Genomic DNA, 121,896 nt, shown 5'->3' on the forward strand with positions numbered 1-121,896 from the left:
CCATACCACTTTTTTTCATGTTAACAGATCCAATTTAAGAGGTTCCTTTCCCTGGTACATCAAGCTCCTTGGCAAAGCAACTAAATGTGCATTCTTACCTCTTAGTAGAGGAAATGTCTCAGTTTCCCAGTCCTAGCTTCATTTAAGATATGGTACTGCTTCAGCTAGGATAGAGGTTACAGATGGTTATAGGGCTGAGTTTGGATTTGTGCTGGAAATGCCATTGATAACACAGGGATATTTTGGTTATTGCTGAGAAGGGCTTACACAGAGCCAAGGCTTTTCTGCTCCTCACAAAAACAAGTGCAGAAGGAGTTGGGAGGGGACATGGCCAGGACAGGTGACCCCAGCTGAACACAGGTATATTCCAGGCAATGTGGTGCTGTACTCAGCGTATAAAGCTGGGGAAGAAGAAGGGAGGGGAGACATTCAAAGAGATGGTTGTTGTCTTCTCAAGTCACTCTTAGGCACAAAGGAGCTCTGTTTTCCTAGGGATAGCTGACCCCTGCCTGCCCATGGGAAGCAGTGAATGAATTCCTTGATTCACTTTGCTGGTGTGCTCAGCTTTTGCTTTACCTATTAAACTGTCTTTATGTCAACTCATGAGTCTTCTCACTTCCGCTCTTCCAATTCTGTCTGCCATCCAGCTGGGGGACAGAGCAGGTGGCTGTGTGGGGCTGGCTTAGTTGCTGGCCAAGGGTTAAACCATGGCAGAGGTTATATGGCATACACCTCGGCATATCTGGAGTATTCTTGAGATGCCAACGTGCAAAGGTTTTTGACAGGCAGTTTGCCCAAGGGGACTGTTCTTTCTAATCGGAGGGATATAATTGATGACACTCTACAGCAAGTGTGAGCACATTGACCCTGTAGCCTTCAAGGAAGACAGAATAATTGTACTTCTACAGATTCATAAAAGCAAAATACTGTGCTACTTGTCCCAGTTTATTGTTACAGTTATCAAGAGGGTGGGAAGGAGGAAGGAGGGAAACTGCAAGGATCGCATTGCAGAAAGCAATCCCAACAAGAGATGGTGCTGCAGGTCCACTTTTAGAGTCAAGTTCTATCTTCTGCTAAGTGCTGGTTTGGTGAGAGGGTGGGAGGCAAGTGCTGTCTCCCTACAACACAGTTATGACAACCAAACCCCTTCTTTACAAGAACAGTACAGTATTAATTTTCCCTATTGCAGCCAACAGAATTTATACCCACTCTCACTGAGAGATCTGTGCAGCATGAAGTGTGCATCAGCTGATTTTCACTTGCACTTCACATCAGTTACAAATCCAAAATGACCTCTGAACATTTTCGACTGCAGTCTTCCACAGCTTCAGCAGTACATGGTTTTGCTGCCAGTGATGCAAATTTGAACTTCTCTTAATGAAATGATACTCCATAAGCATCTTGGCATAGTTAATCATTATAGGCAGTTCTTCAACTACAACACTTGAAGATAGAAGGTTGGGGTTTAGGTATTTAAGTCTCTTTTCCACACAAGAAAAAATTGAGGTTATACTTAAAAGATAGTGGATCCTATAAGGAATGGTGTGCTGCTCCCTCATACTAACAATCAGGGAAGCCTTGCTGGAGATGTGAAGGTTGAGGGCAGCCTTGGCTGCACTGACCATGAGATCGTGGAGTTCAGTATCAGGTGAGAAAAAAGCAGAGCACTGAATAAGATTGCAACCATGGGCTTCAGGAGAGTTAACCTGCTGCTCAAGGTGGATTCGAGGTAAAGCTCATGGTGGGATCCTTCAGGGATTGGATCATGAGTGAGGCTGAAGACCTTGTGGCAAACTAAAAAAGCTGCTAGAACTCAATGAATTGTTTAAGGAACCTATCCTGAATATCCATGATCTCAGTCAGATCCATTTGGACATGAACCTCCCACTGACTGACCCAATGCTTCTCACAGCCATCATGGCCTAGATAAGGGCCAAATATGAAAAGATTAAAAACTGGAAAACTGTGAAGAGACCTTTTAGGGTACCAAAGTGTTTGTGATGCCCAGTGGGATGCTGAAGAGCAACCAGCAGCTGATATCACTGAGAAAGTAAAACCAGAAATAAGCCCAGAGGGAATTGGCTGATGTGGTTGCTAAGTCACTCTTCCTGATATTTGAAAAGTCATGGCAGTCAGGTGAAGTCCTGGGTGACTGGAGAAAGGGAAACATCATCCCCATCTTTAAAAATACAAAGGAGGTCCCTGGGAACTACCAACCTGTCAGCCTCACCTCTCTGCCTGGGAAGATCATGAACAGATCCTCCTGGAAGCCATGCTAATGTATATGGAAAACAAGGAGGTGATTTGGGACAGCCAGCACATTTTCACCAAAGGCTGTCCTGTCTGACCAACCCAGTAGCCTTCTATGATGGAGTGACTGCATCAGTGGACAAGGTGACACAAGGGAAGGGCCACAGGTGTAATTTATCTGGATTTCTGTACAGGTTTTGACACAACAGAATCCCACAACTTCCCTCTCTCTGAACTGGAGAGAGACAGATTTGATGAGTGGACAGATTGAGCAGCCCTGCCAAGAAGGTCTTGGGGGTGCTGAGATGAGAGACTGGACAAGATCCAGCCCTGGGGGCCCAGGAACCCAAAGGTGTCCTGGGCTGCATTCAGAGCACCATGGGCAACACGTGAGGAAGGGGATTCAGGCCCTCTGCTCTGCTCTGCTCTGCTCTGCTCTGCTCTGCTCTGCTCTGTTCTGCTCTGCTCTGCTCTGCTCTGGTGAGAACCCACCTACAGTGCTGTGTCCAGCAAAGGGAAGAGTTCAGCTTGCTGGAGTGAGTCCAGAGGAAGCCACCAAGACGATCAGAGGCCTGTAGCACCTCTCTTATGAGGAAAGGCTGAGAGAATTAGGATTTTTCAATCTGGAAAAGTGAAGGCTTAGGGGTGGTCTAACTGTGGCCTTCCAGTACTCAAAGGGAGCCTACAAGAAATATGGAGAGGGACTACTTACAAGAGCATGTAGAGAAAGGACAAGAGGTAATGCCTTCAAACTGAAAGAAAGTAGATTTAGATTGGGTATTAGGAAGAAATTCTTTACTGTAATGATGGTGAGACACCAGAACAGATTGCCCAGAGAAGTCGTGGCTGTTTTATCCCTGGAAGAATTCAAAGCCAGGCTGGACAGTGGACTGAACAACCTAGTCTAGTGCAAGGTTGCCCACAGCAGTGGAGCTGGAAGCAGATGACCTTCAAGGTTTCCTTCCAACCTAAACCATTCTGTGATTCTATAATTTTATTTATGTGGAAAACCCTTTACTACTAGATTTGAGAAATAAAGTTCCACATAATAAGCTGTCTCTGATCGCCATGATTAAAAGCTTGAAATAAGACATAGGTGTAATAATCTGAAGGAAATAAAAAGAATCTAATTCTTGCTATTATTGCTTAAATCTGATGATAGTTAAACCAGCCTCATGGTTTTGCAGAAGCAGGAAAATAAGCACAGCAGATAATACATTTTCAGTGCTTGGATCACTGACACTATGTGCACCACTGCAAATAAGATAGCAGGTAGCAATATTATCAGAATATCTTTTCTCTGGTACAAGTTCTTTGTATTAGTGGAAGAGAATGTTTTTAATACATGGTGCTGCAATTATTGGTCCTGTCCCAAATATGGGGAACCTAGGAACTGATACCCCTAAGTACACAGAAGGAAGGGGCACAGTCCTGAGTCCCTGCTGATGGAGAACATGTTAATTTATGACAAGAGTACTTTATATAAACTATATTTTTCAGCCAGCCAACAAGTTTAAGGGAAGGGTAAATTTGTGGCAAAATGTTCTGATATAAAGTTTATTTCCTGCAAATACATTTATTAATCTAAACTACAGAATATATAAAAATGTTTCTGCAATTTGTGTAAAATACATCATAGAGTAATGCAGAAACTAGGCATTAGTGTCTCAGCATATCCCTAGAGATCCTGAAATTAATAGCTATATTTATAACTAAATTATATTCTGAATCTTAGCAATGGCAAGGGATGTTGTGTATGAATTGAGACATGTTGCTATTCTAGTGAGATACTGTCTCACTAAAGAAGTAACAGAACTGGGTCAGTCCTAGCAAAAGCAGAATTTATGCCTGGAAGAGGGCTACTGTTATCCCTTAAATATTTCTGAAATTTCAGTTCTTCCTTGTGGGCAAAACACTGGGGATTTATTCTGAGAAATGCAAATATTCAAAGCCTGGTGACTCTTTCCTGCTTTTGATATCCCAGTTCTAAATGTGTCCTGTTGCCTGTCTATCCCCTTCCCTCACTCCCATCAAACAGCAGTCCCTGAAAGGTGCAAGAAGTACAGTGAAGAATGCTCTTAAGCCTCCCTGGTGCCTGAGACCTGCTGATGGGGCCAAAGCCAGGCTTTTGCAGGATCAGTAGATGTGGGTAATTAAAGAATGGTACTGATATTCCCTTCATCCTTTATGTTTCTCTCATCCCAGCTTCATCTTTCTTGGATTCTCTCCAGAGGAAGAAGTTATCAGAATAATCTGAAGTGTTCTAACACTCACTGTAACACTGAAGAGTGAGTCACTGTGCTACAAATGAGGAATTGTCTACCTTTTATCATCTGTATGCTCCATTTGCTTCTGCAGGTGTAACAATGCATCCATAAAGGTTTATTTTATAAACATAGAAGTCTATAATACAGGATTTGCTAGCACATCCCATAGTATGCTGAATTAGCTGAAAATTTAAGGAGACTTCGTACATTAGGGGAAAAGCTGTACTGGATGGCCTTTTTGAGCTGCTTGTCTTTTTGAATTAAAAGTCACAGTAGAACAGCCTGGGTCTCCTCAGTTACTGCTCTCAATTCTTTTCTCACCACAGGAAATCTACCACCCCATCACCTAAACAGCATGAGTGTTCAGCTAAGATTTTCATTTCTTGTAGCAATTTCCTGATCTGTTGGGTGTTATTCCTCAGCAAGGCATGGGATGGGAATGTAAGTAGGTCACCTTTCCAGACAGCCATCACAGCTGGAGACATATCTGGGAGCAAATGCTGTGCTGAGATAACATTCAGGGAGCAGCACAGAGAAATTATTCCTAGTCCTCAAGTTTTCCACCAACCTTTACCTCACCTCCTGTCCCCTACCTTGTCCCTGCCATAGCTTCACCCAGCTAGAGTTTAGTTAATGATATCATGGTAATCTACTCTCATAATTAAAGAAAGGGGCTTTTCAAGCTCTGCTGATCAAAATGGTTATCTGTCAGGAATTTCAACTACATAGAGAGTTGTGGGAAAATACTCTTCAGGTTGGACAGGTGGACATAAATGCATTTCTCATGAATGCTGTGGGAGAATAAAAGCAACCTCAGAGTAGGGAACCACAAACCTCAACCATTTCCATCTGCTTTTAACAGCCATTATAGGACGCCCCAACACAAGCCTAAGAGACTGAAGCTGAAAGGTTGCTGGAGTCCATCAATTTCTTAATCTTTTTTGAGAAGTAAAATGAAGTCTAAAGTCAAGGATAAATACCAAACAACTGTTGGGTTTTTTTCAATTTCAACTTGATTCAAATTCAGGATACTGCCTCTAATGGCAGGGTGCTGGAACAAGAGGGTCTTTAAGGTCCGATCTAACGCAAAACATTCTGTAATTCTATGATTCTTCTGACTTTGTAAGTAAAGCTGCTTCTAGTCATGACAGAGTTTCTGGGGGGGGGGGAAACATGTTCTGTCTTTTTTTTTTTTTTTTATTCTTCCTTTCACTTTATCAAGTTTTGCTCCATGGGAGGGAGCAAAATTATAGTTTGCTCTCAGCCAAGTGGAAAGGTGTAATTTTATGGACCACTTCTCTGTGGAATGGAACTGATGAGGTAGGAAATACCAAGTCTCTTACAGCACATGGCTTGTATAGAACTATATCTGGGAGGGAAGAGGGATTTATGCAAAAGTCTTCCTTTAAAAAAGGTCAAATAGGGAGACAAAGCCCTCCTGTCAAAAAGGCTTTGATTATGTGGCAGCAATGCTTTCCATCTAGCCTTCAAAAGAGTACAAGAGTACAGGGAATATTGAAGTACCTTCTGAGCCAATAACATGTAGAGGCAAGATGAAAGTGACTGCATAATTGCATCAGAAGTTTGCAATTAATGACCAAGTAAGTCTAAAAGTAGTAGAAGATGATAATCTTTTGCATTTTATACATTACGGGGGGGGGGGGGGGGGGGAGGGAAGTACAGTTTGCTTTTAATATTGCCATTAAAAATGTTATTGTTCATACAACAAAAGTATGTTTAACTCAGCTTTCACTTAAGAATCAAATGTGCAAGCACCAGTTGCAAACTAAGGCCTGTTCTCTGTAGCTTTTTAAAATACAAAAAGAGCAGCACTGCAGCTGTACGATGATGCCTGAGACGACAGACCATTTGTGTAGGACCAGAACATGTTTAGATTCCCTGACAGAAGTCAGATCAAACATTCAAATGAATTCTTTGGACACTATCCAAAATGAGCTCCTGCATTTGGAGATAATAGAATTTCCAGTGTAAATCATACTGAAGATGGATTAGACTGGAAATGCTGTTAATACCTCTGGTGGGTGACACATATCAACTACGAGCAGTGACAAGCAAACATTTTATCCTATGCCTGTAGAGGCTAAACCTGGTTAGATTTATTTGCAAGTGTATTTGTAGTTGCAAGACATTTGAAGTTGGTCAAGAAATTATTGATGTGGCTGAGAATTACACCAGGGCACAGTACTTTTCAGTTGTAGCTGTGGGTTACTCTACAATACACATGTTGATAGTTGTGGCTTATTTTAAAGAGCTGATTTCTAATAATTATTTCTGTATTACAAAAAAAGCAATTTTTAGGTTAGGTCTAAGTGAGAAACACTTCCTATAAACCATGCTCTTCTTTTACTCTAGAATATACATAACAAGACCCATTAAACATAACATGAAAGACCAGATGAACTTAAAACAGAACTTCCATTTTGTCAAGCTTTATTCTTTGTGAAATCAGCTTTTCTGTTTTCAAAAACCGTAAGGATATAGTACTGTCATCTAAGATTAGTCATACCAACACAACACATGATGGAATTACTTTCCAACTGCAGAGTGAATGTTGTCATAAAAAAAGGGAAGGAGGGAAGGAATGAGGCAGGAAAAGAGGTGAATCTGACAGATCTCTCTTCAGCACTGTTTTGAATTCCTGAAGATTTTATTGATGTCAGTAAAAGGCTAACAAGTGAAAAATCAGATGCATCTCACTTGGACTATATTGTGCACAATGACCAAGCAAGTGATTATGTGGTAAATTAGAATCCCACTCCAGTATCTTGGACACAGAAGCATTTTAAACAGGCCTTTCTGTAACATTACAGAAATTTTAACAAGGTCCTGAAAAGGAATCTTTTAGTTCCCAATGACCTACACATGTCTTCGTAAATTTTTGCCACGTAATATTCCTGGTGTTAAAGTATATTTCGTCTTTGAACCACACATTTTAGTGATGCATACAAACCACTGCACACCGGAATAAAAATACAACACACAGTAAAAGTTACACAGCATTTCTGTCAGCTGATTCTATGCATTTATCTGAAAAACAAAACAATGTTAGTGGGAGGAAAGAGATGACTACTATTCAAGTAGCTAGTTATACCTCCATAAATGAAACCTAAGAAGTCTACAGGATATTGCTATAGTTACAACAGAGTATACTGCTTCTAGGAGTCATTTAAGATAAAAGTAGATATTTAGTTTACTTCATTTTGTTCTTCTGAAGATTCAAAACATTACATAGAGATTAAAGTCTATACTTAAAAAAATAATATGACAAACAATGCTTCCAGTGGTCAGACCTCCTTTCTTTCCTCTCCATATATCAACAGGTAGTAAACAATACCCTGTAAAAGAAGCAAAGAGCTATTCACCTTTTTCTGCTCTCCATACAGAAACACAAGTATAATTTCCAAACAAAAACGTCAGATTCTTAAGGAGCATGATGCAAATGCCTTTTAGACACTGATCCATTTACAGTTTAAATGACTATTATCATGTTCAAGTCACCTGAAAAATGTTTGGGAGTTAAAGTAGTAGGGAAGAGATTCTTGCAGAGTCTATATTTGTAAAATCTGTTTGGCTTCTTTGGATAAAAGGCATTATCACAGAGTCATAGAATGGAGGTCTATGAGTCCTTGAGCTGGAAGGAACCTTGAAGATCATCGTGTTCCAGCCCTTGCCATGTGCAAGGACAGCTTCCACCAGACCAGGCTGCTTGAAGCACTACCCAGCCTGGCCTTGGACACTTCCATGCCACTTCCATTTGGCCATTTCCCTGCACAACCTGTTCCAGTTCCTGACAGTAAAGACCTTTTTCCTCATATCTAATCTAAACCTACTCTCTTTCAATTTGAACCCATTTCCCCTCACTACATGCTCCTGTAAATATTTTTGCCTCGTCCTTTGTTCAAGTTCCCTTCAGCCAAAGGTATATTGAATTTCTATATTCAGGTGTATTAAATATACTACTGAAAATTTAGGCACAAGTACTACTGTGCAGCTTTTTAATGGTTTTTTGTGGTTCATGAATCAAACAAAGAAAGAAGATTTTCACAGAGTGCACAAAGAAAATGAGCAGTTTCTTCTTGGCAAATTCAGTAATTAGAATTCAGTAGAATTCAGAAACAGAAATAAGCAAACCTAAGGTTTGTGATTAGTCCTATTCATGTTTGGGTTGCAGAGACTTGTGAATGTAATCAATGTTCTGCTAAAGTTAAAAGAATATCTGTCAGTGGGATCATGGTTTATTCGTATTTACAATCTTAGATTAAGGATAGAATATCTCCAGCAGTAGAATCTAAAGGACTAAAAAAATTAAGTGCTATTATTGCTGCAAGTGCTGAGATCTAGGACTGACAATCAGGCACAGTAATTTCTTTCATCAATGACACTTTTTCTTGGAGAAAGGAATCACATTATTATTTTAACTCAAATAGAATTTTTTGTTTGCAGCTTTTATTTTCTTCAATATTATGAGATTTTCAATTTAAAAGATTAAAAATACATACAACCTCTCTTGCTTCAGAAACTTTGAAGTAAAATCCAGTTCAAGATTGCAAACTAAAGATTTTATTCCTTAGAAACAACAAATTGCTGCTATTCCTGAAATGAAAGTCATATCTTCTGCAGGCTATTTCAAAAGGAAAGCAAATATCTCTTTCATGCTTTCTTTAGAAGGCAAATCATAAAGCCAGCAGAAAATAGAAGCAATTGGAATATATAAGCAATTTAGAGAGATTTGTTCAATCTAAGTAATTACCTATTCACAGAGGCAGGATTGGTTAGACAGGGCTATAGATATTTTTCTATTTAAAACTTTAAATAATTTTCTGAGATGTGTTAAATACAGGATAAGTGACATTTCTCTTCTGTCAAAATCATACTGAGATAAAGAATAGAATATGATCAGATAATATTTTCTGCTGCAGTCACAGCAGATGAACAACTCAGAGCTAAATTTTGTCTATTCACATGTATAAAAATCTTGCTTACTTCACTGAATTTCCTTCTGTCAGGCAAAGTGATGTCAGAAAACAGCCCTGTCAATGATTTTCTGAACAGCATTTCTTGTAGTGGTTTTAGAGTTCAGGAACATCAAGAAGCTGCATTTTAAAACTATATCCTATTTATATTTTGTTTGATTTGTGTTTTTCATTCAGATTCAATAGTATTTCAATACATGCTCAGTCCTTCATTCTCTCATTGGGCATGTCAAGCAGCTTGGGAAAATCAGATGAATTTGCTCCCAGAGAGCAGGAATAAGCTTCAGAGGACTAAGATATACACGGCATGAATATGGCATTTCACTAGGTAAGTTCTAGATCACTCTGGGCAAAATTAATAAACTCCAGTGCTTAAAGAAAAAGAATGTGAATGACAGACAGAATTAACCTAGCTGTGGAAATGCTGGTCATTCTGGCTGTCAGCTTTTTGACCAGTTTTGGCCCTAAGAAAATTTATCTTCAGGGTGGCGCCTACTGCGAACCTTTAATGAAGGACACGTGGCCCACAGAATCAGGTTGTAAGCATGCAGGACCAGCTGGCACACCTGCCAGCAAAGCTGAAACCAGTCCCAGATTTGGTAATCACTGATGTCAGGTCAGGACATGACCTCCTCCCAGGCTGCTGCATCCACCTTTACCACAGTTTTCTATTGATGAACTTGGCATATTCATATATTTAAATACATGAAAATGGGAGAGGAGAGGAGAGGAGAGGAGAGGAGAGGAGAGGAGAGGAGAGGAGAGGAGAGGAGAGGAGAGGAGAGGAGAGGAGAGGAGAGGAGAGGAGAGGAGAGGAGAGGAGAGGAGAGGAGAGGAGAGGAGAGGAGAGGAGAGGAGAGGAGAGGAGAGGAGAGGAGAGGAGAGGAGAGGAGAGGAGAGGAGAGGAGAGGAGAGGAGAGGAGAGGAGAGGAGAGGAGAGGAGAGGATGTTTTCTGTCTTTGGTGGCAGCAGCTTTTAATCAGTAGTTTAGGTCTGTAAGCAAAATTCAGCTTGATGGCACTGGCAATGTGGGCAGGAAGCAGGGAAAAGGAAAGGAGGGGATGCCTGAAGAAAACCATGAGAAATCCATGAAGGGGCTGAGAAGACCGAGGGGCTTTGAGGCATGCAGAGGCTTTTTGGTTGTTTTTTTTTTTTGGGGGGGGGGGGGGGGTTGGTTTTTTGTTCTTTGGGTTTTTGGTGGGTTTTTTTTGGTTTTTTTTTTTTTTTTTTGGTGAGCTTTGGCAAGGAATGCTGAGTAATGCCACTATGACTTGAAGGCTTAGAGACACATTTGGCCACAGGGACTCTGCCTCCACCCACTCTCCTCTTTCTTAGCTCCCCTGAACTATGGGTATCCCCACCTCTCCCATAACACAAAAACCCTATCTTGTTCTTGGCAACTACTTACATTTTTGCAATTTTTTCAAGGAAAGAAGCAACTCCTCTCCACTCATAGTGATGCAGAGGGATTAACAAACAAAATGAACCTTAGATCTAGGAGACAGGACAAGAGGGGAAACCTCTGGAAGCACTGGAAATCAGTGGATAGGTATTGACAGTGATTGCTTTTCTGCAAGGGGCCACTTGGTAGAGCAGTCACAATTGCCCTTCTAGACAAAATTCCAGAAAGAAAACCCAGGTTTTCTGCATTGCCAACTTTATGTCCCAAAATTTAATCTGGCTGTGCCTCAATCCAAATGAGGTAAAAGTATCTTATCTACTCATCTCAAAAAGGTGGTGTAAAAAGCAAATTAGTATGTACATTTAGTGAGAAAATAAGTATTGATGAACACTAAGGCAAAAGTCCACCAGGAAATTAAGTTACAAAAGCAAAATCTGAAGAGGTAACAAATGCTCCACTGGGGCACACACTGAGCAGCAATGAGCAAACAAATTAAAGAAGAGTTTCTCATTTGGTAAACACTAATTTTTATGTACCTAAAATGTGGCAGAAGTTCAAGTGGAAGCAAATGCATATATATGATCAGGTACTGCAGTGCAAAACTCTGCGCTTGAGTCTGAGGAGGAAATTAGGTAGGCATACGCCACCTCCTGGCATTTCTTAAATAGAGCTTGTGGCTTATTTATCTATTGCCCACATTGTAACTTTGCAGGAAAATGCAAATCTCACATATGTGCCAAATAGTAATGATTGGGAAAAAAAAAAAAAAAGAAGAAATTAAATACATCTACGTTGTTATTTTCAACCCAAAATCTCCTGCGGGTTTTGCTTCATGTAGCACTATTTCAAATTTTTTCCAAAAAGACCGAGTGGGTTAAACATAATAGCTGAAAAAAAGTCTTCTGGACTTACCTGCAATTGGAACAGGGGGGAATTATTTTTTTTAAATATATGAAAATATGTGAGTTGACCCAAGACGTTAGCTACCCTTAACCCCAGTATTTGAAATTAACCAGCATTTTCTGCTAAGATGAGGTATCAGCAGAGGGGCAGTGGGATTCTTGTGCCTTAGTGTCTGTCCCTAGCACAGGAGGGAGAATGCTGTAGTGAGCAGAGGTTATGCATTTCCACCTGTGCATTTCTGCCTAGAGGGATACCCAGGTTCTGCTCTCCCAGTGACACTCTGTGTTTCTTGGTATCACTGACCCCTCTGCACAGTCCCAGTTTTGATACTCTTAAAATAGTCAGTATTTGACTTCCCTAATATAATTTTATGTCGATTTTCCCAAGACTTATTCCTGCCTATTTTTTTATGTATTTCCTAGGAAGTATTTTTAACATCCTAAACCAGTAGGAAAATTGGCATTAGGTCAGTACAACTCAATTAATTTCATATTAATCTTGCCAGTTCACACAGGATGAGAATCTGGCCCACTGTGATAGGAAATTAGATCTCTTTTCTACTTAGTTGAGCCAGTCACCCTGTTAAGAAAAGTACTTGGTTATTTTTATGGATGTGACATATCTTTATCCAAAAAGTCTATTTTTTTTTCTGTGAACAGTGGAATCAGTAAATCTTGATTTTGTGTGGGTTTGCATACCTGTACTTGTGTCTGCGCTGTGATAATTCAAGTTTTTCTCTTATTTTCATCATGATTTCATTCCATGATATTTTAGTAGCCCCCTCCCACATTGCCTCACTGCCATCTGGGAAGAAAGAAGCACAGTCAGGCCTTGCTTGGTTTTGTATCTGCACTGTCTGCTGTTAGTTGTGTCCGTAGCTCTTAGGTACAGCATGGCCAGGCTAAAAAAACCACACCAAAAAAAAAAAAAAAAAAAAAAAACAACAAAAAACCAAAAAACAACCTGATTTGATGTGAAGTTTTCTTCTCAGTGAGGTCATTAATTCAGTTCACTTTTGCCTATCCTTTGACAGATTTTCACAAAACCTCCAGAACCATTTTACCTGTGAGACTTCTATAATTGTCTAATGTAGCTAAAATTGATCTGTTGGTTCCCAACTTACTAGAGACTGGTCAGTGGGATTGCAATAGCCTTAGAAACCAAGAAATAGAAAAAAAAAATGTTATGGGACACAATGTGCATTATTTGTTGTCAGTACTTTAGATGACACAGAATAAATAATTTTTGCAGCAAAAGCAAGGATTCTTGGAGCACATTCATTCTTTTGTTGTGGGTTTTAATTGGTTCCCAAAAGAATATAATCTAGCCAAGACTGAAAATGGAAGAGAATATTAGATACTATTTTTGAATGTTATGGTAACTCAAAAAATTTGACACTATTTTCCTATTTTACAGCAAAGGGAAGAGAAGACTTCATGTGAAGAACCACAGAATATGCCAAGGTATGTCAGCAGCTCAGTAGAACGGAGTGGGAACTTGACTAATACATAAAATCACTGATTTTGGAGCCTAAAATACTGCGGTGTGACCACCTGTGCAGATGGCTAGCTCCCCTTACAGACAGTCTTTCAGGAAATCAGAGTTTCACGTGGAATGTTTGAGGCATGCCATTGCCATCCACTCCTTTGGTGAAACCTCTGTAGTACATTCTCCTTCTGCCGTCAGTTAGACAATTAAATTTTAATCACACAGACTTCACTTGAATAGGGTGCTATAACCCCATTTACTTTATAGAAACACTGACTATTCTAAAAATAAAATCTATCAAGATTGTTTCAATCTGCCAGAAAAATCATAATTATACAGTCCTGATGGCAGAAAGTATGGAAAATATGTAATCCAATGGAATATTAATGTTTCCTCCGAATAATTTTGTTCCAAAACATCTTTAAGGCAATTAATGACTTAAGAATAAAACTTCTGTGAATCATACACTATTATTTGTCACCAAATGTAACGTGTGTAATATATGTCATATGAGAACCTTTCTTACTCCCTTGAGGATTTATGTAATATTTACATGATGTGGAATTAACTCTCCAAGTGTATATGGCCATGGTTTTGAAAGGTATGTGGGGATTTGGGCTGCAAGTTTAAGATTTTTGCTCTGAGAATTCTGCAAGACTTTTCTGTCAGTGGCTGCTCAGCACTTCCTGGGAATTTCTAAAACATTAAAACACAAATGCCTCCGGTTCCTCCTCCCTCCCTTAGCTTTTGTATCTAAAGTGATGCACATGGTATGGAATATCCCTTTGGATAATTTGGGTCAGCTGGCCTGCTTGTGTCCCTTCCCAGGATCTTCCCCACTCCCAGCCCCTTGACAGGGGAGCAGGGGAGGAATGTTAGAGACTCTGACAGATAGCACAGATGCTGTGCCAGCACTGCTCAGCAGTAGCCAAAACACTGGTGTGTTATCAACACCCCTCCAGTAGCAATGCAAAGCACAGCACTGTCAGGGCTGTTAAAGAAAAATTACCTCAGTAAGACCCAATACAGTCTCCATCCCTTATTCCATACCATTTGAGTGATACTCAAATCCCACACAATTTATATATCTTCCAAGTGTTCCATTCTATTTATTTCTCATTACTGGAACTCATTCTTACCTACTCATAGAATTTAAAGTACATCCTTAAACCATATCCATACCCAGCACATATTTTCATTAACCTCTATCCCCCATTCTTTCACAGATAAATATTATTTTGCCATTTTATGGGCTTCCTTCACCTCTCCAGATCCATGACTTGGGCTCCATTTCATCAGGATGAGTGGTCAGGACAGGAGAAGCAGCACACTTGACCATTGGGCACCGAAAGCAGCATGGCTCAGGTCATCATTGCATTGTCCTTGTTCCTCACAAAATTAATTCTCATCAGTTCATGTCATTCCTGATTTTAAACAGACTACTTACTACGCAGGATAAAACAAAAAGAACTATGAGTAGATTAAAAAAATACAGTGCACGATAAAAAGGTACCTACATTATAGGTAGTGAAGAAATAGTTTAGATTAGGAGTTGATGTAGCTTACCACTGAACTGATGATGGAGTATACATAGAACCCTTTCACTCAATTCTCAGGGCAGTAACCACAAAGTTTGAATCCAGACACCACATTTCCAGGATGTGTGCAAGAGACCTCTGATTTTGTGAAAGTTTTGTGTAGCTTTTATAGTTTGTAAAGTAAAGTGTCTGTCAGTCAAAAAATTCCAGCTTATCTCTCTACTTGTCCTCAAGGCCAGATGTTTATTGTCATCAGGGAATTCCACTTCTGGCACCAGAGACAACTCCCTACTGGACAAATGTCCATCCTGGGTTATCTCATCGATTCATTTGAGGGGAAGAATGCTCAGAACTGTCACACTAGCTGATAGAACAGATAAGCTCTTCTGTGGTAGGAGAGAGAGTCCTGCCACACCTGTGCAGACCTCTTTAGCTTACTTCGTTTTATGGCAAGACCAGCTTTCAGACAAATTTGGATTATTTTCTTTTCTTTCTCAAAAATGTATTTCTTCTGCTGTATTGCCCCACACAATGATACTGTCGATGTATTGTAGGTGTTCTGTACTCCACCTTTTTCCTGTGCAGTCTGGATCAGTCCATGGCAGATAGTTGAGCTGTGTTTCCATCCATGGGGCAGTCAACTCCATCTGTACTGGACACCCCTACAAGCAGAAGCAAACTGTGGTCTGCACTCTGCTGCTAGAGGGACTGAGAAAAATGCATTAGTGATACCAGCTGTGGCACTATTTGGTTGCTTTTGACTCCAGCTCATATTGGCTGTGATAGTCCACTATCAGCCTCTATTCCCTGTCAGATTTTGCACTGGCTACATAGGGCTAGTAGAAACATCTTCTATCATTAACTACATTTGGATGGTAATAATATGTTGTATTTACCACCCATTTATAGAATCAACCATAAAAATGCACGGTTGGAAAAATATGCCAATGAACACTATTAACAGAATGATTATTTGGTGTCTTACTGTATGGGTATAATGTTTCATTTTCATTTCATGAAATGCCTGTGAGTAGCTTTCTTCAGTGGTGGCTCAGCAAGCAATGGAGTCATTGCAATGAAAACGCCTGTTTTTTCACTACTGAAAGCTGAAATTAATGTTATAATGGATTATAACTGTTCAGCAACTGGATTAATAATGTTCACTAATCCAGCCATTACTCATTTCTGTTAATGAGTACTGAATGTTTCCTTATCTCTTTTTATCTATCTGCAACATTTTTAACTTAACAGTATCCTTCTTACACAGGTATAAAAGCATTATCAACCCTCTATCAATCCTGCATTATATTGTTGCTGGGGAACATTAATTTATTTGGGATTTTTTTACTTTTCTTTATTTTGTCTTGAAAACTCCTTGAAGGGCTCATTCTCTTAGACCATCTAAGGCTAACGAATCATTCCTGATACCCTTTGAACCTTCATGAGTATTTCAAACTGAAGTACGTTTTGCTGCTTGCTGCAAATACTGAACATTTGATTAAAGTCTTAGGCGACTTAGTAATCCAATCAGGAAATGTAGAACTGCTGCTGCCAAATTACTCATGCAATTCACATTTTATTATTGGCTGCTGAACAAGATGTTTCTATCTTACACTTTAGATACTACTCAAGTGAAAGCACTAAAAGCTCTGCTAACATAATAATCATAGAATCACAGAGGCTGGATAAGGCTGGAAGGGACCACTGTGGGTCATCTGGTCCAACTTCCCTGCTTAGGCAGTGTCATCCCATAGCACATGGCACAGGATTGCATTCAGATGGTTCTTGAATATCTCCAGTAAGGGAGACTCGACAAACTCTCTGGACAATCTGTTCAAGTGCTCAGTCATCCACACAGTAAAGTTCTTCCTCATATTCAGGTGGAACTTTCTGGGCATCAGCTTCTGCCCATTGCCTCTCGCCCTGTTGCTGGCCACCACTGAGCAGTTTAGTCCATCCTCTGAACATCTCCCTACAGACACTGATAGACATTGATGAGGTCCTCTCTCAGCTGTCTCTTCTCAAGGCCGAACAGGCCCACCTCCCTCCAATTACCTCTGCTGCCATCCACTGGACCTGCTCCAAAATGATGACCATCACTTCTAAAAGAACTGCAAAAGCAGGTCACTTGGGCCATGGAGTTTTGTGCATATGTGGACCACCATGTGTACAAACTGTTGCTCCAGGAGATTTAGGAGATGTTCAAGCAAAAGTGGCCTGTCCACTTAGATGGGCTTGGGATGAGTGGATGTAAAACCAGACAGTTTGGCTGCCAATTAGCCATGCAGCAATGCTATATGTATACAATTCAGCTTTTTCTTAATCTTACTGAATAGTTTGATTGTCAGCCTAGATGTGGCCAGATCCATCTTCCATTCACAATAAATGAAAAATTGGTGTTGGACAAAAACATGTCCAAATATTGTTCTGATGTCCTCACTAAAATGAAAAACTCTTGCACTTCACAGTTAAATTTGCTACCCATTACATAACATATAAGGAAGCTCAAAGAGATCAACACACATACATATTCATAGACTACAGCTGCTTCCTCTGTTTTGAAACTGAATTAGGAAAACAGTTGTTTTAAACAACAGCACTACAATTATGCTAAGGGCTTTATTGACTTTTACTGGGTATTACACACCACATGGTTTATGTAATAATGTAATAAAAAAGACCTGCTTTAAAACATATCAGCTGTCTTCAAACAAACCTCAATCCCAACACTGTATTTATCCTGCTATCTGAACTTTGTAAGGCTATTCCATATACACAGATGTGTATAAAAATTTAAAATGGGAGAAAACATTTTGAAAACCCTCAGAGAATAAAGAATATTAATCACCGAAACAGGAACTATAATGTCAGGCAACTGAAACTGCTTTTAAACTGTTTTAGAGAAATCAGGATGTTACTCACAGTGATACATTTAATATCTGTGAGTAGTGGCTCCAACCTGGCTTGCTGCTTGTTTTGTTTGGACAGCTAATAAGATCTGGCAATCACACTACTTGACAGAATTTTGCTGAAACCATATGGCATGAGGAGAACATTGGAGCCTGCGTGCACTTATGCACAGAAAAAAGAAAAAAAAAAGACAAATAGCTGGAATGAAACACTTCAGTAAAGAGAGCAGACTGCCTGTAGCTGATGGCTACAAGGATGATCTTTGAACTAAAGCTGCATCTGACATGAGTTAAGACCATAATAATGCATTTGAATTTTTGGATGATGAAAAAAAAAACAACGAACTTTCCTCTAGGTTTCAGAAAATGATGAGTATCATCACCAGCTGTACTTAATGAACAAATGTAGATCTATGTAGTTCTGACTGTCACCGGCAGAAACCTTGATATATTGGATACTAATGCCAACATGTTCTGCTTTGAAGGCAGTGACTAATACATATATCTATGGAAGGCTGACTGTTCACTGTGTTTTATCACTTTAATTATGTTTGGCCCCAAGAATTCAAAGCCATAAGCTGTATTTCAGAAATCATATAAATTAATAGAAGGACTACAGTTTACTTCTTTAACTTGCTCAGTCAAACCCACATGCGAGAGTCTGTCCAATTTTCACGAATTAACTTGTTTTGGAGACTGCTGAAAACTGTGAGACGTGTAGACATCTCACTTCCTCAGTTTCACATTTTTAGGGATTATTTTCAAGGAACACAAGTGAAACACTGATCCTGTTTCTTCTACTGGTGAAAGTTTCAATTAGTTTCAAAAGTGTAAGAAAATGAAATGCTAGTTTTTAACAGATGCAACATAAGCAGAACTGAAGTAAATGAAAGATACAAACTCAAATTGATTGACATGTCCTCCTTTAGAAGCAATTACTACAACAGGAAATAGGCTTTTAGGGCTATAGGCTGGATCGATGGGCCAAGCCCAGTTGTATGAGGTTCAAAAAGGCTAAGTGCCAGCTCCTGCACTTTGGTCACAACAGCTCCATACAGCACTGCAAGCTTGGGGAAGAATAGCTGGGAAGATGCTGGTGGAAAAGGTGCTGGAGGTGCTGGTCAACAGCGACTGAACATTAGCCAGTGTGTGCCCAGGTAGCCAGGGTCAATGGCATCTGACTTGTATCAGCAATAGTGTGAGAACATTGACCATAGACACACCTCAATTCCTGTGTTCAGTTTTGGGCACTTCACGACAAAAATGATACTGAGGGGCTGGAGTGTGTTCAGAAAAGGACAACAGTGCTGGGGAAGGGGCTGGAGCACAAGTCTGATAAGCAGCAGCTGAGGGAGCTCAGAGTTTTTAGCCTGGAGAAAGAGATGCTCAGGGGTCCTCCTTGTTCTCAACAACTGCCTGAAAGCATGTATGGTGGGTGGGTTTTATCACTTTTTCCAGGCAAAAAGCAACAGGACAAGAGAAAGCAGCCTCAAGTTGCACCAGGGCAGGTTCAGGTTGGACACCAGGAAAATTGTGTTCACTGAAAGAGCGGTTAAGCATTGGAAAAGGGTGTCCAGGGAGGTGGAGGTGTTCATCCACAGGACGTGGCCCTCAGTGCCCGGGTCTGCTTGACAAGGTGCTGTCGGGTTATAGCTTCGGTTCAATGAGCTTGGAGATCTTTTCCAACCTTAACGATTCTGTGAGACTTCCGATTTCCCCTTGCCTGTCCGGAAAATCTGGCATCAAAGGCATCAGATTTGGAAGCTAGCAGTATTATTTCAAGGAAAACAGAGATTGTGCTGTCTTGGGTTTCACTGATTTTCACCGGGGTTTGGCATCACGGTCTATGGAAGTGCCTTAGAACTCCGGCTTCAGGGGAGCGTGCAGCACGGCTCGCCCTCCCCTGCCCCTTCCTTCAATCCATGCCTGAGAGGAGCCCAGCACGGCCCCGGGCCGTGACCGGACCCACCGGTACCAACTCCCACCGGCGACACCGACCCGCCCTCACGGCGCGGGACCGGGAACGAGACACGGCGAGCGCCGCCCCCAGGAGCCGGCGAGCCCGCGCCGCGAGGGCCCCTGGGAGTTGTGGTCCTCCTCGGCCGCCTCCGCCCTGCCGGTCCATGTCGGGCGGGGCTCAACCGGCCCCATGCCCCGGGGCTGTACCCCCGTGCCGTGTCGGGGCTCTTCTTCGTCCGCCGAGACCCCTCGGTGCTCTCACTGTGTGGAAGGGATGGGCGGAAACGATTCGTGAGAGAACTACAGCTCCCGACATGCACTGCGCTGGCTACGGCGCACTCAACGGGGCCGGGAGGGGGTGGGGGGTGAAGATGGCGGCTGCTAAGCTGAGCTGGAGGGGAGGCTGAGGTGAGTTTGGGGCAGCCGGGCAGTGCTGCCGGTACTCGTGTTCACCCTCGCAGTCGCCTTCTCGTCGTGATCTCCTGCTTCGTTTCCTTTCTTCACGGTTGGGAACGAGGAGGATGCGCCAGAGGGGGGTGGGCGCTGAGGGAGTGGCGGGAGGCTCGGGCCGCCCGGCTGGCGCGGGAGGAGAAGCCTCAGGCCGGACCCTCAGTGGCAGCGGCTCAGGATGTCCCTGTGGGGAAGGGCTGCCAGGCTGCCTCTCCGCCTCGGGGCGGGTCTGCTCGCCACCGGAGCTGTGGGGACAGCGGGGCTGGGGACGGCGAGCGGATCCTGCCGGGCAGGGCAGTGGCTTTGGGAGGTCCCTCAGCGGGTTTTCCTCAAATGCACAGCGACGCATTAACCGGACGCAATGCAAAATGACAGGAGGACGACACTGTTAAGCTTTCTTGGCTTCCTCTTTAAGGTTAATTGTGCATCACGGAGCCGTGCTTTAGACAATCGAGGTGTGGGTTCGCAAATCCTGTTCCTGAAAACGATAGTATAAGTCTCTTTTTGGATACATCTAGAAAGGTATCCCGTGGTCCTTTGAGCTGAGATACAAGGAAGAAAAGATCGGGGCGTGGATTGTCCCTGTGCTCTCGCAGAACTTGTGGGAAAGCCTATAACTTTAAGCCAGAGTTTTAGTTGCTATATCAAAAACCAGTTTGCTAGCACAGGTGTTACACTTTGCAAAGCTACATCAGTGTTTGCTGTGCAAACGGAGTAGGTAAGCTAAACCCAGAGTTAACAGTCACGGCTTTGGGATTTTATAGGTAATTACCTCCTAAAGCATTTGTAATTAATTCTAAATAATCTGAAATATTTTCTCAAGTAACTTCAGGACATCTTGCTTGAAGACTTGGTGTTGATGCTGCTAAACATATGGTAGAATTTCTTTGACAAATTGGTGGTTTGGACTTGAAATCTTGATCGTAGTGCCCTGACAGGCTTCAAGGCTTATCCATAGGTTTTATTTAAGCCTTTTAATAAAAATTTTTAAATTAAACTTTTAAAATTAAACTTTTATTTTTTAAAAAAAAGTGGCTGCTAGAGTGAAATTAATTTTTGATTCAGGAAAAGAAACCTCACAAAAATGTAATTGAAATACAGTTTGTGATTAAACAACTGTTTTGGATATTGCAAATGTCTGTGGTTCATGATGGACAGTAACATCTCTACTTCTGATCCAGACTTGTGCAATAGAAAAGAATGAACAGATTTTATATTGCATGCAAGTTGAAGGAGGCGTGAAGATACTCACCAGAGTTAGCAATTCAAGTATAGTGAAGAGGCACTGCACTTATAGAATCTAAGTTATAAACAGTACAGGTTAGAAACAGCTTTTGTTGGTGTCAGTGACTTTTAACTGCCCAGCCTAACTCCATAAGGAAGTAAGTAATCCTTGTAAAGTTACCACACAATTTTTGAACAATTCTGAAGATATGTAATTTTTGAAGTGAAAGCAGATAATGTTTTCCGTAGTTGTATTCTGTCTTGGGTAAGAGAGCAGGGTAGTCTCATTAATTCAGCCAGCTTCAGACATGGCACTGCCTCTCCACCTGAGAAGGGTCATTCAGACTAAAGTCATGTACTTTCCCAGAATTACACTGCAGTATGTAAATTCATTTTTATTGCGTTTTTTGAGTTCTGGGAACTGTAGTTGGAGCTTAACTGTCTATATTTAGGAATGAGCATGTGGTTTATTAATCTTGTATTGCACTGGCCATTTGCCTACTTTCAAAGCTAAAGACATTGATTAATTTTTCAAAGAGGAAATATCAGTGGGAACTAACTAGATCTAAAAAGTAAATGTACAGTGGATTTTTAATTTTTCAGTTCATTCCTGTGTGGCTGTGAGAGTTGCTTAAGCCTCTACCCTTATTTGGTTTAAGTTGGAGGAATGAATAGGTGCCCAGCTGGCAATTTCATTTTGAAGACTCAAAATGGAGTTAAACATTTGTGGTGTTACATAATAACAGAGGGCTTATTGGAAAAAAATACAAAATCTCAGGAATGCTGACTTCTGTTTCTTTACCTGTAGCACCAGGTTATATAATTTTTTTCTATTTTAGGTCTTTTAAAATGGTCCATTGTATTAGGGCATACAGGAAAACAATCTCAGTTTTTCTGTTTGGCTTTCAATGCCATTTCTGGAATTTTGTGATAATAAGAAATGTTTGTGCTTAGGAACTACCCTTTAAGTTCAGATCCCAGTTAGTTAAAGAAAAAAGAAGTCAAACAAACTGTATTTTTATTCTAGTTCTGATGAACAATGAATTGACATTGGGTTTCCTAGCCAAATGGTGTAAATTCTCAAAACTAAAAATTTTTCTTTAGAAGAGCTATTCTATGAGTCATGCAAGTGTTCCTCTGTCTTTTAAGGTATATCATTATATTTGCACTTTGTTTCTAACTATGTTTAGAACTATTGTTAAATCCTTAGGAAAAACACAGTAATTTTTAGTCCTCCACAGAAAAGTAGATATGTTTTTTTGTTTTTTACCTTCTTAATATCTGGGCGTCAGTTGCTTTGGTGAAGAACACATTGTATGGCACTTAATATCCATAAGTTGCTTCTGTTGATCTGTAAGATGTCAAAAATTGACAGGGGATGTGTTAAATATAAGTGTTAGACTAGGAAAGTATATGGTATCCCATGATTTTCCATAGCTCTCTTTTAATTAGCTAAATTGTACTTCATCAAGTTCTGGGGGGATGGGGGGTGGGTCCCTCTTTTGTTATGTAAAATTTTGTCTCAGTGACAAATAGCTGAGCAGATTCATAGTGAGAAGCTTCTTGGTTTGGTTTAATTTAGTTATGTTCTGCTGTAACAGGTGACAGCATCTGTGGATTAAACTTTGTCCTAGGCCAGGTAAGATGGTGATTGAAGACTTTATGGAGAGGAAGTTGTGTGGTCTGTTCTGCACATAGAGGCCAGGCAACCTCCGTATGGAATTTTTGGTTCTCTTACAGATCATAAAATGACTAAAAACCCAGTGAATTATTTAAAACCAGATATTTTCTATATGTCTTAGGTGATTATACAACTTTTCTAGTAATTTCTGCAGAAAGCTCTTTTAAAAATCTCCTAAAAGTGAGTTGACTTTGCTGACAACAGCAGTGGTTGTGTTTTAGGAAACTGTATTGAATTCCTGATTGTCGGAGATGGTCTGTAAAACACTCTTGAGTCTCTGGCACTTGACTCCCTGAAACTCTCCCCAAGTTCTCTGCATTTTTATTTTCTTATATGTCAATCTGTTTTCTGTAATGTTTCAGCTGGCTCCATAACTACGTTCTGAACCAGAGGTTTTGCCTTTCCATGTGTCTGTTGAACACAATGATCCGTGACACATTTCCTTTTATAAAATCATGCTGCTTGCCATGCTACCCTTGGTGAGGGACGTACAGCTTTCTAATATTTGGGATGTTTTTAAATAACTTACTTTGAAGTACTATTTTTAATCCCAGTTGCTGTCAGCAAATTGGAACCTTTGATTGAAATGCATATACGAGAATAAAGTTTATTTTTAGCAACTATGAGCATTGCTTTAATATGTCATTAAAACATATGTTGACCAAATGAAATGTTTATTCTCACATCATCCATTTTTTTTGTATGTATACATACAGTTATTAGCTAAATATCTTTTATTTAAAATCTTATTTTATTTTTGAAGACAGCAACAGTGTCTAACTGAGATTTTGTTCTTATTTGTGGAAAGATACATTTGCGGTGAATCTGCGTTTGGCAATTAATAAAACCCAAATGCACTGCCTTAATACAGAAAAATCTTCAAATTATTTGCATTTTTGTGCTAATTAACTGAACAGTAGATTTGGCTACTTTGATGTCTAAAATAGATTGTTGTAACTTCAGATGAGTTCATTTACAAATATATTTAATTGCATCACAAATCCTTTGAGCAATCCTATTGTGTACAGGAGGTTGCACTCTCACCTAAAATCTGCCTTTTTTGTTTGGGAGAAAATGCCCTAGAAAGTGCTACATAGGTTTTTCAGTTGTTTTTCATAGTGTTGAACAGAAGTCTCTCAGGCATTTTAACAGGGAAGTGCTGTGGTTTAGATCTGAAGTGGAAGCATCCTGTGAGGCTGTGCAGGATTTAGCATCCCAAGCAGTGGCACTTGGGAAGGTTCACAATGCACAACAGAAAAAAGGAATGACTGCATTTCAGGAACTGGCAAAATCTACATCCAGTCTGGCCTGCTAAGAGGATAGCTGGATGTCTGTGGTTACAGCCCCTTTGGTATTAGAATTGAAAAATTACTTTGGCTCATTCTGCATGAGTTACTGAGTTTATTTGGATATAAATCGTCTAAAGCTATAGTCTTGACTTTGTTTGTTTGTTTTCTTCGTAGTTTCTTATGTTTTTGCAAAATTGAGGACACATCCCTGATTAACAATGCCTGGCAGTAAGTATTCTTATCTTAAGTACATTAAGACAATATTTTGGAGTGTTTACTGTTAAGGATTTTCTTGGGGGTTTAAAATTTTTTTTAAAATTCAATGGAAAAAGAAACATTATACTTGCTGTCATTTGTAAGAATTTTAAGATGTTAATATTATCTGGTCTCTGCCTTTGTATATCTCCATATATTTTTCAAATAATAATATGGGCTCTGCATTTGCCTTTTTGATTACAGTTCTACAGTATAACATTCAATTTTATGATTTAGAATATGATCTGAAATAGTTGGAATGAAAAGATAAGAAAGGTATTTTTGATATAAAAGAGCTATATTTTGATATAGCTATAATCCTATCTTTGGAAAATGACAACTAGTGTTTATAGAAGATAGCATCTTAAGATAAGACTTAAAACTTTTGACATTCAAAATTAAGTGAGATTTTTGAAGCAAATATTTCCGAGAATCAAATTATTTACTTTAAAGAGTAGCAAATTTCTCTAACTCAAAGAGGCAAGTTATGTGTTACTAAAGTATAAATTTAACCATTCCTATAGTTTTTTATATATATATATATATATATATATATATACACACACACACATGTATATAGTTCCTTTATAGTTTTTCTGTTTGGAAAAAATTCTATACCATCTTTAGTAACAGTGCTAAACACCAGTCTTTGGATAAAGCAATCTGCTTTATCTGAAGGATAAAGAAGTATTCATGAAGTTAGAGTACTAGTCTTACTGAGTGCATTCTAATATAAGTTTGTAATGAATTTCGTGGATGGTGAATGTAATGGTTTAAGGTTTGTTAATTGTAATATATTTACTTTTTGTTGTGAAATAGGATTAGGAGTAAAAAGTAAAGCAGGCTTAAAACTTAAAAAGGGAATAAAGAAAAAAAACTTTATTAACAACATAAAGAATAATAATACATTCAGAACAGATTTTTAGACTAGTTTCTCTTTCCCCTTTTGTTACAGCTTAACAACATACAGGGACACTTCAGCCAATTTTTTACTTGAATAATCTTTTTCAGTTCACTTTAGGGAGAGGAGTTTCTTTTTGTTTAGTTAAAAGGATCTTTTACCAAGAGAGGAAATTGTCAGTTCTCTTTTGACTTCACTTCTTCATGATCAACAGCCACCTGGGATCTGCTATCATGAATTTCCTCTCACTTTACAGTCTTCCCAGTACTGAGTTGCGGGCCATGTTAAAAAGTCATGGGTTATTACTTTTAAGGATGAGCTACTCAGAGGAAAAAGTTCTCTTCAGCTCAATTCTCTCTGTTCATACTTCATTCCCAGCAACAGAGATTCCCCCTGTTTTCCTCAGGACAAAGGATTCTTCAGACACTTTACACTTTGCTCTACGAACCATGTTTTTTTTTTGGTTTTTTTTTTTATGGTTTAAAGGAATTTTTTTGTGAAGTACAGTCCACCTCTATAACTTACAGAAAGATACTTCAGCCAACTTTCATGGCATCTCCTCATTCTCCTTCCATTTAGATACTTAGCTTTTACTTAATTGAGTATCTTTTCTGTTCTTCTCCCTCTCACCCAAGGAAAGATGAAAGTCTGTAGGTCTTATCTGAGCATTGGGAAAAAAAATAAATTAAAATCTCACACGGAAGTTGCAGGGGCTGTGCCGGGCCATGCCGGAGCTGTGTCAGGATCTCAGGGTGCCCAGGCCACGCTGGAGGGGCAGGACGAGAACTGCAGAGTCCATGCAGAGGAGAAATGGGTGCCAAGGCCGTGTGTCCATGGCTTTCCCCCGGCGCTGCCCGCCCCCAGCTCCAGCCGCAGCCCGGGGGTTCTCCCTCTGCCCTGCCCAGCACACAAAGCCCTGGGGGCTCTCCCGAACCGGGCCCGGCTGCCTCCCCCCAGCCCATGAGGGTGGCTGGGCAGGGCCCCCCGAGCCACGGGAACACCGGAAAAAGGCAAAAATCCCAGCCATGGGCTCTGCTCCCCTTGGCCATTGGGACCCCTGGTTAAAAACGGGGCCCAGCAGCCTCCGGAGCCGCTCCCGAATGGCCCGGGCTGCACTGGAAGGGACCTGGACCAGGTCAGTGTTACCTTGCGAAAAGCCAAAAATGCAAAAAAACTTTTCTCGAGTTTTACTTGCTTCAAATATGATTCACAAAGCAAACCGACTTTTGCAATTGATTTTTTAAGCTGTCAACAACTAAACCAGCCTCCAATTGATCCCGTCAATCCACAGAGAAAGAAAAAAACTTCCTAGTGTGCCCTTCCCCCAGAGTAAAACCAGCACAATGAATTTCATTATGAAGTCCTGGAGCATTTGTTCTTTGCTGTGATTTGTAACAAGCTGTGGCTGTGGGTTCTAGAAATGCCTTACAATAGTTCTGTGTTGTGTCATTTGAACCCCAGTCATGTAAAATACCTTACTGTAAGATATGTCACACCTGTCATCTGAAGGAGTGTGTGGAATTTTTTTACCAATTAAACTGGAAAAGTAAGTTTGTTTTTTTTGGGGTTTTTTTTGTTTTTTTTTTGTTGTTGTTGTTTAAACCAGATGTGCTTATGTTTGGGGTCGTTAATATCAGTGCATGTAGAGTTTGCATTACTGCAGTCAGATGGGAATTAAAGGAGACCAAAAGAACTGATTGCAGTATTTATCTGCAGTGAAACACTCAGAACTACACAGCTCTTTGCCTGTATTAATGAGTGTATGAGCATGGGTGAAGTGTAGGGAACCTAACAGACATTAGTGTGCATTGCAATTCTTGTGAAATAACAGTATTTTATAATATTTTACTTCCAAAAGTTATGGCAGTGAAGAAGTATGATTGGATTTTAAGGCAGACAAGTGTCCTTTTGTGGCTGGTTCTATTTCTGATTGATAGAGATGGAACCTTCAGGAATTCAGCTCTGTTGAATGTGGAAAAGAAATCTGCCTGCTAATTTAGGCTTCTCTAAAGGTTCCATAGGATTCTTTTCAAAGCCTATTGATGAATTAGGCTGCTGCTACAGTGTTACTTTGAAATCTTAAATTATTTGTCCTAGAAATCTGAAAAACTCAGTTGTTTGTAAAGGCTGGGGGGGGGGTTTCTGTGTTTTTTTTTAATTTTAATTTCATGTGGAGTTCTCTCATCCCACATATCAAGAAGTGTATTGACTGTCTTTAGGAATAAAACTTAGAAGAGGCTGTTAGTTACAGTGAGATTTTTTTCCAAAAATGTTTTCTGTTGTCTTGCAATGAATTCTTTTGCAAATGAAGTAGGAAAATAATATCTGATTAAGAGGAAATTTTGATGGTGTTCTTGGGTCATACTGGCCAACTCCCTTATCCACTATTGTCCTGTTTTGCTTCCTGAGTCTGTTTAGCAGTTCCTGGTGGTAATTTTACACCCCGAACCCCGACCCCCCCCCCCCCCCTTTTTTTTTTTTTCTTTTTTCAATAGAGTGGTTGAATAAATGTATAGGTCTAAAGGCAGTGTTCTAGAATATCATGAGAGATTGAGATAACTAGCATGATATGAAGATTGAGTAAAAGCTTAATTAGTCTTTCTGAGGAATTCAGCTATACCTGGAGACACTTTAGAAGTCAGTGTTGAAGTTACTGTGCGTGAAACATTGACAGGACAAAATGCTTTTAACTCCTTCAGTATTAACTGTGGAAAAATAGGCATTAGTCAGAACTGGGCTGTGGTACTGAGAGGGGGAGAGATGAACAGAGGTCATTAGCCAGAGGTGATGGATGCTCTTCTCACTGAACCTCAGCTCATCCATGGCTGCTGGGCTCTGCACGAGTTGTTCATTGCATATTCACGTTATCACATTTTCTACTGATGTTTCTACTTAGCAGTTCCACTTAGGAATGTGGGGATTTAGTGCTGCATAGGGTCCTTAAAAAGATTAATATTTTAGTCTCAATGCAGTTGTAATAGCCCAAATAGAAAATTTTCGGTCTTTTCTCTTAACCTGGAGGTGTAAAAGTGCTTGGCTTTGACCAGCCATGACATGGCATTTGCACTGTCATCTGTAGTGGAGGTATGATGCTCTGTCATTGCTGCAGCACTTGGATCAACCTCACCAAGGTGTAGCTTCTCCCTGCCATTTTTATGTCTAACTTTATGTTATGAGTTTGTCTTGTGCACAGGACAGGAGTGTTGGTGCAAATGGTTACAGACATGGATGGTGTCTTCAGCTGAAGTTGAAATGCAAATTCTGAAATGTTGAGAAAGCAAATGTGTTTTCTCATTTCTGTTAGAGTACAGTAGGAGTAGGTTTGAACTACATGTTTTAGTAATTGTCTAAGCTGTGCTTTATCACAAAGAAACTGTGGATTAATATATATATACATCTATATATATATGATATATATATATAGTGCTTTTATATAAAAGCAAATCCAAAGAACTTATAACCTTCTGATAGCCTCTGAAATACAGGCAGTATATGTTTCTCACTTGCCTTGTGTGTTCTCAATTTCCCTGTTGAATAATTTGTGCAGATAATATCATTTAGCATACTTTTGTTATGGAACATTGGTGTTTTTGGTAGGCTTTTTTTTTTTTTTTGTTGGCTGCATTCAGATTGAAATGTTATAAATGCTTCTGCTAAGGAGAAAAACTGATAGCTAAGTCAGAGCAAAATATTTGTTGAAGACTCTTCTTTTTGAACATTATGTTCTTGATGTTCACACTTAATCAGATGTTTGAAACACAGCTTGGTAGAAAATGAGATTTCTATTTTCTAGAAACAGCTCACCTACTTACTGGACGTATTCCCTGACTTCAATTAAATGTTTAAGTTAAAGGCAACTTTTATACTAAACTAAAATTGCTTGAACTGAAAGAATTATGTGTGGCACAGGTGAGAGCAGCTGTTGTCTATAAAAATATATTTTACTTGTAGTAGCTCTTTGTGTGACTTTTTTTTAGCTTATTCTTTTCTCTTTTGACTTATGCCATTAACATAATTAGATCTTTGGTTTTCAAGGTTTTCTGAAATATAATTAATAGTTAAATTGTTTTTAGCTGTTGGTTAGCAGGTTCTTATGACTGACTGTAATATATAAATTAAGGAACAAATAAATAAAAATAAGGATTTTGCCAGATGTATTTTTCCCACATTCTTCCTTTGAATTACAGCTGTGAAATTTAGTAATATGAACACTTCCCACACTCTTCTGTCAAATGTTTGCTGGTTGGAAAGGGACCATTCTGATTTAAGAGGTACATAGATTAGTTATGTGGAAAATATTCCATGATTTGGTGTCTTCTTGGTTGCAGTGAAGAAAACAGTTTTGGTGACTTCAGAATGGCTCCAAGCATGCTCATTAAACTACATAGCAGTTTGTCTCCTTGGCCTCCCAAACAGTGCGTGGCTTTTTGCCACTTGTCTGTGCAGAGGCAGCTCCTCTGACAGCAGGTGGAGCATGCTGGTGGCTTCCCTGCTTTGTGCAAGGTGAAAACCAACAGAAAATGGAACAGTTGGGTAGTGCTTGTTAATTTCTGTATTCATGCATGCTGCTGCTTTCCTTGTTTTTTCAGTCTTTAAACAAATAAATGACCCACCCCTCCCTCAAACTCAAAAATACCCATCAAACTTTTCAAATTACAGTTTGCTATGTACATAGAGTTTTCTTGCCAAGTGTAGGAGGAAAAACAGCATTTGAAATGGAATTTGAAATGAGTGAATTCTTAACTGGCATTTAACGTTTTTGACACATTTTAAGAGGCAGATAACTTTCTCATTTTGGTTTCTCCTCTCCCAACAATTTTGGCAAATTAATTTATTAGTGTTTTGTGATTTTAGTTTTTGTTATGTGTAAGTAAATATTAACAGGATTGGTGATGGGAAGACTTATCACCCTGTGAAATAAAATTCTGAAATACCAGCAGCTGGAGATGTGTTCCTAAACGTGTCACTATAAATATTTCAAGGACAAAGCATTCTAATGTTTTTAGTGAAAATCAAGCCATAGGTCTTATTAGCTACTGTCTCCACTCTTTCCATCCAGCATACTTTTCTCCTCATCTGGAATGTTTCTCATGTAGCCTTCACACTTTACAATGTAACCCACTACTTAATTAAGCAACTTTTTAAATTGCTTAGTTTATTTTATAGGCAGGAGATACCCTCTTAATTTTATGACAGCATTGTTGACTACTTAAAACAGTGTTAAATAGGTTATAATTCTGTAACATTTTCATATTTCAGCTATTACAGAAGAGTTGCATCAGGGGTGTCTGAAATTGTTTGCTGCTTGATTCTGGTATCTTAGGATGAGAAACACCAGAAGACCTGTATCATGTCCTTTTCAACTACTAACCCAAGGGACCATGGGAACTTGGAAAGCAGCTGCTGGTGGAAGGTCATGGTCATGGGCTTGCTTTGGCAGCTTGCCACTTGCTAGGACTAGGCCAGAAAAGGGAAATAATTGTATGTCAGAATGTCTGTAACTATTATAATGCTATGGTTGCAAAATATATAATGGATTCTTTGCATAATAATATGCAAGAAATGCTTTCAATACGTTGAAAAGAAATGTACTAACTTCTCCAAATGTATCCTTGATTAAGCTAAGAAAAGAAAGAAAACAGGAACTTGCAGCTGGAAAACTGTAACTCTTTGTGCATCTCTTTATTTAACTCATGTTACCTTAAGCAACTTTGTGTGCCACCATATTGGTGCTTCCTTATTTAATGAATATGCATGGATTTCTTTAAGACTTGTCAGTTTGGAGCAAGTGTTCCTTTTGTTGTTTTCTGTTAGGTGGCATGTCTATATGCACATCATCCTAGCCCCATTTGAGAAAGTTAATGGTTAGGAGCAGTTCCATGGAGAGTCAAAAACACTCAGACAAGACACAATGAGTGATATTATTATCATCATTCATCCTTCCGTTTTTCCCCTTTGTTTTGGAGCACACTTCGGTATAGCCAAGAAATGAACAGTTGTGTTTCATCCATTCCGTGTTAAAACTTGAATTTTTTTTTCCGTTGTTATTGTTACTTATGCATGCATAATCTCAGCATCTAACAGAAAAATAAATTCTTTAGAGGTGAACTTTATTCGGTGCCCGTCAAAGCCTTTGTGTGCTTTTAAACTGTACATGGACATTTCCCCACATAGTCAAATGTAGCTTAGTAAAATTTTGGGGCTTTATTAAAATATGGCTGTCATTGTTATTTACAGAAATCGCTTTGCAGCTATCAGTCGATTAATCTTCATGTGCAGCCTTGTTTGCTATTGGTTTCTGAATCATGGGATGAAAGGGTAAGAAGGCTCATGCTGATTGTGCATGCAAGTGTCCTATTTTTTTGTGCATGACAACAAAGCAAAATTGCTTTTGCGGAGCAGGGGTAAGATTTCCATTATGTCATTAAATGTATTTCTCTGGAAAAGCCATGGTGAGCTCCTTTGTTGGCCCCAGTGAACCTCAGTGGCTCTCTAGGGAATCACATTCCTTGTGGACTGCTGAAGATGAAAGTTAGCTGTGTAAACCACTCTTGGCTTTCAAAGAATGCTATTTAATTTCCAGAAAGTTCCATTGTTCAAGATTGATTCATGCAGACAGAGATTAATAAAAGGTGGGGTAGGTAGATGAACGAAGCTCTTCCAAGTCTGCTGAGAGTTCAGGGAGCATTTGGACAATGCTCTCAGGCACACTGTGTGTTTCTTTGGGCTGTCCTGTGCAGGGCCAGGAGTTGGATTTTATCATTTATTTTGCAACCCTTTGTAGTCAGATTATTCTACAATTCTATGATGCCTCATCTAACAACTTGCAGACTCCAGCTTGAGGTCTGTTAAAGGTCTCAGTCCTTTCAATTTTCAAGAAGAGCACAGTTGTGATTCTGAACTGTACTTGGACCTGTTATAGTATTTTGTTGATAACAGTCTGTACTTTGGCTTAGTAAAGAATTTGTTAGTTAGAGAATGAGGAAGGAATTCCAATCTAACACTAAGCTATATAATTATGCTGAATCGGTCCTTCTTGCTGATACTTTTGTAAGCCGTTAATATGTAAGGAAATTGGTGAAAATAAAGCTTCATGGGTATTTTTTAGAAGCACACCAACAAATGCCCAATAATTTATGCTATTAAAACAAATTTTCCTGTGTTCATTGAACTAGAACTGTGTAATGATGAGAAAAGGACTTTAGGATGATGATACCCCATTTATGAACTTTATATGTAATAAAATATGAATAGTTATAATTGATCTGTGTCTGACATGATTGAGCTAGCAGAATTCACTTGTCTCGTAATAAATGCAGTGCAAGCTGTTTATAAGTCTTTCTATGTGCTTGTGGTTTTTTTTATTGAATGAGTTTGCGATTTGTTATTGACATTGGTTTAGACATGAGCTTGAAGTTCCTCAGAACTGACAAAACATAATTTTTGCAAATTGAATATGATGTTGGAATTGCGGTGTGGTTAGAAGTGCTGGTTGTGGGCAAGAACTGCTGGATTGCTGCAGAAACCAGTGAGCCTGTGTGCCCACAGATGTCCTGCCTGATTTCTACAGAAAGCTGAGACACTCAAGATTTACTGGTTAACAATATGTATTTATAAAACTAGTACTTTGTGTATAGATATGAAAGCTGTCTGTCTCCTATACTGACCATTTTCTAGACTGGCCGGTTCATTTTGGTAGGAAACAGAAGTTGTGGTAGAAAAGGGAGATACAGTGGATTTGTTCTTCTGGGCACCTTCAGTACCTAAAAACCGTGTATGTGTGTTCCTCTCTAACTCATTAGACATTACAGGAGGGGAGAAATTGCCTTTTAATCAGCTGGGATATGTGGTTCTAGATAGGGATATGTTCTAACCTTATATCATCCCTCTGTTTGGGAGAAGAGCTGCTTTTCAGTTCTTGGGTGGAAAGCTGAATTCAAGATGAAGTGCTCTTTAAAGCTAATGGAAAAGATAACAACCATGAGGATATTTTATAATTTGTATTGACCTTGAAGGAGGTTTTTGTTTTTGTTTTTTTTTTCCACTGAAACTTAAGTCTATTGTGTCTGTTGGGTATGTTTTGTGTTGCATGTACTTCTGTTTGTTGGTTTGTTCAAGAGCTGCTCTTCTGTAAGGGCAGGGTGACCTAGGTAAAACTGTTGGTAGAGAAAGGAAAGCATATAAAGTGGAGTGTATTTGCACCTCCAAGGACCTGTTCTTGATAATATGGAGAGAGATTTATTTTCAAATTTTTTATTCCATTTTCTTTTTTTTTTTTTTTTAATAGAAACCTGTGTGTTTCCATGTCCAAATGGCAAGATCCCATTTTGTAAATGCTTTCCAAGAAAATCAAACAGCCAGGAATAGACACAAGCAGAGCACTTAGTTGAAGATTGGTGATATTTAAACAAGAATTTGAATTCTGAAGCCTAAGTATCTTCTGTGACTCTTTTTTGGAGTAACATAATATTTTTATTTACCATTTTATTTTTCATTAGTGTCATCACAGTTTAAACACCTTTGTTACTGAACAGGAACTGTTGCTTTGTCATGTTTTGAGCTCTGTGTATGTGCCTCAGCAGAACTGCTGCACTCTGTTTTCTCAGTGTAAATATCATAGTATGGTTCTAGATTCACAGAAATACTGTAATCAACTGTTATGTTGCTTTCTGTGTACATTGTGTATGTGTGCAGGAAATAGAATGTATGTAATGTGGTCTTGAACTACTTGTGAACAGAACTTTTAATTGGGAAATGTTTTTTCAAAATCTGTGCAAATGTATTGACGCCTGTAGCTGGGTTTGCACAAATGAAGGAAAAACTTGGTTTTGAAGCTCTGGCCATGCTTATGTTGAATTAAGAAAGCATACTGCATCATCTCAAGAAAATGAAAAAAGTAGCAGTCATCAGAAAAATTCTTCATGTGGCTTTTCATTCAGGTTTTTCAATGCACAAAGATTCAGATGCTTTCCTTCTAAGACTTGAAACCCTGGCACTTGCTGACCAGTTATGCTTTGGTTTGAAGTGGGCTTGTTGTCTGTAGGGTGATAGTGATAGTTTATTACTGCCATCCTTATGGCTCCCTTCAAATAATAAGGATGTGTAGTATTGACAAAATCTTCATAAAATTCTAGAAGTGGAGAGTGTTTGACAGTGTTCCATCAGTTTCTTGGTGTAAGGAAGCAACAGCTTCCAAAGCAGAAGACACTACTCTGTAATGCAGATTTCAGTTGACCAAGAAGATAAAACTTTAGATGTCTTGGCAACTTTCCTCTGTGTCAGGGGCCATCCCAGTTTCTTTTGTGATGCTCACCCAGGAATTAAAACATCTGAGTAGCAGAACTGTTCATGATGTTTGAGTGGCTGTTTGTGTTCTGAGATGCCAACTGATCCCTATGTGCTGCTGCCCTAAGCTTGAGAACTTAAAGGTTCCGGTAATTGTAACTTCTAGATTTGTATACAGACCCATGCTCTTGTCCAGCTTCTTGTTGATTCTCTTCTCATCCTCAGGTATACAAGGGGATGTTCCTCTAAGGGCAGTAGCTTAATATGAGTTCCTGTGGCAAAACAGAAGTAAGCAGCAGGTGTTAAGATAACTCTTTTCCTTGCTGAGAAAGAGGGCTGTGTCCAGTAGTATGAGGAAATGAACTGGAAGGGGAATTGTGGAACATCTAGATTAGAAATTTTAAAACTAACTGGGCACAGGCAGAGTGGCACAAAGTCCCTGTCAGCAGTCTGCTGTGCTGCCTGAGGGTGGGACTGGGAAGAAATGTGTGACCAGTTCAAGCAGACAGTGGCCCTTTTGGAATAATTTTGCCTCTGGCAACTCTCTAGAACTGCTTCTTACTCACCTCTTGGAGATAGGCTAACTGTTGCTGCTTGGCCTGTTACCTTTCAACCGTGCATTGTGTAGTGTCTTTCCTCTCCCTCAGTGTCCATCTCAATCCAGAGGCGCACCAACCCCTTCTGGGCTTTTGTGTTAGATGCTGCTTCTTAACCTGCCACAAAGTGGGAACGAGGTGATAGGAGATGTGCAGGTGTTGCAGCCTCTCAGTGGAGTGTTAAGCAAGTTAGGTGGCTTGGCCTTTGAGCACACACAACATTTACAGTACTCTTCTATGTCACCTGCAACTGTGTTCTGCACGCAGAAGGTGTTCAGGGGTGCAGCATTCTGAAAATGTCTCATCTGAGTAAGAGAATAGCCTAGGGTCACGGTGAGGGCAGGCTTTGAGCAGAATTGTCTGGAGCTCTGAGGCTGTTTCTATGCCAAGATTGTCACTGTGCTGGGGACATTGCATTCTCTGTTACCCATGGCTGTTGGGTGGAGCCAGGCATTTGGACAAGCAAAGTAACTTAACTTGTGTTAAGTAGCAGGAGTAATGCCTATCCTTCTTTATCTTTATTCAGAATTGAATAGTAGCTAAAGCATGTCCTCCTGGCTCAGTGTGTTACTGGATGCTCACAGTGGGTGTTTTGTCAGTGTTAGGAGTCTGCTCCATGCTCTGCTCTTTGCCTGGATAGAGGAATAATAGCAGTTCATGTGCTTCAGAGACCACACAAAGCACTATGAGCTTCTCTTTCTCTCTTAGTCCAGTAGTTTACTTACATCACATTTTTCACTGATTTATGAAACACCTTGTTATGAAATCAGTATTTGCTTAAAAATAAGGGTACGATGAAACAAAACCTCTGTGGTTTCTTTTCTGTCCACTGGATTTATCACCTAGGACTCATACCCTAATTGCAAACCAAATCCTGAAAGCGGGAATGAAAGTTGGACTTTGCCTGTTAATTTTTTGTTTCCTGAACAGGTTATCAGTGCCAGGTGTGATGAAGAGGGGTCAAGGATGTTTATGTAAATGTGTCTTTCTAGTCTCCTAAAGTGTCTTTTTTCTATTGCTTCAGTGGTAGGAATCAGAGAAGTAAATGGCATTGGCTAGATTGATAGGAATATAAGTAAGGACAGGAATTCATAGAGCTTCTTCCACTGGAACCGGATTAGTTTCAGGTAATGTTGATGCTATATTAAAAATAGAGTGATATTACTATCTCAAAGCAGCAAAGGAGGAGGTGGTGTTGAGTGGAACAGAAATGAGCAAGTAAAGCAAAGTTACTATGTGAAACCAGTAAAGGTGGGAGAAAGGAGAGAGAGTGTGGAAACACTGCCGGTGGTGGAACTTAAGGAATGCAACTGGAGAACCTGATGTAATGGAAAACTTTCTTTTAATGGATTAGAAGTCTTTAAAACATACTGTTCCAAAGATAATACCTTCCTGGGGGATTTGTTCTTATTGCTACTTGCTCTGAAAAGAATACTTCATTGAAGAAGCTTGGTGGTGAGCATTATTTGACTAGCTTGTGGGTTTTTCCTACTTCCTATTAGTAACTTCACATGCATTGTCATTTCTTGCCTTCACAAAAAGTTTATATTCAAAATTTTTTTTACATGCTTCTCACCATAGCAAAATGTGCATCTCTCCATGCTGATTCCAGCATGCAACGCTACAAGTTTGGAAAAGAGTGGCTGGAAAGCTGGTAGAAAAGAACCTGGGGGTGTTGGTCATCAGCGGCTGAACATGAGCCAGTGTGTGTGCCCAGGTGGCCAAGAAGGTCAGTGGCACCTGGTCTGTGTCAGCAGCAGCGTTACCAGCAAGACCAGGGCACTGATTCTCCCACTGTCCTTAGCACTGGTGAGGTCACATCTCAAATCCTGAGCTCTGTTCTGGGCCCCTCACTGCAGGAAAGACACTGAGGGGTTGGAGCATGTTCAGAGGACAGCGGAGCTGGTGAGGAGTCTGGAGCACAAGTCTGAGGAGCAGCTGAGGGAGCTGGGGCTGCTCAGCCTGGAGAAGAGGAGGCTCACGGGGAGCCATAATCGCTCTGTACAGCTGCCTGAAAGGAGGCTGTACTCAGGTGGGGTCAGTCTGTTCTCCCAGGTAGCAAGAGACAGGACAAGGGGAAACGGCCTCAAGTTGTACCAGGGGAGGTTTAGATTGGATATTTAAAAAGTAATCTTCACTGAAAAGGTGGTTAGACACTGAGATAGGCTGCCCAGGGGACTGGTGGAGTCACCATATCTGGAAGTATTCAATAAACATGTGGATGTGGTTGGTACTTCAGGACATGGTTTAATGGTGAACCATGTGCTGGTGTTGGTGCTGGGTTAATGGTTGAATTTCATAGAGATCTTTTCCATCCTTAATGATGACACGATTCCAGTTCAGAACTCTTCTTGAAGTCATATCACACCAGAATTAACTTTTAACTTTTTAGCTTACTGTGAGAAATTCTAAGGCGAAAGCTGGGGTTTTTTGGGTGTTGTTTTAATTTGTTTCAAATAAAATGAGCACCAAAATATTATTAAAAATAAATGCAGAATTGTCAAACTTAGGTATGGATGGAATTTTCCCTGTTAGGTGTTAGTGAGGTTTTGCTGTCTTGGGGGTCAAAGGTTCACATCACAGGATGAATCCTGTTCTGAAGATAAAAATTTTATCTGCTTGTTGGACATTTTCTTCGGTGCATTTTGGTGGAGAGAGGCTGGAAACCAGCCACACAGAAGTCAGCTAGCATTTGGGTGAGGGGAGGAGAGGCTCATCTGAGGGATGAGACTTCATCCTGTCTAAATGATGAGTCCACTGTGCCCTCTGGGAGTGCATTCCAGGGACATTGCAATGGCTGATCAGTGTGTCCTTACAGCAGTTGCTCTTTTTATGGCAGGTTGAAGAATATTTTTAATTAACTCCCTTATATGGCTGGAATAATTTCCTTATTATAAAATGTCTGATCTCTTTTTCATAATGAAATGCGAATGCCCTTGAAAGTTATTTTAGTTCTGAATTAAATGCATCAACTGATATTAACTGTTCAAAAATAACCAGGTATACTAAGGGGTGATGGACAAAGTGTTATTTTATGCACTGTCATCAGGATATTTAAAATATATATATATCTTTCTCATCTCAGATACATAAAAATAAATAAAATTAAATTTTAATATCTTACAATCATAATTTTTACACAGCTGTATTTAAGTACATGGAGCAACCAAATGTAATTTTAATATTGCTCTGTTTCTTCATATTAGCAAAATATGCATTTTTCTGTATATTGAAATGTTTATGTTAATTATATTATTTTTTGATAGAGTAGTATTTTTACAAATAAAACTTGGACAATTGCAAATAAAGTTAGGGATGATCAGATTTAAGCTTGGGACATAATAAAAATATTCAGTAAGTGGACATGAAATCTTGCTTCAAGTTATTAATGCTCTGTAAATGATTGACAATGATATTAGGCAACATGACAAAACTTTGGAAGAAATTCCAGCATTAGGTAAAACAGATGATTTCCTAGGTTTTGATAGAGAAGAAAACCTGGCAGTTTTAAACTCAATTGACAGAATTTAGTCTTTTAGGTTTAAACCCACCTTGAAGCTTCTGGTTTCCTGTAATTTTGTGTAAGATATAGCACAAATATTCAGGCATGCTATTTTGAAATGCAGCTTTATTGTAATTTTTCTAATTTACAACACAGGGTTTCCTCTAATAAACTATATGGGCATATTTTCTGTGCAGCTCAGTCTTTTCTCTGAGTTTTTTAGCACTGATCTCTTAAATCTTGAATTGGTGCAGAATTTTTATGTAGTGAAAATTACTATCTGTGTGTTTATTAAAAGCAGTACTTATCATTTCCAGGATTTATAAAAGTGTCTGAATGAAAATCCTGCATTTCTGTATCCCAAGTGGATGTAATGTAGGAAGTGAAACAGTAAAGTACTAAGAATTAATGGGAAGCTGGAAAGTAATTTCAGAATTGCTTAACTCAAAATTTATTTTCTACCTGACACATCATAAACATCTAATGATTTAAATTCTGTAATCCTTCCTAAATTCTGTAATACTTCCTAAACTAGGAAGTACTATTAGAGATAATGTTAATTTCATTATTTTTAGATTATTTTTTTTTTATCTCAGACATAAACCTTTCTGTTTAAAAAAGTCTTTTTGGTCAGTAGTCTGCCTTTAAATGCATTACTCTCTGTCCGTTCTCCAGGAAGACCAAATGAGTAAGTTTTGCTAAAATATTTATCACTCTACAGTGATATGTGGCAGCTGTCTGAGGATAGTTTTTCCTGAAAATATATATATTTTTTTTTTTTTACTTCTAGTCAGGGAAATAATGAACTGTGTGTTCCAGGCAAGTCAAAGTAATGAAACCGTCTGTGCAGTTTCATTGGAGGAGCTGTGAATCACACATTGACAATATATATTTTATTATTTTATCTTTTCTTGTGCCTGGCCTTGTTAACAGAATTTGATGCTTGAAAGTTTTTCACCTGTTTGGTGGCTTTGTGCAGATGTCATTGAGCTGAGCAGATAAGCTTACAGTGTTGCAGAGCCCTCAGGGGAAGTAACCACAGCTATGCCACTGTGAGAGAGCAGATTTCTGGGAGACAGTTCCCCGAGAGTGAATTCATATCCAGGATGAGGCAGTATGTGCAAGTTCCAACTATTGAACAAGAAAAAGCCTATGATTATAATTCTGCTTTTGAACCGAGACCCTGTATGTGTTTGGGTAGGTGAAATTCCATTTTTTGGTGGCGGGGGCTGTGTCTTACTGCTGTGTGTAGAATAAATATGTGTAAAAAGAAGTGCCCGTGCAGTGGTAAATGTGTACAGTTATAACATGTACAATGCAGATTGTTGGACTGCTTTAGCAGAAGAGAATGTGCATGTTTGAACTTGATAAAAATCACACTATTGGAGAAGCAAACAGTATTTTTTAAGCCTTTTGCATTAACTGTCATGTTACAGTGTGGAATTCTGTGTAAATACTGCTTTAATATTTACTTGCATAAAATGATGTAAAGAGGTGTGCAAAAGGAAGCCATTAAAATGCAAATTTTGTTTGACACGAAAAAGGAATTGTCATAGGATTTTTCCTCAATAAACCTGCTTAAAATGGAACAGGATTTTTTTTTTTAACCTGTGTTCTGTAGACCTACAAAACAGTTTATTTATGTGAAACAAATATGTTTATTTGGATAAATTTTTATCTGTGTTAAATTGGTATCCAAGAAGTAGAGAATCTGTTTTCGGTTACCCAGCTTCTATCCATCTTTGATAAGATTGATCTTTTTGGTCTATGTAGTGAAATGTTCCTAAATTTTATAGGTTACTTTTAATGCAGTTTGTTGACTTGATCTTTCAGAGATATTGTTTTGTTGTCCCTCTTTTTTTTAATATATATTCAGGCATTCTTTAAACCTATTCCTACATTTTTTAATCCTTCATGGTTATATCAAAACAATATAACTGAGCAATGATTAGTAGTTTTTTCCACAGAATCTGTGTCGTGATTGTTAACTCTTCTGGCTTTTGCTTTTGGTTGTCATTTATTTCCGTGTTGTTTGGAGTACCTGTCAGTTTTATTTCTGATAGTGTTCTGCTTGGAGGCTGAAAGCTTTTGACAGATTAAATCTCACTTTCTGATACTTGAGTGTTCTGTTTAATGTGGAAAGTCCTTCTGATGGTATTATGACAAGTTTATGGTTTTTTTTTTCTATGTAAACAATTTCATAATTAAATACACAGCAATGTAAAGATACTACCAAAATCCAAGATGAGGAGACTTCAAATCTTATACATACATACTGTTAGGCCTTTTTTTGGTGTCAAAATTCATTACATTCCATCAATTTGAAAAGCAGTATTTCAATAGAGCAATATTATGTTTCCATTAAATGAAACCATCTGGTAAGGCTGCCAGAATGAGTTGGTTCTGTTATCTGATCTTTTTTATCCATCTCAAAGAAGTAACTGTATCCAGATTTTATGTTAAGTTTATGTAATTAACACAGGTTTGAAAGACCATTTTAAGATTTAAATTGCAGTTCTTTGCAAAGTTTTTTTTTTCTTCTGTCACTTAAAGAGGGAGAAAGTAATTCTACAAAGTAGTTTTAATTGTCTTCTTGCAATGTATTAGAATGTTTTCATGCTCTTGTTATGTTTAAAATAGTTGTATCAAAATATCTTGCTACAGTTATTGTTAGAATATTTTGTTATATTTAGTAGTAGTAGTATTAGTATTAGTAGTAATTAAACATACTGTTTACCTAGGACCAAAGTTAATGGTCAACCCTAGAGTAGAAAAACAAGTGGGAACACCATGTACAAAAAAGTGCTGAGCCAAACAAACTTTGCCACAGAGTTGCATACCTAACTAAAGAAATATTTATCAATATTCCATGTTTTTTGGTGGATTTTGATGTTCTTACTCGAATTTCCCAATATGGAATGATATGCAAGACATAATATAGTACTCCTATCTTGTTATGATTTTAACTTTTAAGATGTTGTACAGCATTGCTTTCAATAGAATATTTTTGTAGAAATGTCTAAATTATTTCTATTTTTAGTCAAGTAGGATTTAACCTCTTTGCTTACCTACATTTTTCAGTGGCATATTAAAGAAGTTTGATTTCATCTACTTCATACCTGCAGCTTTTACATAAATGCACTTTTTTTTACATTTGCTAGACCTCCATGAGTAAGACATCAGCAGGAGTGTTAGAAGAACTTGACAGTAGTAACAAAGTACTATTTAGCAAAAAAATTCTTAATATTCCAGTTGTTTATTCCTTGAGTGCTTTTTTTTTCTTAATTATGTATTGAAGTCATAAGTCAGTATTGATGTTGCTGGTGATACAGGACTAATTCATGAGCTGGGCAGAATTCAAGTACATTGGAGAGAACTTGGAGTTAATGCACAGTTTTAAAATCATTGATCTGTTTCAGTAATTGTTTTTGATGAAATAAACTGCAAGAACTACATTGTCAAAGTATGAACAGGATGTATTTTTTGTCCAAGAGACAATAGCATCAGAAAACGGATGTAATGAAGAATGCCTACTCCTGTAGTCTTGTAATTAAAACAAAGTACAGCAGGTGAAATCTTTGTCATGAATCTTCCAGATATTCTGACCAGTATGGTTAAAAACCACTAAGGTTACTTGGATGTCTTAAGTAAAGAAATACAAGTGTTGGTGCTTTTGCAGAGAAACTGTAGTCATCCAAAGTTTCTGTCAGGATACCCTTCATTGTTTTTATTTTTTACTATTTTTAGCAAAGTGTTATAAGATTTTTTTTTTTTTTTTAGTATGTAAATGGCTATCTTAATAAGACGTTTGTAAGGTGTTTAGCTACTCTGAATCCTTCAGATGTTGAGACTTTAAAGACATGACCTGCATGCATACATTAATATTGAATGTCTTATTGTTTACTCAGTGGCTTTTGTGCATTAGAGCTGCTTTGGTACTGGTTGATCTGAGGCTTGACCAATAAGTTAATCTGATAATATGCCCACTAAAACATTTAAAACCTGGTTTGTCAAAAAATTCCAAAAACAACAGACTAGGTCTACCCTGATGAGCTGTTAGACAGATACCTAGAATTTTTTTTTTTAATTACTTTTTGTTGTTGTTGGGGTGTTTTGTTTGTTTGTTTTGTGCTAAGTTTTAAACTAACTCCCAAGTTCTAGTAGCTCTTAGTGCTGGAAAAAAAACAAGGTTTTGCAGGTTTGTTACCTTTTTAGAGCGGGCAGTATGACTTTTAAAATTAATAAAATTGAAGCTACATGCATTGTTCTGATTATATGGATTAGTAGTAGAGTAGAAATGAGATAAAAAAAATTAATTTCTCTGCGTCAAGTGACTGTCATTTCACTGGTGCTCAATAAAAGGAAGGATAAGGGATAAGGAAGTCAGAGCTTGTTTTATGTATTATGGTTTATATTGGTTTATATGGGTGCCTTTAAAACAGATTTAATTTTTGTTTTCTTTTTTTAGAATAATGCACATAATGCACAACATTTGGGTGTTTTGAAGCAGTCATTCAGAATGAAGATAAACCTGCAAATACAGTAGCTTTGGTTTTAATATGACTCAGTTTTAAAATGCCTTGACTTTTCTGCATGTTTTTAAGTATGAATGACAGGTGCATTTCTAGTACCTGAGATCCTTGCATATTTTCTCCTATATTGTAGTGTGGTAGTTGTTTTGCTTATTTGACTTACTTGTACTTAGTTTCAATACCCTTGGTTTTGCTTTACTGCTGATAGCAAGCTGAATTCAGTGTTATCTTCTCCCTCCATGCTTGTCAGCTTGTCCCTTCAAATGAGTCCCTAGAACTGCATCCTAAATCCCGTTGGGTAAATCTCTCTGCAGGAGTTTGCTGCTGCTGTGCTGCGCTGCGACCTCGCTACAAGCGTCTGGTAGACAACATATTTCCTGAAGATCCAAAAGTGAGTCATGACTTTAGAATTGTAAGGGGTTGGTGTTTGAAAATCTGTAGTTATAGCTTGTTTAGCAATTTCTTAAAATTTTCCTTTCTCTTTTAACATTTTACCATAAAATCTGTTGAGCACTTCATTGCTTTGAGAGAGATTAGTAGAATAATTTATCTGGAGAGGGATGCGTAGAGATCATCTGGTCTAATTCCGTTTCCAAAGCAGCACTGCACACTGAAGAATAAAATTAGTATGTTTTACTCAGGGAAACAGAGATTTCATTAAACAAAGTACTCTGCTGCAGAGGTACCACGTAACTTCATCACTTTTTAGAACCACAAACGCTTTCTTGTGGTTGCAGGTGTGAACGTTTTCTGGTTTTCTACAGGATTTTAGTTTTTTAACTCCCAACTTACTGACTGTGAACATTTTTATAATTCTGCTAGACTGTTGTGACCCTAAAACGTTGTTCTGGTGTTCTTTCAAAATTTTTCTAGGTACTCATCTACAATTTTATTTCTTCATTTCACTGTAACATCTTGGTTATATTAAAGCCTAACCCTTACTCTCAGTGAAAATAAATGACTTCTGTGTACCACTGAGGAATGCATGTGTCTACACATAATCATTTGACAGTTCAGACTGATAAAGAGCTTAAATTTCTGCTGCTCTTATTTTTTTATGCGTGTTACCAAATTTTTGTTTTGTTACAGTAGAAGGAAGCAGCACAGTCAGTATTTGTATAATATTTGGTTTCTATGTTACAAAGTATGGCAGCTTTTTTTTTTTAATTGTGTTGTTACTGAGTGCCAGGGATTATGTAAGTGCATATTAGTGGCTTTAAAGGAAATGTTTTCTGTCTATACAGTATATTGAATGCATGGAGCAGTATGGTTTTATAGGTTTGTTTGTTCTAATACAGTTTTTGATACAGATGTAGAAACACCTAGAAATGCTGCAATTGTAGTGTTTTAGTTTAAATGTCAGTAGCTCTGAGCTGGCACTTTTTAGTCTCTGCTTTGGTTAGTGTTCATTGGGTCAGTGGAAGGGACAAGCCAGTTCACGATGTTTCCCTTGAGTTGCAGACCTTCTCTAAAGTATTAGAAGATTTGCTTGATGAAATTCATTAATCAATCTTAATTAATCTCAGAGGCTTTTAAGTAATTTATTTGAAAAATAAGTGTTTTTATGTTTTACAAGGGGGGAAAATGATAAAAAGACAAAAAGCCATATCTTGCTTACCTGATAATTACGATTGTAACTTCATCTAAGCAGATCCATGTTGCAGTTCATGTTGGAACTGCTGTGTTAATCTTTGGTCTGGTTCTGACAATTAGCCCCAAATGCCTGGTGGTCAGCCTTGTTCAAGATCTGACACTGAAGGAATAAAATATTTAAACTACAATATTAAATATTTAAGCTACAGTCTTGTTTTCTATTTTATCAAAATTATGCATTGAATATATTTGATGGGGGTATGGGAAGAGAAAAAAATTACCTTTTACTATTAGGAAAGAAGTCTGTCTAAGAGCTGTCACGTATCGCCCTGCATACTTTCTCTTAGAATATCCATTCCCTCTCAAAAAATGGTGGAGCAAGCTAGTTGCTTCATTTCCTTTAAAAATATTTTGTTTCATGTTGCTGATTTCTGCAGCTAAGGTTATGGCAGTTCTGCTCAATAATTTGGGGTTTTTTTCAGTAGCTTGTTTCTGTTCTTAAGGCTCTGATCTTTAAATGTTAGCTAGAAAAAGAAGGAAAAACACTTGGAAAGCTTTATATTTCCTCTGAACACTTTAATTTTCTGTTTTGTATTTCTGTTTCTAGGATGGTCTTGTTAAAGCTGACATGGAGAAACTGACTTTCTATGCAGTTTCTGCACCAGAGAAGCTGGATCGAATTGGGGCTTACCTGGCAGAGAGACTGACCAGGGATGTGGTCAGACATCGCTATGGGTAAGGAGAGAAGTCATTAAAAATAGATGCTAACAAGTCATGGAATTTCATCTTGTTTGTTCTGATCGAGTCTGGAAAGCAAGACAGACCCAGTCCCTTTGTGGACAGTTAACCTTGTCTGGCTGCCAGGTGCCCATCCAGCTGCTGTCACTCCTCCTGCTCTGCCAGATGGAGAGGGAAATAAACTGGAAAGCTCGTGGGTTGAGATAAGGACAGGGAGATTAATCAGTTCCATCATGGGGAAAATGAGACTTAACTTGGGGAGGATTGATTTAATTATTGAAAATTAATGACAGAGTATGATAGTGAGAAATTAAAGCAGAGCTTAAATACATCTTTCCTCCAGCCATCTTTCTTCCCAGGCTTCACTCCACTGGAGGCAATGGACTTCACTCCCAAGTCCATTACCTCCACCCCCACCAAGCAGAGCAGAATAGAACTGGGGACTGTGGTTAGCTCGTACCATCTTGTGTCTCCTGCTCCTTCTTCCTCACACTCTTACCCTGCTCTGGCCTTGGGTTTGCCCTTGTAGACAGTCCTTCAAGAGCTGCTTTAGCTTGGCTTCTTTCCTTAAGGTGCAGTCCTTCAGGAACAGGCTGCTCCAGCATGGGTCCCCCATGGGATCACAGATCCTGCCAAAAAAGCTCTTGCATGGGCTCCTCTCCATGGGGCCTGCCAGAAACCTGTTCCATCAGGATCTTTCTGTGGGCAGCAGTTTCCTTCAAGGCAGATCCAACTGCTGCAGCAGGGGTTCCTCTATGGCCTGCACTGTGGATATCTGCTTACCTGTGGGCACCTCCAGTGTCCTTGAGGGGCTCAGGTTTAGGTCGTTCTTGCAGCTGGCTGGAGCTGGATGTGTCTGTCATGGGGGCAGCTCCTGGTTTCTGACAGAAACCACCTCTGCAGCCCCTTGCTGACAAAACCTGGTGTATGTAAGCCCAATATACCCTTGAATGTCAATCAGGATATAGGGAAACAGGATTATCTTTCTTTTCAGCCCTTTTGACTAAATCAGATATTTAAGTGAGGGATGTTAAGTCTAAAAAGTGGCAGGAAAGCAATATCCATCACAGACATCCATTTTTTGGCCTTCATGACATCCGAAGCTGCTTTTTAACTTATAGAAAGGGTAAATGGCCAGCACTCAATTCTGTACTCCCCTCCCTCCTACACCACCCTGTCTTCCCCCCTAAAAAATGAGAGAAAATATGGATGTAGAAAATAGCCCTAAGTGTAATTTTTATACAGTGGGAAATAGGCACCTTCCATTCTTTCTTTTCTATTTTTTTGCAGTAAGATCCTAAATTGAACTAATTGAGTTAATGATAAATGCAATACATCTTTATGTGAGTCTCTCTGATTAATTTTCAGTTATGTTTTAATTGCCATGGAGGCACTGGACCAACTTCTAATGGCTTGCCATTCTCAAAGCATAAAACCATTTGTGGAAAGTTTCCTTCACATGGTGGCCAAGCTTCTGGAATCAGGCGAACCAAAGCTGCAAGTCCTTGGGACTAATTCTGTAAGTAAGCTCAGAATCTAAATCAAATCAGAGTAAATCTTTGCTTCGGAAAGTCGTTTTAGAAGTCTTAAAAGATCTGCTAGTTGACATGAACTGAAAGATGCTCTCTGTAGCAGGATGTATCCTTTGGCCCTAAACACAGACTAGGTACCAGCTGGAGGCAGGTGAGCTGTTTCCCTTCAATGTCCCAAATTCTTTTGATGTCTGGGCTCATTCCCGCCAAAAATAACTTCTGCAAGGAACAGGAAAGCTGTGCTGTGAATTCATATTTTGAGTCTTTATGCTTCCCTCCTGGAGCCAATATATAGGTAAGACAATGTTTTGTTTTCTGGCAGCTTAAGCTACACAGAAAGATTCTTGTTAGCTGAAAAGTAGCTTTGAGTATTGCAACCTCACTATTTTATCAGCTTAAATGTTTCAGGATTCAGAACAAGGCTTGAAGGGCATAACTGAAAGTGTCAAAATCAAGATTTAGAGATCTAGTTTTCCAATTAGAGTGATGGGTGCAATCAAGGGTATAGCTCTGTCATACTTGCCTTCCAACCACTGTATTTTCCAGCTGGTAAAATTGAAATCTCATAAATTCCAGGACTGTGATGTGGACTGTTTTTACTTAGAGTGATTGCTTTTACCTGAGTATAAAGTACTTGCTTTTCATGTAATTTATTGCCACTGTTAACAGTGGGGGGCTTCTTTGTGGAGTCAGTAAAGCTGTTGGGCTTTTGGTTTGGTTCCTGGCTGATGAAATTTAATGGAGATACAGTTCAGGAAGACAGGAGAGTTTAGTAACGTGGTCTTACCCCAGAGCAGGATTTCTTGTTATGATGGAATAAAGAGTTTTCCTGTAAAAGTGCCCCTTGTTCCCCCACTAGCTGGGCAGCTTTACTGAGGATTATGAGACCTAGATCTCATTATACATATAAAATTTTACTTATTTATTTAAATATCATTGAGCCAGGCTACTCTGCTTCTTTTGATTTGTTTGTGTAATAATGCCTGGTCAAGTCCTCTTAGGGAAATTACTTAGGAACTTGTTTCCTTAGTTGCCAAATGGCAAGGTGTACATCACTTTCCAGTTGTTTAAAATCACTGGTTACTGCCAACCTCCACTCTGATGTACAAGGCTTGTGTCACTTCAAAATGTATGTTACTGAACAAAACTCCACCTTAGGGTAATCTGTTTGATTCCTGTTGGTTTCTAAGTCTTTTGTGAGTAAAGGAAGTGAATGGACTTCCTGAATTAGGAGATAATTTGTGTTTGTCTTCTATAAAACTCAGAAACAAGAGGAGAAACTCTGTGAGGAGAAACACTTTTTATGGCTCTTCAACAGTATTCCAGAACTGTATTTTAGCCTAACTCTGCTAATTTCCCTAGGTGCTTGCCAGAGTTAATGAAGACAAGGGATGCAAGTCTGTTTGTATTGACTTAGAAGGAACAAAGGGTAACGGCTTGTCTGCTACCAAGGGCACTGCCTTACTGTGTTCTTAAATAAATTTTGTTAGATTAACAAAGAAAATTTACTGCCATATTCACCCTTTTTTCTCTCCTCCAGAAGGAAATAAACAAAAAAACAAAAACCAAAAAAAAGAAGAGGAGATGGTGTGGTGACTGAATAATGCTTTATGTGCTTTAGCTGATGTAGCATTTTGGAGTGCATACTGGTATTATCTAGAAGAGAAGAATGAGTTGCATATGAAGTAAATGTCTAAACTGCTGAAAAGTCAGGCTACCTTCGGAAAATTTTGCATAGTATTTTTAGGAAAATAAGTTTAAGGCCCCTAAAATATGTAGAGTATGATTGTGTCTCTAAGTAGATTTTGATAATTTTCTACCCAAAGCTTCATTGAAATAGAAAGACAGTGATGTCTTTGAAGTAAAATTCAAACATTTTATTTGAGCTGTAGGGTTTTCTCATCCTCACAGATTTTGCTTCAGCTGTGGGGATTCTTGTGATTGGTTAAAAGGGTTTCAAATAAAGCAAATCTCTGTACAGAACATCTTGGAGTAGTTTAAAAGCTTGGAAAGATCTGGAAGCTCACACTGAGTGTGTTTTGCTGACTTTCAGGTATTTGGTTTTGGATGCAGAATTTATTCTAATTGGTGCCCTATATTTAGGGGAAAAAACTTTTACTTAGCTGTTTGTCATCTTAAATTAATTTTGGAATTTAAATTTCATTTAATTTATAATAAAAAGTAAATGTATTTTTTAAAAGCAAACCTGAAGATGACTATTTTAGATAAATAATTATTTGGGTTTTATGTATGTACTTTTTAACCTGGTCTCCAGGTTACATATAATTAAGTCTTGCAAATTTTTTATGTGTTGCATTTATAAATTATAGTAACTTATTTCCTACAGCAGAACTGTTTTTTAATTTTTTTTAATAACATAATTGTAAATCTACTTGTATAAGGCAGATACCTAAGTACAGCAAAATTCAATAGTGAATATAATGAATAGATGGTGGGATTATTTTTATGTAGACCAAATGTCATATTGGTAATGTCTGTGTGGTTCAAAATGGCTTTTTCTGTCATGGAAGATATTTTTATAGACCGTGTGCTAGGACAGCATATGCCGGTGAGAAAACTGAAAAAATGTGGTGGGAAAAAGTGGTATCTCCTTGGCTTATGCATTAGAAGATCTGAAGGCTGATTGCAATTTTTTCCTTAAAAAAAATCTGACTATACTTTATTTTTCTCTAATCTTCTGGCAGAATTTGAGTAACTGAGTATCATATAAAGCATTTCCATTGCTCAAGTACAAAGAATTTGATGTGTTGCTTAGGTCCATAGTGTTTATTACTAGGATAGAAGTGACAGGCTTTACAATTTTTGACCTTGTGGTCAAATTTATAGAGATCCAGGTTATATCTGTTAATCTATATCCAATTCATGTCTATTTCTGAAGTTTTTAAATAAGGTTCTGAAAATGTCTTTAGTGGGCAGCTGGTTAAGAACAATTGGATTCATACTTTAGTAAAATTTTCATCTTAATCAGTATTTACAAGACTCAGTTAAATACAAAACATTTTAAGCTAATTTGAAATGCTGATGGGGTAAATTCTTTGTATTTTGTCAGTAAGATATTGGGGTTTCATGTGAAAAATAGCAGATAACATGTGGAACCCAGTATCACCGTATTTTAATTATGCACCACAAATGCTTCTTTAGTTGATAGGGTGCTTCCTTTTATAAAGGCAATTTCTTTGTTGGAGCAGTGAAATTATGATGCCATCAGTGACAGCGTTGAGCTTCATGTGCTTGAGGAGGTGGCTGTTATTGCTGGTTATCATCATTTGGTATTTAAAGGTAGATAAGCAGACTCCAAGTGGAAAAGTGATCAACCAGTGCCTGAGACAAGACTTTCATATTTGTTAGTGTTGGCTTATAAAAGTGGTTGGTTTGGGCACAATTAATTGCATATATATGTAAAAATAGTACAAAATGTCAACGCTTTGAAATTAAGCTATGTGAGAGTTAATATTCCCAGCAGGGTACTTAACTGTTTGCCTTGTCTGCAGTTCACTAATCTGGAAGTAGGCAGTGCAAACTTAACCTCTATTGCAAGATGATTCTTTTATTCCATGTACCACTACAGAATTATGTAGTGATTTAATACACAATGCAACAATTCCATCTCTAGGATACATCCTCTGTCTGTTTAATAGGACTTAAATGTCAGGGAGACAGATTAACACACAACACTCTTTCTTACCCTGTGGATTATTAAATTAGAATAGAAATTGTGTGTCTGCATCTGCTAGAATCAGAGTAAGTCTTTTAGAGTCACTCAAAGTTAAGTATTGCTTCCCCCGCTTGTTCTTTTTACTCTCTGTTTTTGCAGTTCCATGGATACACTATGGTGGCACTGTAAGCCAACATTCCATTGCTGATTTTGTTGCACAACTGTACATGTGGTCAGGAGAATTTTCATCCAAGGGGCCCAAAGTAAAGTAGAATCTGAAATTATCCATCCTTTTCAGATAAAGTTGAAAGTGTCTGGTGATCCTAAATATTAATAAATAAATTAAATCACCAATTTTCATTGCTGAGAACCATGTGATCATTTTCATACTGTATTTGTAAGGTTAATGTATCCAGTGTTTGAAGCTTTCCTGTTTAGGAAAGTTGAAGTGCTTGTCCTTCTGGCATTTGTTTGTTAAGTGTATGCATAACATTCACACTTCTCATTAAGGCTGTACTGTGTGGTTTGTAAGAGTCTTATGTTTATAGGAGATCATGACTTGCCATGTGATATTTTCATAATAATGAAGTACAGTACCTTGGCTTATAAAAGGTGGTAATTGCCAGTATCAACATCCTCTTTCCCTGTTTGAAACAAGAGAAAATTACAGGCTGCAGAAGGCTGATCAGGAAGCTCAGATATGAAAGAAATAGTACTCAGGTCGAGCCTGGTGTTCTTACAGGGAGATACTTTAAAAAAACTGAAATGTTATTCATCGTGATTATTCTTGAATAAAACTGACCTTCTTTAAAGACATCCAGGGACCATTAAAAGTTAACAATTTTTCTCCTAATGTGCTTGCTACATAACAATGATAAAATAGCATAAATGCACAGAAGAAATTCTGTCCTCTAGAACTTGTATGATTTACTTACAGGGCTTGCACAATTTCTCTCTCCCTGGTAATACTATCCAAATTTCTCAACTCAGTCTGGAGCAAACATCATATTAATAAATAAGTTTTTTCTTTGTGATAAATTTATATGTTTTTATACTGATTGAATTCTATTGGTTTCAAAATAAATGGAAATAAGGTACTACCAATGTAAATTCCTTTCTGTACCTTCTGTATTATAAAATACAGATAAAATACAGATGCTTGTACTAGTAAAACTTCCATAAGTTGCCATTGGATGTTTGTAAGTGTTTACTGTGACTGAATGACATGTTTACATCTGTAAAAGCCTTGTAAATAATTCCTAGGGAGGTGCTTGGACTTTCATAAGTTTTATTCTTCTTGAGGTTGAATAATTGTTATATTTTAAGTTTGTTTGAAAATACATGCTTAGGAGTAAAATATTCTTTAGCAACAATAGCAGAACCTCCACTGCAAAGTATAGGCTGATGTCTACTGTAAAAACTTACAATTTCTGTGATGGGATGGAATTTTAACATTTTGCTGGATGACAGTGCACAGCTCAAAACTGCTGCCTCAGACAGCTTTCCTTTGGCCTAAATGCTCAGTCATCTGAATGCTAATCCTGAATTGTGCTTCAGAAATACTGTCTGTTCAGTGGGTAGAATTGTTTTGTTATACACATGAGGACATAGACAGCCTTTGCCCTTTCTGGATCTCTTACTGTGCATGCTGTTTTGAAAGGTGTGACTTTCACGTGCTTGTGTCCCTGCTGCCAAGCTGCACCCTGATACAGGAGAAGTACTCAGAATGAGGGAGTCCCTGACGCTTGCTTGGCCTAAATTCATGCTTTGTTCTTACAAAGCAGTTTCTTGCTACAATAAATCTTTCTGCTAGCAGAACAGTTATTAGAGTGTATTTAAGCTTTCCTGTTGGGAGATCTTGTCAATCAAATAATTAGTACTTCAGATAATAATATTGTTATAGGCTGATACTAAATGCAACATGAATTAATATTTTCATTCTCATAGCCACTCTCACAGTGTGCTGTGTTCTTCAGACTTTTTGTTTCTATTCTGTTCCATGCTTTTATTGAAGTTTTCTGGGTGAATTATTTGTAGGCTTGAACACTTGAGTGTCTGGAAAATACTAAGATAATATGGTTTGGGTCTTTATTAAATCCCTGGTCTTAGTGCCTTATTGAGATGTAAAGACTAATGAAATTCTTGTCGGCAAAATTTAAAAAAAAATATATATTTCTGTTTTGCTAGTAACCATTGCATGTAACAAACTAGGCAGCCATAGAAACATTTGCCAGGGTCTCTTGAGAAGAAAATGATCATTTTTGTAACTCTTGTGAAGAACACATATGGATTGTCTTTCAGTCTGTGGCAGTGTTAATACAGAATTAGATTTTGACTTCTGTCACTTTTTTACTACCTGAAACACAGGATATTCCAAACAGAAGTACCTGTAAAATGGACTCATACTATACAATTTTTTTCCCATTTTCAGTAACAGCTAAGAATGTAGTTCTGTGAACTGTATCATTTTCTGCTGTTCCTGTAGCTTTTAGAGGGTAACTGTTAGTGCAGCTGAAAAGGATAAGTGTTTTAGATAACACAGAAAAAAAGACTAAACAAAAAGAGAAGAAAATGGAAGGTTTTTTGTTTTGTTGTTTTTTTTTTTTTTTTTCTTCTGAAATACACAGCTTTCACTTCCAGCTTGAAAATCTCAAAGCCTCCACAAATCCGTGTGCTGTAGATTATGCTGAAGTGCTTTGGGCTTTATGGCATATGTCTGGATGTCTGTGGGTAATGTGCTGATGAAAGCAGGTTTTGCATCATGAAAAATACAAAGGAAATGCCTCAGCCTGTGCTTAGGAATTGATAAAAATGGTGTGAGTAAAAGCAGAGGGGTCTTAATAGGACATCACTCCGCTTCAGGGCAGAACCAGCGTGGTGTTCAACCTTTCCTGACAATGTTTTGTTTTGCTTTTTATTTCCCTCTGTAGTCTGTTCTTAGAACTGTCAGTGATGGAGAATCCAAAGGGTCTTTAGGCAGTCTGCTCACTTGAGAAAGAGATGGCTATAATGTCTAACTTAGGCTTTGCTTCAATATAAGCCTATTATTGCTTTGCCTATTACCGTTGGACAAGGGAAACAATTTCTTTATTCTCTTTTTATAACTGTCTTCTGTACCTTTTAAGACTGATACTTTTTAGGCAGCTGCAGTCTAGGTAATTTAGTGTATTTCATTCTTCTTTTACACATGTTTATCTAAACCTCTGTCCATCTCTTGAATAATCTGAGTATTGTATCAGTTATTCACCATTTTAGGCTATGATGTTTCAGCTAGATGCACCACTTTATTTAAGGGTTTATTTGGCCTCATTAGATGGCAAAAGTTTCTTCATAGGTGTCATGAGTAAAGCAGATGTATCGCAGCATATTGTTCTGTTTTCCATGCCATCGTATTGCCATTGGCTGAGTTCCTTTTCTTCATTCAGCTGTTTCTGGCTTAAAATGTTGTTTTGTAATAACCATTCCCAAATTTTTTCCTTGGTTTTTCAGGTCGTATTTCCAATTGCTGAAAAAACAGGCGTCAAGTGTGCCTACATCTCTGGCCAGCCTAGTGTTCTTTGCAAATTTGATGAGCCCAGCCTGCTCATCTAAGTCTCTAGTGAAGCTCAAATCATATTTTTGTGCTGTGATGATTTACAAGTGTTTCCTTATTCTTTCCAAACTCTTGTACATCTCTCTTACGGGGAGTGTTCTTTTGACAGTGTTTCTCTAGCTTCCCTTTGAGAATTTTGTGTAATTTTTTGTCAGCAACATCACTGAAGTTTTGACAGGTACTGCTTCATCTGGAAGCACAAAAGTTTTTTGCTTGTCATAGGAATAAGATGGATTGATGGGATTTGTTCTTGACAAATCCATGTTGCCTGTTACTTACCCCTTTGAGACTTTGTTGATGTTGGCAAATTGGTATTTTTTTCCTAGTGTTTTTCTGTGAATGGGCTAGACTTGCCTAGATTATAATTTCTGAATCCTTTTTCCCTTCTGTCAAGATAGAATTGACAGAATGCCTCCAAGTTTATTTCCCTTGAATTTTGGTACATCAGAATTTTGCTAGGTAACCTGGTAATGACAGGGTTGTATTTGACTGATTGGGCTTTCTCTACAGCTGCCAGAGAGAGAGTGTAGCAGGGTGGGTGTCAGGCTCTCCTCCCAAGCTGAAAGAGATAGGATGAGAGAAGATGACCTCAAGTTGTGTCAAGGGTGGTTTACTCTGGATATCAGGGAAAATTTATTCTCTAAAAGAGTTAACAGCATTGGAACAGGCTGCTTGGGGAATGGCTGAGTCACCATCCCTGGAGTTATGTAAAATGAGGTTTAGTTGTGGACTTGACTGTGTTAGGGAAATGGTTGGACCTGACAATCCTGAGGGTCTGTCCCTAGGACAGGTCTGAACCTAAATGATTCTGCGAGTTGATCATGCTCACTGTTCAAGTGTTAGATGTTTCCATATTGCATAGTATGTTGTATTTCATATAGTTTCACCCTTCCATAGCTATCTAAATGAAGTTCTTATGGAAAGACTTTTAAAAGGAAACTGTCCTATTCAGATTTTTCTTCTCTGAAGTTCTAAAGTGTTGTCAAAATTGGGTTCTTACCTTAATGCAGTTACTTTATGTTACTTGTTAAATGAAGCTTGTTACTCATTATTCAGTTTTAGGAAATTGGTATTAAAAGCTTTTTTAATGTATTTCATTTTCCAGTTTGTCAAATTTGCCAACATTGAAGAAGACACACCTTCGTATCACAGACGCTACGATTTCTTTGTGTCCAGGTTCAGTGCCATGTGCCATTCCTGTGACCCTGATCCAGAAATACAAAATGAGTAAGTGCCATTCTGCAGGAATTTCTGAAAATTGTTGACACATTAATATTGTCTGTAATACAGTTTTTATTAAGATGTTTAGTGGAGTAGTTAATTCCATATGAAAAAAACCTACAGCCTGACTTTGAGTAGCACCAAATATTGCAAATCTTAGGTAGCTAGAACTCCTAGGATATTTAGGTGTAATTTTACCTTAATAATGCATATTAGATTGTGTGGATTCTTTGCAGAAAGGCACCACTTATTATTGTAAATGCAAGAGTTCATAACTTACTTGACATATAAACGAGGCTGCTTATATGAAAAGCAAAAGCATATATTAAATCTGCTGTTCAAGAATTACTCATTAAAACTGCGTTTTCTTAGATGTCTGAAGTATGCTCAAGAGCCTTCATGAATGGGAAATCTGTTTTTTCCCATTCTTACGTAAGTGCCCCAGTTTGTTTTCCTGCAGCTCCCCCCTGGAGGCTGTGTCCTTCCCAGGAGCAGCTTTTCTAGATGCTTGTACATCGCTCTTCTTCCTGCTTTGTGTGGTGTCCTGTTGAAACTATCTCAAAAGATCTAGAATGAAATTGAATTCATCTTGAAAGTCACAAGACTTTGTTCAGAAATAGCTAAAATACAAGCAGCCACAGATTTAGGTGTTTACAAATGGAAGTCTAAACAAAAATAATTCTAGAACTTGGTTGCCTCTGTAATACATTTCAGAAATGTTTTAATTCAGCGAATTCGACTGACCAAGGACTAATTAAGTGTTGTCCATACTTGAAATGAGAGATGGATTTTAATAGAAATAATTAAAAATTTTAGTGAAGCTTGTACTTATTTGATAGCTGTACCAGGTTCTACTTGTTTTCAGGAAGTGAATTCTCTTCCTACCATTTATTATAATGGTTAATTTGCTATTATCACTTCAAAAATAATATTTTGCTATTCATGTTATTGCACAGATTCTCCTGCAAGCTAATTTTATATTATAAAATAATGACAATAGCTAGACCAAGTCTTTTTTGAACTTATTTTTTCCTTTTTATTATTTCATTGTTGATGATTAATTCTCAGCTGATTTCATTCAAATGGTTTTAGAATTAAAGTGGTGGTTCCTTTTGTGTATTAGGCTGAAGTTGACAGAATTATCCTTTACTTTCCATCTTGTGAATCTTTCAGAAATCTTTGAAGATCTTTTCTGATTCATCCTCAGTCTTAATTACATCTTCTAATGACATGGTCACATGGCTATGCTTGATATTACTTCAGCTCTGTTGTGGTAACTTCCCATTTTTCTTCAGTTCTGGAATAGGCTGAGACTGTACAAAGTTTCAACTGGTGGATGGTAAATTGGGTAGAGTTAGTGGGTTTTATCCATGGGACTTTGTCAGAGGTGATGTACCAAGTTTGAGTCTTCATTCAGTAATGTCAGCTTTACCATTACAGGCCATCTTCTGGTCAGTTGTTTGTTTTGTCAGCTTCCTTACTGGCTTTAAAGGTGTTCAAAGAAAACATGTGGAACCTTAATGATTGTCCAGTTTTCCCAGTTGCTGCTTGTGAAAACCTACTGGAATTCCACAGTCCTTAATTACTGCTGCCCAGTAGGTACAGAGCCCTTCTGGGAGGTGCTGTGTTTCTCAGCTTCAGTAATTCCTCTTTTCCTTCCTCAGGATCCGAATTGCTGGAATCAGGGGCATTCAGGGAGTGGTTCGAAAAACAGTTAATGATGAGCTTCGAGCAACTATATGGGAACCTCAGCACATGGACAAGATAGTGCCATCATTGCTATTCAACATGCAGAAAATAGAAGATATTGACAGGTAATTATATTCCTTGTCACTGGCATGGTTTTTTGATGCAATCTCTAGGCTAAGTTTTTATGGTGGGTATCCTTTTCTTTTAAGTGGAAGCAACAACTCACCTTTACTAGCTGAGGCTCCTTTAAGTTGATGGTATAGGTCTGCATAATGGTTCTTAATGCTTCTTGTCTTAAAATCTTTTCGACTACTTTTTTTTTTCACTTGTTCAAGGTTCTGTTGGCCTGAAAGTTATTCTAGAAATTACATATTCATGTTTTGACTTGATAAAAATGGTGAACTCTGGGTTTTATTGGATCAGATGCAGAGATGAGTAAGCAAAGTCTTTTAGGTGACTCAAATGATTTGCTACTTAGGTTTGTTAAAAATTGAGGGTTTAATTCCTTTAGCCATTGGTAAGAACTGGTTGTCCTGGCTGAAACAGTACTATGAATTAATGAATTAAACTTTTATTTATATGTAGACGCCCTTCTCTTTTTTGCTTTGAGTGACTCCTAGGCATATTACTTGCCACATTTGCAAAAAGATATTAAAAAAGATCTCTGTGACAGTTAAGGCTGAGGAGATGCCAGTCACCTTACAATTGAAAATTCACTTTTTTTTTTTTTTTGGTCCCTGACTAAACACTATGTGGGTGTAAAAACTGTTTATTGGTAGCACTGGGAAATTTCCATAAAACCAGCTTCAGCAGTGCAAGCAAATTAAATATTCATTCCATGTCCAAATCTGGCTGCTTCAAAACTTGCCTGCTAAGAGACTCAGCAGCCTTCCTATAACAACAAGCTTTTCATGCTTTCACGCAGCTTTCTAGATCTGTCAGTTTCTCTTTTTTGGTTTGAGTTTTGGCATTTATTTTTCAATTCCTCATGTTTATTTTTGTTCTGTTATTTCTGACTGCCAGTACCTGTCTCATCTTTAAAAACAAATTTTCAGACTAAATAACTGAAATCAGTAGTTGTCTGTCTGTCCATGCCTTATCTATTTACTGCATATAACTGAGGGCCCACGCAATGTCTACAGAAATATCTACTTAAGTTTTACATCTGAAGAGTGATCTGATGTAGAGAGAAAGAGTTTCTGAAGCTGCTGTTTGAGCGAGGAGAGCCTGGTTTGCCTTTGCTTACTCTTACAGGGCTTCTAACTGCAGGGGGGCCCTTTCCTTTGGTGCTCTTTACAGTGCCCTCGGGCACACTCTTTCCCTTTATAGCAGAAGTAAATTAACTACTGATGGAAAAACTGACTGAAGTGAGATTTGGGTTAACCACTTAAAGTGGATCAGTTTATATGTACTACAGGAGTGATTTTTGTCATCCATGGAGCAAGGCAATAGTAGTGGTAGAAAAAACAAATCTGTCAAAAAAACAATGTAAATTTCTGAATTGTTGTGCTTGAAACTTGTCCTATAATGCACATTGAACATGAGAAAAAAAGACTAATGATTTTCCAAGTGGTGAGTAGGGGCCTTTTATGATGTGCATATGACAGAAAAGCTGAAAACAGTGTTCATAAATTGTTACCTGCTGGTCTTAAATGGTGTTACAGACAATTTCTCATTTTATTTTATGTGTGACTTCATATTTGTGGAGCACAGAGACATCTTGAAGAGTAGGAGTAAGGAGCATATTGTTCTGGCAGATGGAGTTAAAGCATTACTTGAGAAAGAGCAAAAATTCCAGAAAATACCCCCAACTTAAATCCTTAGAAGAAAAACAATTTTTTGTTAAAGCTGAAATACCTGTAGGTACTTGCCTTGAAAAGTAATGTAATTTTAACTCATGGAACTTTACAGCTTAATTAAAGATTCTTTTGAGTACACACCAGATGAGACACTTCTTAGAGTTAAGAACTTACTGTTTAAATAACATTTAAAAAATATAATTGTATTTGTGGATGTCATTATTTGCTTGTATATCTGAGTGCACATTCTACTTAGGTGCCTATCAGACATTATTTTATGTATATATCTATTTATGTGCATCTCCAGAATCGGGAAGGGATGTGTGAAATTGGTAATTCCTTTACTTTGTGACATACTCTTCATAACTGTGGAGCTAAACCTGCCAGCCTTATTTCCAGCAGAGGGACACTGTAGCACTTAATGTAAACATGACTTCAAATCCTTCTGATATATCTGTAGTGTTCATAAAAATTCTGTTTTAGAGGAAGGTTAGAATTTATTTATTTGTCAGGTTGAGTGAATAATAGTAAAACATTCCTGTACCTACTCTGCTCAAAAGTGGTGGTTAAGTCCTTCTTCCCATGTCCTGTCATCTCTTTGGCCAATCCTGGTTTTGTGGCATTTGAGACACCTCAAGTTGCTGAGTTGCTGTGAGCTAGTTTAAGTCTGTGATGGGGCGTTTGCCATGTGAACTGCTGTACTTCAACACATCCTCCTTCTGGTTCCTTGTTGCCACTTCTGATAGAGATTGCCCACAAAAAAGCCAGTAAAGCAACTAAAAGGAGTTGTCCTTGCCCATTTCATTGTGAAGCACATTTTCAGCCCTCTTGTGCTACTAGAAAAGTTCTAGATGCAGAGGAATACTACTGCTTTTTTCTTAACTATTGCAGTTGCATTTCTCAGAGGTTTTCTGATATTTCTGTAAAAACCAAATCTGTGAAACAAATGAGTCTGAGTTACTCATTTGAATCTAGAAATTTAAAGAGGCTGTACAAAGCTTTCCTGTAAATCTGAAGAGAGTATTCAGTATTCATTGTCTATTTCCTGACTGTGCCAAGGAGCACTTACTGAGCGATATTTTGAAGTAGGTTCTGTTGAAGTTCAAGTAAAATGTTATTCCTACAGACAACACAAGATAATTTTAGACATTCTGATGCAAAGAGTAAAATTTTATACTAGGAAGATTCACCTAAGAAAGACTCCCAAGCAGTGCTGAGAAGTCATCTTCTGCAGGTTTGCATATACAAGCACTTAAAACATAACTTACTTTATTTCATTTTAACTGGAATTCTTTCATAGACTTAGCTCTGAATGCTATGCAGCCCGCTTTCTTCTTTCCTCCCCACACACACACCTTTGCAATGCTGTTGTATTTTAGGGAATCTGTCAAAACAGCAGTGGAAATGACAGTCCTACACTATCTCTTGTACCTTCTCTGTGCTGAGAAGGGTGCCCATCTCCTTAGATCAGAGTCCAGGCAATACAGGGGAAGGAAAAAAGTGAGGTTGGGTGATGCAGCAGTTGGGATAAAGCTGGAGTTTTGTGGTACTCATGGTGGATTATATACAAATTGTCATACCTTTTAAAATTCAAATCATGCTGCACTTGTAAAACTGTTTCTCCTTATCTATCAGGATTCTTGAGGCTCTTCTGTTATTAAAATCTTACAAGCTAACGCTGTTGTGTTAACTCCTGAAACACTGATGTTTCCAGAGGCAACAGGATTTTCATATCGCCAATTTTAGACTTCAGTAGTATTGAAACATTATAAAATCCTTTTCCATCAAAAGGTACATTACAGCTATGATGTTAACATGGTCATTTTACTAGTGATATTTCAATTTTCAACTTTCTATAATGCTCTAAAGCGTTTATGATGCTTAACTAAACTGAATGCTCTTGGTTGAGACTTTGAAACTTACTTAACACACAAGCTTGCACTGCAGAACTGAAATTATGTTTCAGGTTTAGGGTAGTGGTTTCTGCGGTCTAAAATTAAAGATACATAATGTCACTGTAAGTGAATGAATCCTCACTTGAGTTCCTATAATGTGTTTTGTGAGAGGAAAAAAAAAGGTTGCCACTTGTAGGTCCAGTGACTCTTGGTAACTAATGGAGGCACCCTGGGGGGAGCTGTTTGCTTTCTTTCTGAAACCTGTATTCACCACGGTGCCCAGAGCGAGGGGCTCAGCAGTGCCCTGTCCAAGTAATGATGGACAACACTCAGGTAGAAGGTGACCAACTTCTACACTGTCTATTTAGAGGTAACTGTGTGGGTGAGAATGTTCTAATTAGTTCAGTCAGACTCTTTTTTTTTTCAACTCACAAGCCATCTGTTTATGCAGAAGTATTGGAATTTTATTTAATGCTCACCCACACAGTATGGACTCAGTAGTGGGCAGGTGAATGAGATCATTAATCTGAACAATATTACTGAGAATCTGTCTAAATTTTTTTTAGTGGTTTCACAGCCTTCATTCCATTTTAACAACACTCTGTGTTTTGTCAAAATGTGGTAGGTTGCAAGTTAACTGAATATTAGCAGCTTTTGTGATTTCCATATAAATATTTACTAATACAGTGGTCAGTATTGAGTGAACAGATGGTGATGTATGGTCCTGCTATAAGAAAATAAAATATTTTATTCAGAATTCTGGTTTGATCTATATTTCAAATACAGTTCTTGCCTAGTTCAAGAGTGTGACTCATGAATGTTTTAATACCAAGGGTGGATACAGTAAAGAAAAGGTGAATATTAGTCAGTAATATAATCAATGCATTTTGTCTTATTTCAGCAGAATAGGCCCCCCATCCTCTCCTACAGCAGGAGTGAAAGAAGAAAATCCTTCTGTGCTGGCTGAGAATTGTTTCAGGGAACTACTGGGACGAGCAACCTATGGAAATATGAATAATGCTGTCAGACCAGTTTTTGCGTAAGTTGAAAATTCGTGGAAGATCTTAAGAGGTTTTCTTTATTTCATCCTCAATCTGTTGCATTAAATTCCTTCCTACTTTTCATCTCAAAAGTTTCCATTCACATTTCTTTAAAAAATTGCCCCTCTTTTACTCTCTCATCTTTGCTGCTTGTCTGTAAACTTGAAGGCAGTTATGGAGGATTGCATGTCCTGCTTTACAGATTTTTAGAAGTGAAATACAATAATTTACAAGTCGTTGCTTCAGCTGGCCTTTTTTTTTTTTTTCCAATCTGAAACTTTATCCAAGCTAATAACGTCCCATAGATGCGTGTCACAATCAGTGGAGAGACAAACCATGTAAAATACAAGTAGCACAAAGGAATACTGTGCCCCATAAAGTTATAAATTTATATTTTCCTACCATTTTCATCCAGGACCTGTTTAGATATTCTTTGAGGAATATCTTGAACAACTCATTTAAGAGTGAGTGACACACTCGCTAATAATGTGCACTGATATGCACATTATGCACAAAAACAAGCAGTACAAATTATAGCTGATGTATTAACACTCAGTGATACCACTTTCAAACCCTATCTTTTCCTGGTCGTGGGGAGACCTGCGTGCTTCTTTTTGTAGATTTTTCAGGGTGCATCCCAGGTACAGGAATATGTTCTCTTAGATGGTCTAGTTCTTCCCACCAAGATTAAGTATTTTATTTGTACACTGAAAGACTTTAAAGCTACCAAAAGCCATTTTCAAGTTACCGCTGTTAAGAACAGAAATTGCAGACAAAGGTAGGGTTGGTGTTGAAGGCAGAAAACTTTTGTAACCCCTTGTTTATCCTGAAAAAGCATTGACTACAAAGACCTGTACCATTCCCTTATTTTCTGTATCTATTATACCAACCTGATAGAAGTTTCTGTTGCAAAGCTGAGTGTTTTATTAAAAAACACTCATTCTTTCCTAGATTTAAAATTTGGATTCCTCCAAAATACCTGTGATCACAGTAAACACCTAGGTACTAAAGTCTGGATGGACTACTTGGTACTATACTGCAGCTGCTTTCTTACCACTTCTCAGTTTTTTCTGTGGGTTTATCTCAATACCTCATCATTTGCACTGATTTCAGTCTTTTGAATCATTTTAGTATCAGGGAAGTTTCCTACAAATAATTCCTTATTTCACAGAGTAGAGGTAGTGCTTGGTTTGGGATTTGAGACAGTGTCATAGCTGCTTTTCCTGTGGCTAATCTAAAGCCTATGTCCCTAAAGTACTATTTCCAGCCTATTTTCATTTCTTACATGCTATACTCTAAGGAGCCAGTTGACTCTGTGTGCACCTCAATGTGCCACATGCTGCATTTATGCACCAAAATGAGTAGATAATGACCAGTTACTCAGAATATGTTATCTCCTCTATGAATAGAGAGTCTTTGTAGTCACCATTTTGGTGTTCCACTTTGAGGAAAAATTGCCAGATGAGTCTTTTTAGAAATGACTGCTGTAAAGGTTTAGTATTTTTGAAGAACAAGAGATGCAGAAAATGCAATTTCAAGCTGTTTTTCCTAAACAAAAAGGGAGTGCTCTATCTAATCAGCTTCACTTTGTGAATGACAGAACAGTTAGAATGAAAGTTTGAGATAGTCTGTTTCACTTTTTCAGATTGAAAAACCTGACTTAGCTTCTGATTAGAAAAGTTTCTTCTAATAATGTTCAGTTATTTCACAGCTTTTAAGGAAACTCTGGAAATACAGATAAGGCCTCGTATTACAGTGCTAACATGAAGGTGCAGGTTCAGTTCCCCACCTGAGGGCTTGCTTTGTGTGGCACTGCAGTTTCAGGCAATATGCTGCCACTTCTTTGGAAAACTGAGAGAACAGTGCTCCTTGCATCATGAGGCAGGGTTTTTTCAGTGATTGATGGGTTTAGAGAAGATAGTAGAAATCAGAAGTCAGTCTTCTGTTACAGGTTTGGATTGACATTAATTCTCCTTGTTTTAGGCAGAAAATCTCCATAGTTATAAATGTCTACATGCAGTAGCTAGAAACTCTGAAATAATAATTTGTGATAAAATCTTACAGATCAATCTCACTAATTGCTTAATTAAAGACAAAAAATGTTATATTAACATTACCTGAAAAAAGCTTTTATATTGTGTCAATAGTCAGAACTTATTGAGACGTACTTAGCATGGATCCGCAATGGTGAATAGAGTATAGACAGATTTAGATAAATTCAGAAATCTGGTGAAACTTCTCAAGTGTAACAACTGCATTTCCAGTCTTTTCATTATCACATCACATGAGCAGGGGTTTGGAACATTAACAGACTGGTGTTCAGTATTCTTTCAGCAAACATGAAGCATGAGCTGAATATTTTGTATATTCCCATACATGCGTGCTCCTTGGTATCAATTTATCATCTATTACTTTAAGGATTACTTGCATGTATGGCTCTGAGAAAGATCTCAGGGATCATTAGTGGCTCTCTCCCAAGAAACTTGCATTATTGGTTCTCCTGTTCCTTTGAAACTGAAACCTAACTGAAACCTAATATATACAGTAAATCTCAATGGAACACAGTTTGACTTTTGTTAGTCCAGCAATAGAATGTTTTGCAGTCTCTGTTAGATATTCTTTGTTGAAAGACATGTAATTTGGAAAAAAAAAAAAGGAGTTAAGATGTGACTTTATTTAAACTGAAGTAAATGCACCATACAAAAATACCCTTTACTGTCTTTTGCAAAAACAAAACTACATTGAATACACTTGTTATGATCAGTAAAATACATCACCTGTAGGAATTTAATCCTGCTGTTTTTAGGAGTACAAGGTGTGCTGCCCACTGAGCTGTTACACAGAGCTTTAACCAAGTCTGTCATCTTCCCCGTGCTGTCCTCCCAGCAGTTCATTTACATGAAGCAGCTAATACTTGACCTTTCTGGCAAAATAAAACTGTATGTCTTGTTCAGAGATGATTTTTTTTTTTAACATGATATGGGGCTTTGGGGCATATGAATAGGAACTGTCAAGGATAACAGAGAACACATGCTGCCCTAAAAGATTGAAGATCAGGTCCAATCAGAAGACAGTGGAGAGTATGATTTTCTGTTTGATGAAACAAATAAAATACATTAGCTACTATGTACAAGATATGATGGACTGTACTGGAATGGTATTAAGAGAGGAAGAAGACATGAATAAATACATTGTGAGCCACTAAACCTTGAAGAATTTAAAGAAGTAATTTGGTTTGGTTTTCTAACCCAAGGCAGGATTAAATACACCTGTGCACAAGAAAGGCATCTATCACCAACAGGTACTCAAATTGGCTATTTGGTGATGCAAATCTGCTTTTATCTTGACAGTCAAATACCTTTAAAATTCCTGACATTCTTTCCACTAGGGATTTCTGTTAAAGCTTTTTGATGTGTCAAAATGGCAGAACTTTTTTAATATCTGTAATTGGGTTGCAAGATAATTTAGGGCACAGGAGATGCTTTGTTTCATCTGGTTAATCAGCCTTGAAAGAGACCTGTGTACACAGGTGACTGGGCTGGGGGCAGCTGCCCAGGGAGGGAGTTGAGAGCTCCAGGTACTAGGCAGAGTAAGTTACAGCATCCAGCCAGTCCTCCTGTGTTCACTCTTTCACCTCTGACTTCTTTCACCTCTAGGGCTTTTGAGCTTGTTGTTTCAGGCAACTTTATATGTTTCCTAAGTTGAGAAAAGGGAGAGCGGTAATGATTCTGTAGCTGAGATACCTGTTTAGGAACAAATTCAGTTTCTATTGCATTGTTTTTTTGTTAATTTGATATGTTTACTGTTCATTGGCAAATTTGTTTGTGGATTTGTTTTGATTTTTTTAAAACCTAAATCATACCAATTAAAATTCATCCAGAATTACTTTTTCCTCAATCTTCTAGACTGAAAAAACACAGTTATTTCTTTGTGCTTTTTCAGAGACTCATTTCTGTTTTGCAAAAATCTTTGTGCCCTATTCATAGCTTCCAATGTTTCTGCTTGAGCAGAATTTTTTTTTGCATTCACTTGAAACTCTGATAATTTTTTTTTCATTTGTGGCTCCTATTCCATTTAAAGATAAAATTATGCATTTATTATTTGTATTTTTTTTATATTTCTTGCAGTAATTGTTGAAATGCTTCAGAGCATAGAGGCCATATGCACACAAAGAGCAGCTATTTTTTATTTTCCATGTATTTTTTTATGAAACTACCATGAAAACAAAAATATTTCTTAGAGTTTCTATTCTGGATGAAGCATTCAGCCCTAATTATTTTGCAGCTTGTATATTCTTGACTATGTATGTTTGGTGTAACTAGGTTCCCTGAATTTATGGAACAGGAATTTCTGTTCAGCCAAATGTTTTGTGATCACATTCTAAACCTAGAAAACAAGTTTTTCTGAAGTTCTAAATTTCTCACCTAGTTCAGAAGTCATTGTATAGAAGTTTTATGTAAGTAAATAATCCCTTTGAGGTGAATTTTGAGAAAATTCTCAAGATACCATTTATTGCATCTGCAGAATGTAATTAATTCATTATGTCTTAATTTTTGCTTACAGGCATTTAGACCATCACAGACTATGGGATCCTAATGAATTTGCTGTTTCCTGCTTTAAAATTATCATGTATTCTATACAGGTAGGATTTTCTCCTGGAGTTTTGTTCCTTGATTACATGTTTCAAGCACATGAGAGAGGTTTCAAAGCTTATCTCACCATGCTAGCAGTGAACTGTAGATGAAGGCAAAGAATCCCAAAGACCCAAGGGAAGGTAGTGGGGTGGTCCTTCTCCAGAACAAGGAGCAGGGTAACCATGTTGGTGTGATGTTGTGCTTGACAAAGAAATCTCCTAGGTTGGTTATTTCTCTAGGCTGATACACCTGTGCTGCTTTTCCACCCCGTGAAACCAACTTCACATGCAACTGTTGTGCTGAGGATTTTTCATAGTGGACAACCTGTATTGTGGCCTCAAGCTGAAGGAGGGAAGGTAGAGATTAGGATATTAGGAAGAAATTCTTTACCAGAAGAGTAGTGAGGCACAGGTGGTTCAGGAAAGCTGTGGATGCCCCATCCCTGGAAGTTGGAAGACCAGGTTGGACAGGGCTTTGAGCAGCCTGGTGTAGTGGAAGGTGTCCCTGCCCAGGGCAGGGTGTTTGGAATGAAATGGTCTTTAAGATCTCTCACAGCTCAAGCCGTACTGTGACTCTATGATTCTCTGTTGTAAACATCAAGGTATTATTCTTTGATTGCAACAAACACAGATGCCCAGAAGGTAAAATTCCAGGTTTGTGGAAGAAGGCTGAGTTTTCTCAGCATTTATATCAGTGGTGCTGAATCTTTGAATGGCAGTTAGCTGAGCAAAGGACCACTTCATGCTTCCTCTGTGCTTGTAAATGTTCCTGGGTATTTTAAGACTCTGAGCTTTTGTATGCTGGGCTGGCTGAATTAACCTGTATAGCTTCAACTCTCATGGAAGTTTTTTGAATCCATATTTAGTCCTGAATTGATTGTAATTTTGCTAAATTTCTGAATTAAAATCTTGCAGAATGGGGGCATGGTCATGACCATAGGCGAGTGCTATATGAGTTTATTCTTATTAAAGCCACAGATGAAGATTTTCTGTCTGTTTTTTTGTGATAGGCACAATATTCCCATCATGTAATACAAGAAATCCTTGGACACCTTGATGTCCGCAAAAGGGATTCACCACGAGTTCGTGCTGGCATTATTCAGGTTCTTCTGGAGGCAGTTGCAATAGCAGCTAAAGGATCAATAGGTAAGTTGTATTAAATTACAGGCATCAGGTCAAAGGATAAATTTGCAGGGTGGTGCTCACTTTCACTTTGGTTTCAGACTGATTGGAAACATTTTGAGAAGGTTTTATGTATTATTATTTTTTTCCTTTGTGCTGATAAAATGCTTGAAATCTTACTTGGTTTACAGTTACTCCAAGCATATGTGCTTGGTTGTTTGACTCTATATAATCCTTTGCATTGAAAGCATGAGTGAAAAATTGTGAAAGGCAGGTATTTCCTGTTTGTAAAGAAATCAAAGTTGGAGAGAATGGTGTTTCACTACAAAATGTCAGAACCATTCTTGCTTTGTGATACAACAGTGACCTGGGTATTGTGGGAGTAGCATGATCTTTGAGAAATTTTACCTTATTGACTGTGAAGCAGCTGAAATATGGTGAAATATGTCATTTAAAATTAGGGTAGTTCCTTGAAATAAGAATAGTTATGAAGAGATATACACTCTAGTGCTCTGTTCCTGATGTTCTTTGGTGTCCTGCTGAAATATTATTGTTTTGCTTCATTAGCTTGAGCCTGAACCTGTCCTTCCTCTTTATATGAGATCCACTTGCATGCACAGACTTGGTATATCTTTTACCATATGATGAAAAGAGTTCATCATTTGATTATAGTATAGAACTGGATTTTAGTAGCAAGGGCAGTACCTGCAGTTTAGTCCATTATTGATACTTAATTTCAGCAACCACTCCTATTTTGTATCTGAAACTTGCATGGTGAGTTGACTCTGGGCTGTTTGCATTCCCCTTTCCCACACAGGACAGGGACAATGCAGAAAGGTGAGAAGTTTCATGGATCAAGATAAAGACAGTTTGATGGGTGGAGCAAAAGCTGCATGCACAAAGAAAATCACATTACCTCTATCCTGGCCAGACCCAGGAGTGGATCGTAATGGATTATGCATACATACTCGGTTGTATTTTCTGATTGCAAGTTAATTCTAAAATATCAGGGTGTAGGGACACCTCAAAAGTTTATTTCTGGTCGTGATGCCTCAAACACTGTTTCACTTGGTTCTCTTCATCATCTTACTCTCATTACTTGTGAAAATGCATTGAAAATCCCAGTTTTAATTTTCTTCAGGCATTTCCCCCTTGCCAGGTGCAATCACTGTTATTTGTCATTTCCAGGCCCAACAGTTCTGGAGGTTTTTAATACCTTGTTGAAGCACCTGCGCATCAGTGTTGACTTTGAGCTGAGTGACAGGCACAGTTCAGCAGAAAGTGTCACTTTAAGCACAAGCTCCAAGGAGAATGATGAGAGGATTGTCCAGAATGCAATTATTCAAACAATTGGTGAGTAATGCAATTGACACAGGCTCACTTAAAATTCCTCCCCTTTTCCCTCTTCCCCAGTGAGATGATATTGGACCAGCTTGAATCACAAAGGAATACTACCAAGTGTTTTTTCTCTGGTTGCATTTGCTTCTCATTCTCAGGCTTGCTTTATGTGTTTGATTTCTGAAAGGTTTTTCTTTTAAATGCTAACTGAACACATAGCCAAGAAGCTTATGGAAATTAAAAATACTGGTGGACTTAATTTTAATTATATTATTATGTGACCTGTGAAATGTAGAATTCTCTACCTTTGGTACAGAACTACTGTTAGTCTTTTTATGAAAATCACTGCAGACAGTCGTATGCAGCAATATATATTTTTGTAGGTGCTACTTTAAAATTGATAGAAATGAATGTTAAACTTAGTAGCAACAATGACACCTAATGGCCAGTTGTGCTACCATGACTTAACTGAAGTACTTTAATGCACAGCATTGGAAATTATTTTCTTAACAGTGTCCCTCCCTTTCTCAGATTTTCCCTTTATGATAGTGATGTTATATATTGGAGTGCATTTATCATAAGTATTCCTTTCCTTAAAGAACAAGGGGGATGTAACTTAAATGTTGTTCACTGATCTGTACCTTTGCTTGCCTTGATGCTTTCTAGAGCAGTAACAAATATGTGGTAGATTATTTCTCACTATTTCAGTAAAGCTCCCAAGTTAAAATGTTAAAACCCCACAAAAAAAAAAAAAATCCCAGAGTCCCCACAAACCAACCTTTTAAAGTGAAGCTTCTTTCTACTGAAGTCAACGTTGTTCTATTGCACAGTAATAAGATAAGAGTATCTGGAGTTGGAAGGGACAAATAAGGATCATTGAGTCCAACTCTGCTCCTCCCAGAACTGCTTCTACTAAACCATGTGTCCAGATACTGTTTGGTGCTGTGACCACTTCCCTGGGGGCCTGATCTAGTGGCCAACCTTCCTTTCAGTGAAGAATCTTTTCTTAATGGCCCATCTGACCTTCCCCTGATGCAATTCCATCCCATTTCCTCACGTTCTGTCACTGGTCACCAGAGAGAGATCAGCACCTCCTGTTTCACTGCCCTCCTTGAAGGTGTTTGATGTTCTTAGATCGAGGCACACAAAGCATGTGCTGAGGAGGGGCTGCAGCACTGCAGTGTAGATGGGACAGTCACGTCCTCAACCAGCTGGTGATGCTGTGCTTGCTGCACCACAGGGCACAGTTGGTTCTTCTGGCTGCCAGGGCACATTTGATTCACTTTGGACTTGGCCATTAACCCAAACCCCCGATCTCTTTGATCTCTTTCCGTGGGGAATGCTGGGAGTAACAGTGTTATCTCAGTTTCCTGGATGCACCGCCCCAGCTATGCCCACTGCTGTGGCTGTGCTGCTGTAAGAGCAGGGCCCAGCCTGCAGCTGGCACTGGCATGACAGCTGTTCCCATTGGAGCTGTGTCTGGGCAGCTGCTTCAGTTGCTTCTGCTCTGGTGGGTGCAGAGCTGGGAGAGGACAGGGTCTTCTGCCAGTGGAAACCATTTCTCCCTGGTCGAGCTGGCGGAGCTATGGTGCTCTTCCTGCCATCTGATGCTCACGCGCCCTTAGAGATGCTTTTAAGGCAGGGGAGGTGTGTGTGCACCTGACATTTCTCCTGGCCCTGCCCAGGTTCCCTCAGCCATTGTGGCTCTTTCTGCTTCCATGAAGTTCCCCTGGTCCAGGAACCCTCCCTGTACCCCATGCTGGAGTGCTCCTTTTCCCATGGTGCTGGCATGGAAGCTGTTCACTTCATCACTCCCCAGGAACAGCAAGACTCATAAAATGCTCATGTGTCTCTGGGATTTCTGTTCCCTCACTTGCCATATTTATTGAAGACTTAAAAATAACAATACTGTATGCCATAAGAAGCACTTCCAGTTCCTCACTTGGTACAAGTTTCTAAGACCCCAGATATGTAATTTTTAAATTATGTATTTAGAAGAGGATAAAATTAGAAGGTTTTAGTATTCAAAGATGAAAGTGAGTTTCATGAAAAAGACTCACTAAAATCACTCAGCAATAACTATAAGATTATGCCCTAAAACAATTTTTATTGTCTTAATGTGTTTATTGTTCATCTATTTTGACCTGTTCCTTGTATTTTACTATTGTGCTATTGTATTGTACTATTCCTTGTATTTTAAAGGCTTTTCTTATAAAGAGAAGGGCCCTATATCTCTTATTCTTCTGTGATTCTTTTCTGTTTTTATTTAGGATTTTTTGGAAGCAATCTCCCAGATTACCAGAGATCAGAGATTATGATGTTCATTATGAGCAAAGTACCTGTTTTGGGGACAACTTCACAGTCATTGGATCCCAGTAACCTTGGGTTTGTATATCCTACATTTTAAAATTTCAAATTAAAAATCTAGATTTTAGAATCCTGATAAATTAAGAAGTGAAAAACATTAAGAAAAGTGAAATGTAAATTCTCACTCCTTAGGGGCTGTATTAAATTCTTTGCAGAACCAAGACATTGCAGTGTCAGCAATATGAATGCAACCTACAGATATGTTACTGATAAAAATTAAACGATTGGAAGGCAGTTTAATTTTCACTAAAACACTCTTTCTCTCTGCATCTGTACAATTTTTTCTGAAATTATGTAAGTTATGGTTGTTAATTCCATAACTTTTAATATGTAAGTTTTGAGAATGAGAGGAATTCAGTTATTAATAGATTTTTTTCAAATAGCTGCATAATTTACAAACTATTTTTAAGTTTGTTTTTTATTTAATTCTGTACAAGTTGACTTCAGATTAAGAAATAACTGCAGAAATTCCAGAGAATTTTGGATTTTCCCTATGTATTCAGAAATAGGGAAAAAGCTGTAAGTGGGCATACTTAATAAACCAACAATTTAAAAGCTGTCCTATGCCAAATACTTTTCCCTGCAACAGGAATAATTTTGTTTAAAAGACTGCATTTCCTCAGTATGAGGAAATCACTGGAAAGGCTGCAGCTGTTCTTTCCAGATGTGCACAGACACTTCGCACCATGTAAGTGATCCCCTTCTAGATTAAGTAGGAAGTCATTGTCATTCTCCAGCTTCTTGATAGCTTTTCATACAGTATCCCTGCAGCAGGGAATGCTATTCCATGGAAGATACAAATCTGTACCAGGCAGTTGTTGCTTATTATGGAGGTATTTCAAGAAGGAATGCATATGGAATTCTCTGTTTGGATTAACTGTTGGGGGTGGTGGTTGTTTGTTTCTTAACTGTATAGTTTTCCATTTATGAGATTCTGTGTAAACATGTGCCTGAGCAGTGTGTTAGTATGATGTGCATATGTCACTCTGAGCAAAGAAGGCCTTCTGATTGCTAATAAATTGCTTGGAATTTTGGTTGCAGCTACCCAGGAGATTTGAGTGATACAAACAGCCAGGATTGTAGCCCATTAAGGTAGAAGTTTCTGCTGTTATGTACAGGCCAACTTTTGTGAAGAGGGTTGTTCTTCCTTTATACTATTTAATGGACAAAATAGCTTGTACCCTTTTTACTTTGCTGAAAGAATCTCTTTGAATGGAGCAATTTATTCCAAGTGCACTTTTGTCTCCTAAGATCTTGCCAGAATAGTGACTGTATACCTTCAGCTATTTGGCTACTTTTAGTACCTGCAGGAAGGAAATGAAAACAGATGAAGAACAGGTCATGTAGTGTTTCATGTACCTTCCTGTGATAAAAAGCTGAGGAGTTTTTTATTTTTTCTCAGTGATTTTGCCGATAACTTTTTACAGTCTCAAAGTTTTGGGCTCTGACTTAAAGAAGTGTCTGCATTTCATAAAAGACTCAATTGCATTTTAATCCAGAAGAAGTTTTCAGTGCTGATGCATGTGAAAATAGCATCATGCCCGTAGTGGTCGATTTTAGAGCTTCCTGAGTAAAACAAAGATTTTTATCTGCTTCACATATACAATTTAATTTTTTCTTCAATTGCATGTACTCCATTTTTAAGCCTTCCTGTAAATTTGTCTTTCAAAAACATTTAGTTATTGCAACTCAGTTGGAGATGTTTTCCTTTATCTATGATCATCCAGCATCCCTTCCAAGACTGCTGTATTCACTTGTCAAAAATGAGAATAATATTTCAAAGGTATGCAAGAGAACCTAATCTGCAATTTTTTTTTCCGATTGTAGAGATTTGGGAACCAGGAGGATTCAAATCATGTTATTGAGATCTTTACTTATGGTAAGCCTTCTGTGATCAGTATACTGTGTTATAAACACACAATGTTTCACTTTATGTATATATTTGCATATTAAAGTGCAGTATAACAACACTGGATTATGAAAATAAACATACATTCATATTGCATGGACCTGTAATTCTATTGTGTAATACTGTGAAAGCATTTTTGCAATTTTACATTGCAAACAGCACAAGAAATACGCCTCCACCTCTTAGAGCACTTCAGTGAGTGTCAGTTATAATTGGATCTGCAGATCCAAAAGAACATCCTAGAGTAGGTTGAGTTCTGCCAGCAATACTGGCAACATCAGAGTGAAATCACTTTTATCTCTGAGCCTGGAAAAAGGATAATTAGTAGAATGGCAAATATTTTTAAAACCATAGGAATGGATATCTGAGAAATTGTTGTTCTTTCCTTCCTAATGTTTCCTAAGTTTCTTGTAAGGTGTGATTGAATTTTTTATCACAAATACATTTTTCAACTGTAAGTCTTCAGAGTATTTCTGGAAATAGACCCAGATGGCAAAAATCAGAAACTGAGTAGTAAAGGAGGCTCTTACCAGTAGAATCCTGACCTGTTTTGGTGCAGAAGCTGAAAACAGTTTAGTGACTCAAACAGGGGAATGATTTCACAAACTAAAACAGAAGAATGCCCTCCTGGAAAATTAGTTTCTATCCCTGCTTTGACATGAAACTCGTGTATGATGTTAGGCAAATAGATTAAACCATTCTTAGCTTGTCTAAATCTGAAATCTTAGACTCTGGTTTGCAAAAGAGCTGGGCTTCAGAGTTGCAATTGAAGGGTAGAAAACTTGTTAGGAAGGACCTCAGGGGGTCATTTTGCACATTATCTTCATTAAACGTAGGCTCAGGTATGTCTAAGCTGTTCCTGACCGTATTCATCTCACCAGTATTTAAATTCCATTGAAACAGGTAAGCATTGTGCTAATGATTTTGGGTGCTACATAGCCTGTAAGTACGCTTTAAGGGAGTCAGAGTGTACATGCAGAAGTGATTTAACATTTTGGACACTGAATTTTGTTTTCCATGTCTTTTAGAATATGGAACTAAAATCCCAAAATGGCACAAAGGCATGAAAGTCATTGTTCTGATGCTTAATAAATTACAGCAATTGATAAATATTGTGGGAAAAAATCAGCATTGTACATCATGTATTCTTTGCAAAATAATTATTTCATAACATAACTAGTCTGTTGTCATGCATACACAGGCAGAGAAGTTAATGCTGCATAGGCAGTTGAAATCTATCGCTTCATTAAAAGTGTGCACTTAGATTTGCAGCCTTGCTGCTTGTAATGTCAGTCATTTTCCATTTTCAGAATGATTGATCAGATACCTTCCTGTCCCCTGCTCCTGTCAGCCAGGTCCCTGTGAAGCCCTCAGCTAAGCTGTGGGCACCATGCTCTCTCAGAGGCACCAGGGACCACCCAGTCACTCACTCCCTCTCACCCAGGGGGATGGGGAGAGAGCCAGGACAGTACCAGTGGGAAAAGTGGGTTGAGATGAAGACAGTTCAGTAAGTAAACAAAGGAAACCAAGAAAAGCCAAACCAAGAAACGAGAAAAAGAAGTAATAAAGGAAAACAAAACCACCACCTAAAATAACCCCAATTGCTCACCACAAGCCAAGTAATGGCCAGCCAGTCCCTGAGTGGTGGCAGCCCTCACAAACCTCCTCCTGTTTTGCTGCTGAACGTGGCGCGTTTTAGTGTGGAATATCCCTCTGGAGGCGTGTAAGCCCTGCTCAGCAGTAGCCAAATCATCTCCATGTTACCAGCTCTGGTTTGGTCACAAATCTACAGCACAGTAGCACATGTTCTGTCAGGAAAATTACTTATCCCAACCAACACCAGTACAATGCAGTTCACATGTAAAAACTGTAAAGGTATGGAGTATATATAAAGAAGATACATGTAATGTATTATGTAAGCCTTAGATGAAAACACTGTTGCATTAAATTTGGAATAATTTTGCTCCCCTTATACTCAACAGGTTATATATGCTTTTAATATATTTTGAGATTGTAATATTCTGGTAACCTCCATTTTAAGGGATGGTAAATTTAAAATATTTTGGACTACTGTTGATGGTCAGCTAATTAAAATTTGATTTAGTAGTTAGGTAGAACTTTATTTTATTTTGTGTACCTGCAGAGTTTGCCTTAATTAAAACAAATTTGCTTAAAAGTAATTAAATGAGACAAGACAGAAGTAGTATTAATTTTTAAAATAACACTGTGGTGCTGGCTTCTTAAGAAAGTGATATTGCTTACTTCATGTTTTGCAATAAAGTAGAATCCCTAGATCTTAAAGGTGTACATATATGCCCTGATTTTCTCATATTTTATTTCGCATGAACTTACTCTACCATGTGTGAGCAACTCATAACCTGAAATGGAAAGATCTCTATTGTAATTATGTACTGGAATTACTATAATTTTCAATTTATGCCCTGCAACTTTTCATAGGCCATATATAAAAAAAAGAAAATCAGACCTCTTTGTTTTTTTTTTTGATTAGGGGTGTGTTTGTAAAGAAAGGATTCTAAAAAATGCTTTTTAACACGAAGGCCTTAATTTGAAAATGTGTGCTAAAGTCCTTCTACATTCATACTGAGGTTAGGAATTTTCAAAATTAACACAATACTTCAATTTGAATCTACCTTGCAGATGCCAAAGCAAACCCAGTAAAAAGTGAATGACAGCTGCAATTAATGCTTATGATGGAGTAATGACACTTTTTTTTTTTTTTTCCAACAATGAACAGGTGACTTCAGGATACAAAGCCACAACAATAAGTAATGCACTTCCTCCCCCCTTTCTGGACCCATTGCTGTCTCCTTCACTCATGGAAGACTCTGAGCTGAGGCAGCTGGTCCTGGAAATCCTGCACAACCTCATTGATCGGCACGACAACAGAGCCAAGCTGAGAGGGATAAGGTAGTTCCTTTAATTTATTACCTACGTGAAATTACAGTTCATTACCTGGATGACAAGTCCTGTTGATTTTTAAATGTTTTTTTGCTAATATGAATTATTAATGAACTGTTTTGGTAAATTCACAATTTAGTGAAATTGTGAATTGCTCAGTGTCGTTTATTCATGGCAGCTGTTTTACAGGTAAGCCTCAGAGCACAGTATCTTAAATAACCATTACACATGTAATAGTTTAGCTGTGTAGAAGACAGAATTTTATTTTCATTTCATGTAGGTAAAAAATACATGATTGTCATAATTCTCTTTCTGGTTCTCCCTCTTCAACTGAAATTTGAATATCCTTGTTAAGCATGGATGTAATTAAAATGGGAATTGGGTTGAGATCTGTTTTGAATAATTCCTGTACTCCACATTCTTTTCAACTTTTTTTTTCCTTCGCTAAAACAACACATTTCTTGCATTTGTAGAATAATTCCAGATGTTTCTGATCTAAAGATAAAACGAGACAAGATTTCAAGGCAAGACGTGAGCTTCATGAAAAAGGTAATAGAATGAAACATCACTTTCCTGTATAGAAATAAAGAACTGAACCAGTGGATTTGCTTTTCTTCTATAGCTGTAATTTTGCAAAGAGTCACAAAGATAATTTTCAAACTATTTTAATCAAGTTACAGTGATTTCAATGTTGAGGTGCTCTAGATGCTTAAAAAATAATTCCATGCAATAAAACTTTAATTTATGTCTTCAGTTAAAGCCTTTATAGGCATGAAATTAGAACAGCATATGTCAATACCATGATTCTGAAAAGATCTCCCTGTTGTTAGATCCCTGCACAGCTCAGTAGCAGTATTTCACTTGTATGGCTTTTATTTTTGCCATATTTTTGTATTTTTAGACAATTTTGTATTTAGAAATCTTTTTTAGCTGTGGTACAGGAGCTTATGTCTTATGTTTTAGGTAAAGATGTCAAAGAAATTTAACTTTGCACAAAACAGTTCTGTTTTAAAAGATTCTTTTCACAGGACTTTGTACCATGTGATTTCTCAGTATATTTGGTTCTAAAGAGAAAAACATGATTTTGGTAGATGATACTTATGTGGAGTGAAATTGCTCATAGTAGACACCTTGGATTTTATGAGGGAAAAATTTATAAAGCTGTTACTGTGCTCTGTCATTCCTGACTGTGGTTTATCTGTGTAGGTATGTAAACAAAAAACAGAAAATACTGAAGTAGGCCAAAATACTACATATGTAATAATATGCAAACTGGAGTTGTGCAGCATTCAATAACATTGCAAGATAAATGTTCTTGTGAAGTTAGTCCAGTTAATATTCTTTCCAGTACATGTACAACTGGAATAATACAAATATAAAAAATACTCCAACATTGGCAATTATTAGTAATGTATCTTTAAAAAGGTGAATTAAATTTTAATTCATTAATTTAATATGTATGCTTTAAAGCAGATTGGATAAGATATATTTAGCTAGATTAAAGCTGTAGTTGTCAAACTAAATATTTCAATTGTTAATATTGATCTGAAAAAAGGCAGAAGAGGAAGAGTGATTCTTCACAGGTCAAGAAAAGATCATACAGGCTTCAAAAAATGCATTTGAAATATATTTCCCTGGAAAATGGAGTCAGGAGTCAGTCAGTGATAACCTGTGTGATTCTGTTTCAGGTGCATATCATAGGTGTAATGTTACTCACCTGGTGTAGATGTGCATGTTGGCAGCCTGCTCTTCCCATATGCTCTGCGTAATCAAAGGAGAGGGATGAGGCATCTCCAGAAATCCTTAATATCTGGACAGCCATTTAGGCTGGTTTGATGTTACATGGAGATCCTGAGGCAATTGTGTATCACACCCATGTGGAATGGAAGCAAACATAGGCACAAAATTCTTCATCTCAGACAACTTCTCAGTTAATATCTATCCCTTATTTGAACAGAAATATTTAACTTCTTGCATTTTCCAGTCTTCTAGAAAGATACATATTGAGAAAATCGACATAGTAATTTATTTTCCTATTTGAGTTTATCAATTTGTCAATCACAATTCCTTATCAGTGGGATAAAAGATTTCATTACTTTTATTTTCCAAATATACTGGATCTTTAAACAGCTAAGCTTTATTTTGTAGTAGCTTCTGTGCTTTGTTAATACATCTGTTTCCCTCTTTTCTAAGTACAGTGTGTTTGATTTTAGAAAAGTAATGAAATGACCAACAATGTCATCATTATTTCTTAAGTAAATATCTTCTGTTTGAAAAAGACAGGTTGAAAACCCCTTTTCTTCCTCCTTCTAGAGCTGACTTAGTAAGTCTAGAGTTAGTCTTTAGATCTCGAAAATTAACTGTGTCAGCTGATACAAACTTGTACTATCCCCACAGATGAAGAATGCTGGGGTGGTACTGAGCTCTGTGTTCCATACAACACCTGCTGCTTATCCTGTGTTTCTTGTATTTGCATTTTTCTTTTGTGTTGAGGTAATAGCTTCTTTACAGAGATTTGGTTAGGCACAGTGTGTTGAGGAGAAAGTCACTTTTGAAGTGGAGAGTCTTTCAGTTAAGAGCTGCAGCCTCCCTACACACATAGGTAAATGAGCCCTGCTCACCTTCTGAAACACCTTCTAAAAGAATTTTTCTTTGTTTGCTGTTTGAGGAGAGTTGCCTAATGAACAAATGTGATGTTTTCACAAGGATGATAGCACTTGGAACTTATCATTTACTCAAATGTTCTTGAGAATATATCAAGATTACTTTCTGGTTTCTCCTTTTCATAAAAGGGCAAATATTTTTTTCTAATATTTCAACAGGAAATTAATTCCAACATCTGATACTGTCCAGTAATCATGCAATTCTCTGTATCATCTTCTCTATCTGAACATTTGTGCATAAAGTAGAACAGTACAGTGTTCATAAAGAATCCGTTGTTCGAAACTTGAGGTCTGTTTGATCAATTATGTTCTTGTTTATGTATGTATGTGTACACATGCATTTTAGCCTTTTTATTTTTTTTAATTCTCTGTCTCAATTAATCTAACATCAAAGTTGGCCCTGTTTGGAGTAGTGAGTTGGACTAGAAGACCTTCAAATATTCTTTATAAACTAGATTATTCTATTATTTAATACCTATTTTCCCTTTTATGTCTTTTATAGCATGGTCAGCAGTTGTACAGACACATATATTTAGGCTGCAAAGAAGAAGACAATGTCCAAAAAAACTTTGAACTACTGTTTACATCTCTAGCTCTTACCACAATTGAGCTGGCCAATGAAGAAGTGGTTATTGACCTCATTCGATTAGCTATTGCCTTGCAGGTATGAGTCTATGTTGGGTTCATTGATTGACAATTTATGTGTCTAAATGGAGATGTGAGGAACTTGGGAGTTTTGTATATTGATCTTCAAACTGGAAATCTCGTAATTCGTTCTGAACTTGATTGGTCACTAAGGAAGAGTACTTTGTATGTACCACTTACTAATGGGGAAACTTCATCTAATCAGTTTTGTAACAAACTTCCACAGCATGTGCTGTTCAGGAAAAACAGCACACATGGAAATTTGTTGAAGACTTTCTTAGAATCACTGATACTCGTTAGCAGAGTGACAGGGTGCTCTCTCAACCTGTGATCTTGTGTTCTGTATAAAATGTATGGACTGTCTGCACCCAGGATGAAAACTTCTGTATAATTGGTTGGTTTGAAAGAGTTACTAAACCAGGGTATTTCATCTTACCTTAGAGCAAAATTCTGTCAGTGTCTTAGGCTTTATTCTTTAACATTTCCTAAATTAAGGAATTTCCTAACCTATTTCCTTAATAGGTTCAAATATTAACTCATACTTGCATACAGTCCTCAGGGAAATTGGATAGCTTGCTAGGTTTACCTGTATTCAGATAAAAAATAAAGTAGTGCTAACATGTGCCCTGGAAATTTGATTAAATCAGGCCCTGTATTCCCAGTTCACTCTGTCATTAACTTTACTCCCAAATGTGCAGCTGCATTATAAAACATCTGAAATGCAATATGCATCCTTAATTTTTAAATATGGACTAAATCCTTACTTGATGCAAATTACATTAGGAGTTTTACTAGAGCAAAAAAAGTAGTCTGAATAAACACAGAAGTGCTAATATGCATTAAATAATTCCCTTTATTGTTCTCTATCTGTGATTATGCTGCTTGTAATATTCCTGAGAAAATGTTATGATCAACAGGTGGTCAGGATAAGACACTGCCAGTCATCAATCTGTACTTCCTGTCTGAGAAACAGAATTTTGAGTTGAGTAAATTTATTTCTTCTCATAATGGTTGAATCGTTTAAGCTCTCTAAATTCAGATCAATATATTCCTACTTCAGGAGTGAGCTAAAAGACTAGACTTTTAAGATAAGAGATAGTAAAATTTAAGTAATAGCAGATAAACATCATAGGTCAGGTAGTTACCAATGATAATTTTGACTTCCATATATTCGGGACAGCCTGCTAACTTTGCAAAACATAATGCTCCCCATTTTTTTCCAGGACATTGCCATCATCAATGAGGATAATCTGCCAATGTTTAATCGTTGTGGTGTCATGGCATTGGTTGCAGCATATCTGAACTTCCTGAGTCAGATGATTGCAGTTCCTGCCTTTTGTCAGCATGTCAGCAAGGTAGTTATATACCTTGTAGTTTACATAGTTAAATAATTCAGGTCGTTTAGAGGAATACACAGTCTACTGTGAAATCAGTAAATAACTTGTGTCAGGCACTTGATTGTGGTGTTGATCTCCTGTATTTGTCTCCATTGACATTGTTCTCCATCTTCAGTCTCTCATGGCATTACTTGCTGACTCTTAAAATTATAAACAAAATAATCTTCCCTCAAGGTATAGCCTTTTTATTTTTCTTATGGTACCATGTATGAAGGGCCAAATCTCTGTTTGGTATAAGGCTTCGTGGCCACACTGTCTTTGGTAAAAGACATTGACGTGCACTAGACCATGAGAACCAGATTTTTAGTCCATAGGGTGAGAGCTGCAGTCTCTTTCCCTGGTTAAAAGAAATCTCAAATGTCTCATTTGTGTTGGGGTGGATGTTAGTGAAGGTTAGGTATTGAAGAAAACAACAGTGGAACTACTCCATTTGTACTATTTGACTTTGACTTGGTTTTTTTGGTTTGTTTTTTTTTTTTCAGGTCATTGAAACCAGAAGTGTGGAAGCAGCTTATTTTCTACCAGAAACAATTTTCAAAGAGAAATGCGAGTAAGTAGATACAAAATGGGAATTAGTGGACAGTGAAGTCCCTATTTTGCTATTAAAAATCATACATCATTGAAAAATGTTCCATATGTGAAAAAAAACCCAGAGTTTTTGTGCTGTTCTGGACAGGCAGAAGAAACCCAAGCATTAAAAGCATGTACTCTTAAAGGGAAAAAAAAGTAGGTTTCAAACTTTATGCCAGAGGCATTTATGCACAATAAGATGCTCAGTGTGCTAACACAGCAAAATAAATGACTACAGCAGGATCACCTAGAGCAGACTGTGCCACAGGACCACATCCAGATGATTTGTAGTATCTCCAGGAATGGAGACTCCACAGCCTCTCTGAGTAACCTGTGCCAGTGCTTGGTCACCTTCCCCTTCACACAAAAAGGTGTTTCCTGATGTTCAGACAGAATCTTGTGTGTGTCAGTTTGTGCCCATTGCCTCTGGTTCTGTCACAAGCAGCACTGGGAGGTGCCTAGTTCTAAGACCTTTGCACCCTCCCTCCCATAAGGGAGCTGTACACATTGATGAGATCCACCTTCTCCTCTCCATGCTGGTCTGGTTCAGCCCTCTCAGTCTTCACGGGAGAGATGCTCCAGTCCCACAGTCCACCTTAGTGACCCTGTGGCGGGCTCCCTACATGTCCTGGCTGGCCCAGCTCCTGACTCAGCACTCCAGGTGTGGCCTTTACAGAGCTGAATAAAGAGCAAGGATCTCTTCCCTCAGCCTCCTGATGCAGCCCAGGATACCCTCAGTCTTTTTTGCCACAAGGGCACGCTGCTGGCAAATGACAAATATTACAATTAATTAATTACTATTCGTATTACTGTTGCTGTGCAAGTTGGGGTTCAGATATACAAGTGTTAAAGTAATCTAAAATATTGCAGAAGTTTTCAGTGGACTGATTTTAGGTGTGCATTTATTCCTACAAAACTGACCAAGCTTTATTTCCATCTGGTCATTATGATTGACCCTTCTTGGTTGCTCACAGACATTAGAAAAATATTTTACTTAACCAACAAATATCTATTGGTAGACAATAACTTCAAATATATGTTTTGACAGTCTTCCAGCATCCTTAGAGAAGGATGAAAAAGATTTATTTTTCTTGACCAACAAGATTGCAGAATCATTAGGAGGCAGTGGATACAATGTGGAAAGATTGTCAGTTCCATATGTGCCCCAGGTAACAGGTAAGTGGTGGTCAGTAGCAACACCACTTAGTACTGTATATTAAGAATGTTTTGCTGATGTGTTGCATGCCAATGAAATGCAATGTGACTGCTTGGCAACAAAACCTAATCAGATAATTTTGTCTTTTCAAGGCAGTTTTCTTTTTCCTCATTAGCTACTGTATAATTGCTAAGAAGTTTCAGCTATTTGTCCTTTTAAGGTTTTTTCCTTAAAAAAGAAAGTGGGGCAGAAAGTCCTAGAACCCATTTTGACTCTTTTTAATGAAGTCTTTGCTTCAAAAGAATACCTTTGCTAACTCGATCTAGAAAATGAGGAAGGAATATACAAGTCAGCTTACTTTATCCTTTTTGCATAAACATTGGGTGAAAGATACTCCATCCTTTTGCCATATGGTCTTGTGCTGATTTATTTGCCTTAAATTCTCAATGAGTAGAGGTTAATTTAAGCAAGAATGAGATGTTTTCCTCCATCAGATACCTATGCAAACTTAGTGTCAGGTAACAGTGGAAATAAAGTGTTGCCTGAGGAAGAGTTGTGGCAGTTCATGCTGCACAGGCTAAGTGAATAACATGAGAAGGACTACCTAGCATGTGACATTCGTATGCTTTTGGCTTTTAACATATTTTCAACAGTCAATTGAAGAACTTACTGAAAAGATTGAAGAATTTGTTCTTAACAGTGTGTTTTGTGTCTGTATATAACTGGTTGCTCTTGTAATGGACTAGGGGATACCCTAGCCCAAAGCATGGCCTTTTTAAAGTACCTAACAGTAAAATGTGATCTCTATTCTGTAGCTCACACATAGAAAGGACCAAAATATGTACAGGCAGTGAATGCCAGATGTGCTGCTCTTGCAGTCTGATTCAGAGACATTGCTGCCTGCTCTTGAATATTTCTTTTGGATAGTTACTGTGGGAGGAATCGAGTTCTCCAGACAGCAGCTGTGGTTTTACCCCAAATGCAAGCAGGCACATTAGTGATGTGTTCCAGCACAGCCAGTGTCTGTTTTCTGTTGCTAGTTGTCCTCTTCTAAAAAGGATAATGTTCCTGTACTTATTTCTTCTGCCATCTAAAAAGCCAGTCAATGTTATATTTTAGTATTGACAGGAGAGGTGGGCAGTAGGTGAGGAAGTGTTACAGCTTTGAGTGAATGAGAATGGAGTGAGGAAGATAGCCTGGTTTGAAATTTATGTTAAGCCTCTTCTAGAAACTGAGATATATTTGCACCCAAATGACCTCACTAAGGTTTTCTTGCATACTTTGCTAAAAATGCATTCCCACACAGGAAAAGATGTAAGTTCTGTGTAAGTTCTGACATCAGCATTGAGTTTAGCTGAAAGTGTGTGATTAACTGCCTCTGCAGGTGATGAGAAATTGCCGTATTTCATCCAAGTCTTAGCATATGTGAATCAAATGGGTTCAGGGATTTTGTAATTTTGTATAAAGAGCAGCAACCAAAACTTGTTCCTTGACTGTTGCCATAGCTGGTTAAGTTCACTAATCTCTGATCCTGTGGAATATTGAGCTTCCCAAGCTTTTAATTTAACTAAATCAGGACAAAGTGAATATTTTGGAATTCCTAAGCACTTTTTTTTTTTACTGCAATGAAATGTTACATTTCTGCTATTAATATTAGAATGCTAGAATGTAGTGTTTCAAAAGAGATCATTAATAATAAAAAATTACCCTTTTTTATGTATTCCTGTGAAATCTAGGGTTGAACCCAAAACAGCAGTAAATATTACATCCTAATTATTTCTGCCATTTCCAAATATCAGTGATACAATGCTTAACAATGACTTATAGACGTAATTTTGTTATGTTGTCTGTGTTTCATGTCTTGATACTTCTAACAACTAGAAAGACATTCTTACTTGCAAATTTTTATACCTGTTTCTCTTTCTTACTTGAGGGAGGGAGAAATCTAATAATTTAAAATACTTTCAATCTTCTTTTTTGTATATATATATTTAGACAGATATTTAATTCAATTCTATTTCCATCAGGCAAAAAAACTCATAAATGCAAACACAAGTCAAAAGGTAAAAATGAGCTGTAGGTCAGCCTGCTCTCCTGCCTGTGGTGTATCCCTCTAGGATGTGCAGTCAAAAAAATGCTTTTAGAGGGTCTAAAGACCTTTAGGCCAGAAATTATGAGAAATTGTGTTGTACTTAGTGGACTTAGTGTTTCCTTATGCTTTTCTTTTTTTTTTTTTTTCTCTCCTTGACATGCCTGTAGCAATGTTAGCTGCTGTGGGGTTTGCTGTTGTGTTTCCTTCTGATTTGGTACTCTACCAAATTGTAGTTTCCTGTTTCGTTTTCCTGAGCAGGTAGTAGAGCTATAGGTATCATTTTTGTGATGGTACTAATTACCTCTTTGAGTGACGTTTCAAAAACCTGTAGAAAATTGGAAGAACCTCTCAGCTATTCAAAGAATGATGATTCATCTTAGGCACTGGCCTTTCAGGATAATATCTGCACAAGTAATAGAGTCACTCACCCAGGAAAAGAGGCACCTTAAAGGTCATCTTGTTCCAAGCCCCCTGACAATGGGCAGGGATTCCTTCCACTATGCTAGATTGTCCAAAGCCCCATCCAGCCTGGCTTTGAGCACTGCCATGGATAGGGCAGCCACAGTTTCTTTGGTCAACCTGTGCCAGTGCCTCACCACCCTCCTGGGAAAGAATTTCTTCCAAGTATCTAATCTAAATCTACCCTCTTCTAGTTTAAAGCCATTGTCCCTTGTCAAAAGTGTTGGATCCTGCCTGGGTCAGTGAGGTGACACACAGAGCTGCTCCCATTGCCCCTGGGAGCCTTGGCACGAGCTGGAGTAGTGGGTGTTGGAGCTCCATCACTGTCCTCAGACCCCTGGGCTCCTTCATGTGTGTGGATGAACACTGTATCTTATAAGAGAAAAAATGATAATTCTCCCAATTTTTTTACCCACTTAATATGTTGAAATTAGAGATAAATGGATATAAATCATATGCAAGTTTAGTGAGGCATCCATTACAAAAATGAATTCTATCCAAAGCAGTAAAATGTATCTTGTGGTTTGTGTGTCAATTATAGAGACAGCAGCAAGATGGCAGCAGAGATGTGGTTTTGTCGAGTGTTTCCTCTTGGGAGCTGAGGTGCTTTCCTCAGATTTGGAATGTCTTGGGTCATGTACCAGGGAGCCATCAGGGATTAAAAATTCAGTAAATCCCTCAGAATGCCATTTCAAATGCTCAGGGCCTCTGAGAACCTGGCAAATATTAGTAGAATTCAGGTGTTTTTCACTAATCTTGTTCTTTCATTGCCTCTCAATCTTAAAATGACATTTCATTTATGCCACTTCTGAAAGTTATTTCTTGGTTTTTAAAAGCTGAGCATGTTCAGCTCTGCTTGAATGAATTTTGTTTTTTTCATGCTCAATATTTGCATTGCAAAGGCAGTTTGCTTGGCTAGAAATGGTTTAAACAAAGGTTGCAGAAGAACCAGCATAAATTACCTTGTCACAGGGGACTTTTAAAGTCCTCCTTTTTTTAGTATCAAGTACCTGTAGCTGCTTGTAACTCTGTAGTGCAAGTCATCAAATAATAACAGCAATAATTTGATCAATCAAATGGCTTGATCTTGGCTAAAATCTAAAATGTGACATTGCAATTCATTGTTATTTAAATGAGAGACACAAAAGTCAGGCCACTCAAGTGTTTGTTTGTCAGAGGATCCATGTGACAAGTCTTAAATGTATTTTTACTGTTCATAAAGATATTTTGTTAATATATTAAGTGTCAAAAATGAGAAAACAATAGTGGTACATTGTCCTAGGACTGCAGTCAACGAAGGAGATTCCATCAACTGCTGCATCATTTGATCATAATCTCCTTATGCATTAAATTATGCTGCTTCTTTTAGTATCAGCACAGTTGGTCTTATTCTGACAACTTTTTAGGCCAGCTGGACCTGCTGAAATATTTGTAGGAAGTGAGAAAGGGAGATATTTTTTTTCACCCAGTAGATTTTTAGACTTGCTGAATATGGTACTTGTAGCAACAAGAATAAGGAAGGATTGTTGTTCATTTCCATTCAGAAATCTTTGTTTCTTCTGTCATTGAATCATCTTCTAAGAAGCCCTTTTCTGTTTCAGAATACCTTAAAATTAAGACCTTAATATTTCTATTTCACAACCAAAAAGAAAAAAATTCAGGCTTTTGTAAAGAATTTTACAGCTATGTATCATCATGTGCTATGTTACTTATTTTGCATTTGAATAAGACCTCAATTTTTAAGATTCTGGACTTGCAAGGGAATGTCAAAGATATCTATAATGAGAAGATGAACTATAAAAGGTTATTTTTCTTCATATTTAGTAATTTAGAGCAGTAACTCTAAATGTATAATTTTTTACAATTGAAATGATAAAATAGATGATCTTGGATTAAACAGGCATATTGAAATAAATCTGCATCTGGTGGGTAGATATTTGACTGATTATTTCAAGAGTGTTATGCAAAAGGTAAGATTTTCTTCTTGTGGTAGATGAGGACAGACTCTCCAGGAGGAAGAGTATTGTGGACACAGTGTCTCTTCAGGTGGATATTCTGTCTGGCAACAACACAGACGATAAGGTATGAAAATCTCAAATTATTTTAAAACAGCATCTTGAGTGGAGGGAGGGGGGAAATGCAAGTGAAGTTTTCTCAGGAAGACAAATATCTGATTATTCTAGCAATGTTAAATACTTCAGGGGCTTGGCTTTTATTAAGTTGTGTGTTTACAGAGTTGTCAAAAACACTCTGCTGATCTTATTGTATAAAAGAGTAAAGTATTTTGTCACTACAGTTGTTACAGTTAGTACTGCAGATTATGGTGTACCAATACATTTATTTACATGCTGAACAACTGGTATTTTTATGAGTACACATTCTAAAATGTTTTCTTTGCATTTTGAGGTATACAGTAAATTTCAGCATCTGTAGCCCTGTATCATTTGAAGCATTTAAGAAACTTGTTGAACAGCCTGGGGCTGTGAGATACAAGCCTAGAGAAATAGGAGCCTGGTGGGAGACCTGCAGTCTCTGAGGGGGACAGGCTATGTGCACCAGTGTCACTGTTCCCCTCCAGAAGAGTTTGGCATGCTGCATGTAAAAGTCACAGGAAGGATAAAGTAGCAGCAAAAAGTTCATATGTAGAGTACAGGAGCTGCTGATAATTATTCCTTAGGAAGACCACATTAAAATTATCCCACATCGCTTGGCACTTCATTTGAAGTATTTCTTAAAATAAATTTCTACTTCTACTGAGCATTTTTCAAGGTTCTGCTGATTTTTATTAACTAGATATCTGCTGGCTGCATGGAGATTAGCTGTTAAAATTGAGGTGTTTGTACATCAGATGAGGTACAGATGATTCCTGCTTTTGAGATCCTCAAGCACAAACTGCCTGGAGACACGAAGCAAAACACATGGACTGAGTCAAGCTGAATGTTAGTTATAAATTCAGTATTAAGCTATAGCAAAGGAGCAAGCTTTACTTTAGACAGAAGTGATGTATTTTGTATTATTATTACTATTACTATTTCTTTTTCCTTTGTGCTCATGATACCTCAGTTGATCTTTCATGTTCACTTTTTGCTTTTGTGTTTTAGCAAGGATACGGATAAAAGTTCATGAGGAAGAATTAAAAAGTGTTTGAAAAATAAATGAGACAATCTGATCTCTAGCTTTCTGAAGCAAGTAAATGCTCCTCATGGGACTGAGGCTGTTTGACATTAATGCATGATTTTAATAAAGAATATTATATGTGGTTACATGTAATCCAACAACTCTCTTGAAAGTAGAATTGAATGAGAGAAGTTTCCATTTCAGATTTCAAGTTATGCTGATGTTATGTCAAGCATTGATATGTAGACTTTTTGAAGTGGATGTAGTTGTTGTAGATAAAATCTCTTTATGGGTTCTCAGCTTAATGTGATCTTAATGTAGTCCAGTATCTCAGAAAATTAATTACTTTTTATCTCTTAAAAACAATAATTTATTAATCAGGGATACAGGGAGCAGAATATTCTTCCTTTACTTGCTTTATGAGGTGTATTTACAATGCAGAGGAGAAAACAGTATTTTCCAGTTACATGACTGCACCTTCATAGCTATATAGGAAATCTGGTTTTCTTGCTGTATAGATTAGTCAGTATAACAATCCATAACCATTAGCAGAACTAAACTGCAAGAAAACAAGCAAAAATCTTTGTGACTGAGAGGATTACCTACTTAATTAATGGAAGTTTTAGGACATAATGATGTATGGTATAATTTCTGCACTGAGATAGAAGATTGTTTATCCATAAAATAGCTGTTATTGTGTGCAGTACAAATGCAATTCTTCTCCCAGTGAATGCAATGTTTTTTGTGGTGCCAAGTCTGTTAGTGAATCCTGTTCAGGAAGATGAGTTATTCCATAGTTATCTCTATTTATAAGGTGAAAGCACTTGTAACTGCAGGTAGTACTTTTGTGGTATTAATAACCAACTATAATATAATGCTGGGTGATATCAGCAACTAATGTGGAGGTTAACTAGCACTGTGAAAGGCAGCCATAAACAACTGACATTTACCAAATGTCAGTTTTGTTAAAGCTGATTTCAGAACCTGAATATTCTTAATCTGTAGCCATATCCATGAGTATTTGTCAAAAACGGTGTTTCACTTTTTGTTCATTTATTAATTTTTATTTATTCAGAGGTAGAGAATGCGTGCTTATTAAGTAAAACCTGTTAGAAAAATATAATTTACAGCTGCAGCTCATTAAATAACTCTCATGTAAAAAGGAAACAGCTATTTCCTTTTCCCTTAACAGTAGTTCAAGCCAATGAATTAAAAAGCTGAAAGAACTCCTAATCTTCTGAATGATATAAAGGAACTTTTTGCTGCCTTTCCTCTTATCTTAAATCATATTGGACCATTCTAAAGAGTTAGTGTTTATCAGGAAAAATAAAAGTGCTGCCTGTTTGCGTGTTGGAAGGTTTGAAGTGGGGAAGTTCAAGCCGAGATACCATGTTATGTACAGGTGAAGACTGTTCTGCCATCTAAACGTTCTCTCCGAATGCCATGAGGCTGGCTTCACTGTAAATATATTTACTGGTATAGAAACTACATCTATAATGAATTGAAACACTTGCTAAACTTGCATCCTGAAGCAATTTCTGGTGATGAAAATCAGCAGCAGCAAATGGATATTCATATCAGTAGATGAACAAATTTTCTCATCAGACGTAACTTGTTATATGAAGTGCCCTCTAACTCCAGTGCTTATGATGTAAGCAGCAAATTATTTGGATCCACCAAATTATTTGTACCATCCATAGTTTGGATGGTACAAAGTTAGCCTACAGCAGTAACCATTTTCTACTCTGCACTGCACTGTCCATTGATGTTATTAGCAGCAACTGTCTAAGAACCAGTACTGAGATTTTACAGTATAGAAACACTACAGTTTATTCCTGACCTAAAGGACTCTTCTGCCAAGATCAAAATCCATTTATAAAGTATTATTGCCACAGAGCATCTACAATTTGGAAAGTTTTCCTTGATCTCATTTGATAAAAATTTCCTCACTAACTTCAGTGACTTAAAGTGTGAATTTATGGTCTGTTGGCTGTCACAGAAACTCCAAATAAAGTTGTTAGAGACGTATAAGGCAGAAAAGTTCTGGCTGTTTTGGCCTTCTGTGTTTATCATTATTTCCTTATTTTTAGAAGGTTATATGTTATATGTGATGATTAAGGAGTTTTGTTTCTATGTGTTTAGGTTGATAATACTGAAGAAATCACCTTTGAAGCTTTGAAGAAAGCCATTGGTAAGATTTATTACAGTTGTGTTTGTGCAGCATAGTTCTCTACTATGGAATTGCTGAAGGAAAGGGAAAGGCCAGAATAACATAAAATATTACTTTTATTTCTTTTCAGCTAGTGAATTTATTTAGAACTCACGTTATTTATTTCTAAATCTCTGAAATTATATCTTGATAATGTTAGTGAATTCTTTTTCTGAAGCTAATAGGTCTGAATGAAAAGCATCTGAAAATGCCTGTCATCTATTACATTCGTGGTACAGACAAAGCTATAAATGTGAGATGTTCAAGTTACATTGAGTGATTACTTGTGAAGTAACCTGAGTATTTCCGTGTATTAAGATTTTTGGTTCTTCAATGCATTCAAAAATATCTTATAAATTATACATTGTGTATTTAAAGTACTAAGATATTTTAAACGAATACTTTTCTCACAAGTCACCTGGCTATGAGAACACAGAATTATCCAGATTCCTTAATTCTTATTACTATTATTAATTGCTAATTAATCCTTTGCAGTCTAACAAAATCCTGTTTAAAATATGGGTTAAACATTGAAGTTTAGAACAGTAGACACATTCTAAATAGTAATTTAATCTGATAGTATTCCAAGTATGCCTAATGATAGGAAACTCTGGCCACCTGTCAGCATGATACTGGGAGATTCTTGTTTCTTCTTCAATCTGAACCTGTGTGCAGTAAGTGAGAAGTGCAGGCAGTAAAGCAAAAATGAGCCTGCATGTTACTTATAGTTAAAGACTTAGTAAGAAATAGGGATAATTGGGTCCTCATACCAATCTCCCTGAAATGTCATCTGCATTTTGCTTTAGGAGCAATGCCAAATGACATCTCACTTGAGAATGGTTGCATCACTTCAAGCACAAGCCTTGTTCACTTCTGCAGTGTGCATTTGATATATCTTGTACTTCATAGGCAAATATTGCATTTGTCTTTATTTTTTCATTGTTCTTTTAAGAAAACAATGGACTTGAAGAACAGGAAAAGGAAAAAAGGCGTCTTGTAATTGAAAAGTTCCAAAAAGCACCATTTGAAGAAATCGCAGCTCAATGTGAAACCAAAGTGAGTTTCTGCAAAATGTTAGCACTGAGGATATCAGTGCATTAGTGGGCATGTGCTGACTGAAGGTGATTTGTCATGTCACTGCTGCTATTACTTCTTTAGAATTTCAGTTCTTTGTTTTGTCTCCATTGCTATCAATGCTGGGAGATTCCAGTAATTAGAAGTGTGTTTTTGTTTCTTCCTAGACTGTTTGGAAGGTAATGGGTAACTTGTAATTCTTCACCTTAGTATTTTCCTTGCTATCTTTGAAATCCAGGTTCACAGTCCATTCCTATTTCATTCTGGGATAATTGGAGCAGCATTTAACCCACTATGTATTTTAAATAACTAAATGTATTTCAGGTTTGTTAAATTCCTGTCTGCAACAGCAGAATTTGCTATATAATTCTTGGCATTCCAGGACAGGCTCCCTCAATCTCAAATGCATCTTTAGGCTTGGAATCCATGCAGCAGTGGCAAAGGAAATTAAGAAATGTGGCCTAGATTTACATGTGGCAGTGTAGAACACACTCACCTGATTATGGCCTGGCTCACCCATTGTAACTCAATTCAATAGCTAAGGGTTAATAATTCAATTTTAATTTTTTTCCCTAGGCAAACTTGCTTCACGATAGACTGGCACAGATACTGGAACTCACCATCCGGTAAGGCTTTATGCTAGAAGAATATCATAACTAAAAAATTACTTTTAAAGCAATTGTGGCTATTTTCCTACTTGTTTCCTTAAAGCTATTACTGCTGAGCATGACACCATATGATATGGGGTATCCCATGGGCCAGCTCTTCATCTGTGTCCCCTCCCACCTTCCTGCCCACCTGCAGCCTACACCCTGGCACAGCAGTGTGAGGAGCAGAAAAGACCTTGACTCTGTGAAAGCTCTGCTCAGGAGTAACAAAAATATCCCTGTGTTATCAACACTGTTTCCAGGGCAAATCCAAAATACAGCCCTATACAAGGTACTGTAAAAAAAACATTATGCAAGTCAAAATCAGCACACTGAAAAAGAGTACTCTTTCATCACTTGGATTTTCTTGTTACTTCGAATCTTCCCAATAGTGAAAAATATCCAGAAACCACGTCACTGTGTCTTACAGTATCTCTGTGTCTATCAGTAGTATTGCAAGATGCTGATGGTTTCCCATTGCTGCATCTGGTTGAGAAAATAATTAATCATTGAGTACCCTAAATAGTACATTTATTGGCAATAAGATGCATTTTGATAGTTCTGTAACATCAGTGAAATTGATGATGTAGACGAGAATATAAAAATCCTCGGGGCATGATAATTCCATTAGAATTTCAGGACTAGTGTAAAATGCTGTTAGTATTTAATTATTTTATGATACACTGTTGGTATATATATGGGGGGTAGTTTACTCTTGCCTGTAAGTATGTAAAGTTATAAACAAGCAATCCATATAACTATAAATTCTGTGTATTGGTTGTGCTTCTCACACAGTCCTCCACCCAGCCCCTCAGGAACGATGACCATTACTGCTGGACATGCTCATTACCATTCTGTTCCAGTCTATGAGATGAAGTTTCCAGATCTTTGTGTGTATTAAGTGTCTTCTGAAGTCTGCTGGACATTATTTAGAGTAGAGTACAATAGAAAGAACAAGATGAGTTTTCAAATTTTATTGTTCATTGTATCTAACTTTAATATAATGATGGACATGAGCCAAATACAGATTATTTTAGCCAAATTCATGAAACTGTTGAATTGTTTTATTCTGTAATATACTTTGAGTTAGATTTTTCACATACCATGTTTCTTCATTTTCATATTTGAGTACATGTAAAAGTCAGATTTAAAATTTGTCTTGCTACATAGGTAAATATTTCAGTTACTCTAGGAATTTGTATTGCTTCAGATTCCTTTAATTTGAGATATTGTAACTGAAAAGCCTATTAAAGCCTTCTTTTTTTGTTTGGTTTGGTTTTATTTTTTGTTGGTTTTTTTTTCCTTTGGTTGGTTGGTTTGTTGGTTGTTTTTCTTTTATTATTATTCCTCTCCACCTCAGTTCTATGTCAACCTAGAATGCTTTTGACTTGCTTCATCTCATTCAATGTACCCAGTGCAGTACTGGGTGAGCTCCCTCTTGTTCATGCTGTCATAGCTACTCAACTTGTTTGGTTTGGAATAGATGAAAAAAACCAATATTTTACACGTGTTCAAATACAGTGAATGAATTAATGGACACTTGTTAAGTGTATTTTGATGCATCACATAACTTGCTTTTTAGATAGATACATCCAGTATATGTCCTGTGTTTCATGCTGAAAATTAAATCTTAAGCTTTGCGTAAGAGAGGAGACATCTCCTCTTGAAGCACGGAATTGTGCAATATATTTCATGTCTTAAGATATAAGGTTTACAGACTGTACTTTTGAAAACACTGTAGTATTTTGCTGTCTGCTTTAGTATAAATACAGGAGAGATATATTTAGTATAGCAGAAAATAAACTGAGGGCATTTTAAATCATAAATACTGAAACTATATTCTATGAGACATTTCTCTGTAGTTTATAATGGCTTTTTAGTGATATTTTAGAAATTGAAAGAAAACTCAATGAAAGCATTTAAAAATCAAGAATTTATTAAATATATTTTCAAGCAAAAGCATTTTTAGAGATGCATCTCTGTGTTTGTTTTTGTTTCATTTCTCAAACCTTTAAGGTAAGTTTCATAGGTTTACGTATCTGAGCATGTACTATTCAAATGTAAATAAACTAAAACTGATAGGGTAAATCATGGTTATTTGATTATAATTGTCAAGGCAGTCTTTATGACTCACTAAATCCTTCAGGCACAACAGCATTCATTGATGCCATGAATATTAAGTTTGAAGTAAATCTGTCTTAATCTATCTGAACCTGACTGGGGCCATGCAAACATGAATGAATGCTCTCAAATATCTCTAATAAATGTAGACATTTAATTGAGTGTTTTGGATGAGCAATGAACATGAACAAAGTAATTTAACTTCAGTTAGCCCTGCTTTGAGCAGGAGCTTGGTTTAGATGACTTTGAGAAGTCCCATCCTAAATTAATCTTTGATTGCATAACTCAAGATCTGAAGGATTATGAGCCCTGCTAATTTGCTGACTGTTTGGAGCATTTACAAACCTATTGGAAAAATGCTTTGAAGTTTTATGAACTGTATTCTACTGGACTACATTTAAAAGCCTGATGTGTCATGACATCAGAGAAATATCAGCTACTTAAACCTATGAGATGACATGCTGAGACTTTCAGAAGGCATTCACAAAGCTCAAAAGGTAATTGAGACCTTCTTTTCAGTTTAACAGTGCAATCACAGCTGTTAGTGGATGACGAAACAGCCCCTTATCTACAGCATTCCGTTGTGATTTTTACTGCTGCAGCGTATCAGCCTGATCAGACCACAGTCTACACATAAATAGGACTCTAGCTTTTAGTTTTCACTTTTTTTTCTTTTTTTTTAAGGTAAGATAATAGTTTTTTGGCCTGTATAAAGAGTGTAATTTTTTAAAAACTAAATCCAACATAGGGATACAATGTAAAACACCTACCCACTCTGTGATTTTTTTAAGAATATCACTCAGCACTTTTGTACAAAAAGAAGGAGTCTGAGTAATAAAGAATGTACTTCTGTTTGCACTTGTGCAGTATGGAGACTGTGCTGTAAATACAGGATTGTTTCTGTGATTGAATTCTGTTGCATGAATGCTGCATGTGAAAATTAGATTCAGCATTTCATTTTTTTGTTCTGTTGATGAAGTGTTTTCCCTTTATGGTGATGGTAGGTTTCTGTGTTGCCAGTGTTCAGTTTGGGAAATGCAGGTGTTGTGCAGGTGTTGTGCAGGGAGTGAAGAGCTTGTAACACTCTATGTTCACGTGATATTTAATTTCTTCCTTTATGGAAATTCAGGGAATCTGTAAGTTGATAATTGGTTCACTCTGGCCTTTCTAGACACATGGGAGATGGGAGTGACTGTAAAATGTATTGTTTTGGTAGTTATATGAGCCAATGAACAAAACCAAAAGAATTAAGAATGCTGTTTGTTGTACAGTACAAAGCTGCTTTGTTTCACTTATCTCTCTATGTTCTTCAGACAAGCTGCAGAACTTAAAAGCTCCTTATTCAAACTGGCCCTGTGTTAATCTGCAGCACACTGAGCACTGTCTTAATGGCTATAATTGGTACCCAGTTTAAATGTATTCCAGCTGTTGCTTGGAGTTCTATTTCCTATTATGTTATCTTGAAAAAAATATAGCTTTTGGTAGTGAGTCACTTCAAGATAAATTAAATCCATGGTAATTTTACAAGGTAGAAATAGCCTGTTGTCCAAAATCAGAGTAGGTCTAATTTGTCTGTTGTTCCAATGGTCATATATTCTGTACTGTACGTAATGAAGCAGTTTCAATAAATGTAAGAACACACTGTGCAATCTATATTTAAGCAATAAAATAAACCAGACTTTAAAAACTAATCTTTTCTAAGGTGTCAGTCAATTTTCATTGCTCGCAATTTATATCAATTACTTATTTTTTTTTAGCATTTGAAATAGCCCTCAGTTTACACACCCTTTTTTTTCCCCCCAGGTATTACAGCATCACATCATTATTAAACTACTACATTTATTTACTATTCATACCTGGACAGGCTTGAGAGGTGAGGCTGTGAGAATCTCATGAGGTTCAGCAAGGCCAAGTGCAAGGTCCTGCCCCTGAGATCAGGGCAATCCCAAGCACAAACACAGACTGGGAGAAAAATGGATTGAGAGAGTCCTTAGGGGGGGATTTGAGGTGTTGGTGGGTGACAAGCATAACATGTCCCAGCAGTGTGCTCTGGCAGCCCAGGAACCAAATGTGTTCTGGGCTGCACCCGATGTCCCATGGGCAGCAGGGCAAGGGAAGGGATTGTCCCCCTCTGCTCTGCCCTTGTGAGACCCCACCTGAGGTCCTGCATTCAGCTCTGGAGCCCCCAAAACAAAAAAATATTGACTTGTCCAGAGGAGGCCACAAAGTTGATCAAGGGGCTGGAGCATCTCTGCTATGGAGACACAAAGTTGGGGCTGTCCATCCTGGAGGAACATAATTTCCCCAGACTCTGGGGAGACCTTGTAGCACTTTGTAGTACCTAAAGGGGATTCAGGAGAGCTGAAGAGGGACTTTGGGCAAGGGCATGCAGTGATTAGACAAGGAGGAATGGCTTCAAACTGAAAGAGTAGGTTTAGATTAGGTATTAGGAAGAAGTTATTTCCTGTGATGATGGTGAGGCACTAGAACAGGTTGCTCACAGAAGCTGTGGATGCCCCATCCCTGCAAGTGTTCATGGCCAGGTTGGATGGGGCTTTGAGCAGGCTGGCCTAATGAATGGTGTCCCTGCCCATGGGATGGGCAAAGAATTCAATGCTTAAAAAGTTAAAATGTTGAAGTAGGAAATATTTGTAGATTAGTAGTTAATAAATTAATTGTTTGCTTTTGGGAAACATCTAGGTTTTAGCCAGTCGTGTCCCTAATCTATGAAAAATATGGTGTAACGTGACTGTGAGAATGAGAGAAAAAAGAAAAGAAGCTATGTTAAATGTTTCTTTTTGATCTTCTTGCCAGTTTTTTTATTATTTTAGTACTGATCTCTGATTACAAATAAATGTAGCTAATCATGACTAGATTATTTAGGATTTCACTTTATCAACACAGTTCATGTGGTAGTAATTAGGGCACAACTTGGGTGTTAAACTCTTCCTGAAATAAAAGATACCAAGGAAAAAAGCTCAAAGGCATTAATAACACTGCCTGAACAACAGCATATTTATTTTGTAATTTCTCTTTTACCTGACTGATTAAATGATCCATCCTTATCTCTGCAGTCAGAAAATTCAGCACCGTTGAGTGAATGTTTGCATAACCATGAAGGTAGTAATAATTAGCAGAAACGCATGGGAGTTTATTTTAAGGTGCAGTGTTCAGAGCAACAGCACCACTCTTGTCAGAGATGAACTGATGTTATTGCTACTCTGCAGTGCAATCCATTCACCTGTTTACAGGCCACTTTTCCACATTTCAGCTCATTATTCGTCTCACATTCTCATTGCACTATTTATTTATAAATTATGTGAAATGTAAAATAATTTTTCATCCCTATAATAAAAGTTGATAAAAGTTGCAGTGTAATACAGATCTCATCCTCAGCATAGGACAAAAATGGGCATTTTGCAGTTTTAGTTTTTCTTCAATACTGAGATGTACAGCGTAAAGGGGGAGTTAATTAAAATATTGTCTGCAAATAGAATTTCTCACATCCTTTGTCTGACCTCTCTGCCTTCCCTTAAAGAAAGTATTTTTGTTCTGTTGGTTTTTTCACTAGTGCTGATGGTGTAGCCACTGGGATCTGGAGGGATTCACATGACTGAATACCTTTGGAGTTTATTTTGGGAGTTTGTGTGGTGGGATTTTTTGTTTGTTTGTTTGTTTGCACTTTGCAGGGAGGTGGTAGTGTTCAGTTTTTTTATTTGTTTAGGGTTTTGTTAGTTTGGGGCATTTTTGCGCTGTAGTAATCCTTTGCACTTTTAATGTAGGAAAAATACTGAAGGAGACGTATCACCACCCAGGAGTTTATAGAATATAAACTGCTCATCCAAGAACATTCTCAGGCATTTTCACCTGCTGTTCTCCCACTGTTCTGGTCACACAGGATCAGATGCTGGGGTTTAGTGAACTGCTGCAGGATCTGGAAGAACAAGGGTAGCATCTCTGCATCAAGTCTGATACAGTCATAGGTCTGTAGGAATACTTTGTGACTAAGTTCAGCCCTGTAGAACAAGATGATGGGGAAGAAATCCAGACCTTCCAGAGCAGCTGAGTCACTGGGAAGTTTGTAGCAACATTTTTTTTTTTTTTTGTTCTAGGCAGTGTTGGTGAGTCGTAGAATAGGTTGGGTTGGAAGGGATCTTTAGAGGTTTGTCATGGCCTGATATTACACCTCTCGCCCTTCAAATTTGTTTTAAAGCCTGTCAGTACACCTTGATAGTTCATGAGCAAAGACCCTCTTGCCTGTATGAGAAATGTGAATCCCATCTGACACAAAGAGGTCTGGTATTGTGCTGATCATCCCATTACCAAGAAATCCCAAATTACGGCTGTGACCCCAACCATGGCGCCAAGTATTGACAGACTAAGTCTGTTCCTGCAAGGATAGGGGAAAAAAATGACCTGTGCTCCACATTTCCTGATCAGCCATTCCAAGACACTGAAGTCTCTTTTGATCACCTTTGGACTGCATGTTGTGACTTCATCGCTCCCAACATGGAAGAGCAATAATGAGGTACATCCAAGGGCTGCACCAGGCTGGGAAGTTTCCTGTTCATGTTCTTAACTTGGGCCCCAGAGAGGGAAGAGGCTTCCCTAAGAGGAGGGTTTGTCCAGCATTTTGGACCTTCTGTTGCCTTCAGAAGGGAGTCACACATAGCTATAAATGGAATGAAAAAAGGAGCTATTTTTCATGTAATTACTTTAGCTGTGCTTCTGAGTGTATCCTGCTAAGCTCAGTAAAGGAAGAATGTTTACAGAAGAAGCTGGAGTAGTTTTAGGTTGGTTTAATTAAAAACCTGGAATACTTGGCCACTATCAGCAACATCCAGTCTGAACCAAGTGCACAGTTAACAGAAGTCAGTCTGATCATAACAGTTTTTACATAAAAAATCAAGTGAAATTATATAGAACACTGTCAAATAATTATTTAAGGTAATACCTGACCTAGATAGATGGTCCATAGTGCTGACCTCCCTACAGTAAGTGAATACAGTCTAACACCTAATCCTAGTCTATGATTACATTATTTGTGTGCTGGAGAATGTGAGGCAGTGTGTAGAGGACAAGGAGCAGGTACTCAGTGGCTGGCTGCTGCCATGCCCCTTCCCAAGCCCCTGGAGGTGGGTGGTTATCTGCCCTCGTGTCCCACATTTCTGGAGTTCCCGACGTGATGCTGCGTCCCTCTCTTGGCTCTTCTGAATCCTCTCTGCAGGGCTCCTTCCTCCTCACTGCTCTCCTCGGAGCTGGAACCCCCTGTGCCTGTTTCTGTGCCTGTTGGAGGCCTTTCAGCAGGGTCACCTGGGCAGGAGAGCTTCTTCTCTCGGCACTCCTGCCCGTGGGGAAGCTTCAGGCTCTCGTTGAAGAAGGCAGAAGCCATGCACTCTGCTGCAGCCTTGTCACAGGAACAGAGGAGCTTCTCACACGTGCTCCAGCCAATGCCTGAAAAAGCAGTTTCACAATTAATGTTGGAAAGCTGTTAAACTTACTTCGTGTATAATTTACCACAGGTAGATGAGCTTTTGAAAATAAAATTCTCAAATCTGCCTTGAAGTTTAGTCCCCAAAGTCACCATTAATTACCTGCCTGACACCAGGGTGCTGGGCAGTGGAAGATTCTACTGGCTTTAGTTGAATTTGTAAATGTAAATACACAAAGAGCTGACTTCTGTCTTCAATTATAAAATGTCTGAATGTAATTTTCTCAGCCTGACCTGGTCACATACACAGCAGTGTAATAACCTGTGTCTCAGCTAGGAAAAAAGTTGAAGTTTATAGTAAACATTGCTAATTTTTTGTAAGCTAAATATTTCTGTCTCCATTCTCAGCTCTAGCAGCTCTGTCATAGTGTCATTCAGTCTATCATGTTGATACACTGTCATCAGGACATGAGAATTTCCTCTCACACAAGCTTACATTTTGGTGTGTTATCAAAACATATAACTTCAGATCTCAAATTTCTTTCTGTGTGGCATCCAAGTTTCTTAACTTGCTCCATACAGCAATGATGAGAGAAGCAGCATCTAAAATGAACAGTAGAAGTAAATGGAAAATACTCTTCCTGGATCCCTGAATGCTCACAATTATTTGTCTGTCTTTATTTTCAAGGCCCATTAAAACTAAAAAATTCTAGGTTTTTTACCCTTTTTTTCTGTGAAGAACAAAAAACAACCCAAGCTGTTCCTACTTTTTTCCTATACTTGTTCCTACTTTCACTACCCTCTTCCTAATTCCTTTAGTGTCATGTGTTTAACAGGGGTGTGGTTTTATTTTAAGACACATAATTACAATTGTAACCATGACCTATTCTGCCTTGAGAAGTATCTTCCAGTGTTCAAATTTTGGCTGGAAATCTGAAAACGGCATCATGATACCCACACCATGCCATCATCTAATCCAATTTTTCAATGGGCTGTCTTGTTTGTGTGTGAGTGCAGGAAAAAGGTGTGTTCTCTACTTAGACTGATGTGCCCCAACTGTTAAGAACTTCCACAGAGGAAGGAATTTTTAGCTGTTCATACAACGTTCCCAGAGGTGTCTTTATTTGTGGAATTCTCTTCACATTTGTGGAATTCACCATCAGCCATGCTGGCTCTTGGCTGCAACTCCGACAGAGCTTTGCTCCAGCTCTGCTCTCTTCTGAAGGACAGTGTGGCATGGATGGATGTTATTTTTTCTCTTCATAAGTCACTTTCCAAGCCACCTCTTAACCAAGTTTCACTGTGACCTTTATCCTCATCCATTTGATGTACTCCTCCTTCTGCTCTACTTGCCTCTCATCATTCTCCTGTCTTATTCTGAGTTAGTAAATCCTCTCCAAAGCATTGAAGCAACATTAGAATGTGTTTTAGTCACATTAGAGTTTTCATGTTTTCTTCATTTAGGTGGATTTTTTCCCAAAATGTTACTTGTACTGATCTTCCTTGTTCCATGGGCACCCCAATAACACCCACAGTTAATGGCACATAGAGAGGAGCCCACACCTGTCCAGTGCATCGATGGGATCACCTCTCCCCTCTTGGCCACAATAGCAGCCATAAGACTCAAATTCCTCTGGGCATCGCTCAGTTAAGCAGAACAGCATTTCTCCAAGCTGGGGCAGCTCCCTCTGCACTCCTCCACGTCCTCTCTCTTGCAGAAATGTCAATCGCTCGCACACTACAAAACAAAGTTGTTATTTGACACATCACGTTTTCACTGCTTGAGGGCTTATCTTGTGAAGATACAAGTGTTTTCAGAGCTATCAGAAACTTTGAAGGGCAACATTTTACCTTCTCTAAATCATTGCTTCAATCCATGATTTATGGCTTTTAGAATATGCTGAATGAGCAAGACAGCAAAAGGGCAAGACAGTATTTAAAGGAGAGAGGTCCTTATGAAAATAGAATGTACAAATCAAATTGGACTGCAAGGAGAATACTTAGCAGTCCTTTGTGATCTTTTGTAAGTAATTGTTTTCTTCTGGAATATTCAAACTAAGCTGAGTATTCAGTGGTTTCTGTCTTGGTAATTTGGAAAATACAGTCCTAACCTCCTGTTCTTCCACAGTGATAGTTGTGACCATCACCATGTTTTGTTAAAGGAAACAATATTTCTTTTTGTTCTCATTAGAAATATAGTCCAATTTGAGCTATGGTGCCCCTACACCAAATGCAGGAGTGATCCATTGCAATGGCTATTGTGCTGCTGAGGTTCTGGAATCACCAAATCCCAATCCTAATGTCTCTGTGGCTCCCTCTACTGATATTGTGGGAATTATTAATGAGATTTGAAAGAACACAATGCTCCATATCAGGAAAAAGACATCAAAGGGGCCTCTTCTGGGACTTTGCCAGGGAAAGGATGGAAAGGGCTGATGGCTGGGTTGTAGGAGAAGGAGGGAGGGAAGGAAGGAGGGAAGGATTCTGTTCCCTCTGCATCCTCCTTTCTCCCATGAGCAATCCCATCTTCCCCTCTGCAGCTCTAAGCTGTTTCCCTGCTCCTGTTAGGGTCAATCCTGGGTTTCTGTCTCCAACAGGAAATTCTGCCCATGTGCCTTCTTGGGTCTGGACTCATTCATATTATTTCACAGAATAAGCCACAGGTTCGGGGAATTGATCTCTGCTCTCTAAAAGCCGGTATTTTAAAATCAATTTTTCCAGTTTGATGAAATGTGGAGTTGATTCTTCTGCTCTTTTCCAGTTCCGGGGCTGCTTCTCTCCATTGGGAAATCTAAAAAGATGGATGGGACAGTCCTTGAGTGTGGATTTATAGTTGTGGCAGGTCTGAAATGTCTTAGGATCTCTGATCAGGATTTGGAACAGAATCAGAAATGGTGAGAAAACGTCTCACTGACAAGACTGTGGCAAAAGGTCAGAATGAAGAGCAGGAAAATTCCTATTGCTGCTGCTGCTGCTTATAAAACAAAATAATTTAAAGATATGATTAAATTTCTTCCACAAACAAAACCAGGAAGAAACATTCCCTGAGCTCATTTTAGATGCTGTGCTATATGAAAAATGAACTTACAAGCTAATAATAAGTAGTTTTTATAAGTGTGACTGACAGCATACTGGCAGAAGTGGTTAAAGTGATGGAAGCTTTTGGAGATACTTCCTCCTCCTGTTCTTCTAAATACCAGTACATGTGTGCTTATCTAACCAGTTTAAAATAACTATAATATTCACATGTAATACATACCTGCTTTTAATACAGACGTTGCTGAATATTCATCAGATGTAATGGGGAAAAACCCTTTATTTACCTTTTCCTGCAGGTCCTTTCTCAGGCAGTCCCAGGTCCAGAGTTATTCTGGAGGAAGCTGTGCTCAGGCCACCACTTGCAGGGCCTGTCTCTGGAGAAGACAAATGGATAGATTAGACTTGTGAAGGTAGAATAAACTCTTCTTTCAGGAGAGTGTCCAAAAGTGTATATGCTCAAATATTATCAACTGCAGCCTTCTAAAATCTGCTAATTCTTAGTGGTAGGCTGTTTATTAATGGCTAGTTAAGGTTTCCTGGTCAGGTGGCAGTGAGCTGCCCTTCCCAGCGCAGTTAGTGTTATACATCCTGTATCTAACCTCCAGATTTAAATACCAAAATAGTTTCATTCCGCATATCCATGAAAAATGCTGACTCCTCAGATAGCTGTGAACAGCAATAGGGGAGTGCTCTAAATTAGAAAAGGTGTAATTCCTTTTTCACTTGCCTTTTTCTTTTGTCCTTGCAGGTGTACCTGCAGGACTCTTGTTGGTGGGGTCAATTTTGACTTGCATTGAGTTGCTGTGTCCTGTGAATGAGGCTGGGGAGGTGGTTATCTCTTCCACTGGGACCAGTGCTTCCATAAATCTCTCTTCTTCTGAATAAGCAGAAAGAAGAAAGCAGAAGAAGAAATAGAAAATAAACAGCAAGATTTTAATTTTAGATAGCTAGTGAGAGTAATATCCTCAGGCAGAACGAGTGTGAATTGATGGTCATAGAGAAGGAATATCTAAGAGGAAAATTGGAAAAGCAGTGTGTCCACACTGATCATTTATTCACATCTCTTGCTTTTCAGAAGAAAGGACTGTGGTTAACTATGAACAGTTTAACTGCTGATGGTTTGTTTTTTTTAATTCTTTATGTACTGAGACAAAGAGCTGTGTCAGGTGTTGAAAATCATATTGTTTGCTGCTTAGTCAGCTGTACTGAGAGATAAAGTACAGGTGAGATGTCATGAGATGTCATTTGCTGAGTAAATTGCTTTAAAAAGTGTCTGTTCACCTAAAGTTTCTAAAACTGACAGCAACATCAGTGAAAGGAGGAAATTATCTGTCGGATGCAGAGCTGGGTGACTGAAGGGTTTACTGGGTTGTAACCACAAGGAAATATTGATGAGCAAATAAGTTGATAAATAATTGTTTTAATGAGATTATTTATCCCTAAAATTAAATTGGTATTTGTTTTATATTATCTGACCCTTAATTTTTGATCAGGATTGTTTTGTTGAATTTGGAGGTACTTAAAATATTTTTCTTATTTTTAAACCTTCTGATATATAAACGAATGTGTAAATGAAAACACTCAAATCAAATTCTTTCATTTTTTCTAAATATCAATATGAACGATATGGCATTTCAGAAAATAAATGCTTTGAAAATACTAATTAGCATGTATTTTCATATTTTTAAACCTTTCTTTTTGAATTCTTTACCTGAATTAATTAATTGGACTAAGCTCAAATTCATTAGGCTTGTCCCTCTGATGTTCTGGTTTTAGTATGTGTTGGAAATATCCTGTCACAGGATAAGAAAATAGATTAAAATAAATAAAAGTACTGCTAAGAACACAGCAAAGCCCATGAAAGTTGGCAGAAAGGGATGAATAGTCACACACTGGTTTTGATAGCTCAGCAAGGTGCACATTTTATGCCACTTTGTTTGGCAGTAGAATGTTGAAATGGAAGTGATTCCTGCTGGATGTAAAAAATAAAACCAGAGTTTGGGAAATTCTACACTTAACAAAGAATAGATATCACGAATAATCTCCTGGGGGCTGTGCAGACCTGCAACACAATACACAGATTTTCTGATACATTCAAGTTAATGTAGGAGAGCATTTAGTGATTGTGACCAGTGCTTAGTACAGCAACGCTGAATTCACTGGGGTGGGAGACAGGGATTGTTCAGAGGGTGTAGTTAGTAAAAAACTGACTGCTTTCTACTCTCCATATGCAGTTTTCTCTGACATTTTTCTGGTGGATTTCAGCCTGCCTGGATAATCCTTTCTACACAAAAAGGCTCACAGGAAACTTCCAGATCTACCAAGGTGCTCCATTTTCAGCTGTATCTACTGGTGAGTCTGTGCTCAAAGCATGGACACCTGTGAAAGTTGGAACAAGTTTTAGACTGGGAGAGAGTTCCATGAAATTGTCTATAATAAAGGAGAAGGCAAAATCCAAATGAACCCTTCTGGCAGCAGATGCTGTGAATGTAATTTACGGAAAAAAAACATTATGTCATAAAACCTTATGTGAAGGGGCTTTCAGAAATACTTGGATGAGGAGTGCAAATGAGTTGCTGGAGGCAAGGAACAGCTAATGCTTCTCAGCCAGGTTTTGTTGTCTGTGTATCTGCTATCTGACCCTGATCTAAATTTGATTCTCCAGCAGCCATGTTTCTACCATGCACAGAATTTTAACTGTGACAATTTTCGATTATGAATTATTGTGTGAGTCGAAGAAAAAAGAAAACTGAGGGTCACAGACCTTTTATCGAGAGGATGGGGGGAGCAGGAGCTGTGCTTCTGTGGTCCCTTGAGATAACTGTACAAAACACAGAGACATCATGGTAGTGACCTGTCAGCTGAATTTCTGCCATGCATTTCTGAAATTACTTTTACTTATAACATTATAAAGCTTAACCAAACAGCCTGGATTTATAAAGATGGTAATTAGGAGAAGCTAAGTGTTTTGCCGAGAGATGTGCAAGTCAGCAAAAAAAATACTATCCAGAAATCCTGTGCTGAAAATTTTTTACTGTGACACCACAGAGCTTCAAAAATGAAAATCCATCTTCACCGGGAGTCAGGAGTGCCAAATTTGTCAACAAATGTTTAATGACTCTTACCTCTGGCTTTGGAAGTTGCCAAGACTATGTCATGGGGCTTAAAAGAAGCCACTGTTGAAAACAGAAAATATAAACTCAGGAAACACATTGCCAGCACAGTTATGAACAGTCAGGTCGCTGAGAAGAGCTTTTTCTGAAAACAGGAGGATCCAGACATATTATGGATAGACATTTGCCAGTTTTTCTCAGTGGTTATAGACAAAGTGATATTGATAAACTAATTTCATTGCATGCAAATAATGTACGTAGCACTAACACAAGATTCTATGATTCTATGAAAGAAGCAGCATAAATATGACTGAATTGAGAAATTCAATAATAAGTCCGTGTGACAGAAAAACAGACTAAACAGGATCAGATCTGGCATCCCAGTGCTGTGCACAGAAGGATGCCACATTCCTTGTGAACACCTTGTGTTTGCCTGTTCTGAAGGTCAGGTATGGATGGGCAGCTGTAAGTCCAAAGATCTCCCTTACCTCTAACTTACTTCTTTACCTGATAAAATTATTTTCTTTTCTCAGCTGACTTTTGATAAATTATAAACATAACATCAAATGATCTAACAAATCATCTCCACATTTTTCTGTGTTAGATGTTGTGAGGTGTAGAGTTGTTTGTCTTTGAATGAGTTTCTCAGTGATACTTAGCTTTGGTTTAATACAGCTTCCACAGTTGTCAATGTTGAAGCTTCTTTGGGCTTAAACAGGGAGACAACTGGTTAAATAGCAAGTGGTTCTCCAAATACTTCCTTCAAAGACTAATTAGAAATGTTATCGGTGTTATTTTTAGCTTTCTGAAATTCCTAATACAGGTTTTTATTCCTTGGTAATACTTGGAGCCTTATGATGGACTGTGCCTCATTAGGGAGCAGGAGTAGCTGTTTCTTCAGGAAGTAAAAGATTGCTACAGAAGTGCAAATACAGGTGCTCTCATTTCTTCAGGAGTTCTGTTTTCTATTACAAAGTGTCCCAGAAGCAGATAAAAAACCATGAAACAACACTGGAGCTTCTGCTAAGTGAGAATGAAAAATATGCTACAAAACTACTTTAATAATACAGGAGAGATATGAAGGAACACCCAGCACTTACATTCAGCATAAAACCTTTTCAAGTACCTACACTTGTGCATATCCTGCTATTTAAAAATAAAAAACAACGACAAAAAAACCCCAAATAAACCCACAAACCTTTAAATGTCAAAGAAACAATGTTTTCAAAAAGAAAAAAAAATTCCATATGGTTTTCATTATTCCAGATTCACACTTAGGGCAATGGCACACACAGAGGAGCACACTAAAGCTTGATATCAGGTTCTTAGGTTCTCAAAAAAAATCCAACTTTGCACCTCTCCCCATGCAAGCTGGTCTAGTGGAAAGTGTCCCTGCCCGCAGCAGGGGATTTGGAATGAGATGATCTTTAAGACCCCTTCCAACTCAAACCACTTTGGGATTTTCTGAGTTAAGCTGTGGCCTGCTTGCACACATTCAGTGGATGTTACCTGTGTGCTTGGCAGATATGGGGGCTCTGAGCAGAGAACCATGGAATCATCAAGACAGGAAGAGACCTCCAGATCACCCAATCCAACTGTCAGCCCAACACTGCTCCTGTAACCCCTGAACCACTAAACCACATCACCCAGTGCCAGATCAGACACCACTTCAACACCTCCAGGGGTGGTGGCTCCACCACCTCCCTGGACAGCCTATTCCAATGTCTGGGCACCTGAACAGTGAAAAAAATATTTCTAATATCTAATCTAAATCTCCCCTGTCTCATCTTAAGGACATTTCCTCTGACTTTTTTCCCTGCAGGCACAGTAGAAGAGACCAACCCCCACCTCACTACACCCTCCTGTCAAGTGGTTGGAGAGAGCAGTGAGGTCCCCCCGAGCCTGCTCTTCTTGAGACTAAACAAACCCATCTGCCTCAGCCACTCCTCGTAAGAAATGTTCTCTAGTCCTCTCACGAGCCTTGTTGTCCTTCTCTGGAAAAATTCCAGCACCTCAATGTCCTTTTTAAACAGAGGGACCTAGAACAGAGCACAGCACTCAAAGTGCAGCCTTATGATGGAGAAGGGCAATCCCTGCCCTGGTCCTGCTGGTCACACTATTGCTGACACAGGCCAAGGTGCCATTGGCTTTCTGGGCACCTGGGCACACACTGGCTCCTATTGAGGCAACTGTGGACCAGCACCCATTTTCCAAACATCTCTGATGCCACTCCTCCCTTAACAGCAGTGTGCCTTTGCTTGTAATGGTGCCACAAAAGAGTGCAGCAGCTAAACTGGGTAATAGTCCAAGACTGGTCTCCCTCTCTACTTCGTATCTCGGCTCTCTCATACAAGGTGTCCCCACTGAGAGCTACCAAGGGCTTTGGGTGCTTCTGTCCCTGGCCTCTCATGTTGCAGTGCTCACCATGCAGGCAAGACAACAAATTCTCACACTACAGCAGTGAAGTTTTGCAAGTACCCACTGCTCATAAGACAACCATTGTTTGTAGCAGAGAAGAGAACCAGCTGCTCTTGTGGTTTACAGACTCACCAAGGAGGCTCCAGACTGAGGAGGTTTCAGCCTGGATCTCTTTGCTACAAGTAAAGAAATCACCAAACTTGTGGCTCCTCAACACAAACCATGCTCAGCATTTCCTCGTGCTACTGCTTGATCTTAATTAATTCAGTGTCTTTTAAAGACAAGAAATATGCAATTGGCTGTGGGTCCACTGGTTGGCACCCACAGAGGGCATCTCTGCCAACCAGCTCACCTGCTCCAACCTGTGTTCCCAGGGAAAAAGGCTGTTTTGATGAAAACAGCTTTTGTTGTAGAGCATTCATTCTCAGCCCTTGGGAAGCTAACTGTAAACACTGATTAAACACATTATATCCACAAATTGAAAAATTGCACCTTCACATTCAGTCTTGAACTCCATCACCAAAACATTTGACCTAATTTTAGATCAGTCCTTTTAAAAGGGCAGAAAGAAAGCAAACATCCTGTATTCTCTCAGCTTTTAAGAGGTGAAAGCAGGGCTTTCTTTACTCTAAGTTGCAAACCTTCTTCCACAGATGCAGTCACAGCCTGTGTTTCATCAGTCCCTTGATGAACCAACTCTGGAAAAAAAAAAAAATGAGTTTTTACTCCAGAAACTCGTGGCGTAGGTGCTCCTTAGACTGTATCATGGAATAACATGATCAGAGTCGTCAAAAGGGAACTTTTTTCTAAATAGTAATATGATTACAGCAGCAGTATTAAAATATTGCTTCAGTAGTTATATGATGCTGATACTAAATTCTATTGAGCTCCATGCAGTATAATAATAAAAAATATCCCAAAGAGTTTCAACCCAAACAAGAGGAATTGGCTAGCAGTCAGCATTCTTTAAATTCCCATTTCCACAGCTTATTTTTCTGAGTATAGGTTGGTCTCAATTTAATACATTCCAGACAAAGAATTACAGAAGTGACCTACCCTCCATGTGATGTGTTGTCAGCTCACTCTTGCTGGTTGTTTCTGAAAGAGAAAAGTCTCTCAAAGTGTGAGAAGGAGATTTTTTTCACTGTTTGATCTGAATAGTACAAATCAGGAGTCCACTGAATGTATTCCTATTAAATCAAAAATTTTGTCAAATACATGCCCATTTCACTCAATTTTTTTCTCTGTAATAAAGAACCTACCAAAATCCTTTGCCTATGGATTCATCAGATAGGGTTCTGATTTTTTTTTTCCAAAGTCAAAACTGGACAGAACAGCTACACCGAAGGATCGTAACATGAGAGAACAATAAGTGAAAATGTTTCATTCAAAGTTTTTTTTTTTTTATCCCATCAAGAAATGTAATCAGGCACCTAAAATTAGCAGAGGTATCCAGTGAACTAAAACTGAATCTGTCTTTATCAGCAGTGACAAAATCAGCATGATCTTCCTGTTAGCACCAAACAATTTCCCCTTTATTTTTAGTGTGTTGGATCTACCATACTGTACATTACAGACATCTGATCCCAGTGAAAGATTACTGTCTTCAAAAAAAGACAACTACCTGGCCTTGATGCAAACCTTCCTGGGCCATTTTATTTTCCCTTGATGCATCCAGGAGGACATGCAGACATCCAGGGTGTGATGGAGGTGTGTGTGTGTATCTGTCCTTAGCACTGGACGCTGTGACTGTGAGCTAAAGTATTAGAAAAGCTAATGCTGTTTTTTCACCTCTCCCTCAGCTTGGGAGCCCAGAGGTCCTGCCCCTGCCATGCTCTGATTGAAGTCCATATGAATGAAGCTTCTAATCCAGGCCTGCTCCCAGGGCAGGTATTTAATCTCACAAGGCTTTAATTTCAGCTACAGAGCATGGATCAGTGTGCGACCATGGGGATAAACATCCCCTTCATCCTTAGCAGGGTTTTTTTCCTTCCAGAATAGAAACCAAGTAGTAGAACAGAGTAAGCCTATTTTTCCTTTTCCTGGCAGTTTTTGAATGGTTTAAGGGAAGATTTAGGTTAGCAATATTTTCAGCATTTCCTGCTAGTGACCTCATCACAAGTATCGCATTCCAAGTGGCAGCAGCTTCCTGAAGAATATAAATTAACATCTAACTGGAATTTCCCTATTGCAGTGGTGTTCCTTGGCTCTTGTTCTGTCCCCGTGCACCTCTGGGAAGAGTCTGGCTCCATCTTGTCTCCACGCCCCACTCGGTACTGAGAACAGCAAAAAGATCTCTCCCAAGCCTTCTCCTCTTTCCTCATGGGCTCCGGTCCCCTTCCCCACCTCAGCAGCCTCTCCTGGCCCTGCTCCAGGACAGCAATCAGTCTGCCACCACCTTCTCCCCTGGTATTCACCCAAGTAGCACTAAATGGACAGGACACATGAAACAGAGACCAGATTTATGGCAGGAAATCACCCAGCTCCTTCTTCATTCTCGTTGGGTCACATTTGATGCCAGCAGAAAATCTGGCAGGAAGGGGCAGTCGATCAGATCCCTATTGTTACCTGTAACTGGAGACGGGCAGGAGGAGACATCCAGTCCATTCAAAGAGGAGTTAATTTGTGCATTCATGAAGCATTCAATGGCATCTTTGTCACAGGTGCAGAGGAACTGTTCACAGGGATCCGCAGACTCTAGAAACAAAACAAAATTCCAAACAAGGCCCTATTGAAAAATCTTTTTCACCTTCTGCTTTTTCCTCCCTGTAAGGTTTTTGTCTCTATTTTGTTAGTGCAAACCTATTTATACTGTGCAAAAATGGTTTTAATTTGAAACAAGAAATGGAAACTGGATCAGATTGTTACTTGAATAGGATGTAAGGGTATTAGTTTGGGGATTCTGCTCTTCTCTGCTGGTATCCTCAAACCATGTTCTAGCATAGTCTTTTCTGAGAGCCAATACTTATGAAAAATTATATTGCATATTATTAGGTATTAAAGAACCCCACTGCACTCTTGTCAGGCCTGTAGCAGCATTGCATGGAATAGCTCTTTTTACTGCACATGATCTCTGCCCTCGCTGGTGATGTGCTGGAGCTGAGGAGTGTGTGTGACCCTCTGAACAAAGAATTTGATCCCTCAAAGTGCAGAAAAATCAGGCCTTCATGCTTCAGAACAAAACTGTTTTTCAGCTCTCTCCTCAGCATCTGTTGCATTTCTGATGTGTGGAGACATCACAAGCAATGCTTAGTGGTCCTGCAAAGTAAGGAAAAGCCCAGGAAGAGGCTGCCTGTTGGAGGAGCTCTGGGAAGTGGAGGTGGTTTCTGATTAATTTGTCTATAACTTTTGGCAGGTAGACCAGAACGAACTTCTGGTTAGTGAGGCTCTAGTGTTAATCTCTTTTGACAAGTCAGTCTCACCACAGGTCAGGTTTTTAGCAGAGCAGCTGACATCTGCAGAAATCTTTGATGGGTCCCACGTGCACTCCATCTCCAGTGCTTCCTCGTAGCATTTGCGGTGCTGAAAACAGCATCTTAAAAAGGAAATAACACAGAGGTCAAAGAGTTTCAGTTCAAGGTCAGACTGTAGTGATGTCACATGGCTCTTACACAAAACTTCAAAAGATGTCAAAGAAGAAAAGGGGGTCCGTGGTGTGATCCCTAAACAAAAGAAAGGCTGAGTGCTGCTTTTCCCTGAGTCAGAGTGGCAGGATAATGCAAAACTGAGTGGTGGGATCTGGTCTACCTCCCTCCTGTTGGGTGCTTGCAAGGACTTCATGAGTGCTTTAAATAAGAAATCCACTACCAGTGCCCAAATACTTCCCCTCAGCACTGTCAGATCACTGACAAGCAAAGCTCCAAAAGCCAGCTCTAGAGATCTTGGATCCAGTCCTGTTCCAACCTTTCTCACTGCAGATTTGGAGAACTACACCGAACCTGGCACTCATGGAGGGTTAATAGCTCTGCAGTGTGAATTCCTGTGTCTCACAGGGACTGCATAAATCCATGAAGTTTTATTCTCTATTTCTTGTACTTCTTTGCAACAATCACAATTGAAATGCACTATTCAGCCATGGGAAAGGGTCACAAAATACTTTTCTCACACTGGAATAAAACAGTTTTCTCCTGCCACTATACATCATTGGCAGTAAGAAACCTTGTGTTTTCCTGCACCCCTGCTCTCCTACCACTCTCAAATTGCCTACAGGGCCACTTAAGTTTGAACAGGAATAAAAAAAGTCAATCAATTATCAAAGTCAATCAAAAGTTCTTCAATCTTCTCATCTCTTCAGCTCCTTGTACAGATAAATCATCTACACAACATCTCTGTTCAATTACATCAGCTGTAAATGAAACACCAGTGAAATAGTTATCATTTACCCCAGGTAAAGTTGTTCCATAAATTAAAAGGTCTTGCTCTTAGATTCAGATTGAAATACCCTCAGTTTCAGAGAAATGGACCCAAAACACAGATCTGTTATTGGCTTGCATCTGGCCTGGACAATGCTGAAGGCAAGGACATCACATATATCCAAACCCAGCGTCTGCTGCCAGGAAGGCTGACACCTGCTCCTCACCAGGCTTCCTTCTAGGGAGCCCTTCTGGAATACACATGCACTTTTTCACCACCTACATTTAGGAAAAAAATTCATATTAAATCACTGACTCTATTAATAATGATCACAATATTTAATTTGTCTTCACAACCACAGAAGGAGTCCAAGGAATGTATGTAAAAAAACTGAGGGCAAATAGCATTCAGCAGAAAGGCCTGATGGCTCCTCTGACACACAAATTCTACTGTGCCGTGTTCCAGAGATGAGGCTGAAGTCTGTGAGCTCCATCAGGAACAGAGTTTTGAACACCTAACTGTGATGACTCAACACTCTCCTGACTCTACCTGAGATCTAATGAGATGTTAGCATCTAAAAGCTCCTCTAACTGCATAAGAAGTCTAAGACAAACCCTCTGCACTTCTTGTTTGTTTAGAGATTCACAGTTACATCAACATTCACTGCAACAATTAATAAAAAATTTGCTTAATTTCCCTTTGTAAACAGGACATTGTAAGACATGGGTTGTCTTCTGGGTCTGCTTCTCTTTCACAAGGTTTGTGGAGGAAAGCTTGGATTCTAATTTAGGTATGACAATGAGCTACTCTGGGAAATGGGAAAAGGTTGATCTTACAGGCACTAGTGCTTTCCAATGCCTTAAAAACCTGCTGTGAGGCACTGAGTCCTTTTCTATGGAACAGAAATGGCGCAGAGAAGCCCCAAGATTTGCAAAAAAACTAGTTTCTAAGGAATAAAATCAGTGAGAAAAATTGCAACAGTGTGAGAACCATCCCTGGGAAAGACATGAAAGCCACTGATTTGGAGGCTCCCTTGAACCAAGAGCACATTTCTGTCAGTGGCAAAGCAATAATCAGTCTGTGTTTGCTGCACACAGCAGTAGGAATTCTGTGCTGATAAGGAAACCTCACCCCAGGGCTGCAAAACAATTTGTAAATACAAACTGGCTGTGTGGGTGATTCTCAGGACAAACCTGCTGATGGATGTTTCTGCAGTTACTGGGTTTGTGCTGCTCTGCATTAAAATGAAGCTGAGTGAAGCAAAAGCCCAGGTGCTCATCTCTTGGGTATCAATCCATTGAACTGGCTTGAGCTTCTGTTTCAGGATGTCATCACAATTGTGCAGAAAACCTTTCACAGAGAAGTTCCATGGCTTTTTTCCAGTAGCAGGGTTAGATCTCCATTTTCCCAGCCATCCCATGCTGCAGAGTGGATGGATTAATTTCCAGCTATCTATAGGCTTAGCCCTTTCTGAGCCATTGCTGTCTTCACTCAGGGAATTAATACATTACATTGTTGGAAAACCCATTTTCTTCACAGACATGGATGTATCTTGATTCTCTTTGAATTTCCTTTCACATCTCCTGCTGATAAAATTGAACAACTGTTTGATTGCCCTGCCTGAAGTTACATTTTCTCTTCACTAGAGCCAAATGGTGCGGGTCTCTTTTTATTACTGTTTTAAAATCATTTATACAGATGTTATGCTTTGGCTAATCAGATCATGAGGGCATTTATTGCCAGTCAGGGCAGAAAGGGACCTCTCATGGATATGACTTACTCATCAGCTTCATCCACAGGGAGCCCTTCCATCTCAAACCGGCAGGAACAACCATAGTCTTCAAAATCCCTGGGACAAAACCCAGTAACACACTTCATTTTGTTCACAAAGTTGAGGAGGGCAGGGAAGTTAGTGAAAATGGACTGTAACCAGGTGAAGTGGGAGCCCAGGCAGTCTGGAAGAGAACAGCCATAAAACACCTGGTAAGTGGAGGTGAGACAGGTGTGGGTCACACACGGGTGATGTTTGCATGAACATGGAGCCCAGACAAGGCAGGGACATCAGGCAGTGCTTGACACTCAGCAGTGTTTAGTGTTACAGTGGTCATTGGGGAGATCTGCATCCACAAAAATCCCTGTTTCATCTTAGTAAATATGTAAAAACAAACCCTACAGTATTTATATTCAGTGCTCAGGTACAGATGGAGCAGGTACGTACCAAAAAATAATGCAACACTTTCCACATTTTGAAAGACTCCGTTGAAGAGCGTGGCATTGTCTAAATTAAAAATAAACAAACAAACCATGCTTACTTAAAAAAAAAAAAAATAAATAAAAAGACAATAACTGTCCCCAGACTTCCCCTGGTCTCACTTCAGTTATTAAGCCATTTTGAGATGAGTTCCTGGCTGTTTGCTCACAGTTCCTGTGATGCTTCTGGAGTACAAGGATTCCCACTGTCATGCAATATTGCAGAAAGTAAAGCTTAAACCTTTCTTACTCAAGATTCTTTCAGGTGTGTTAAGCAGCTCTGGCAGGAATGCTGGCGGCTCCAGTTCTTGGCCACCTACCTCAGCAAATAAATTTGAGAAGAAAAAGATTTAAAAGTAAAAAAAAAAACAAGACAAAACAAAAACAAAAACCACCAAAAAACAAATTTCCAAAATATCACAATAAACCAGCAACATATATTTCATTATGACACTCTGCAGGCATTTTGAACTGGTAAGCTGATTTATCAAAGACATGAATACTTGCTCAGCTCCACCCCTATCCTGGGGTGGGGAAACCCACAACAGTGCTGGTGTGGACTGGTATGTACTGGTAATTCACATGCATTTCAGCTCAAAACCCAGTCTCTGTTAAACAGGTATTGCTGCTGAGGATGAGCTAACCTTTGTCTTCCTGTTCTCATCTGAACAGCAGGCCTTACTGGGACAAACAGGTAGAATTATAGAGAATTGTTTTAGTGCCCACCTATGTCCCAAATATTCTGTAACCCTGTGCTGTAATGTGAAGCAGAGTTATTTGAAGTGATTTGTTTTTTCTGAGTCTATCTTGGCTATTGCCTTCTTGGCTCATGGTCTCTCTTCCTATAAGTCTTTCTATTTTAAATTAATTATCTCTCCTTCCTTTTGAAGACGATGTGGTAGATTTGAGGTATTTTCAGCACTTCCATTTTTTTATGTTGGCCAAGTCCTGAATTAGGGTAAAATCTAATATTTGTTCTCTCCCTTCCCATTTTTTCACCTGTTCTTTTCCTCTGCATGATTGCAGAAGAGAATGTATTACCTTGGATTTATTTAACTTCGGCCTTAAAAAAACAAAAAAAAACAAAACAAAACAAAAAAACAACCAACCAAACAAACAAAAAACAAAAACAAAGAAACAAAAAAACCAGGGTAGGTAAAGGGTATTTCAAGAATCTAAATATTTAAATCTAAAAAAGCCCATAATGTCAAATTCATGGCATGGCATAATTTATGTCTCAGAATAACTGACATTAAGAAAGCAGTCCTTTCTCTTTATAAAAATTCTGGGAAAGAGCTGACAGTTGTCTTGCTAATGTGTTACATTTTCCTGCAATAAATATAGGTGTAAAAGAGTAAAGCAGAGTAGTGGGGTTTTTAGATAGGAGGCTTAACTCTATGTTTAGCAAAGGATTAGGAAAAATAGGATTTTTTTTTTAAGATCATATACAAGTGCTTTCTCAGGATGTCCAAAAATTTTGTGGTGTGAACAAGATTTTCATGGTAATAGTCATATGCTCCCAGCAATTAATTTCTCAAGGTCAGTTGCAGAATATGGATACAGGACTGAGGACTGGGTGAGTCAGGAAGAGGTGCTTCCTCTTGTGTTATTCTTTTTCCTGAAATTTTTGGTCACAACGAGAAGCTTTTAGATAAACAGTAATCCATCAAAAGCGTCCTTCTCTGCAGCAGGACTAAGGGGAGCAAATTGCTTTCCACACACCAGAAAAAGTCTCCCAATAAAGGCTGGTCTTTTCATAGAACTGGAATAAGTCTGTTGAAAGCCTCATAGCCATGAGGAATTCAGCTTCAGGTGAAATAACGGCATGCCTTCAAAAAACCAGCACTGAATGCTATATTTGTGCACTTGCTTGCTAAAGAAAAACTAATCCTTATTTTCTGGCTTTAAAGCCTGTATTTCCTCTGCAATGACAAACATCACCTGGGCCAGGTTCTGTCAAGTGCAACTCGAGCCAGGTTTGACACACTACATAACACCACAGGTCAAACTAAGTGTTGATGGACAGCCATTAATCATTTGGTCCTTTCAGCAAAATGTTTGGAAAACATGAAAATCCCATAGAGTTTAAATGAATCAGAGGAGAAAATTGACAAAACCATATTCCAGGGGTACTGGAAGCTGTGATTGCTCCACTATCCTTCACTTGCAATTAGTCCTTCTGAGCAAACTGAACTGTGTACACCCAATTAACACATAAATGTTTGAAGTTTCCCTGGAGAGGAATGTCTGCTCAGCAGATTGGTAAATCATTGGTTCTTCTAATTTCTCATTACAGAGAAAAACTTTTGTGATTGTCACCAAGTCAAGATCAATGAACCTATGTTTGCTAACAAGATTGCTTATTTTTGTTTAAATTGGGGATGGGAGGAACAAGGAGAAAATACTGTCTGGAGTAATTATTCTCTTTTTCTTTTTTGGTATCGTGTATTTGGAGTTACTGGTCCTATGTCATTTCCTATAGAGGCAGTGAAAGTTTTCACTACAAAAATCAATCATCCAGAAGACCCTGGGGATGCCAACTTGCCTCATGTCTCCCTAAAAACCTGTTTAAAAATTCAGTATATTTTAAGTAGACTTTCATGATACATCAGCTCTTGGGCTTTCCCATTGTACACATTATCCATGGAAATTCTTTTGATGTTCAGTTACATATAAAGTTGTTTCTGGACTGCATACGTGATTTTGCTGCCTGACAACAGTTTTCTGAAATGTTGCCTAACAAAATCCCATCAAAAAAACATCATTGAACCTCCAGTTGTTTTTTTTCAGCCATGCCTCACTAAAATGTTCCAATACAGGGCATGGATGCACTCATTATAATCCTTGGGAAGCAAAAACCTCAACTATGCCAGAAAAATTCAGGGTGCAGCAAACCCAAACTATTTGATTTATTCAAGGTAAATCACATTAATTCCTTTCAAATATGCTATTTTATGCACAGACATTTGCTGCAGTCTCAAAGCAGAAATCAGCAAAATAAATCCCACAGAAATTTAGATTAATAATCATCCCCAAATCTAAACGTGATAACACTTTAAATCTTCATGTACTGATTGTATTTAGCTTGGGGGAAAGAATCTAAACACTGTTGCATGACCTTTTAAGGTTTGGGGGACTTTTTCTTCAAATGATTTGTGAGAAAAATGTACAAAAGTCCAGATATTCCTGAGTGCATTATCAATATGAAAAATATGCTTTGAAATAAACCAATAGTGCAGGTATTCTGGCATTCACTGTCATTGCAGTGGGAGATGTGAACATTCTCTCTTATTTGTCTCTACATAAGTAGGAGTTTTAAGGTTCAGCTTCATCATTTTAGCCTATATGCTTTGTGTTAGACCTATTTAGTTTTTGAATTGCAATGCAAGTAACCCCTCAGAAGAGAAGTGACTGCTGAAGTTGATGAAGGTCAGTGAAGAATTTTTTCTGTGCTGAGGTCCTGAGTTTCCTCTTCCCTTTCTCTTCTCTTTCCCTAGAAATATCCCCATGGATTGATCAGAAATGGTGCTAGACCCTCTAGCAGTCCTTATCTTCACTTGTACATCAAAACTCTTCCTGACATTCCTACACAGTGCAGAGACTGCAGAAATTAGAGATGTTTGCCCATCCCTGACTCTAGGATGTTCATTCAGTCATGACAATAAAATCTAAAGAGTTATATAAAGAAAAAGCCCTATTAATTCTAAAATTGAAGAGAGGAGCTTTAGTTGGACATGAGTTATATTTCAGGATGCACTGAATGGTTTGGAGAATTAAGATAATATAAATATATTTAATAAGTAGATTCTCTTTATATGAAACTTATACATTTGGAGTCTTAATGACTTAAATAAGGACAAAATGCTAGCAAAAAGAAGTTGCAATTTTTTGTTCTATTTTTGACCACACTACATGTTTTGTTGCTTCACTGCAAGTCCTGAGAAAGTATTTTATAAGTATTTCATAAAGGAACATCTTCAAGTGCATTTGTGTGTTGAACACCAAACTTTGAAGAGTGAGGAGTTGCGTTTCTAAGGGATTGTTTCCAAATGCTCATATTTAAAATAGTATTTTAAGATAATGTCAAATAATAAAAAAAATACATTGCCACTTACCACTGTACACCACCACAGACATAGACACCAGGAGAATTACAATCATTTTTTGTTTAATCCAAAGACAAGAAAAAAGTCACACAGCAGACTGATGTGCCTGGTGAGTTAAGTAAAATATTAGACAGAATGTTATCTCTTTAATCTGGGAGTGGGAAGTCACCATCTTGGGAAAATCATTCTTTTGTAGCCTGGATATATTTCTGCTTGATAAAATTCAGTTTTGACCCTGAAGTAAATGCTCTTATTATAGGAATAATGAGCCTTATATATCCTTTTTTTATCCTTATTTTACCAATGTTCTCTAAAAGTCTGATTAACAATATTTATTTTGGTATTGCTTTGAGTCAACAGACTCTATGTAACCAAAATGAAACAAAATGGTGGACTTGCAGTTTCCTTTATTTTGCAAACAGTTTTCACATCTTCCTTCATCTCACAGAATGTTCAAATAATTCTTATGTTTACATGAAGATATTGTGAAACGTGTAAATGAAGAATTATTCTGATATTGCATCTATGGAATCCAGTTTATCTGCAATCCATTATATTTGTTTCATATCACAACAATCTGTAGTCAAACATTTATTCTGATCTGTATTGAATCTGATCTAATATATCATAAATTTGCCTAATGAAAAATATTATGCTGTTTGGAGATCTTCAAGAAATGTGTGTAAAAAATTAATCTAAATGTGTCGCACTTGTATTCATTAAATGAAAGATGATAGATTGGTTTTTAACTACAGTCACAAATCACTTTGAATTTAGAATAATTTTCCAAGTAAGTCAGGCATAGAGCTTTTTACAGCCAAATAAATGAGCATATATACATATTAATTTTCAAATATATACCTACTGATTATTATCTGCTTTTCTGAACTCAAATATGGAATTAATTTCCATTATAAAATCTTGTAATATTTCATAAGGAAGTGAGATTATAAATATAACAACTATAAGTATTTATATTCTGTTTTCCCAAATCTCTTGCCTATATTTTTGTCTGTTACTCCCAAGTCACAAATAGCTTATTCAACATTGTTTTCTTCCTGCTTCCCTTATTATAGAGAACATCCAGAAAGACTTACCTTGAGGGATATTATCCCAAAGCAGCTGGATGGAAGACAAATGAATATCAGCAAAGCCAGTACTAGTTTATTTATACCCACTTGGATATAGACCTCACCCATGTGACCACTTCCTTTATCAAATCCACTTCAACATTTATTAATTAATTCTTCCATGAGATTCCTTAGAGTCATTATGCCCACAGTATATCTGGTAATATGGCTCCAGCCATGTAAAGGATCTATACTGAGAAGTCTGTTCTGCAGGTGCCTTCACCATATAATAACTTTTCCTAATACTCTTGGCTAGAATTAAATAACAGTCATCCCATTGTTATTAATCACTCACAAAATCTCGAGCTTGTGAATATGGCTTTAATAGCTTAGCAAGAGGTAGTGTTTGGTGATGAAAGATGAGTGAGAGTTTACACAGCTTTAAACACTGGCATTCCTCAGGGCTGGGAAGTCTTCTTTAATCTATCCATGGTGGCTCTGATCCAAGGCTGAGTGAAATCCAGGAGAAGGTTGATTCAGTGAGCTTTGGGAAGGTTGCTTTTCATCAGGAAGGTGTTCTTTCTGACAGGGCCAGACACAGCTACCCTTCAAAGAGTCCATCAACAGAGACAAACCATCCACTGAGTTGTAACATGGAGAAGTGAGAAGTCTGACAATTGGGAATTGTAAAAATATTTACATGAACAAAAGACCTTATGACTCGGTGACCTATGAGGTTTTCAGGAAGGCTTTGACCTGGTCATCTGTAAGATCCTCATGGAGAAGCTGTTGATATCTGATGTGTCTGGGGAGGTGGGTTGAAAATGGACTGGTGGGGCCCCAAGGGCAGTGGCCAGTGACACGAAGTCTGTTTCTGTAAGCCAGTGACTGGTGGTACATTCCAGCAGTCCATCAATGATCTGGATGATGGGGCAGAAGGGACCTTCAGCAGGCTGGCAGGTAACCCTGGACTGGGATGAGTGACTGCCATTTCAAAGGACCTCAGCAAAGGACCTTCATCTCATGCTGCTATCCAGGAGGACTTCAACAGCTGCTCCATGAAGTTCAACAAGAAGTGCCAAGTCTGCACCTGGAGAGGTGCAGCTTCATACACCAGTATGTGCTGGGGGCCACCCAGCTGGGAAACAGCTCGGTAGGAAAGGACCTGGGGTCCTGCTGGACACGGGGTTGAACAGGAGTAAGAGGTGTGCCCTTGCAGCAGAGAAGGCTCAGGATGTCCTAGGCTGCACTGGGCAAAGACCTGGCTGCAGATTGAAGGAGGGGGTTCTGCCCCTCTACTCTGCACTGGGGAGGCCACACCTGCGGGGCTGTGTCCAGTTCTGGGCTCCTCAGTATAAGACAGACATGAAAATACCTGAGACAGTTCAAAGAAGGGGCACAGAGATTATGAAGGGACTAGAACATCTCTCTTGAGGAGGGGACAAGGGAGCTGTGACTCTTCACTAGAGGAGCCTTGG

At 38.2% G+C, this 121,896-nt stretch overlaps 2 protein-coding genes across 3 annotated transcripts; one reads left to right on the plus strand and one right to left on the minus strand.

Moving 5' to 3' along the window:
* Positions 1-43,729: 43,729 nt before the first annotated feature.
* On the plus strand, positions 43,730-93,788 carry EFR3A (EFR3 homolog A). 2 transcript variants are annotated; one of them, XM_062504012.1, is made up of 23 exons: positions 43,730-43,816; positions 45,626-45,753; positions 47,125-47,275; positions 55,662-55,783; positions 57,442-57,591; positions 62,062-62,199; positions 66,764-66,842; positions 67,844-67,979; positions 69,144-69,308; positions 71,564-71,678; positions 73,488-73,539; positions 76,325-76,497; positions 76,962-77,037; positions 79,654-79,815; positions 81,020-81,151; positions 81,676-81,743; positions 82,812-82,939; positions 87,464-87,552; positions 88,086-88,104; positions 90,746-90,778; positions 91,749-91,852; positions 92,447-92,496; positions 93,313-93,788. In XM_062504012.1, exons 2-23 carry the CDS (start codon positions 45,647-45,649, stop codon positions 93,416-93,418), a joined length of 2,355 nt encoding a protein of 784 aa, XP_062359996.1. In that variant the 5' UTR covers positions 43,730-43,816; positions 45,626-45,646; the 3' UTR covers positions 93,419-93,788. The 2 variants fall into 2 exon arrangements, with proteins under 2 accessions (XP_062359996.1, XP_062359988.1); XM_062504004.1 differs by lacking the exon at positions 88,086-88,104 and having other exon boundaries at positions 90,730-90,778.
* Positions 93,789-99,781: 5,993 nt separating this feature from the next.
* On the minus strand, positions 99,782-119,403 carry OC90 (otoconin 90). Its single transcript, XM_062504021.1, has 15 exons — positions 119,358-119,403; positions 115,493-115,558; positions 115,211-115,270; positions 114,773-114,947; positions 112,062-112,174; positions 111,208-111,336; positions 109,696-109,737; positions 109,281-109,337; positions 106,234-106,284; positions 105,873-105,929; positions 103,836-103,985; positions 103,393-103,482; positions 101,633-101,807; positions 100,566-100,672; positions 99,782-100,092 (listed from the first exon to the last, which is right to left on the minus strand). Exons 1-15 carry the CDS (start codon positions 119,401-119,403, stop codon positions 99,782-99,784), a joined length of 1,629 nt encoding a protein of 542 aa, XP_062360005.1.
* Positions 119,404-121,896: the final 2,493 nt, after the last annotated feature.

The sequence above is a fragment of the Cinclus cinclus genome, chromosome 1 (assembly GCF_963662255.1).
Source record: "Cinclus cinclus chromosome 1, bCinCin1.1, whole genome shotgun sequence".
NCBI classification, from domain to species: domain Eukaryota; kingdom Metazoa; phylum Chordata; class Aves; order Passeriformes; family Cinclidae; genus Cinclus; species Cinclus cinclus.

Bases quoted from the DNA above. Each gene is read 5' to 3' on its own strand.
- EFR3A (XM_062504012.1), top strand. From the start codon at position 45,647: ATGGAGAAACTGACTTTCTATGCAGTTTCTGCACCAGAGAAGCTGGAT. The intron at 69,309-71,563 runs GTGAGTAATGCA...GTTTTTATTTAG, and splicing joins TGCAATTATTCAAACAATTG to GATTTTTTGGAAGCAATCTC. The intron at 90,779-91,748 runs GTAAGATTTATT...TGTTCTTTTAAG, and splicing joins AGCTTTGAAGAAAGCCATTG to AAAACAATGGACTTGAAGAA.
- OC90 (XM_062504021.1), bottom strand. From the start codon at position 119,403: ATGATTGTAATTCTCCTGGTGTCTATGTCTGTGGTGGTGTACAGTG. The intron at 112,175-114,772 runs GTAAGTCATATC...TTCCTTTTTAAG, and splicing joins CCTGTGGATGAAGCTGATGA to ATGCTGTTTTCAGCACCGCA. The intron at 105,930-106,233 runs GTAAGAGTCATT...TGTTTTGTACAG, and splicing joins GGCAACTTCCAAAGCCAGAG to TTATCTCAAGGGACCACAGA.